This window comes from Drosophila ananassae, chromosome 2L (assembly GCF_017639315.1).
Source record: "Drosophila ananassae strain 14024-0371.13 chromosome 2L, ASM1763931v2, whole genome shotgun sequence".
In the NCBI taxonomy this organism is placed as follows: domain Eukaryota; kingdom Metazoa; phylum Arthropoda; class Insecta; order Diptera; family Drosophilidae; genus Drosophila; species Drosophila ananassae.
This window is the reverse complement of record NC_057927.1, coordinates 26,060,655-26,191,825: the sequence shown is the minus strand read 5'-3', so window position 1 is coordinate 26,191,825 and position 131,171 is coordinate 26,060,655. Positions and strand designations below refer to the sequence as shown.

Genomic DNA, 131,171 nt, shown 5'->3' with positions numbered 1-131,171 from the left:
TTGGCGCCTCACTGAATGGCTCTATTTCCTCCGATCATGAGAATGCCCATGCATATAATTAAATTTTTGTGAATGTTTATTAAAATTGTTTGCGCCGAAAGTTAGGTCTTGCTTTTTAATGAAAAAATTGTTTGAATGGCCGTAGAAAGCAAGAGCTAGTCGAGGATAAACTTTTTGCTGGCAAGTCACTAATGTTGTTTTCCCTCTTGGCTCCTTTCACGTTTTTTCTTCAATTTTTTTCACCGTTTTCCCCACTTTCTTGCATTAAAATACTTGGGCATTACTTTTTGCCTGACGAAGGAAACAATTTGCAATGCAAAAAGGGGGAAGCGGCGCAATGCTAAATGTAAAATTGATTATCATTATAATTGTAAATTGTTTTCCAAAGTCGACATTTGAAGTTATTCCCACAAATCCCTATAGATCTAGGATTTGTTTGGTGGCATGGGGCGGGATGTTGACGTCGGTATTCAATTCTGATTCCGCATAGAGCTCCGTTCGCCTATTTTTGGTCAAGGGAAAATTCAATTTCGTCAACTCATGCGTTTAATAAGCTTTTCTTTTTGTTTTTGGTTTCTTTTTTTTTAGGTTGGCGAGGTTGGAAATGGAAACGAGTAACAATCCGGCCACGGTTTGAGCCAGAAACATATCCTTTTAACCCATTTAAGTTATCCATGCCTTGCAGCTGTCACAGTCTGGCGATTTGGGGCCCCTTTGTCTTTGGATTTGCTTTCTTTCTCCGTTATGTCGGCAATGTCGAAGGTCAGCTTCTGTCGGACGTGGGTACACATACCATCGCCCCACCATGCCATCACACCATGCCCTCGCACCACCAGGCCCTCGCACCACCATACATGTACGCAAATCGAGTGACACCCACACAGCTTGCCACATTACTGTAAAATTTATTGTTTCCCAATATATGCAAAATAAGTTGAAAAGATCTGTCAGAGTCTACGGACTTAATAATTCTCATTATTATTTGTTTATAAGATCAAAAAATAAAAACTTTGTGTTTAATTTTTGGTTTTTAACTAGGGAGGCTTGGGAATATCGAATTTTTTTTTAAATTTTTTCTCTAAATTTATACCCCCTTTCAAATAGCGAAAAAGGGTATAAATATTTTGGTTTGCTCCTCAAACCATATCCTGTCAAATGCCTCCCCCCTTGGCTCCTCTCCTTCCCGACCACATTGAGTGTCTGTATTGCGGTTGCCGCAATTGAATGTGTCCTGTTATAGCTCCTGATGCGGCTCCTGCGACTCCTGGCAGCAGCATTTTGACACAAAATGTTAAATTTGTCCGTCCGTCGCTGGGGAAATTTGGTTCTGTTTTGCGGGGGTGGAGCAAGTATGGGAGGAGAACGACAAAGGATCACGGGACGAGTCTCGAAACACACGTGCGTTGTCATTGGCGGCGGTGTTGCAAGTACAACGGTATCGCTTGCCGCAATGCCGCTACCAACAATGACAAACATATTCAAAACGAGTGAGTCCCTCCAACCAGCAGCCCCCGGACTCCCTTCGTCGCTGCCTGATTGCCTTTTTGGAGTGGGAGTGTAGGAACTTTGCACATTTGCCGAGTTTATTTATAGCCCCAGCATCCGAATCAGGAGTCCCAAAGTTTATGCGCCTGCAATATCATGAACTAGAAGTTGGCGATTTGTTCGAGAACTTTACTTTTGCCAAAGAAGCGATAAAACAGATTTAAACTTTGCTTGCAATTTAGGATTAGTTTCAGGTAATGGTTAGAGTGTGGCTAAAACTTTAGTAGGTTAGTATCAGGACTATCACCTTCCACATTTCTGTGATATTTTGATAAAATTTATATTAATGTCCTGGATAAACCAACCAAATTCAGCTTAAAGAGCCATGCTTTTTTGCAGTTTTTGTATAACGATAACGAAAATTGAAACAGATATGATTAGATGCGAACGGAATTATTTTTGCCATTGATCTGGGGTCGTATCGAGTTCGAGTTGGTTTTTTTGCGTGGCGGGAAAGTGTTGTCAATCGATTGATTTAAATGGCCTTTGAAATAGAAGCAGTATCGATGGCTCACACCAAGATTGTTGGTTTTGCTGTTGGCATGTGTCTGGTATTGGTTTACTAATTGTGTGGATTCAATTGTCTGGTCAGTCTTATTCGGCAATCTCTCCCATGGAAGTCATGTCAGCGGAAAGCTTTTGTCTCCGGCCACTTTACAAATACATAGTCGGTGAAATTAAATGTTGGCAGACCGAAAGACAAATCGGACTGTCAAAGAATACAAAATCCAATTTACTCCCCTGACAATTGTCCTGCTAAAAAGGGATCAATATAAATTGCCTCACTGCCCGACTACCTAGTTGCCTGCATGTGTCTGCAGCCTTTTTGGGGACAGTGTGTTTAGTTTTCATCGAAACTTCAGATGCTGCCGATGCTACAGCTGTTGTTGCACTGGGAACTTCATTTTACGCTCTACCAACTACAATTGGCCAAAAAACATTCTTCCTTCCGCTCTGACAGAGCTCGCTTCGATACGGCCATAAAGGATATCGGACTTATGCAAATTCCCACTCACTCTGGGCAACTTGCTGTGCAATTTAAATGCGTTTAGCGTTTAAAAGTTGAAATCGCTTCCTATTATGATGCTATTATTGTTAGCACGAATCTCCAGTAAGCGGCTTAACTGAATTTTCCAACTGCTTGGGCCAAGAAGCAGCACCAACAGCAACAACATACCGAACAAATTTCAAACTATGTATTTACTCATGGCATCAGGCATCAGATTGTGTTGCCATTGTTGTTCAAAAGCCCTCTCTCCTTAGCCGACCTCCTATTTTTTTGGGGGCAAAAATAAGTTGACACATTTTCGGATTGTTTACAAATTTGGGCAGTCATGCAGAAGCAGCCGGTCCTTGGCAGGCCCAGGATCTCAGGACCTTGCCATCGACCCCAGGCTTGCCCGGGCTCCCTTTACGCCAAAACTTAATCCAAACTTTGCATAAAGGCATGTGGCAGGGATTTATATCCACTACAATATAGGTTTTTCGGCTCTCAGTTCCATGTGTGCCTTTGCTTGGGTGGGTGGATTTTGCCAAGGGAAACTTGGCCCAGGCAAGGGTTTAGTTTCTCGTCCGCTTTCCGTTTCAAACAAAAACGCAAACATGAAAGCAAAGATTTAGTGCGTGTCGGCATGAACTTGGATTCTCTGCAGATGTATTGTTGCAGCAACTTGGTTAAATTTTCGGGGTAGGCGGGTGACACCGGGGCTACAATGATACTCCTCCGAGTTTCCTTGCCTGGCCGTCTTAGCATCTTTGCCCAATTCGGTTGCGAAATTTAAGTCAATGCCGTTGGCCAGGCAATGAATATTTATGGGAGTTGAATGGATATCCATGGAGGTTTCAAGTGGCGACGGTGCAGGTGTGCCGGAGAACTCTAGCTCTCGACTATTTCGATGGATTTTCCAAATATTTTGACTCTAAATGGGTAAGCCCAAGCCATTGTTGTCATTATTCAATGGTAAGAACATTGAAAGTATCTGGTTAATATTGGGAATTGGAAAATAATTCTTAGGAAACGATACTTAAAGGTTTCAAGTTAATTCATCTTAAAAAGAGCTCTTGGAATGGACACGTATAAGGCTTATTAAGGAGTTTTAGAATTGTTTAAAACATTTAAATGTTTTTCTCTGGTTTCTAAAATCTTTCGGGGACTAACATCACTCCAAGCTACTGCTCCGATAGTTTTGTTTTAACATTTTTTTATTTTATATTAAAATTTAGTTTTTTTTTTTAAATCAATAAACCCTGCCTGCATTATCTGGATAAATTTAGCATTGTAATTTTGAATTTTTGATTTCTATTTGAGAGATGATCCAGCAGCGAATTATTATGGGCACCGAAATGGACGTTCTTTCCTAGGATTCATAATAAGTGCAGGCTTTTCCGAAATTGTTTATATTTTTCTATTGAAGTTTTTATATTATTGTATAATATATATAATAAAAAATAAAAATTAACAAAATATTTTTTAAACGCCAGTAAACGTAAACTAAGGCAATTATGTGCCTCTATTTACACGATTTAACCTTTTTCCATTTAATAATTGAATTGGAATGAATTACCTCTTGAGCTGCTTTTAATGATTAGTTATTACACTGTTTAGAAACCAGTAAACATTTATACATTTTCACAACTTTTCTTTGTTGAAGGATATGTTAAATTTAATTTCCTAAAGAAAAGCTCATACTCACTCAAAAGAGTTACTCAATTCAGTTAGAGTTACTCAAAGTCTGTTCAACTCCATTAACCTTGTCTCAACCTTATGCTCCAAAATGATGATGCTCAGCCTGCAACAAAACCCGTGGAAGTTTTTGCAACCCACCATCTTTGAGTTTCGTCGAACCCCGAACGTAGGCAACATATTTTCCTCTCTTCGGGCAACAAAAATTAATTGGAAATCACAATCATGGCAGGAAGGCAGTTGCTTCGCACCTTGCGGGTGTGTGGGCGACTGTGTTCGTTTATGACATTGATTGCCCACACGCACACTTAGACGCACTTGGGCACAACGGCTGCGGTGCAAATAAACCCAAAGGATTAATTAAATAATTTATATGTGCTTTTGTTTAGTCGTAACTTGATTAAGCCATGCCAGGCACTAACCGCCACACCATCAAAAGCGCATAAGGGGACGTGCTTCGATGGATGTCAATGGCTTCTGCGGGCTTATATGGCACAGTTGCACAAATTGCTGAGCAGTTAATGATAGACAAACGTTTGGGCCATGTTCGAATTGGCCAAATGTCACTGACACTGAACAAAGGCCGGAGGGGCGTTGACGTCGAGAGGGAGTGGCCTTTGATTAGCTCAGATAACCGAAGGGCTCAGACACGCGATAACACGTGCCAATTAGAGCCGTAAAACACCTGAAACTCTCGATGCCATCGCCGGATAATTGGGCCAAGATATGCCACTGGCTGATGGAATTCCAATTGAGACAAATCTCTGTTGGCCCCCTGTGCTCTAGCCGTTTAAATTTAAATGAAATGTATTTAATTAGCACAGGAACAGCAATCGATTTGATTTGAATGCTGATGGTGTTGCTAATACCGGTGCTGATGTTTTCCCATAAACACCCAATCGGTGTCTAATTTATGTCACCATCAGGGCCAACGGAAGCCTACGCAAGCAAAAAGACAATTTTGAGGGCTTGCGTTTGCCAATTAGCACTTGTTTAAATGAATAGAATACGAGGTTTAATTGGTTGACGTTTAATTGGAATGTAAAAATAGAATATTGGTAAAGCAGTCATACAATAAAAAAAAAGATAAAATTTAAAAATATTTCTTTCTGATAATAAAAACTAAAATCAATTCGTTGTAGCTGTGAACATTCTTTTGGGAAATCTTAACACCCAGCACTGGGGTGTTGATGAAATTTTAATCAACTCGACTGGTGGGAATCTGGAGCAGAATCACTGAAACAAATTCAAAGGCTTAATTAAGCCCAAAACGAGTCCGAGGCAGTGGCACTTCCGCAAAAGGACAACACGACAACAATGGGACATTTGGCAGACTGTGTTTAAGTGCGACAACCGGATATCCGGCCGCCGTTCAAAGGCGAATGGCGCTCGATTCGAGGGCACAATAAAAGCGCCCATACCTCCAAACTGGGCCGCAAACTGCCATAGAAAATGCGCAAACAAAACGAAACAAACTGAAAAGCCGGCGCTCAGCTGACAGCTGAATGGAAAATGACAAAACACGACTTGAAATTTGACATTCTCAGAAAGTTAGTGGTGGAGCAGTCATCTCATCCACCCCCAGCCTCCCCCAGTCTCTTCGCTCTCCCCCTCATCTCGTCACTTTCCCATTTTCCTACTTGCCACTTTCCCCTTCCCCACCCCTGCGATGGTAAAAAGAGGAAAAGCCCCGAGAGCAGCAACATTGTTTTTAATATCCGCTAAAATTGTTGTTTATACAATGTCGCCAGGAATGAGTCGCATAGTGGCTGCTGTTGATGCCGCCCTTCATCTTTCGCCCTCTTTTGGTATTGTGGCCATTTTTGTAGCCAGTATTGTTGCCGGTTGATGTTGTTGCTGTTGCTCTTTGCGGTTGGCTTTGGGGCTTGCGGCACCGCTGCGTAGGTTGCACCCCGGGTTGCCCAGCTGCAATAATGCAAATTGTAGTTGATTGCCCTACCGCCCTTTTACATCAAATTGCAAGCTAAAGCATTTGCATTTTTTTTCCTTTTCTTTTTTTGTTAGTGGGGCGAATGTTGCAACTTCCAAAATTTTTTTGCTGGTAAGAATTGTATTTATAACATTTATTAAAGGGGTGTTTTCGGTTGGAAAATACATACTTTTTCATTTTTTTTCGTTTTCTTAAAAACACTATGAAAATCGAGTAGGATGGATAGATATGTTTTTATATTGTTTCATTTTATATTTTGGTATGATTTAATATTTTAGTAGCTCATCTAAAGGCTAGTTTAAAGACACACCGAAATAGCTATATCGACTAAAGGGGTGATCAATTCCTAGTCAAGTATTTGTATATTTGTATACTTTATTGAATGGAGATATCTCCTTCTCCTAAAAAAATAAAACTCTACTTATCTTTTTAAAGGGTATAAATATTTCACATTTATATTTAACCTTTTATTTCTAGCATTTTTTAACCAAAATCTAAAAAGCGTTCTTCAAACTTTTAACAAACACAAAAAAATATACGTGAGTATCGGCTTTTCTCTAATGCAACTTTAATGTCTTACGAACCGCAGGAAGAGAAAACGTTTAAAGTCCGAGTCCGTTTAGTTTCAACTCGGGAATGACCCCTTCTACAAAGCTCGTTTCCAAACGAAAAACTTCCCTCAACAGCTGCAATTTGTAAAACTTTTGACTTTTGCTTTCGGATCCTTGGGGGATTTTGTATGCAGGTTTTTCGGTAAATTGAGTATAATGGTGCATTAATTATTCACAATTGTTTCAAATTGAAGAACAACAAGAGCGCCGAAACAAAAGTTATAAATACTTTCAAGATTAATTAGAGAATTTGTTTCCTTTCGAAACTTATAGACAGTTGCCTCCTCCAAATTGAAAAGTTTTTGTTGAAATGATCAAATGGTTTTGTTCGTTTTGTTCGAGGATACAACCAGTGGCTTTCTTTCAATTAAAACTTTAAAGACAATAAATTCTATATTTTTCATACACCTTTCAATGTTAAAGCCCACTGTTTATTCGTGATAAATCACAGCCCTTATGGTAAGTTTTTTAATGTTTAAATAAATTAGACTTCTAATTAAGTACTGGTAACCAGTCCCAAAATGAATGTTGTGCATATTTAAATAGGCAACTTATGGCAAGCAACTATGTGGTACAAAAATTCCTTTTGAATTTGCATAGGGGAGATTGGGTGAGTACTTTGGTCATATTTAACCGAGAATATTTACCAGACGACCGACTCCATTGCCGACCGAAAGCAAAAGCGAAAGCAAAAAGCCAAAAAAGCTACTCGAAAATTATGCAAAGTCAGCAGGAACTAGGCAATGGGCGAATGCTAAATTGTATAGGCCTCAGTGCGTATACTTAATTAACTACAAGTTGAACATGTGTTTCCGAAAAAAAGATCCTGTCCGTTTGGGATCTGAGAGAAAGTTTTCCCCTTGGTACTGGGACCGAATTTTTGCAAATATTTAGTTAGGCTAACTGAAAGGTCTGGTCACTTCGTTACAAAACTAATTAAATACGTAGTTTGATTTTAGTGGAAAGTTTGGCTCGTGTAAAGTTAGGTAAATATTGGCATAGGTCCCATGAATGCAATTCGAAAGGAAGGCCTGTTCTTTATTATTTGCACAGTGCTGCAAAAGCACAATGCACACAGTCTTGGAATGCAATGGGCTAACATCTGATTCTACCTGGATTTCAGGCTCAACTCGAAGCCGTTGGGTAAATACTCCAGCTCGACCGCAAAGTAATCAAATTTTACAGCCAGACTGAGAAAGACGATAGCCGGGGTCATCCAATTTGTCATTCGCCGGCCAGTTGGTTGCTCCGGATTCTGGGCCAACACATCGTATACGCAATATTTCCATTGCAGGTCATAGAGTTGTCCATATTTCTCGACCTTTTCAATAATATATTAAAAGTAACGAAGGAAATTCTTGAAATGTATTTTAATTAAAAAAGGTATACATTTCAGGAATTTAAAAATAATTTTTAATGTTCAATTCAATTTATGTAAATCGTTACTTGCCACCACTGCTGTCAGGCACTGTGCCTGTTCATTTGCATGTTGCATTTGCATGTAAAAATAAACGACTATTTATTGCATTCGAATTGATTTGCAGTATAGCTGGCAATTTCAATTTGTTTTCGGTTTAATTTTGCTATCCTTGCTGGACACCCCTCGGGTGTCTTTTAATTACGGCCAACTGCTCCCTGGAACTTGGACCTGGAACGGACACTTAATTAATATTGATTATGATGCGCTTCGCACACTTTCATCGCAACCGCTTAATATGCAGGCTAATGCATTCCCCATTTATGGAGATTAATTGACTGGATCATTATCGTACGTTAACAGATTTCTTTTCCACCGATTTTTCCGCTCCACCGACTCTATGGAGTTGGACATTTCAATCGCTGTGAGCTGGATGCTTGGTGCCTAATAAAGCAAGCAAGCTATCTCGTGGGTGAAAGACAAACAACATTTAAATTGGAATTTTTTCATTTACATTTTCTGGGGTATTTCAGAAGGAGATGCCAAGGATTGTTGAGCATTCTGATGTCAGTTGCTGTGTGTTTTCGTGTCCCGGCATCGCATGCATATGTGAGTGTCATATTTCATGAATTCGACTCTGGGACCCTTCTGTGCTGCTCGGTGTTGGCTTGTCTCTGGGCCAAGAAATTATGTTTCTCGCAAATCACATTTGCGTTATGTTTGGTTATCGACCAATTCAATTATCTGCATATCCCTTCCCATTGGCCAATTCGTTTCAATTGTGTACAAGTCGATTCTTAAAGTCAAATTACGATTGGTCAGCACTTTGCCAAGGCTAATTATGCTGCTGATTAAAGGCGACTCACCATGACATTGGAGTACCTTGAAATAATTTGATTGCCTGAATGAATTTCAAGAAATGTTCGCTTTGGCTTTGGTCGTTAATGTTGGCCTCGAAATCCAGATGGCTCAGACCGAATCACAAGCTTTGTATTTTATGTATTTTCCCAATTTAATTCGGGGTATGTAAATTTTTTGGCCATAAATTATTGGCTGGACAATCGGGGCCGAAGCGAGCGTAGTTAAAGCCTCCTTTCAATCTAGAGCTCCCATAAATACCGTCAATTTATGTCAATTCGATTTGTTTTGCACAAACACATGCACAAGTTCGCAAACATTCGCAAGGACACCCACACACACTGAGGTCCTGTGTAATGCCTGCAGGATTCACTGGCCATTTGACGAGGCCTATTATGGGCGCTACTCTTCTGCCATTGCCGTCAGTGGTGCGTGGAAATTCAATCTGTGTTGTGGTCGCTGCAATTTGTGTTTTCTTTGGCCTGTTTAGTTACAGTTTTTTATTGCCTCGATATTTGTTATATACTGGCAGCGATAAAATCGTTAGAAGCAAGACATTACCAGCGCCAGGATAATTCAACCTACACCGGGAAATAAATACTTTTCAAAAAGGTAATTGTATCGTGTATTTTGCGAAAATCAGAGAAATTAGTAATTTATTATATTTATTTCTTATAATATTATTTATTATAATATAGTTATTCATTTATTTTATCTGAATAAAACTACGTCTTATTTCTTTTTCTTGAAATGCATGACAAGACTCTTGATTAGTTGGATTTTTGCCTCATGTTGTATTTATATATTTTTATTAGATTTGTAATTTCCCGTCGTGCTATTTGTAGTACGCCCGGAAAATATGTATGACGGTCATGTTGGAATTTTTCGGTAAAGAAATCCGAGGGGAAACTAGACCACGTGCCGCTGGCCTTAAAGTTTGCTGGCTTGGCGAAAGTTTTTTATGGCCCGCAGCTCGCTGGCAGTGAAATTGCAAAGGCAGCCAAATGAACGTTGAGAGCATAAAAAGCGTCATTCAAATTAAGGACATTATTCCAGGCGCGCCCCTTTCCTTTGCTCATTTCGGAGCGCATTTGTTCAAAGTGCGAGTGTGTAACGCATTTAAATGGAAATGTCAGCGTTGCGGAAACTCGCAATGGTTTTAGCTTTGAGTTACTCTTCTTGCGCTTTATCCTATTTTCCCTATTCAGGTGCTTTAATTGTCTCCCTTTAGCTGGATCAGAGGTGTGTTACTGTGTGGGCCTTGAGCGTGTGTGCGCGTGCATGTGGGATAATAGGGTTTTTTTTACATTTGGCACTTGGCATTTTATACGACTTATTTATGCATTTCGTTCATTTATTTTTCATTTATTGTCTCCTTGTGTTTGACATTTGCATTTCTTGTGAGCGCGTCACGTTTTGCTTTGCATACTTTTGAGCGGGCCACTGAGCCAAATGTTAATCATACGCCGTGTTGTCTTTCAACGGCAACTCGCGTTCTAATTGAATTGCTTTGACTTCGGAGGTCAACGGCAGGCTGGGAAGAAATTTAAATCTTTAAGCGAAACGAGGCGCGAAAACACCTGCTTTGATCTCCGGCGTCTGATAATCAGCCAGCCGGCCGGGTGTGTTTTTTGTATCAATTTGCCGGGAATCAGGGAATCTGAATCTGAAGTCTGGTGTCAGCAAATGTCAGCAGATCACACCGACAATAACAACTGCTAAGAGTACAAAAAAAAAATAAACCAGTGTAACAAAAATACATTTGAACTCGCGAAAATTTCCGAGCCACGGCAGAGCAGCAGTGCCGGCGAGAAATTTAATCAAATAAATTAGCAATAAAGTTTTATTTTCGCTGTCACCATTTCAGGCTCGCGCGCTACACGTTGCGTATACGTAATACGAAAGTGTGCTTTTATTGCCCGACAGCTTTTTTCCCACTTTTGGGAGTTTTTTTTTTATTTCAACACTGGTTCTCACACTGGCCGCGTTTCAATTAACATTGTCAGCTTGATGTGACCTTCAATTTGAAGTAAATTAAAACCGTAGGAAGGGATTTGGCTACACAAATAGACTCGAACTCACACGTCAGCTGTCAAAATGTCCATTTAATTAGGCTGAAATGAGAGATGTGATAAGGGTGTGGATTAGAGGGGTTTTTAAGTTAGAGCCACGCATCGAACCTATGTATTCCTAAGCCGGCGTATCCTTCTTTGTGCCAAAGGCAAAAGTTAATTGAATTTTTGTTTTTGTTTTACTTTTGGCTTGCCGAGTGCGTGACTGTAATAGTTGGGAACAAGGGGCCCGGATACAGACATAAAATTGGTTTTCGAAATACTTTGAACTCGGACTGGGGAGCGGGAGCCATAAAAACGAGCATAAATTTAAGGACCATAAGCGATTTAGAGGCGCCAAAAGTTCTGGCAGCGATTATCAATACAATTTGCCATCCTGCCGGCACATTTATCATTCAGAAATATGGCCCTAACAACAAGTATTCGCTTTCCAGGGCTGAAATACAAACACACCAGCTTACCTTATATAGTCACAGCCAAATAAATAACAAAAACACGGGGTACCGCAAACTCAAAATGCAAATAATGAAACAAACACAAAACACAGACGCCCACAAAAGTATGCTGCAAAATTTTAAACGCATGACGCAGCCAATTTATATGCACAAAAAAAATGATTGTAAAGCGAATTGAAACGAATCGGCAATAAATTGAATACAGCAAAGCCCTTTGAAATAAAAGGTGTAGAAAGAATGTTCGAATTGAAACTACTCATGTCTGATCATTTAAAAAATAAAATAAAGGGACTAAAACTATTTAATTTGTTTCAACAGTTGATTATTTGTTTTTCAATAAATGTAAGTATACAAAATCTCTTCTGGAGAGCTGGTATCTGGCATATCCCACTTGTTTATCTTTTCAGCCATCGCCGTCCCATTGAATATTCCATTTTCCCCAATATTCCCCAAACGACTGCTGGGCATCTCGCGTGGAAAACCCAAAAGAGTTTTAGCGAAATGAAAAATTGAAAAAAACTCGCTGCGAAAATACGATGATTTTGCGGTCGCCAGCTGAACTGATGCGTATCGGCGGCTTAGACTCTGGACACAAGCCGAGGCAAAGGGCATAAATCATGATGTATTTATCATAAATCAAATTGAATTCTCCTCAAATAGCCCGCCTCCGCCTGCTGGCATCCCGGTAGGGATTGCCGGGTTTTGGGTTTCCGTGGGTTGCTGATGTGTTTGCTTGGCGCGCATATTTTATTTATGATTCTTTTCCAGTTGACTTGCGAATTTGTTTTGTCTCTATCTGACAGCTCTTCCGCCTCGGCATCGATTGTTGATTTCTGATTTCCCCCATCCTTTGGATCAATCATTGTTTCCCATAACATCCCCCCCATAATTTCAATATTGAGTTGAGGATTGTAAAGCAGGTAAAAATGGAACAGCCGGCTGAATGACAGCCAATCGCCAGTAACTTACACGACTGGCATGACATTATCAATTCCTTGACGTATGGGTACTGTGGCCTGAAGAGTGAAGAGGGCCATTGGTCAAAGTGATAAATGCGGGCAACCACTTGAAATGGCTCGGAACATCCCTGGCCCATACTACCTTTGTGCCTCTTGTCCATTTGCACAAATTACTCGACAATTTTTCCAAGGCACTCTGAATGGGAAATATCTAGCAGTCATCATCTATTAGCTGAACAATAAATTTCTTTCAACTATTGACTGGCCCTTGCTTTTTTTTATATTTTATTTATAGAAAGGGTCAATGATATGCAGAGGTCATTAAAGTGTCTTAGAAAATATGGAAATGGATTGGATTTTGGATGGATCTTGGATTTTAATCTCTCTTTGTTTTTCGAGAACTCTAGGATAAAGTTGATATTAATTAAATATTCAACAAAAAATTTGTTTTAATCAAAGGAGTTTAAAAGCTTTTTTTGCGGAATGCGACCTTTTAATTTAATCAGTGAGTTATGCAATCATGTAAATGTTTTTCCCACAAATGTATTTATATTTTTTATCAACACCTTAATTTCTTTTCAATTTCTGCACTTGTTCGAACATTTTTCTTTTGTTTTGGTCTGTTCACTTTTCACATTCGAATGACCCTTGCAGAAGTTGGGTATATAAGACTAGTAACATATTTTGTAGGAATTTGGACAGACATTTTTTATGCACTGGCAGTTGGTATGAACTAGTCGAGCCTGGAAAGTTCTGGCCACCCCTTGGTGTTCTATTTGGATTTGTGGCACTTTTATTGAACACGGACCTGCATTAAAAAAACATATTTTATCGCACTCCGAGAGCTTGTTTGTGTGTAGTTGTAGTTGTTATTGCCGTGTTGCTGCTTCTGTTTCGAAAGTAAACAACTATTTTCCTATTTTTTTTTTTTGTATTTTACACCCAGCTACTTTTATATAGACTGCACTTCAAGATATGTATTTCTGATCGCCCGGCTGTTTAATGAATTTTTGTATTTAATGAATGAACAACATTGCTCTTGTTGCCAATTGTTTTTTGGGTTTTTGGTTTTTTTCTGTGTCTGTGTCGGCTCTTTTCTGTTCTGTTCAGTTCGCTTCTGTTCTCGTGTATGAATTTTTATTCGTTTTCTGTTTGGCAATTGATTGGAAATATTTCTTTTCATGTTTTTCAATTTGAAAAACCAAAAGGGAACCGATGAGGGGCACGGTAGGCATCCCCCTGCCATCCGATCCGCAGATTCTCGGCGGCAAAGTGCTTTTGAGCGATGGCGTATGAGTTTCCCTCGCTTTTGTTTAGATAATAATTTTTTTTGCCATTTTATTCGAATGAACTGCGGTGCTCTTGTTTCGATTTACGGTCTTGGCCGCCCGACGGCTAATGTTGGCTTATAAAGCTTTAATTTATTTTGTTTTGATTACTGCTTATTATCATGTCCATAAACTTGTTGCCGGACTATTGGGTTTTCTCTGACGATAATTGGCTCACCGGGAACTGTTTACACAGAGTGCGGAGATGATGAATTGTGATTATTGTGGCAGTAAAAATAATCTTTTGGAAGGGTATTTTCATCTGGTTTTGTCATTACGCTTTTGTGCAAGATTCTCTAGAAGCGCATCGTTCGTTATCTGTTAGCTTTTCCCAGAGTGATGCTGTTAAGGCCCAGCAGTGAGTTTTCCTCTGTTAGCTTTGCGGAATTCCTCTCTCTCGTTGTGTTTGCTTTCCCCAAGCTGCAAACTGTTAACTTGTAACATTTATAGTTTTGGCGGTATATTTGAATTTGTTAGAGAAATAAACTGTTATTGCCATTAATATGGTAGCTGGTTGCTGAGACATTTTTTATTGGAAAACAAACGTTTTATTACGTTTTATTCTCATTGCTTACTAAGCGTTTTGGCAAATGAATTGCAATGTCTGTCGAGTTTCCCCTTCATTTGATTGACTATGATTAAGCAGATTTCGACGAATCTTGTAATTAGCCAATATTGACTATTGAACCTTCTTTTGACTTTCATTGATTGAGACTACTAAAGCAATTAACACTGTACTTAGTACTTGCATTATTCAATGTTTGCCTCCGATTCGTATTTGCCAATTGGACGTGGAGAAACCAATAATGAGCTTTCCCACTAATTAAATGCAAAAAATTTCTTAAAACAAATTTAAGTTGCATTTTTTTAATCGCTGACAGACAGTATTTGCCCAATCAAACAGGCTTCGTAAATATTTGTTAGCCAAGTCGTTTGCAGTGTTTCATTTTCCAAATGTTCTCCATAGAGTTCTCGTCTCTCGCATGCGAGAATTTTCCGCCCAATGGGTGGTACTAACAGTAACAGAACTGACTCTCGCACTTCCCTACTTGGGCGGCCTGCTGAATTTCCCCTTTTGCAGAGCAACCTGGGAGAGAGAGCGCATCACTTGCTCGACAGACCCACTGACACACTGGCCACTGATAACAGACCGCACTGGTGTGCGTGATGGTGGATGGGAGAGAGTGCTGTTAAGGCCGCACAGGTACGGGGCCGAGCACTCTCTCCGCCATCAGGCCGCCCGCTCGGCTGCTGTTCGCTGCCTTCCGTTCCGTTATGTTCGGAGGTCGGTCGGCAGGTCGCCTCGGTCCCGTTTCCAGTTAAATTTTTACCGTTCACCAGGGCAGCGAGCTGCGAACAGGCGGACGGGCGGGTCTTCAAATTCAAGCGTCGTGCCCCGCAGTTTCAACGCGCTCGAAGTCGAAATTATCATTGAATGGGAAAATTGAAAAATTGAAAACAAAAATATTTAATTTCAATCCTAAAATAATAAATGTTCCTCCCTTACCCCTCTTACACAATTGTGCGTGAAAATTCCAATTGCCTGGCATTCCTAGCGACTGGCCGAAGCAAAAATATAAATAAGTGCAAATATTTTGAAGAATTATTCAAATGAAAATACAAGCAAAAAAAAAAAAAAATAAATCTGCTTGGGCTACTTGAATAAAAAATAAGCAACAAAATATTAAATGCTATTAGTGCGTGCAAAGAAGAAGAATATATCCGCCAATATCTGTCCGTGTCAGCAGAAGGCGAATCGAATGAATATGAATGGGAAAGTGCTCGAGCGTAAATAGGCCAGAAGTCGAAACATTTGGAAGCCAAAAAATATCCACCGACAGAAGCTTGGACAAACTTGTGCAGTTCTCCGATTCTCGTCTGCTCAGATATTTTCCAAACGCCGTGCGAGTGCTATTATTAAAGTAATTTGTGCGACACTTGCCACCTGTTTGACAACTTTTTGGAAAACAAAATTTATGCAAACGACCTCGAGAAGAAAGCAGAACTGATCCAATCCGATCCGATCCGTTTGTGATCCGCCCCGAAAGCGAGAGTGTGTCGTTGACCGGGAGTATGTAAGTCTTTTAAACCAATATCATATTCCTGCTTTGTTTTGTTTATCCCACCGCCACGGTAGACTAGAGCCGCGAGTCTAACACCTTAACACCCAGTTGCGGGCGATCTTTGTTATCGCCAGTGTTTGTCAGAGACTTATATTTAGATACATTGTCGGCGGGCATTATTTTGATTACTCGACGGTGGCCAATCTCGGCCGTTGTGAACTCTGGCTTCTGGCTGACGATTGACCTAGACCAAGGGGAAATAAATACACACATTGTACTCAGTTGCAAGTGTCCGCTTGTGCCCTCTTTGAGCTCTGAGGGCTCTCACCAGGTGCTCATCAGGTGCTTGCGAAGTGAGTAGAGGGAAATACCTCAAACTCAGTTAAGTAGCTACTGATATGCACAGGCACTTCAGCCCCGGGCATGGCTAATCAAATTACAAAGTCATACACCGCTTGATTTAATAATTCTGTTTCATGGCGTGTTTCGAGGCATGTGCCGGGCCGCAGATGCTGGTGATTCTGGATCGCCTGCTTCCGGGCTTCCATATGCTGCAGTTTTATCTTTAAAGTTGGCCAAATTACCTTCGAGCAGGAGGTGCACAGATGTGCTGGTGCGGCTTTTGTGTATAAATTTACACTTAACTGCAAAACAACAGGCTTAATTGCCCGAAACCAAGTAAAACTCAGCCCGCCAGTGAAACTGACTGACTGCCAGAGTCCATGGTCCATGAAAAAGGCGCTGTCTGGGCCAAGTTGAGGGGTATATCGAACTCGGGAGACTCTTATTTTCAGGCTTGATAAAAGTACAGTAGAGAAATAAAATGTTTATTTAAATACTTCCTGGTATGCCTCAAAAATTAATTACAATCGTAATGCTGCTCTTCGCCGAAATAATGCTATAATTGCTAATTAATTTTTAGAGGTCAGATCTCTGAGAAGACAATTTCCTTTAAACAAATGAAAACTTCCGAGAAATACCAAAGGCAAGGCGAGTGCTGCTCTCTTCGCTCGAAAAAAGCAACCACATCGTTAGTAATTGTTTAAAATTATTTCTTAGCATTTGCAACAAATGCTGCGCGCATCCTTGAACATGAAAAGAAAAAGAAGAGAGTGCTGCCAAAAGATGTCGGGACAATTCATGTGGGCACTTACACTAATTACAGCAGCCGTCACTTAAACTAAGGCGCTGCCACTGCTTCTGCTTCTGCTGCTGGTGTTTCCGCTGCCAAAATGGCCAAAACGGATAGAATGGCAGTGAGTCATGGCCATGGATGTGGCACGTGGTATGCCGTACGCCGTACACCGGACGGTGTGTGCTTTAAGAATTAAGGCAAAGTTGCCAGCCCGGCTGGCTGGCTGACACACTTTCCCGTGTCTGATGCTCTTTCATCTATTGTAAATTGACTCTCGACTGTGGCAAGGGAAGAATGCCTGGTACAATGGGTCGTATGCGTAATATGGTTGACAGTTTTCTGCTCCTCTGTTTGTTGCACTCCTACACAAAGGCACACACGCTTGTATGGGGTGCATTGTTCCCAAGAATATTGCTCATACGCCGGGGTGGCTGCGCCACTGGTAGCAGCAGCGGCGGCAACTAGAAACAAACAGATCGCTCAAATCAAAGGTGACAATCCACAACAATGGAGTAGAAAATGCCAGCAGGCATCGCGGAAATATAAAGTAAACTATTGTCTGCCAGGATTGCGTCAGAGTCTGTGACTAGTGTTTATTTTTGTGTTCTTTGTAGGCACTACTTGGCTGGCTACATTGCGCATACGCCCGGTGGCCCTGCACAAGACTCACCAACTGGCTAGCGACCGGCTGACAGCAAGCGCTAATAAGCTTTTAATTAATTAATAATTAATCACTACTGCTAGCCAGCTCATCATTTTGGGCCGAGAGGTCAGCAGGGTTTGTCATTCTTCCATTGTCTGGGCTCTGCCTGCTGCCCCCGCTTATCGTAATGGCCGAAAAGTTCTAATCGAGGCAATTAACGTGGCCAAATTTAATTTCCGTCCCCGAGCGCTATCAGTGGAGCAGCACAGGCACCACCAACATCAACAAGAAGCGGACAAAACGAAGCGCCAGCATTTTATTTACAAAATATTAGTTCATGCCTGCCATTGGGAAATCCATCAGGTAAGCCCGGGATTTCTCAGTTTCAGTTGCATGTGTCTTTGTTTGTTTCGCTTCTTGTGTTTGTTCGCCCTGTCTATTCCATTATTTGTTTGCCATTTTCCTTCTTTATTTTCTGTGTTTTTTTTGGGATCTGGGACAAACGAGGCCAGGTATCCAAGAAGTTGGAGCATTTTTTGGCGAAAGGGAGAAGGCAGCGAGGGTTGTTTTTGAAAGGCCATTAAGCAAATTACTTATGTTAATTAGCTAGCACGACTAATGGGAAATCGCAAGGATTTGTAGACCCTGATAAGACGAATTTAAAGCGGCCCCCCGACCAACTGAAATCTTTTCCTGATTATCCACCTTCCGCTCCAATTTAGCTTTGTTGATTTAAGATGTCAAGTTTGCCGAAGCAAAATCTCAACATGAAAGTCAATTCCACAGTGCCCCGGGCCCTGCCATACAATGAGAATTCAATTTCCCCGCTGCTTTGGCCAGACTTCAGCGACCCTTTGATTCATAAAATTGCATTTATTTGCCAGATGAGCGACCTTCCACAATGCAACAGCTTGCTGCAAGGAATGCATTCGGAATATTGCATAAATAAATAATACGCAACAATAATTGAGAAGCAGAGACTGCAATTCCTGCAGACGGCAAATAATTCACATTCTGCCTTTGTGCCACATGAATCGCACTGCAGAGGAGACAATTCCGGTTTCAGTTTTCCCTAAACGAAAATCACACAGTACTGCAACTGTCATTTAGGGATATTAGATCCTACAGTCCTTTTTCTGGACTATTACAGAGGACTTTGGGAACATATTGAATAATTTCCATTCTGCACATTTCATTTCCCTTAATCGTATGATGGCCTCGAATTACTTTTATTAAAATCCCTTAATTCGATTCAGAGCAGATGCATATGCTTTCATTAAAATTATAGATGTTATGAGCTTAAGCCGTAAAATAATTAAAAGCGTAATTAGCTTCGTGCAATTTTCGTGCGTTAATATAAGGGTATATTGAAAATGCCAGAAGCACGGATCAGATTGGATCGAACCGAACTGCACTCCCACCCAGTTGGGTATAAATTCATTAAAATCAACTCTTGTTGCACTGCCTGTGGTCGCTGGAAAGAAGATTAATTACTGACTTCACGTTGACTGGGGATGGCCGGGCAGTGGAAGCCAATGCTGCACTCCATAATTCAGCATCGACACATAATCAATAGCTTGTGAGAGTCGTGAAAAACTAATTAAGCCGGCTTGAAAGCGAACAAAATGAATTTAAATTGCATTTTGGGTTGAGGCTAATAGTAATAATAACCGCCATTAAGAACGCTGCACAATATATTTTAATTCTGCGCATAATTAATGCCAGCAATTAAGTTGAGTTTCGTTGCTGTTTTCGGTTCCCACCTTGGCGTAATTGTCACGCTCCACATATAAGCGAACGCCCACTAGGAGACGTAAACAATCCACTTAACATGCTGGGAAATACCATTTGATCCTGCTATCCATCTCGTGCCGCATTGCGTATACGCCGCGTGGGACGGCCGAACAAAACGAAAGGAACGAGACACAGTGCCTTTGGCAACATTGTGTCACGCACATTATTGATAGGCAGGCTCAATCGTTTCGGCTTGAGTTTCTTGGGTCTCAGTTACAGCTCCTGCCGGCATCTCCTTCTCAGGATTCGCCCAGCATCCTGGCAATTACGGCTCGTCGGACGATGTTTATTAAAACGACATAATTGCGAATTTAAGCCCCGAGCCTTGACTGCTTCAATCAACTGGATCAGCTGCGGCCTGCTTCTGGCACTCGCATCGTTAACCGTCATCTGCCGCCGCCATCCTTTTGCACAGTCAGCTTGAAAAAGTTTGACCAGAATAATTTGCATAAGAACGCGGTCAGAAACAGAGAACTTTGGCCTTGCCATCCGGAAAATTCTTTGTGGGCTTTTGTTTGCACGCCTCCCGCTTCAATTATGATTAATGACCAGTAATTATAGCGATGAAACCGGCAACAAAAATTGATTAGAGGCCAACACGTGAGTGGTTGGGGGAAAGATTGGAAAGTGGTCGACTGCCATCCTGGTCAGGAAAAATATAATATACTTTTTATTTTCACAAATATTAGACCAATTCAAGAACTAAATAAACCCAACCTGTTCACTCTCCAAATCAGACACATTTTGTGCATTATTAGCCGAATTGTACACACTTGAGCAGCTCGGGCAACTCGGGCCAGTTGGGGCCGCCGCAGAAGTCACTCAGCATAAATCAGGGCAAAGGTCCTTCGGCCGACGGAGAGACGTTTAAGTGTTTTGGCTTTTCATTAATTAAATTGCCGGTCAGGTCTTGGATTGTTTATGTTTTGATTAGGCATTAGGCGGAGAGCTCAGACCAAGACCGATGCAGAGGCAGAGACAGAGGACTGGACCTGGAAACCGAAAACCGAAAACATGTTTGGGTTAAGTGCCCGAGACCCTCAAGAAAGAGAACGAGAGCCGTCCAGTCCATTCTCTCGGGCCTAAGTGGCGAATTGTTCCTGTCTCGAGGGTGCATTATGTGTGGGCAATTATGTTTTGGGGCCATTAATCAAGGCCAATGTCTGGCAAGACGGCCGCGAGTGTTTGCCCAATACACTTTGATGGCTAATTGCATACATGGCAGTCCGGTTCCGGTCGGAGCCCGTAATTGTAGGCATCTCCCACAGCCTGATTGTGTGTTGGCCAGCCAGTTCCAAAGAACTTGCTACAACCGCTAATTGAATTGTAATCAACTTTGTTCGCAAATTAAATAGCGCATAGCGCTGTTGAAGCGAATTAAAAGTGAGGCGAAAAATGCAAAATGACTGCAGTTCAATAGTTTCTTTCTGGTGCGGAAAATAATTGCCATTTCCCGGATAGTTGATCTCTGTACCCTGTTTACTATCCTCCGTTTGGATTAATATTGTTATTAACTGCTAATTGAAAACTCTGGCCAGTAAACAAGAAGGTAATCAAGCGCGAAGTGCAATTAAAAGCTTTGCTCTCACCACTGCCACTTGTGCACACAAATTGCAGATCTGCTTTTGTTATTATTGAGCGATAATCACTGAGTAGCGGCAAGTCTAGTCCCGCTGAGATGAAATGAACGGATGCCAAGCTGCAGTTATTGTCCGAAAGCATCGGGAATGGCCGGAACGTGAATGCTAATGTGTGGCAGCTGCGGAATATACCGAAACAATTCTATTAAGTGCGTTTCCACATCGCCGGCGCACTTGGCGTATGCGTAATCCCCACTAATTCAGCGCTCAGCTAATTAATGGCCGGGGGGTAAGAAATGGCATTCTATCGATCAGCCGGAGCTTACCATTAGTTTCACTTTCACGGGCCTGATCGATGGTGTTCCATTGAAAAGAATGCAATTTTAAAAATCATATGCTAGCATATGAGTGGCAAATATGTGGCTCTCTAGGCTTTTTTGTCATCATATTTATTGCAAGCCCACTGGAATATTCCCCTCTTTGTCATCTTTTGTGTGACTAACGATTCTATATACTGCTGACCGCCGCCCTCTCATACATGTGGCTGTGTAAATAAATTAAATTCAAATCTAAATTGATATAAACTATGCTCATTGAGGCTAAACAAAAAAATAAATAAAAGCAGAAAAGAAGGCTTATCGCTCGTCCCACACTCATCACTCCCCGAAAAAAGAACCACCCATACTGGTTCGGTGGGTGGAAGACGGGCGCCGAAAAGAATCGGAAACGGGGCTAGAGGGGGCGTGGCGGGTACTTTATCGCTGCTTAATTACGTTACTGATAAGCCCGCTTTTTTGGCCGCAGCTCGCCACGACCAATTCCAACTTTTTTTCCACGGTTCTAATGTTCGCCTTCACTTGGCTCCTCGTCCATATCAGGGCCCAAATGTTGAATTGTTTTTGGCTTTTCTTCGCTGGACAACTCTTGGCGCTTAGCTCTTGACTTTCGCAACTGCTCAGCCGAGATTTTGTTAATAAAAATTAATGGCTTTGTGATTTGTTTGGCCTTAAGTGCTGGATTTCCTTATGTGTTTAATTCTTGTCCGGCGCGGCGGTAGATAGTGTTTGTATTGTATTGCTTTGAAAAACATACTCTTCTAGGCATTTATTCCACAAAAAATGTTAAATTTTTTTAATGGAATATTCGCTTTTCAATGCTCTCGTAAATTAAATTTAATTATTATTGTACTCTGGTCAGGGTATCGGGAATTCCTGTCCGAATCGCATTGTTTTTCTGGTTTTTATGCGGGTTAATGGGGATAATATTGCAGATTGGCTGCTGTTGGTATGCAGACAACGCCCACAGTCGGCACTAATGTCCGACTAATTATTTATTTAGGCGCTTTAATTACTTATTTATCGCTGGTGCTCACCACTGCGTATGCGTTATATCTGGCATGGCCCGGTATGGCAGGCGGGTTGCCAACGGGTTGGATAAAAAGTCAACGACACTGCTCCAAAAATAAATAAATATTTATAAATTTATCATTTGAATTATAATTGATATTTGTTTCGCTATTTATGGTAGATGTCCCGCCCCGCCCCGCCAACGCCAACCATAAAAGCACAATATTATTATTCGGCAGGGAATGATTTATGAAAATGGCTTTTCCATCAGTGTTGATGTGGAAAAGTTCTGACCCCTGGCCATTGTTTACCGGCGCTGACTGAGCACCCATTAACCCATTCAATCATTTAATGGCCAAAGCGCATAAATATACAAAGTGCGAAAGCATTTATTCTGCCTCATAAAACGGTGATATTGTTGCCATTATTTGGCTATAACAAATTTTTAAGCCAACCACCTATTGCCACATTTTGCTGTTTTTCAATTTGATTTTCGAAATTGCAAACCTTTGGCATTGGGGAGGAGTTACTTACTGCCACCTGGCCAGGTAATGTTTTCAATGGAAATGAGCAAACATTTTATCTGTATTGGCAGACTCGTTCGCTTTTCGTTTGTAGTCTGGAGCTTTTATCAATCGAAAATAATCTTTATACATGGTTTGGCCCACATATCCGATATTTATTCCTTCAATTAATTTAAGCGCCAGAACTAGATAGAGTGGAATTCAAGTGGGCCATTGCCTCCCGATAAAAGTCAGTAGGCCGTCTATGCCAGTCCAGTCCAGAGTATCGGCCAAATATTCCGGGCAAACACGAATGTGTCCTGCTGGTGTGGCTGGTGCATGCGAAATTCCCAAAACATTCTGCATGATTGATGAGCTCTGTGTTCCAGAGCAACGGACACAGATACAGATATGAAATTTTGGACCGGGAATGGCATTTGCATTTATCCTAGCTTCGGGTATGCAAATTGGCTTTATTTATTAATCGAATGCATTTTGTGGTCAGTGCAAATACTATACAGAAATGAAATGTTCAGAAAATACAAATTTGCGCTTTCTTTTCCCTCTGGGATTTTGCAAATATTTAATTTACGTCCCAGGAAGTGACTTGATAAGTTTGCAAAAAAATTATTACTGCAATGTGGTGAATGAAATTTTAAATTTTTTAAACTCCGAATTTTATTTTGCCATTCTTACGGTTATTTTTGTGGGTTCTGCTCTCTACGGCGTGTGGCACATAAATCTCATGGCGAATTTAGTTGCCGATTTGCATTTGTGTCGCCTGGCACATAATTCATGCAGCCCGACAAGCGCCCTCCGCCACTTGGCTGAAGCCATAAATTTAATGTATTTTTTGGTGCGTTTTTTTCGGAATTTTCAACACCGTTTCGTCCTCGACCTTGTTCTCGGCAGCGTTTTGGCATCGATTTGTAAGGCAAATCGCGTCGCCCTCACAGCAGTCGGCAATTATGCCATTGGAATCTATTTATAAAAAAAATGGAGGCAAACTCCAGGGGCAACTCCAATCACGCAACTTGCATGCAACCTAAAAGAGATTCCCACTCCCGGGCGATGGGGAACCTTGTTGCTTGAACTTCGCATTCCTTGGCAAGGCGTCGCCAGCCTTGGCTGCATTTTAATGGTTTTTATTGATTTTTAGCATTGTTTCGGCAGCACCCTCGCAACGTGCCACCTGCCCCAAGGGCTACACCTGCCACCAACAACTGAGAGAAAAATGTAGAAGTGGTAGAGTATCAGTTTATTTATATAATTGAAGAAGAACGGCATTAAATCGATCATAAATTGAATGATTGTTAGTCATGGAGACTAGGTTTAAAATATATATATAATATCACAAAATCCAATGTATTTCTTTCAGTGCATGGCACTCGTTATGAGCATTCATCGCATCAATTGGCGCGTGCCAGCCAACGCTTCTAAAAACCAGCAACACGGGTATAAGGACACCTGGACTTGCTGCATCAACTGGGCTAGCTGCACTCGCACTTGTGCTGACATTTAGCTTGGGGCTGCCGTCCTCGTTTCGAGCCTCCCACTTTCTAGACGCCCCCTACGCGCCGCTAGCCCCCGCTTGCCCCCCAAGCTGCACATGCAACTGCATGTCCTTCGTCACTTGCTGCTATTTAGGAATTCGCGCAGTTTAATCTTCTCCTCACTCGCAATGCTCTGCACAAAATCAGGGTCTAATTACTCGCCGCGGCTGTTTGGGTGAAATTAGCTGGCAAATTGGCGCCAAAGTGGCCTCCACTTGATTCCTAATGGGGCGAGGGTATTGGCGTGAAAAGTGCAAGGAGGCAATATCTCTAATATATATTTTTAGGTTGTCAAAAAAAAAATAAATCTAATCATTTGATGACATGCATATTTTATGGTGATAAGCCAACTAAAAAATAAAAATAAACTAATATATATGTTTTTAGTTCATCAAGCTAAGATATATTTATTGAAAAGGTATTCCAATGTTTAAAAATTAAATTCTAGATAGTCCTTAATTCCTAGTCTGCCATAAAATGACCATAATTGGTTGCAATTCAAGCATAAACTTACAGATCTACTTGAAACAAATAACTTAAATAAAATTATTGATATATTCTTGATATATCCTTGAGTTGAGGAAATCCTGGTATAATATTTCTCAAGAGCAAGTTGTGCCAAGCGGATTCTAAGTAGCCCCCTTGGCCAGAGATTTCTGGAAATAGGCGACGACAAGTGCAGGGTATCAGCCCAGACGATGGGCACTTTGCTCAATTTTTTTTTTCCGATCCCTCTTTCAAAATGTCTCTGTATATCTCTCATTCCTTTGGTTAGCGGCAGAAACGTGCTGCCCCCTTTTTTTTTTCTCATGTATTTCGCTGGTGCTTCCGGTGAGCACGCCTCGCTTATCAGCGCATTTTCAGTTGTTTCTCCAGTTGTGCGGTGGCCCACGCCCCCTAGCCTCCCACCCGCCAGTGCCCTTACCAGGCCAGGGGCCACCCATTTTTCCGACCCGTTCTTCCCTCGAGCCTCGTTGCTTGTTTGCCTGTTTTGCATGTCATGCGCTTGTTTGTTTTTTGCTCCAGTTTTCTTCGTTTTGTGCTTCCTTCCGTTTTCAATTTCTTTTTACATGCTCACGTTGTAGTTGTTGCGCTCCTCCCCACTCCCCCTCCCCCACTGCCACCCGCCATTCATGTCGTCGTCGCCCGACGGATTTTCTTATTTTATTTTTGCATATTTTGAGCAGTTTTCCGTATGACATTTCTGCCGTCTCATGGCATTCGAGAAGCTGCAACTGCATCTGTCTCCTCTCGCGAAAAAAGGGGGAACAGAGCGTCTTTGCTTTGTGTGCCAAGGATTTTGCTTGAAATTAATTTCCTGCCCTGTGATCCGAGGAGCTCCAAGGGTCACTCGCCTTGCCGTGCGTCCTTAAATTGCACAATTAAGCACCCAGGCTCCTAAATATTCATCACTCGAATGTTTTTGTTATTCGTTTGTGGCCAAGCACCTAATTGAAATATAATTCAATTTATGGCCACGCTCGCACAACACAAACATTTGCGCAGGAGGTGTACTTTAATTGGAATGCCTCTGTCGGGGCATCAAAGTCAACTTTAACGCATGACCTGTCAGATCAGAGCCAGTCGAGCGGCAGTAATTCATAATAATACGAGTTGTGTATACACTAAATACAATAATTTATTGATTTTTCGTACGAGCATAATTCTTGCACGCATCCGCAAACTCATAATGTCCGCCCGTGCTTTGGGAGACGGAGACGGAGATGGGGCCAAGATGACTTCCGCTTTGTTTGCCTCCGATGTCAATAAAAATATGTGGCCCCATCTGTCCGGCTGTCCGGCCAACTTCATAATCATCGAGGAATCAAAGATGAGTGCGTGACCGAGGCAAAAGTTGTGATTCGAATGAGATTATTGCTACGGGGCAGATGGTCTGATGAATTATACAATAAATGTTTTATTCAAATAGTCAGAAAATTAATTTTGTTGGCGGTCTAGCTTTGTCAGGAGATGTGTTCAGCTTAATTGGGAAATATATTATATGAAAGGGTTCAAGTATGGATTTAGATTCTTAAATGGGCACTACGAGTATAAGGATGAGCACTCACGATTTACAATTTCTATCCCAAATATGTTCTGAAGAATGTGTATTTTTCAAATCCTTTTAATTCCAATTAACCTGAAATTGATCGCTGTGTACCAAAGTAATAACAATAATTTCTATCACGTTGCCATCTCTGAGGCTCAGGCTTACGGCCGAGTGATTGACATGACCGCAGGGGATCCCGGCGGGGCACCAGGGCATCCTCCTAATGGCCCATTGACAATTATGGCGCTACTAAATCTTGGCCAGCCGAGACCTGGCTAGCAAAGAAAGTGGGCGGGGCGGGGGATGTGGATTTCTGTGTCTGAGTCAAAGCAAACATGGCCCATGTCATATGCATGAGCTCCAGTCGACTGGGGTTAGTCTTTGTTTGTTTGTCTTTGAGGGCAGGGAATACCCGGCAAGGACAAGCATCTGACCCACAAGGCCGTGATCTGGGTGGGGGTCCTGGGCCCCATAACCGAGCTCCTGCTCCGGGGGATGCATATTATTCAATTAAAATCGCACTGCCATTAAGCTTGTACGGACAACTGTCAGCAGCACGCACGCAATCAATGTCAACACGCACACTCTCTTCAGGACACACACACACACACTTGAACATCCCTCCCACCCACACATATAAATATATTCGGGCCAGGAAAGTGAGCTTGGTGGGAGGACTAGCTGCGAGTACGTTAATAGAACTTAGACTCGCATAAATGTCAGCTACAAGATTTCATAGCCCCGGGTTAAAACTAAGTCCCTGCATATGCGTGTCTGAAGAGCTTGGTCGTTGGAGGCCAGGCTTTGTCGGGGGGTGGGTGGCGGGCGAGTGCCACCAAGTGTGCGCCCAAAAGCAGGCTGCAAAATTGAACAAAAAGCCCCGGCTTTAAATTATGTGGCGCAGTGGAGAATTTTTAGTGAAAGAGAAGCCAAAGAGGAAGAGGAAAATTTAAAGTAAAATCCTTCAGACCTGAGTGGAAAAATCATAAAAGTTTTAATCATCAGTTTCCCTCAAAAGAACCCCCTACAATGTTTACCAAAATTGCAAGTACAGAGTCTTGTTTTTAAGCTTTTGCAGAAAATTAAGACAAATAAGGAAAGAATGCGCCATACACCTCTTTCAGGTTTTCTCCTCAGAAGCAAGAGTAGGAGTTTAAAAAGATATATGTACGTAGAAGAGTTCTTGCCTCATCTGGCAACACGAGCTCGTAGCCACACAGAGGAAAACTTTTTGTCTGCTCCGTGCCACGCAAGTTATCCAAATGGCAGACCCCCTGGCGGAATAGAATCGGGCGAAATCCGAAAGGAAAGGAAAAACCGGTGGCCCCGAATTGAACTTTTTGCATGGGAATGAAAACTGGCTGGCTTGGCTGGTGGGGCTCCTGCCAGTGGCGTTAAGTGGCGCCCAGCCAAGACGCAGCATCAGCAATTGCCACGCCCCCCAAACTCTTAGGTTCCACAACTCCCGCCTCCCCATTCATTTCGACATCTCATGGCCTGCTGGGTGGAAGATAGCAAGCTGAGAGAAAAGAATTTGTATGGAAAGTAGAGAAAAGGAGGTCCAGGCTCCACAGAAAAACAAAATAAAAAATTTTAAAATTTTATCTCATGTATGTGGTAATAAAAATATATCTTCTTATTCTTTATATAAAATATACCTCGTTATTCTTTCTATATTTAAATATTTTTCTCTCTCTGCAATGAACAAACGTAGCCTCATTTTTACGGCTATCGTCTCAATTTTTATGGCTTAAGTTGTTGTAAATTTAGTTAGAAGTTGAGTTTAGCTCTATCATCTGGCACTCTGCGCCACCCTTGAGAGCTCGGCTCGAAGGCACTTCGGACTCCAGCGGAATCGATATTTTGCGGCAACAACTGGGGCTGCGTGTCCGTCCGCCGTTCTATTGGTCGTCAAGCGGAAAATTTAATACTGTTTATTTACACAATTTTCCAGTTAGCCCGCCAGCAGCCAGCTCACCTTTACTTTTTGGTCGCGCTTTAGGTTGCATAATGCGAACTCTTCAGCACACTTTTTATCTTCCATCTTAAAGCCACTCCAGAGTCTGGAGACCCATCCGACGAGGTTGTGGTTGTTGAAACCAAACAAATAAATTCACACTCGGTCGCTGCACGTATTTCCATTCACACTTTGTGGCAAAAATCAGTACAAAAAACAGTACATTTGCTATTGTATTTATGCGCTGATAAACATGGGGGGCAGTTCCGCCACGCCCACCGACGCCTCAGTACCGCTCCACAGCTTGTCCTGGGTGCTTAGATCCTGCGTATGTTATTCAATTTGGCCCAAGCAACACCTGTCCGCAGACCTCGTTTGCTGAGCAGTGGATAACCGGCTTAACCCCCGACCGATTTACGAATCTGATTTGTCCTTCTGCTCCAGCTCATCAGAAAAGGTCGCAAATTTGATTCGAAAGAAGAGCAAACAATTTTTCGAAATCAGCATGAAAGGCTATTAATATTGATGAGGCACACGCAAAAAGTTTCCACTAAATTCATTCATTGAACGATAAAGCCTTAGAGTGAAATATTCAAACAAAGATAAAATAATTCAATAAACTTTTCCCGTCAGAAACTGAAGGTATCTGATATAGGTATCAGATATTTAAAGCCTAAAAATAAAGCACTCCGGAAAAAGTTTATCTAACATGTCATATTTTTAAAACAAAGATAAATTAATGTGTGAAGTATATGGCTGTGTAATACGTTCAATAAATCATAAAATGATTATTTATTCATTTGAAACTCATTCATTTCACTGGACCAGATTACACAATCATAAATATAAAATGCATTTTTTGTTAGTCGAGCTTCCGGCTGCATACCTTGCAGATTGCACATGCGATCCAGCATTTAATGGGTTAAAGCTGGCCCTCCGATTGCATTACCCGGCTCTATCGCCCAATCTTTATTGGGGTTTACATTTATTTATTATCGCCCTTCGTTTTCGGTACATTTGTTCCAACACTTCCGTCTGCTGTGGCAGTCAACGCATGAATAATAGAGAACCTTGCTCGGCACGGCGAATGCAAATGCTCAGTGGGAGAATATTTTCGGAAAAGCCCGCACGAGTGCGAAAAGAAAAGCGGAAGCTAAGCTGAAAAGTCTGCGCCGCCTACCGGGTGTGACGGAAAAGTGGGCGTGCCTGGGTGCAGCCAGAGGTGAGCCGTGCCATGCAATTTATGCAAAATCACGTATGCCGGGCCATAAAAAACTACAGCGAAAGCACAACAAACTATAAATAATGCAGATGCCGAAATGCAATTCGACTGCGGCAGTGAATAGATATTTAAAGTTGGGGTTTAAATAAATTCTGGGTCGAACTAGGAGCGCCTATATGGATTTTATTAAACAAAACATTTCCCTGATTTCCTTTCGCCAACCAAAAATAAATACCACTTTTGGGCAGGTGAGGACTGGCCGTATATGTACTCCCATTATACATAAAATGTACCCCTTAACTTTTGCCCACATCCATGTCATTGACTGCTGTCAGACGGCAAACATGGCACTCTGACCCATTTCTAGCCCAGCTCCTGAACGAGCGTTAATCTTTTTTATGTGCAGTACCATCCTGGGTCGCAGAGATTCAATATAAGATACTTTTGACTGGGTTGGGGGTTGTGGCAAAGGGAGTCTGCCTCTCCGGCAGAAGTGGGAGACAAACAGAGACAGGCAGACGAAGGATGAAGAAGGAGGCCCTTCAATTTTATTTAACATTTCGGTTGTCATTTGGGCCTGAGTGGCACTTCGTGTTGGCTTTATTGGGTTCATCAAATGGCCGACAGCCAGAGTCAGCATATGTGGGGACTCAGTTAGTCGATAGTTGCCATAGATACTCCCGGGAAGTGGGGATAATGTTTGCCAGTTTGGGATACTCACTGAAGCACTTTCTAATAATCCAATGACTATGGAGCTCATGTACTCACCCGTTTCCATATTTTCTTCTCCGCTTTCGTTGCAGATTGAACGGCATTGGACGAAGAGGTAACGAGGTGAGTCTGTGAATTTGACTGCGAAGCCATTGGGGATTTGAAACACACACAGAGTGGAGAGCATTCCACTCGAGCGGAGCGCCAGAAAAATTTGACTCTAGATTAGGCCATAAAAATTCGCATTAGGCTGTCTGGAAGAGATAACTTCATATGAATTTATTGACATTTCTGTTCAGTTGGTCAGTTCGAAGGTCCACTTGTTTGGCCAACACAAAAAATAAAAAGGCAGGAGGAGAATAAAACATTTTCGGCCAAGCAACCGCCTCTAACCTTCTTTGTGCCCAACTGAGCATGAAAAGGCCAACATCCGTTGCGGCTAATGTGCCTGTGGGCAGGATAACTAAAAACGTGGCAATTCGAGGGTCCTTTGTGTGAATGCGGCGACTAAGAAATACATAAATAAATTAGTTGCGTGCTTGGCCCACGTCTTTCCACTCAGTATTTGTTGTCAACATTTCGAATATGAGATACCAATATCCTTGGCTAAATATTTCTACACCTTGATAGACAAATTTGATGATTTTTCTTTTGAATAGGTGGGTGGAAATAAGTTTGATTTGTTCTGTTTTCAATTTGGTTTAGTCGGGGACTCTCAATCTCAGGTATTTAAAGTTTTAAAAACCCGAAAAATCTCTTTCACTTTTGTCTTTGATTTAAACTTGTCATTTGTCATGAACACGCTTAACAAATTTTTGTTACACCTTGTTGAGTAAATTTGACGAGTCCTGTTTGGACATGTGGTTCAGAAACTTCACTACAGTTTCCTGTGATATATGAAGGGACTGTTCTGTGGGACCTCACTGATACCCGGTGCCCGAGATTAAATCACAAACTGGACAACGCTTAACTTTGCGGTTGCGCTTCATAAATTTTGTTTATTCATTTGTTTTTGCGTCCTTGCCGGGCTTCGGCTTCGGTTTGTTGCTTTGCTGTGGTGCCAGCTCGGTTTTTTCCATTATTTTGTTGTTTTTTTTTGCCCCATACCTATGTAGGTATATGTTGTATATATAAGCAGAGCGTTTTTGTTGTCGCTTTTGTCTTTTGGTCAATTATTCAGACCGAAACGCTTGCGGTTAGCGCAGTGTGTGCATAAAGGCAGCAGCAGAATGGCCAGGGAAGTAGGGCATTTAAATGGCTTAAGGGGGGGATCTAGAAAGGATCGTGTGGGGTTAGCAGGTGGGCGTAGTCGTGGGCGTGGGCGTGGGTCGGGGTGGTGTGGCCAACGAGACGTGTGACTGTTGACGGGCTTGTGTAAATTGCATAAACTTGGTAAATGGGCAAAAAGTGTTGCTCGCTTTTGTGCGACGGGCCGAGGCGAGCTGCGAAACGACTTTTCCATCAACAGGTGCCGTGTTGGCGGTCACTGCGAGGGGTGTGGGGAAGGAAAAGCGGCACAGGTGCTGGGTGCGGGGGCTGTTACGGGGTCCAAGAGTGTGAAGTCCCAACAGCCAGTTCATTATGCGGCCGGAACTGTTTACCTAGGACTCTCGTTTTGGTCCCTCCGGCTGTTTGCAGTGATGTCAGTCATTGGGTTGGTCACTCGACTGCAGCTCCAAGTCCTTGGGCAAGGAAGCTCGCATCCTGTGACCACATCCTGTCGACGGCACGCCAGTCTTCTGGCAGGACGAGCGTGTGACGAAAGAAAAGCGCATTTCGCAGCTTCAATATGTGAGGCAATACACTCAAAAGAAAAAATTGGTTTTTAAAATAATTCTTTTGTTTATTTATTTAATTTGTTATACTGGTAGATATTTTATTTGAAATTCTTTAAATTAAAAGAAATAATACACCTCTTCATTAAAGATAATTAAATTGTATTATTTTTACCCCCAATGCAAGACTTGTAAGACTTCCCAAGTATCCTAGGCATTATAATGCCAGGACTGGGAAGTCCTGTCCCCAGAAGAAAGGCCTTTCTTCCTCTGTTTCCTTGTGGCTGGGTGGCTGTGTGTGTTTTCCTGTTTTTTTGGGGTGCACAAGAAATCAAGCGTAATGAAGCCCCAGACGTGAAAGCAGACAAAGGTTTACTTTGCTGTTACCCAGCCCATTGAAAATTCAACGAAATGATAATAGATAAGCCGCTTGACACTAACACGCTTAGGCACTCGCAGAGCGTGCTTTGATTTGGCCTGAAAGGTGCACGAAAAGAGCATTTAACCCGCTCCAGGTCGCCAGGAAAACACTGACCAATTAGGCCGGAAACATGCGGCCGGATTAGCTCCGAATTAGTTATTGTAATTGTACTGAGCCGAGGTATTACACGACATTTGTTAATGGGCCAACAGGTCGTTGTTATCCCTGGGGGATGGAGTGAATTATTCAAGAGGTCCTGGGTACCGAGAGGTGAGTCTGTGAAACTTTTGAATGATCAAGGTTTTAAGTGGCTTTGCAAAGACTATGAAAACGGCAGCTGAGACTATACAATTAGCCAACTTTTTTCCATTTCGCCCGCTTTTCCTTTTCTCATTTTCCGATTTTCCAGCTAGTCTTTTCGCCTTGGCCACCCATTACCGATTTAATGGGGGAGTTGTTTACTTTAAATTGTCGTAAATTACATACGTGTGCCGTCAAATAAACTATCCGGGATGGGTGCGCCGGGTTGGGTGTTTGTTTGTTTGTGAGTGTGTGGATTGGCTGTTATTGCCTTACAATAACAATAACAATAAAAATCATAAGCTAATTGCCATAAAAGCGGAAAATTTTAAGCACAACCTTTTAGGGGCGAACGTCAAAGGCAAGACACGAAAATCGCTGCAGGAAATGATGTGACGTGAGGCTTTTGTTTTGGTTTCATTTACTTCCATTTTTTTTTTGAAGCCCTGGCCGCCCTTTGCTGTCCAAAACAGGAGCAATAATAACAATAACAAACAAAAAAATAAAAAACAAGCAAATAACACAACATACAGAAGCGTTCTCCGGGGTTAAGGGCAGTGGGACGGATCGAGTTAAGCTGTGTTGTGCTCTTCCTGTGTGCCACAGGAACATCATTGAAATTGACTTCATTATTATTTTATAGTCTTGGCCTTAAGTTTTGCTGTGCTTGCTTTTTATGGCTTTTTATCAAATCTTACATTGTGGTGCTTGTGGCACGTTTCCTACTGATGGTCATCCTGTTGGATGGTTTATTAAAACCCAGCTCGGGGCAGCTCTCCCAACCAGTACAGTACATACATATATTTGCAACTATATATGTGCATAAATATATATTGAGGATGTCCTTATCCCAAGAATGAGGAGGTAGCTCAAGGCGAAACTGATATAATGCATTCTGCCAAGAATGCATACCAAGAAATCTAAGCCCCATTAGCAAAACAACGGAATCGAGAGCCATTTGAGGAGAAGTTGATTACCAATGGGCACTGGAAAGCACATTCTAGCTTGAAGTGCAAGTGAATTTAATTCGGATTGAATAATCCGAGTGTCTCATTAAAGTCCTTTAATTTATCTGTCGGTGAAGCCCTATAATTTCGTTGAATCGTCAGTCCATTTCCTCCATTACACCTCTGGGCTTTCCATTTTCAAGTGTCACTTGCCATTTGCCAGTCACTTATGTGGTCTCCTCGCTTACACGATCCCCGCCATTTTCCTTTTATGTTTATTTATGCACTGTACGCGTGTGTAAGTGCGTGTGTGGTGCAGGCATTATGTAAATTTTTTTATCGCCATTTTGATGTGCAGCGTCTCATAGTTTTGCGGCGGGTCGGGGCCGGGGGCTTGAGTCGGATGCCTTTGCCCTTTGCCATTGTTTGTTTGTGGGCATTAGCGCACAGCCACTCGCCCATGAGCACTCTCGCTTGTTTTTGTTTTTTTGGGTCACTTTCAAAGCTCTTGGCATTTTTCAAGTGGTTTTAGCACACTCTCGAAATAATTTCGTGTGTGGAATTTGTTTCTGGCGGGTGCTATCAATGCGATTAAAAAACAATTACACTTGTGACACTAATGGCACAAAAACAGCAACACACACCTCTCACCACACCACTTTTATATATTGAATTTTTTTTTTGTTTCCAGCCCAGCCTTTGCGCATTTATATACAATATATATATATATATATTCTTTTTTTTAAGAACAAAAAACACAGCTAATGCTGACAGGGAAATTCAGTGTGCGTGTCTGTTTGTGGCATCTGCGAAAAAACTGGTCGATTTGTTTACACGCCACGGCCATGGATGCTAGCCGGATAACCACATCAAAAATAAACAACAAATTCAAAATTGATTTTCCAAAAATCAAAATAAACAAATTCCCTTTGCTGTTTCATTTCATTTAATTTTAAATTTTCTCTTTGCGGAGTTTTTATTGCTGCTGTGTTTTTGGCGTTTCTGAGTTGCTTTAAAGCTCTTTAAATTAATTGCCCGGCCGGGAAGGGAGCAGAGGTGGGCTGGAAAACCTAATGGCCAGGCTAATGGCTGGTATGGCCAACATCTTGCGGCATTATTAACATGATTGCCGCAAGGGCCCCCCACCAGGGAGCGGAGTCCTTCAGCGGGCTGGATCCGCAGAGCAGAAAGGAAAGCTTATCAATGAATCACCAAGGCATGTGATTGATGATTTGATGTGATGAGTGTCCCAGCCATATGTATATACCAAATGGGTGGGCTCCTTTGTCTGTGTGAGCGTGTGTCGGTGCTTGTATTAGTGTCGTTCCATTTCCCGCTTACCCACCGAATGTGGCTTCTCTGACAAGGATTAGGTGCCTACGCAGAATCCGAATAAATACCAGATACCCGGAATTCTGGGGCTTCCTCCAAGGGATGCGGAATGACAGCTCACATATGCATATATTTGCACAAGTCGGTGTGCGAGTGTGTGTGCTGTATACTTATGTGCGTGTATTAGTTGCTCTAAGACAGATTAAAAGTGAAGAGCCTGCAAAAAGTTTTCCGCCCATCCAGCAACTGAATGGGTATACCCTTACAGGAAAAACAGAGTGACTAGACGGGCATTAAACATTAAATAAATAGACTTTTTCCTGCTAATTTTAGCATCCGGAGCATTAGCATATGTATGATTCACATGGATATTTGGGCAAGTGATTCATTCAACAAATTACCTCAAATTTGTTTGAATTGCAAAAATGCCATGGCAAGTATAGTCACATGACTTTCAGCATTTTCTTTTCAAATCAATACTACCAAAATGTGAATGAATTTTCTCTACTTTTTCAATAATACTTCGACGTCTAAGAAGCTTTATTTTTGTAATTCTTTCATTCAAACTTGAAGGGTAAAAATCTTTTCATTCACTTTTTAGTTAAAGTTCTGCGGCTCATTGATAAATACTTTTATCTCGGGGTATCGAGGGCTCTGTACTAAAGGGTATTAACTAGTCAATGCTTTTGGACTCGCTGCGATTTCCTCAGTTCGTTTTTCCTCAGTTGAGTTCTTTTCTGTTTACCGACAGCAACCGCCATCATCATCAGCAGCTGCTTGAGCTTCCGCCGAGCGTTAGTCGGCGGCTTCAAACAGCTTCGCACGTTTTTTTCCCTCGGCTGGTGCTGTTGATTTTCACACATACATATATATGCACTGTTAGAAATTATGCACAGAAAAATTGAAGAGGTGCAAAGTTGTATATTTTAATTTAAATATTCATGATATAAATGTCTCTTTATAGACTTATACAAACGATTTAAAAACTAGGCAATCGATTAAGTTTGAAAATTAATTATACCTGGTACTTGTTAGCCACATGGAAGTATTGTATTCTTTTTCTATTTGTAGGAAATTTTAAAAAATTTAGTGCCAAAGTATTCTTAATACTACATCATATCTAGAAAAAAAACTCAGCCAATTTTAACCATTTTTTAGGGAGTTATAAACACTTATTTTTTATTGCCTACTAGATTGTTTCAGTTGACTGTTCCAGAAAATCCAAAGCAATTAAAAATACCGTTTATAAAATAAAAGGTTGAAGTGGAAAACAAAGGTACCAGATATCAAATGGGTTTCCATTTAATAGTTTATTTTTTTTTAATATTTTTTATTTGAAACTTTATAGTGCATTTGGAATTAAATGATATATCTATAAATAGGCATATATGTATGTAAAACTCAAAGTATTTTAATCACTTTAATAGGATAGAAAAAACCTTTCTTAAAGCCTGAATTATTTGCTCAAATATAGTGAATTTCCAATCCAATATTTGGTTTCTGTGTATGCCTGTCACGAATTCCTTTGTCCTATGCCCGGAATAGACCAAAATGTTTACACATACGCGCGATTTTCTTTTAACAATTCATCAAATGCGCTAAGCGCGCACAAAAACTTTGACACTCGACGTTTTCTGTGTTTGGAAAAGGCTGTGGAGGAGGGGTGCTGAGAGGCCTGAGGGGCTGGGAGGGCGGTGAAACTTTGTGACTGGGCCCCCTTCGATGTTACGCCCATGGATGCCATATCAATCATCGCCCAAAGTGCGTGCCCGTTAGACACCTTGGCCGGAGTGTGTTCAGGCTTTAAAATATTTATTTTACTTAGCTCTTTGGCCGGGCCGCGTTGAAGGCTAAATACAATAACTCAAAGTGATTTGCCAGGTAGAAAGAGACCGCCATTATTTGCATGTCTCCACTTCTACTTTACGTCCCCCACTTGCGTTAACCATGCATTATTTATTTGTCTTGGAGCAATTTATTTCTTGTGAAATTCTGCAGACAATCGAGCGAGGAATTTGTAGCTGACATCGGCAATTAGTTACGGGTCTGAAAGGAGCCTTACAGGTCTTAGGCAATTTTCACACTTTAAAGGTGCTTTGAGAAAGGCTCTCAGCTGCACAGGTTTGATAGAATCGGAAAATAATTTGCATAATTATCTGCCCGATTTACTTTATGCCATAATCCGACTCCATAGTCAACATTGCGTATACGCCACGTGGGCACCGCATTATAAATATGTGAAAGCTTAACTTTATTTATTTTCTCTGCAGTCCTGTCATTTAATTAGTGTAAACAGTTTTTAGGCCGGGTCAATAAGCTGATTTAAAATTAATTACTTATTAACTGCTAGGGTAATCCAGCCCATGTTCCGATGTGCATGCCTATTCCGTTTGAGTGTGTGTGCCAGTTGATTTATGTAAATTAATTAAATAAACACCTGTGGCCAGAGGTATTTCAGCTATGTACACATGGGAGAGCGTGTGTCCGGGGGGTGTCTTTTAGGAGGCATGGGTAGGGGCGGCTTTAAATGATGATAGTCCTGGGACAGTGTCTCGTGATCCGGTCTAATTTAGCTCTGTTCCTAATTGCATCGCCCTGATTTATATTGAATGTCAACTGGAGCAAGTCCATAAATTTTTTTTGCTGTGAAACCGGCTTGCGTGGCAGCGTCGCATAAGGGACACTAGCTTAGTCTCGGCTTATTCCCGTGCGATAAGTCCTGGCCCGAGGTCCTGGCCTGCCTTTGTAGGCAGTCGAGTGTGCGCATGATTTATTTTTTTATTAAAAACTTCTTTCGCGGCTACTTAAACATTGAACTCACCCCTCGAAGCCAGAAACTTTTCGCGTTCTGCTCTTCATAAGGCAGAAAAGTAGAAAAGTCAGCAAGAACAGGCGCAAAATTTAATCTGGCCATTACCAAGTTCTGAAGCTTTTACAATGAAGTCCATGCATCCTTTCGCCTCCTTCTCCAAGCTGCAGTCATTAATTTCCAGCTTAGTTTTGGGTCCCAGCTAATAAGCAAAAAAAATGTTTGTACATATTTTACACTGTCGCATCCATAATTAAGACTCCGTTCGCTAAGCCAAAGAAATGACTGGAAAGTGTTGACCTCTGCTTCAATCTGGGGGACTTTGGTGTGTTTCTAGAACCCTGGAATCTAAATTCATTTGTTTGCCTGTCTTCGGGGAAATATACGTGCGTGAAGTAGCACTATTGCATTGGTCGATTGTATTGGCCTTTCCATTGGCACGCGATCATTAGTCAAGGAACAGGAATTGCCACCTGACACTTGATGAAAACAAAATGAAGTACTACGAATCGGCGGAGTTTTTACAAGATAATTTCCTTAAAATAAAATGGCTTTTATTTTATATTTTTATGTTACATTTTTCTAAAGGCACATATTTAACAAACTGTTTATAAATATATTTAAAATAATATCATATCCCAATAAAAGCATTTTCCCTGAGTGTCCTGCAAAAAAGCTTGAAACAATCGATGTCTGTAGATTGAAATTGCTTTCTTATCGCCCTGCCATCATCATTTCCATGCAATTAGTAACTGATTTAGCCTCGGTAGGAGTCCAGTGCAGTTGGCTCTAGTTTCTTTTTTGCCGTGTCCTTTGCAGTTCCTTTGGGAATTCACAGTGTTTTTTGCGTTGCGTGCGTTGTCAGAGTGCTGGCAAATTAAAAGTTCCTTTACTTCTTTCCATTATTTGATTGCCTGGACGAAGTGAGTTTTTGTATAAATTAGTTTTCCTGGCACTGAAACTGAAAATGGAACTGGTTCTGTCGCCTGCTAATTAGACATGGAAAGTTGAGTTTATCCAGGTGTGAGATCCGAAACTTTTTCTGGCAATCGCATAAACTTTGATGGTTCTGAAATAAAAAGAAATCTCTACCTTATTTTTCTCTCGTTGTTAACAGCAACTTTGGCTTTAACTATAATTACCGCTGGTGTATTCGGTTCTTTGTCTGCGACATAATTATGTGGCAGCAATTTGGATTGCGCCCCCAACACAATAACCATAAAACGCAGTAACAATTGAGCCCAAGAAACGAAAAACGAAAAGGGGCGCCTCCAACACGGCAGCAGTTATTTCAACACCTTTATGGCGTTCCTTCTACATTTGTTAGCCACAAATGTGCACTGCAAAAAATAGTTCCTTTTATAACTATTATGGGATAATGGGTCTGGTACTTTCTGGTAGTTTCTTGGCCCAAAAAACCCTCCACAACTAGGACTATATTGTTTTCAGTGCCGGCACACTCGGACATGCTAGCCTCAGTGGTTTGGCTTTCGTCCTGGCCAATGACCAGTGGGAAAGGTGGCGCTCGAGTCCGGATAACACCAGCGGCTGACATGCAAAACAAACGCCATTGTCGGGCAAAGAATAGCAGCAGAAGTAGCAGTGGCAGTGGCAGTGGCTACTACGTGGAAATACATTTACAAACCGCCGATAGAAGTCTGTAGATAAAGCAAATTGCTGTGCTACAAAATCGTTAACTGTAATTTACCGCATTTGAAATGTTTTCCATTCCATGTTTCCCACATGGCCCATTCTTATTTTTCTGATTCTCCGCCAGCAGTTATGAATGCAGATACAGTGCTTGAGGGAAATGGCAGACTTAAATTATGCTTCTCAACTTGCAGTTTGTTTTTTGGCGAAAATCGGCAAAGTAATTGAGGCGCATATGCATCATTCTTTGGCGAACGGATATCGGAGGTGGGCTCTGCAGGGGTGTAAAAGCACTTGAGAGCCACTTGCTAGCCATGAATTAGCCTCTGAACAACTGCCAGACATTTAAATGAGGGCCCGGAATTAGTTCTCGCCACCGTCCAGCCCATATTAATCATACGCACTGCGGCCGCCACGAGAGCCGCTGCTTAATTCACTCGAAGTGCAATCAGCACAGCGATGCAATATTGCACACTTGAGTGGCGGGCAAGTTGCAGTTGCAAATTGAAAGCGTGCCAGCATGGGCTGTCGGAGATTAGCAATCAGCAGCCCGACCAGCAAATAGCCCGAAGTTCTGTCAGAATGCAAATGAAATTCGCATATCTCTGGCACATATCCACTAGATCACGGCGGTGTGCAATAAGTTTGCCACAAAATGTGGCACAGCTGCTGGGAGGCAAGTGAGTGGCTATCAAAAGTAATGAGGCGCCATATCGAACACATTCCCGATATTGAAGATCTAAGGATGATGCTGGTAGTATTTTGTCTAAATATAAGATATGAACCCAAATCAAGCAAATATATCCTCAAAGAACATCCTTATTAGTAGGCAGTGCCACCTTACTCAGTCGAGTTCAAACTCCCACTCATACATTCAAAATTCAGCTTTCTAGATAGAAGCAAGTGCATAGCCGTATTTTCCTTGGGATTTTGATTTTGATTTTGGGTAGTTAAGATGCCACGTGAGCGATCCAATAGCCGATCCAATGCGTCGATGCGTCGCCAACCTAGTCGCAGCAGCACCAGCAGCAGCACTAGCAGCATTTTTGCCACGAAGTCGTCCCGAGGCAGCAGCAAGGACTTGCCGGCAGTGCAACAGCCCAAGAAGGAAACCACTCCGGCTCCAGCTCCTCCAAAGGCGGCGGCGGCGGCTCCTCCGCAGGCAGCAGCTCCTCCTGCCGCGGACTCCAAGGGGCGCAGCACCGGGGACATGTTCAAGGACATGGCCACTACGGCGGCGGGCGTGGCCGCGGGATCGGCGGTGGGTCATGCAGTGGGCGCTGGCATTACTGGCATGTTTAGTGGGCGGAGCCAGGCACAGGCTCCGGCCTCACAGGCGGAGGGTGGGGCACCGACAGCCAAACGCAGTGAACTGGTGGAAGATGGTCCTTGCGCCTTCGAGCTCAGACAGTTCCTCAAGTGCACGGAGGAGAACAGTGACATTTCCGTTTGCAAGGATTTCAACGAGGCTATGCAGCAGTGCCGACGGCGCTACAATGTCTGAGCCTTCAGGTTCTAACTTGCGACGATCCATAATCAAAATTATGAAAGTACGATTATAACACATTGCTCAGATATGGTTTAAGAAGATTGGTTGGAAATTATGACAGAGATTGGTTAGAAATAGGTGTAGAATTCAAAATCTTGGCTTATTAAAAAATATGTTCTGAATTTCGAATTTTAATTTGAAAAATAAATTTTACTGATATTATTTTAGATGTATGGGGTGTATTTACTAGTAACAATTATATATTAAATAGTACCAAATAATATAAAACTTTTCTGCCTGTGTGCATCATATTTTATATACTATTAAGCGTATATTTTTCATATCAAAGTTTGTTTTTTTTTTACATTCCTAACAATCGTTTGCCAAAAGCCGTCTTGGGGCTGAAAGCAAATTAATTGGCATTATGCGGGCCGCCATCAACATGAACTCATCTCCTTCGGCAGAACTTCAGGCCATCCATCTTGGATGCCGAAACATTATTGATGTTGATTGATTTATAAACATTTTGTGGGCCCCTAGCTGGAGAACGGGCCAATTAAGTTGTAGCCAAAACAATAAACAAAATGAAATTAGCATTCCGACTCTTTTCTTGCCGCCTTTATTTCGTTTTATTTTTATTTCGAGACTCTGCGGTTCTGCAGATGTGGCATCAGCTGCTGTCACATCTATTCACTGAAATTTTCAGCGAGCAAATATAATTTGCTTAAATATTCATAACAGACTGAGTGGAAATTGTATACGGCTGATTAACATGGTGGGGGTGCGGGTGTGGGTGGTGTTTGGGTCTGGATGCGCGGGTGGGTTTTGAATTTCCCGGGACGCGGACCCGGTACTCTGAATTTTCCGCAAAGCGTACAGCATCAATCAAGTGGCATTTGCAGCAGTAACAGTGGCAGGCGGTTCAGTTTCCCTCTGCCATGTCGTTGTTATGTGGTTTGCAATAATTTAATGAAATATTGTGTTTGCCACATGAACTCGCTGCTGGCAGCGTTCAGCATGTGGAGAGCCAAAGCCAAATTCGAAATTATGCCTAAACTTTGGCTGGCAGCTCGGCTAATTGCCATCGCTGTGTTTTCATTTTGTTCCCAAAAGCCAAAAATAGTCAACGCAATGAACTTTTGCATGTTCGTGGCCAATTAAAGTATTTCCGTTGCACAAGGCTAAAAGGAAAGCGAAGTGCTTTCACGATTAGCAGGTGCAATGGAAGCCATTCGAATACACTACCAATAATGCAAGTTTCCCAAGTAGTATGGTTTTTGGTTTGAACATAAAAATCATAAAATTTAAAACATGTGCTGGAGCCATCGTGGCTTTAAAATTAATTAAAGTACTCCGATACCCCTAATAGAATTAAGCCCTTTAAAAGTTGTAAAGGCTACCAGTGCCGTCCTCTGCCCTTCTACATCTCCTGGGAAATGTTCAAAGGAAACCCTGCTGGAGTTTGTATTTGTTTTGCTTTCATACCTTTCGCGATTGCCGACAAATTCATTATGTGTTCGTAATTAGGGCGGGAAATGAGAAAAGCAAACGCAAAAAGCTGGAGGGAAAACGAATGAGTTATAGTCCACCTTTTCCATATGCGACTATTTTTTTTTATCCTTCTAGCCTCGCAGCCAGTCAGACTGGTGGCCAGGTGAGGCTCTGGCGTGCACTTGGCAATTAGCTTTCAGGCAATGCAATATGAATTAGCTGCCAAAGGATTTCTCGGGGGAGGCCTCGATCATACGAGCTGCCATGTTTTAGTCGTATGTGGCATTCGAAATTCTGCTCTCCCAGTGGAAGCAAGTCAAAATATAAGTAAGTTTGTTTTTAAGCCCAATACATCCCCAAATTAGGGAGCCAAAACACGAGACAAGAAGGATGCCACGCAGAAACAAGAGCACTGCGGCAAAGGCGCACTCCACCAGCCATCTGCCGGTGGTGCAGCCCGCCAAGAAGGACTCGGTGGTGCGAAGCGCTGGTGGCGCCTTCAGGGATGTGGCCGCTCATGCTGCGGGCGTGGCAGCTGGTTCGGCGGTGGGTCATGCAGTGGGCGCTGGCATCATCGGTTTGTTCCACGGCCCCAAGGGCCAAGTCAAGCACAGTGACCTGGTCCAAGACGGTCCTTGCGCCTTCGAGATGAAACAGTTCCTCAAGTGCACCGAGGAAAACGCCGATCTGAATGTGTGCAAGGAGTTCAACGATGCTGTCCGCAAATGCCATCATCACTATAATTTGTAGGGTGGAGAAATATTTTCTGGGAAATCAGTTGCCATTAACAGATTTTGGGGCAAAATAAATTTGATTTGCTTTGTTTTTGAAAGTCACAGGCTGTCGAATATTTTTCTAATTTAAAATCAGAGATAAATGGAAATTGGTTCAATTCGAAATCCAATTTGTTATTTATAATATTCAATTTATGACATAAAAATATATTCTCTTTGTACTTTTAGAATTGCTGTTTGTTCAATCAATTAATTTTTTATGATTTATTTCATTTTGAATCACATACTCTCAGATATCTAAATTCATTTCGAAACGGACGCTTCCAACAAAAACCATTCTTCCAATCGTTAACCTTGGTCCTTTGTTCTGGAGTCTCATTTCCATGGATCTCGGGGATCCCAAATCAATTTCAGGCGATGTGGGTACACAATTAAAATGCTTTATGACAGGTCCTTGGGTAGGGCGCCTTTTAGTGTTTTTTTTTTAACACTTTAAAGCCAGCCGCTGAATCGAGACTCATTGTCATATGCTCGCTGCTCCTTTGGCGCTGTTATTTTTTGTCATTTTCAGTTAATTGTGATTTTGTTTACTGACATCCTTGTCTCTCCGGTCGCTCGACCCCTTGCCCGGGTCTCGGGCTTTGTTTGCCTTTCTACTTTGTCTGTGAGCCCGGGCGCATATTTACTTTAATTTTGTTTTGTTACTTTACTTCGCCCCCCATACCAACCGGCAATCCAGAGAGCCATCCTGGCAACCTGCCTACCAACTTTCACCGATTTCAGCGTCGAACGCGCTTTTCTCCTCGCTTTGAGCGCTTTTGTTTCGCATTTTCGCGTTTCAGTTTTTTTCCCAATTTTTTTTTTCAACTTTTTTGTGGGACCCAAACTTTTTCATTTCGTTTTTTATCTGCCTGGCTTGTGCACAATTAAGCCAGCGAAATGTTTTGGCCACGTCAAGGCGACGAAGACGACAACGTTGACATTGAGGACCCCAGAGAGAATACCCTTTTTAATTTCTGGCATATTTTTGCAGCACCAGCTCCTTTGAGGAAACCCAGAGAAAGTACAGTGAAGCACTTATGAAAGCAACTGGAGATTAAGATTATTCTAGTTAAAAAATGTAGTATAAACAAAACCAAGCTGAAATTAAAGACTACCAAAGGCATTTAAAGGCACTTTAGTTTCTTATTTTATATTCATCTTATCGAAGACAAACTGCATATTTGCCTGCTGCCTTAAACACTTTGTCAGGCTTAATGAAAACAAATTTAATTTTTTGGCAAGCAACAGCGAGCCTAATAAATATTTATTATGTGCTCAAATTTCCCAGGCTAGCATATATCCCCATCGGGAGGTCCTGTATCGCTCTAAACTGACACAACCAGGCCGAAAGCTGGCCATGTCAGCAAATACTCCTCCCAGCTGCGGTCATTTTCATGCGAATGAGATTTGGAGTGTTGACCAAATGCAGTTTGTATGTGACATGGCTAGGAGCGGCAGTGTCAGTCAATTCAGGCCATAATTATGACCAATTAAGGGGCTTTGAATTGGAGGTTACTATGCCTTTCAATCAACGCAGCAAGACTTTGAATTTGTGTGCAAAAGGAATTTAAAATGGCAGGAAAATGTAGAAAGTAATCCATCCTTGGTACATGGTACTATGTACCTTTAAGTTTACTGAATTTGAATGAGTTTACTTTGTAGGACGTATATTATTTTGTATTGTCATTAACAAAAAAGGAATTCAGCCATATTTGAGGTGAAAAAGCGGCAGGCAAAAAGCGCATTACGAGCGATGAAAACAAATACAGGCCAGATGCAGATACAGATACAACAGATACAGATGGAAACAAAGAGGCAAATGCAGATACAGATGGATTTTCCGATCCAGCTACCGTGTGTGGCAGGTGACGAATGCACAAAAAAACTGCTGTATTGATTTCCTCTTTTTGTTGCCCGCTGAGTTTTCCGGTCCCTTTGTTCGTTTTTCCACTAAAAGGGGCGGGAAAGTGTGAAATTCAATATCGGTAGCACACATTGCACATTAAAAAAGTAATGGCTTTAAAGTTCATAATTTTTCGATTGAACAAATTTATTTGGTTGTCTGGATTATCTTTAATTTTGTAATGAAAGCCTTAATTAAGTTAATTGAAGCTTTTCATTAATAGGCAGCGATTTTTCTTTGTGTATTCATGTTTGCCTGAGAAAGGCGAGGGCCACCTGCTGCGAGCAAACAATGAGAAATGGTTGGTCCACCTGCTCTCCCGGCCACAGAAAAGTGTACACACTTGGTCAGACGACGGTACCAGTCAGGCCAGGCAACCATCCAACCATCCAACCTGAACGTGTTTAATTTAATTCCGTCGGTTTTCCAAAGACCATCAATGGCTATTCGTGGAACGGTTTATGGACCCTTCGGCAAATCCTACAAAATGCTAATAAAAATGAAATCAATTTGAAAAGTGGTCGGCCGGGCAGTGGGGCATGCAATGCAATAAATTGCATCAGAGTCGTGTAACCAAATTGGTTGAATGGCCAGTAAGTGCATTAGTCGGCGGGATGTTTTGTGCGAATCTGTCAAATATCAAATTGATGTGCAGCCAGCTGAGCGAGGAGCAGAAATTACAGAGATGACGGCCGGAACTGGCGGAAGCGGAAATGTATTTCCGAAAACCGGAAATGTACTGCTGCTCTTGAATTGCAAATGGCGCCAGCTAACCCACCATCACCATCCCCTAGTACACTTTCAGTCCCATTTGGAAAGGACCCTTATGAATATGCAGAGCTTGGCCAGGAAAATTGCCTCGGGCCCAGAGTAATATGTGGACGAAGTTGCGGTGCAACTCTTGGTATTTAATAAATATTTCACAAGTACAACTTCCAAGTACCGAGAGTGCTCAGAGTTCATTAAAGAGAGGGACCGAAACTAAGTTTAAATTGCCGGCAGACGACCGACAACTCCTTTGCGTTGCCCTTTGTCCATTTGCATATTAATTAAACCTTACAGCCGAAAGGCGGTGGCAAGCCCCAAAGCCAAAAGGTCAAAAATTCCAGGGCCATGCCAAAAAACCATAAGCTGACCACCACACATACACACCATACCACACACATCTGCCTGGTGGCTGCTTCATTAGATGGCGTGGCATATTTTCAAGGCAACTGAGCCCAGTTTAAGCCCATAAAAATTTAATTTCATCTTAACAATGCTGTTTTGGGCAAACAATTTGCCGTCAGCCCAAATTTATCTTGCTCACCCTGCCGACGCGATGTGTCACTTAAATATCAATTTAATTTCCATAATAAAGACGGCTCCTTCCTCCCGAAAATAAAAAAGCGCCACCAGCCCACATAGCTGACGATGAATTTATGCCCGGACCCCTGGGGGATTTTCTCTATGATTGACAGTTTGTTTAGCAGCCAAGAATGGGGGGCATCCCCGAAAAGTAGTTGACAGAACATTGATTGAAATAAGTATATCAAATATGTATTAATAGAAATGGAAATTTCAGTCGCAAAACAAGCGCCCAACTATTGTTAATTGTATTTACTAAGCTTTCAGCGCTTGAAGGGAAGTAGCAAGTGTAGCTTTCGCATAAAATCCAGCTTGTTTGCTCCTGATTAGGGTAGAAAATTCAGTTGATTGTAGTGTAAATAAGTGCTAACTCGGTTACGAAAATCACTTGAGAGGAAGAATAACAATTACTTTATTCGATTACAGGAAATTCAATATTCTGGTGAGGTTGTTTCAGAAAGAATACAACTACAAATCTGCAACTGGAAGGGTAGTTCAGGTTTGATTGTGTAATTTTTGCCTAAGTGGCTTTTAAATTTAAATTCATACGATTTTTGTATGTTCCTAAAATTAAATGTACATATATACATATATCTCCAAGAATAAATATAGAAGCCAACATAGAAGCAATGTGAACAAAACAATAAAAGCCAACTTAAAAGTCCATTAAAAATGCTTAAGCGACTTTCTAAAGTCGCCAGACCGCGTCTACTCGGTGACAGCCAAGGGGTGTGGACTTGGATGCAGATGTGGAGGTCGATGGGTGTGAATGTGAATGTGACTGTGGGTGACTGGACTGAATAAAACCCCACTGAACCGAACTGAACCCACAAATGTATATAGTATGGACTTGATGGGCTGATGCCACTGCCACTGCTTCTGGCACTGCCATTGCCGCTGCCCTGGTCGTCGACAATAAATAGAAATCTCAATTTACGATGCGTTAGTTGAGCTGCTCCCATTCCCCGGGTTTCCGGAAAGGCGGCGTTAGTAACTAATGCCGCAAGGACATTGTTGACTGAGTGGATCGGGGCACTAAGAAAAAAGCAGACCACCTTCTAGAAGAAATCAGAGGAAATTTTAGGTGCAAGCTTTCTAAGAAGAAATAAAAATTATTATTTTAAGAAATTAAAGATAAAAGCATACTTACTATCTTATAAACTAAAGTATTGTCTTTTGAATATATTTTTATTTTAGTGTGATTTGCAGGATGTGGGGGCGGTATGTCCTTGCTGGGGGCAGAAACCAACTCGTCTGGTCTGCGCCTCTCTAATGGCATTTGTGATGGCTGCGGTTATAGTCGCTGCCGTCGTTGACGATGATGTTGATTGGCGATTCAGCGACGCATGCATGGATATGTCTCCATTGCCCTAATCCTCACTGTTGCCCTCGGGGAAGCTGGAAAAGTGCTTTTCTGTTTTCCATCAGCTGCACCGAGTGTGTTTATGTTGACATTAAAAAGTTTTCTCTTGCCAAAACTCTGATGGTGCGAAACCGAAACCAAAAACTTAACCGACGCATAGTTCAATTATGCGATAAAAGTTAAGCTCTTGAAAAGTTTCTGACTGCGCTAATACGTGACATAATTTGTGGTAATGCGATTGAACCGACGGAATTGTTCAGAATTGTTCCAGACAGTTATCGTCGGGGCTGAGTGACTTTCGCCCCGACAGATACATTGTTGGAAAACTTATCTACAAGGATACAAAAAAGTAAGAGGAAAGAACAAGGGCAGAGTGCTTCAATTAGCGGCCACTTCCGCTCTGGCCGGTCGAGCAAATTATCCCTGGTCCAATGGGCAAATTGCAGGCTTTTCTTTGGCGAAAATTAGTGGAAAAACTCAACCGCAAATGCACTTTCCGCGGCACGGAATTAAGCCAACCAAACCGAACTGAAGTAAGCCGGCTCTGATGGATCCTCTTTTGGCTGAGACAATTCCGGTCGGAATTCCCCACAAAGCTGAGGACTTTCTGGCAAACGAAAAACCGGCATTCTCGACTAATTGGTCCTTGAATGCAAATAGTGGTAGCTCGATTGGACTGGCCCTCAATTGCCTGCGGTCGGGCTAGTACTATAGTACTATAGTTCTGGTTTGGCATTTGAACGGCCATTGTTAAGCCAGCTTTACCCACCCATCTTTGAAACCCACAAAAATTATTATACCGGCGAAAATTATTATAATCCTATAATTGTTATTCCACTCTTAAATATAATCTCAAAAGCAGAACAATCGGCAGTACACAGTAAATAAAAAATGTCTAGCTAAAATTTTACCATCACTTCGGGTTTATCCTTTTAAGGACGACGTTTTCTCCAAATGAACCTCGACTGCCGATGGGGCGTATACGCAACGTTTAACATTTGATGAGGTATTCAGAATTTTAAGTGCCAAAAATGTGCAGAAACTTTGAGTTCGCAGGGCATAACTTTCCGAAATTGCTGCATCATTTCAGCTTCTTTGGGTAAACTATTTTTACTGGGGCCTCGCATAAATATGAATTTACAAATTTACATGCCACTAAAAAGGCTACAAAGTTTTTTTTTAACTTTTTCAGCTGCAACTATGCGGCGTTCAGCGGCAAACAAGGACATTTTTTCGAGGAGCGGGTGAGGATGTCCTAGAAGTCCTCTCAGAAAATAGGCGCAAAAGTCTACAGCTTTGTTGTTGTAGCTTTTGCTGTTCTGTTGACAAGCCGGCACTTCAGTTGTTGTTTCTGCTGTTCGGCGGTGTTGCGGCACTGGTGGCTCTGTTGGCAATGGTGGCTCTGTTGGAACGCATAAAAACTTTTAATTAAATTCCCCTGCCTGGCCGGGAGCCACTTGTTGTTGTCTTTGGCCGCAGCAACAAAGAGTTCAGTTTGGCGACAAGTTTGCATAAAGTAGTAAAAAAGCTATTTTTATACTGTTAAGAAGTTTCGGGCCGAAGCACTGCCCGAAAAATGCAAAATACGTTGCCGAGAAGAGGCTTAAGTTCCCACGCAAATGCAGCAACAACTCAGCTTTAATTGGTGATTATTCTCAGTGCTTTGATTTGCAGGGGCTTGAAACTTTTCACTTCATCGAACTCGCATTTCCACAAAAGTTTCGCTTTCCCCAGGCTCCCCAGCTGAGAAAACTGGAAAGTTTTCTTTTTACTATTAGCTGTGAGAATAACAATTTGTGTGTAAATTAATGAAATTAAATGAGGCTCCTGTTTTTTGCAATTTTTGACTTGTTCCGAAAGAGCTTCCTCGCAAGTAAACCTTTTACATCTCTGGTAAATATGTCGTGCAATATTCTCTGAAATCCGCATTGCAAAATGAGATTGCGGCCCTTCCAGCCTTCGGAATCAATTTGGAAACGTTTAAATTGTATATTTCTTCCTTCTCTTATTTCCTGACGACTATTTGCCCTGGGCCTTGAGCTTCTCATTGGGTTATCCCCGGACTCCGGATGCTCAGAGCAGTTGCAACAGGAGGCGACGAGACTTCACTTTCATCCTCGCCCGCATCCCCCGCCCGTTACAGCCCGGACGTCACATCCTTTCGCTTCATCCCTGCCGCAACAAGTGTCTGTTTGCGTCTGTTTTGGTTGGGGACTCCTTGGGGTGGCAACTGTTGCTTCTGGTTTTGCGGCTGCTGTTTGCATTTTTATGGTAAACCGCCTCAAGCGAGTCAATGTTGCTTTTTCGCTCCCCAATTAAACGGGCTGCATGGAAAACAAGTTGGAAAATCCATCAACAGCACGTCATATTTTTTATACATTTCGCATTAATTAGTAATTTCATTTTCCTGTATAAATACGCTTGGTGGATGCTTTACTATTTATTTTTAAGTCCCCATAGCCCATACTAAATAACTTTCTTTGTCTGATTCATTAATTATAACTCTGAACAATCATACTTTTTAAAAACAACATGATTATTTATGAATCAGCAAGTTAACTTTAGATAAACATTTCAGTTAATTGCAAATGTTGCTGCTCTTGTGGGCAAACACTCACATTTCAGAGAAGGGTCAGCGTGACAAGTGAGAAAAGTTTGCGGCCGCTGACAAGCTGTAAACTTTCCCGACAAATTGCTCGACCCGGCACTGACATTTGCACCTGTTCCCTGAATCCACTTTGCCCCCCAGATCGGCGGGCTGTACACATACATCAATGTCAGCGGAAGTTTCGCGCTAAATTTAGGATTCTCTTTGGCTATTTGTTGGACAAAATGAGGCAGGTCGAAGCGTGGCATGTGTGAGATGAAAATGCTAAAAATCGAAAATTCAATTTAAACGTCACACAGGCTCTGACATCGAAATCATATTTTTACTGCGATGTGGGTAGTTGATGTTCCACGCCAGAAACGTGTCGGACGGCCTTCGAAAATCTGGCAAATGTCAGACAGGCTGTCAAAAAAGGCAACCGAAACGTGAATGCGGGATCTGTGTATCTCTTGAATGAATCTACCCACTCAGCAGTTTCCTCTCAATGAACGAGAACCGAATCCCTGAATGCATCACGGTTGTGTTTCGAAAAAGCGAAAGCAAATCAATGGCAAATGGCAGAGCCGCAAAAGAACAGGGCAGATGGCATCGTATGTGAGTAGCCGATTGAATGGAGCACATTTTCTTGAATGGCCAAAATTGCAGTCCACCTAATAGAGTCAAAGATTTTGTCGGATTTTTGCCATCCTACATCGAAATAAGCTGGAACCATGTTGTTAGGTTTCTTTTTCAAATGATTGTCCTAGCAGATTGCTGCGTAAGAGAGAATATTGGTGATTAGGATGAAACTGGAAAGTGAATTTTAAAACCTGTTTTATTTTTGCAAAGAGAAAAATAATTCAATTATTTTATATCCTTTGAAAAATGAAGGTCTTATAATTAAAAGGGGTCTGTCTAAAGGTAATCTAAGCTCTAACCACGGGGGGAAAATATTTCAGAAAAATGTATAATTAAAAATATTATCGAAATTTTTTTAAAATGGGGTTTTTAAACATTAAATGTTTTCTAAAAGCACTTAAAGTCAAATAGAGTGCTATTGTTCCTGGACTCGCCTATTAATCAACTTGAATTTCCTGGCAAGGCCATCAATTGAAGCCGATCAAGTTACCAGTTCTCATGGACACATCTGCATTTCTCCGATTCTCGGATTTCAGTCAAAGAAAAATATTTACATTTTCCACTTGGCCAAGCGAGCGAAATGAAATACCAAACAAAGGACACAAAATGCGCCGAGGCAATAAAGGAAACCGAATAATTGTAGAAAATGTGAAGACGAGCCACTAAAGAGCCCGAGATGGCAGCCTTGAATGAGGAGCTACTTGGCGAAAAAGCACAGAGCAGAGTCAGGGCTGCCTGAAAACGAATTAAACTAATATTTATCAAAGAGATGAGCGAGACGTGCTTCAAGCTAAACAAAGGCGACAGTGAAAGCCGGCGCCATTCGAGGAGAAATGAGGGATGAGGCAGGACATCAGTATACTGGGACATTGAGACAGCAGGACATGGCTGAGCGGCTTGGGCCGTTTGAGCAGGATACCCGGCGTGTGCAGGATGTGCAGGATGAGCTGGAGCTGAAGCTGGAAAGAATGCGAGTAGATGCTGCAGCGTCACGGAGGACTAAAGAAAGTGACGCTGTCAAAAAGCGGAATGAATGGACTCTTACTGTCCCGTCTAACACTGAGACAAAAAATCTAAAAGTAAAATAAACACTTTTGTTTTCCCTTAAATAATTTATTTATTTAAAGACTAGATTATTCATGTTCTAATCTAGAAAAAAACTACTCTACACTTTTTCTCCTGAAGGATAAAACGTTTTTTTGCCAAGTGAATGTGTGCCAGAGTGGCGCGAAAGTTGAGCCAACTTTATGCTAATTAGCAGCTGCTAACCAGCCTTAAAACTTTTCACTTAACAACAGATGGTAGAAGGAGGGGCCGTGGGGGAGAAGGAGGCGGACATGGAAGCACCAGCAGACATATGTTCTAATATGCTCCAACCTGGCAGGCCGGAATTTACGGCTCTGACGGTTTTGGCCCACTCCTCGCTCGTTTTGGCCCGCTACTTCGGCATTGTGGCTTCTGAAATTGGATAAGTGCCGCTTTCTCGCATTTTCGGACAGCTGGGTTCCACACAATGGACAGTGGCTGATATTTTTCGGGGCCATCTCCTTGGCTCAGCACTTTTTCTGCCGTCTCATTCCCTTTTTACCGCCGGACTGCAGTCAAAGCTGTCGCATCTGCCTTATCCCCACCACCGTTCCCGAAATGTACATTCAAAAATATACCATTTATAAGCATATTGTATATATATATATATATTTCTGTTTGTGTGGGGGCGTGGGGTAATTGCATTGAAATGGGAAAATAAAACGGCTATAAATATGCCCATTGTGTGCCAGTGCGATTCCAAAGCCAACAATGCGCACCATAAATTAACTAAATTGAAAACCATTTTGGTGCAGCGTTCTCCAAAGCTTGCCGCTCGAGAATGGCCCCTTTCTACCTCCATAGTTGGCAACACTTTTATATTCATTACTTTTCATAGAGAACCGGACGATCTACTGTGGCCCTTCCATTCAAAAGGAGAACTAGACTTTATCAAGGGCTTGGTAATTATCTACTGGTATTGAATTAAATGTAGTTCCTATTTTCCTTTGAAGTCGGAATGAATATAAACTATTCATTTACTGAATCACTGATGCATTTATTACCAATAACAGATAAATTATATTCATAATTGCAGTGGTGTGAAATGCTCGTGCTATAGGCAAATGAAAATTATATGCTTTTAGAAAAAAATATTTTTTTGCATGTTCATTAGCTAATGAACAATCGTTTAATATCAGTTTTCAAAGCAAATATATAACTCTCGAAATCCCTTTTTCTACGTAAATAAACAACCTTTTATGATTTCATGAACTGCATTAAATCCGCTTATTCCTCACATTCAATGAGAGCATTACAAAGTCAACTCGGAATTTTGTGCACAGTTTTGGTGCAGAATTTTTTCTGTTTGATGCGCTTTCCGCTCGCTGCGCACATAAATATGCAATAGAAACTTTTCTCACGTTTTTGATTGCATTTTTTGTGCAGCGTCATAAATATTTAATGTTTACTTTCGCCAGCAGCCAAAAGAGTCCGAGCAGAGCATCATTTTTTATATTACCTAACCCATTCCTGCTCTTGGCCAACCCGGAGATCTGCGCACATTTATCCTTGTAATGCCGCCGAGATGCCTTTATTGCTTTTCCATGTGGCCAGAAGTAAATAAATGAGTCTGAACAGTAGAAGATAGAGCAGCCACAATGGGCTGGATATCCCGCAATACCTTTATTAATAAGCTCTGGCAATGGCTGTGACCAAAAACCACACGATGCACTTCATTAACTTAATTAAAAATCTTGCCGGGACTTAGAGAAAGTTGAGCTTAGAAAATAGCGAATATGAGTTCATGACAGGGCGCCGAGTGCAAAAGGTGCGTGCTGTGGATGTGGAAGTGCAAGTGCAAGAACCGCAAAGCGAGTCAACTCCAGCTGAGTGCGAATAATGTGCCTTCATCCACAAACATCCACCAACAAACACGCTGAACGCGGAGCGTAAACTCAATTAAAAACTGTCGAGCTGTTGCCGCCACGCCGCATTTCGCCAGATGACTGAAGTTGATTATCTTCATCCAGTGTCAGAAAAACACACTCGCATGTCTCTCACTTTTTCTCTCCCGCTGCCACCGGTCTGCATCCTAGCTAGTATGGCTTTTTTGTTGCCACAGTTAACAGTGCATGCAAATGGTTTTGCTGGGAAGCCCTTGGAATCTCTTCCATTATGGTTTGTAATTTATATTTTCCTGTTGCCTCGCCAACCAGCAAATCTAATTGGATTTTAAATGCAGTTCCATTCATAAATTAGCCGTGTAACAACATACAGCTCAGTAAATGCAAAATGCTAAGTAGAGCACTGATTAGTTGGAATCCATAAATGATTTAGTCTTTGGTGGTCCTGGCATTGTTTAATATTCAGTAGTTTTCGCATGAAAATAATTCTAGCGGGGTTTTGTTCCCAAATGAGGTAATCATTTATTTATACCATACAGACTTTATAAAGTAAATGGTTGTGTTTTATAGTTAAAAGTTTTATACATTTATTCCAGGAGTTTCTACCTTATTTTACGAGGAAGAAGATTGTGTTCCTGGCTTGAGTTAATCTAAATTCCGAATAAAGCAAACAAAGTCACTGCGTGCGAAATGATTGAGACACACACAACATACTCCAGCAGTGCATACATGCAGTTCTTGCCAGCCACCCACTGCCCCAATCCGCTCCTTTCTGGGGCACTCTGTTCAAATGCAATGCCTACAATGTCGCAAATGCGGCTAAGCATGACGTTGATGAAGCGCATGCAACAGCTCAACTTAGTTGAAGGTTTCGAAGCGTGGCAGGTTGCTGATGTTGCTGTTGCCACTGTGCTATGCTGCTGACAATTCGTTGTTAGCGAGCGTTGTTCATGTTGTGGTTGCGTTTGCGTGTGCGGGTTTGTCAGTGTTCTAGACGATAAATTTTCAATTTTGCAACCAGCGTGCGTGTGTGCGCCTTGGCGTTTCCGCCTGTTTAGCCACAGTTCAGCGCAGCACATCGTGGCGTATGATTGATGCCGTCTCAAGCAGATACATAAGCACACGCTCTCGCACGAAACACGCGGCAGCAGACAGAAGCTTATTATATTTACATAAAAAACAAATCCTGCTGGCGGGAATGGGTGCGGTGTTCGGTTTCCTTTCTTTCTGACGCCTTGATGGAGTAGCCCGACACCCACACAGCCACATCACCATAAACTGGAGCATTTAGACGAAGGACACTAACACCCATACCGACAACATTACTTTTATACGCTCAACTCCCATTATGTGTTGGGGTCCTTTAATTACTTACACACACCTCATCACTTATCTCATTCATTGCAGCTACACGCGCTCCAGACGTCTGAAGAGTGTCTAAGCCAGGGAGGGAGACAGCTACAGCAAATCGAAAGAGACGGCGACAAACACGGCGACGCAGGAAAAAGGTAGGTCTTGACTCTAGACAAGCGTTCACGGATTCAAAAGTGCAGACGGTCCTTGTGCCAGATTAGCCAGGATAAATTAAAAATATTGTATAATGTTTTAAAGAGATGATTAAATTAGAATATGAGCTTAGCACTCCACAAGACTCTCAAGGTGCTATGTTGGCCAAAGATAACGCAGAAGAGACAACATTGGCTTATTTACTATTTAGGGTTCTGGTTTATTTCAAAAGGATAATGGAAATAATTCCGCTCCGGAGAGCACATTTTCTAGTAGCTTGCTTAACCTTTGAAAGGAATTTAATTTCGACATTATGGCAAGGCGGGGAATGCATTCTGGAGTGCACGCTTGGCCCTTGGAAAACAATTCAATTAGTGGCAGCTTCGAGACAAAGTTATCCGGCAGCCATATAAAAAGATTTTATGACTCTCTCATCGGAGGAGATTCAGGATTCAGGACGCAGGAAGAGACATTCCACGGGCGCTCACGATGGCCGGCATTCTCATAAAAGTCAGCGCGAGTATATTGAGTGGAAAATTGCTGGGCCAGCCATGCACTTTGTTGCATTGCATCAGCAGCAGCTGGTGCATCGGTTCTGCAGAAACTGCAGATGAAGATGGAGATTCTTTCCAAGCGGATTAGATTGGATTAGAATGGAGTCCTCGCATCAGATGTTCTTCACTTTGTGTCGCAATTGGCGTTGCATTCTCCGTAGGTCGTTGGGAAAAAATCAAATCAATGGAAACCGGCCAGGCAGTGGCGAGTCATTACGTTGATTGAAGACCAGGAATAGTTTGTGTTTCACCAAACGCCAACAAGTTGGCAATTTGAGAACAATTAGCAGTTTTGTTTACACGCCTGGAGAGCCGAAACAATGGCCAGGACAATGGGCTGGAACAAAGGGAGCACTTCGACAGAAATATTTCCGTAAATAAAGGCGAAATGACATTTTTTATGGTGATGTCAGAGCGCGCCAAAGAAATAATTTTAAAACCAATAAATTGTGAAAAAACATCCGACAACCGACAAGCGACAACAACAGAATGAGCCATAAAACCGACAACAAATATTTGACTTGACAAAACGGGCATTTATGTAACGTATCAGGAGAGGAGCGCATAAATTCCACCGGCGGGAATCATCGATGTACTGTTTCGTATACCCTGGGTGGCCACCATAAATAATCAAATGAAAATAACAAAAGACTATTAGGCGCAACAACCAAATATGCAAATGCGTGTTGTTTTCCTTTTCTCTGTTTGGGTTTTTTGTTGCCCGCTGGTAATGGCTAAAGCAAAGCGTATTCCGTGCTATTGCCTGAAAAAGGAAGACGACACAGGGCCGTGCCCGCAATTTATGTAAAATTCAATGCTTTATTACATCACCCACGCACACATAAATAAAAGAAATGTGCCTGTGAGTGGCCTGCCTATATATGCAAATCATATCACTCATACGCCCACGTGAACTTTAAATGCAAAAACATTATCAAAAATGAAACACCAGTGAAAATGTCAGCCCAGCAGCGACAGGATGGGAATTCCTAAAGATAAGCAAATGTTTTCACTCGCTTTCTCCTCTACACATGTTTTGTGCACAAATTTTATTATTCACACAAATAAACAAACAAGAACACACACTCACATCCCCTGATACTTACATATGCCAGGCATTTTAACCAAACTGTTCCTGTAGCAACACTCTCAAACAAAATTAATGGCAAGGACGAGCACTTGACTGACTTGACTGGCCTTGAAAGGGAAAGTATAAGCGTTGCTAAATATTTCATTCTGGGTAAAGGATTGCCCGAAATGACACTCGCTTCAAGCTGAAATACATCAAGCTTGCAGACAGAAAATATTATATATTTCAGAGGTGGAAAAAACCTTTAAACTTGAGCCTCATAAGCTATAAAATGAAACAATTGTTTCCCAATATTTTCCTCTCCTGCAACAATTTCTGTCATTCACTGATTGCTTCCCATATTTTGTAGTTGTGTGTTAGCGGGCTGGCACAAATATATGATTCGAAATCAACGCATTCATTATTTACAACCATGCCAACGCCGGGACGAGACGAGACGAAAAAAGTGTAAGGCAATGTAAACCAAGAGCAGCTTGACACATAAACATCAAGTGCGCAAGAATTCTACCCTCCCTTCGGCTGGATGGATGGATTTTGCCAGGTCCCCTCTTTAACTCGCCCTTCCAAAAAGGGAATAAGGAAAAAAGAAGAAACTGCCACCGAAAGGGGCGCCAATGTCGACAGCGGCAATTTAAAATTGCTGGCTTTTTAACTCGCATCCATTTACAGCAATTTTGTGAGCCCTTGAGCCGTGTGTCAGAAAGTGTGTGTGTGTCTGTGCCAGCGGTGTCCCTCGTGTGATGTGTCAGGTTGAAATTAAATCGGCGGGCAGGCACTTGGCAAATGGCAAATGCTCCAAGGATAACACATAAATAAGCACAAAACGAAGAGGAGCAAAAAATTGGAATGTGAAGGAGCCTGCATGAGAAATCAAATTTTATGACTTTGTAATTGAAATGCGCTCGCGAGCATATGAAATGAGTGGGTGGCGTTGGCCATTACGCATACGCCCGGTTGCCTGCACAGATTTCAATCTCTCCCTAATCTCCTGAGGCTTACAGGTCTTACCAACAGTTGTCTCTCACATTTTCTGGGACTTATTATGTTTTATTTTCCTCCTTCATTCCTCCTTTGAGCACCGAATTTGTTAACCTACCCATAGCTATTAAGTTTGAATGGTAGCTACATTTTTTTATTTAAATAAAATGTCATTTTCATTTTATTTTTTGGAAAATTTATTATGTGTACCTCCCCCAGAGCCGTCTCAATTTTTTTGTGAGTCACTTGGCTCGTGACTTTCGGTTCTCAGCCACAAATCTGATCAGCTTTAAAAATGCTGTCTGGTAAAAAAAGGCGAATGGAGAGCTTAATGCTTCAAAGTGCCGGCGCCAAGGCAAGCCGCATAAAAAAGGGGGCGGATAGACACACAAGAGGGCGGGGCAGCAGCAGGGGCAGAGGCAAGGGCAGTTGAAGTGCGGTTCGCAGCAGACCATAAACTGCAACCATCAACTGCATTGCATTCTCTGTCGAGTGGCTGCTGTGGGGGATACTCAACGGAGCTGCTTGAAACAATTGCTTGGGATATCTGCAAAAATTAAGTTTACGCTCGCTGATTTTAAAAAGCACTTTATGCTCCCTTCTCTACCTCCTGTAGACCCCTTATCGCCGCATTTATATTATCTTCTTCCTCGGCTTATTGAAAGACCGGAGTTGGGCAAAACTTACGGATTTGCAAGCGTCAGCGCAGCCATAAAATATATTTTGTGTTAACTGAAAGGCAAGCCAGTAAATCCTCTACAGCACTTAATAAGGCAGAAAGGGGTGGCGTAAATCTAGATTGAAATCTCCGCCAATGCGCCGCAGTAAACTATTTCTTATTTACAACAAAGTGGCTCAACTAAACTAATAGTTGTTTTGCAGAACCACTCTCGGATGCGCACAGAACGAGTCCTGTCGGCACAGCCAAGTCGAGCCACTGCGGCAGACCTCAAGACGCTGCCGCAAAAGCCAGAGAAACTGCCAAATATTTGAAAAGTTGTGCCTCCTTATCCGGAATACCAAATAACAGGGAGAGCGGAGAGGGGGGAGGGAAAATAAAGCCAGAGCTGGCTGAAAGTTGCTCATGCAGGACGAAGGACATAAATATTAAAACCTATGAATATTTACGTCCCCCTGTCGGCTTTGGCAATAATACAAATAAGGCCACACAGAAAACGGAGGCTTTTTGAAGCTTTAGCTGCGAAATCGGTCCCCATCACGCCCCCGAACGATTCATAATTAAATTACATTATTTATGTCCCGTTGCCAGGAGAATTCGTCCGGACAGGACAGTACATGACAGAATCGTCCTGCCCGGAGTTTAAAGCGGCTTACAATTTATTGTTTGCTGACCAAATAATTGCGAATGGTGCTGGGCTTTTGGGCCATCTTGTCTCCTTGATTAGGATAATTAGCACCAAAAGTGGCTCGAGCGCAGCTGACTACCAAATATCATTCGATTCTATTCGAATAGATTTGATTAGATTCAAATGCATTGATGCATTCATAAATACAATGGGGAAACAAAATCGTGCGTATTCTTAGTTGAAATTGTCAGCTAATTTCCCAGCAGGGGAGAATTTATTATGATTGGAAAAATTGGTAGTTTAGTTATTAAATTGGATTTATATTTTTTTCTGACTATTATAATTTACGGAGTGATATGGTTTAGTCTTTTTCATGTTCGCATTGAAGTGAATTCAAGTACAGATTATTAAAATTAGAAATTTAAAAACATAAACTTTAGCAATACAAAACCAGAATAACTGGGTATTTAATTTATTTTTCGATTATTTACATCATTATGCCCCTGGGAATAGTTTTTTAATGATGCTGGGCATCTACTTAGAAAAAGTGATTGCCCCGAGGGCTTTGTTTCAAATTTCACTCAAATTTTTCAGTTTTCAAGTGTCGAGAGTGTCGCTTACCTGCCGCACAGGTGTGGCAGTGTCTGGTCGTCTAGACGCCTCTCAATCGGCCCCGCCCCTCCACTTCCCGTGGCACAATTGCCACTCGGCCGCATTCAATAAATCGCAAAGTGTCGACACATGAGAGCCGAATTCGCAGAAAGGCAAATGCTTTTTTTAAAGCGGTCGACGACACTTTCGGTGTTTTGTAAAGAAATTCAATTAGGGAGAAATGTATAAATTGTACTTCGACTGCTTCTTCTAGCTCTGACCACAAAAATAAGAATAAATGCCTGGATTTCGGGCGAGGAGCGCTGGAATGCGAAATAAATAAAGATGCGAAACGGAAGCTGCCAAATGAAAATGGCCACAACAATGGCGGAGGCGCCACCGCCTTTTAGCTGCTCTTTGTTTATTTGTTTCGGCAAGTGCCAGTGGGCGGTGGCTGCGGCTGTGGCTGTGGCAATGGCAATGGCAGTGGCGGCGTAGGCGTGGCTCTACCGTGGCTGTGGTCTGGGCAGGTTGGCGGTGGCTTGGCTCAACAGCAATTCAATAATCAAAAGAAGTATGAAAATTAATACAAAAGGACCGCGCCAGCGACGAAGAGACTGCGGTCAGTCTCCCTTTTCACTTTTCCGCCGAATGATTCATCCAGACTCGTGACTCGCGGAAAAATGGTGGAAATTCTTAGCAAGAGCACATGGCCGCCGGGCCATGAAAACGTTAGCGGTTGTTTCTCTTTTTTCGCCTTTTTTATTTTCCTTTTTTCCCTCATTGTTTCATTGTTTAAAGAATTTTCCTTGGAAATCGTAACAACTGTAACCATCATTAGGGCGACATGTGCGTGTGGTAAGGTCCTTTGTGAGCTTGGAGGAGTAACGAACCAGAGCCCAGAGTGAGGAAAAATGGAAATAAGCAGATATATAGAGATGTAGAAAGAGGCAAGAGGTTTTCCACCAAGCACCTTGAACTTTAAGTGAATTTAAATCCAGAATTTAATCCACTGACACTTTATAGGCACGAAACGAGTAATGGTTTTCTCACATTTTCTATTTCCAGGCGACAATCAGACAGACCCCAAGACGGCACTGAACGGCGGAGGAAAAGATTTATTGAAGGAGATAACCCACAAGTACAAGGCATAAAAGTCAATGACCACATCAACTGGAAGCCGCAAGCAGCGTTTTTATTAAGCATACGCCCCCACATAAATTAGTAATCAAGACGCGCCCGAGGCGAAACTAATAAGAGGACTTATTTTTATTGAAATTATTATGATTAATGGCCAGTGCTGAGCTGTGCTGGGCGGGAAAGTGAGTAGAGTTGCGCAATGAACCTTTGGCTAATCGAGAGCGCGATGCGAGGCAGCAGGTTAGCTGTGGGTTGCTCATACGCCGCGTTGGCCCGCGGAAGCAGCGTTTAATGAAAGAAAACCAGAATTACACAAAATTGATGGCTGCAACCGGTCACTGTCAACGGAAACTAATCTCCACCGCCACACTGACTCTTTGTATTTTATTCTTGAGCAGCTGGATAGCCTATGGAGCGGCCAAGGCGACGGCGGCCGCTCCGCTCCTGGAAAGCGAGACGGAGCCGTCATCACCGGACTTTGCCAACAGCAGTAGCGCCTTTCTAGGCGCCGTGGCCTCCGCTTCGGCTGCGTCTTCGGTTACGTCCTTAAGTGGCACTCCCCCCATGAACAGCAGCCTAGTGGCCATAGTTACGTATCAGGGCATTACCAGCAGTTATCTAGGGGATAGTAACACCACTTTGGTGCCCCTGTCGGATACGCCCTTGCTCCTGGAGGAGTTCGCTGCAGGGGAGTTTGTCCTGCCACCATTACAATCTATTTTCGTGAGCATTGTCCTGCTCATTGTCATACTGGGAACAGTGGTGGGCAATGTCCTGGTCTGCATCGCCGTGTGCATGGTTCGAAAACTGCGTAGACCCTGCAATTATCTTCTTGTATCACTGGCGCTCTCCGATTTGTGCGTTGCCCTATTGGTAATGCCCATGGCTTTGTTGTACGAGGTTCTGGAAAAGTGGAACTTCGGCCCTCTGCTTTGCGACATCTGGGTATCCTTCGATGTGCTCTGCTGCACAGCCTCGATTCTGAATCTGTGTGCCATATCCGTGGATCGCTATTTGGCCATTACAAAGCCTTTGGAGTACGGAGTAAAGCGGACACCGCGCAGGATGATGCTCTGCGTGGGAATTGTTTGGCTGGCGGCTGCCTGCATCTCGCTGCCACCCCTGCTGATTTTGGGCAACGAGCACGAGGACGAGGATGGCCAGCCTATATGCACAGTGTGCCAGAACTTTGCATATCAGATCTACGCCACCTTGGGATCGTTTTACATACCGCTGTCGGTGATGCTATTCGTCTACTACCAGATCTTCAGGGCGGCGCGGCGCATTGTGCTGGAGGAGAAGAGGGCGCAGACCCATTTGCAGCAGGCGTTGAATGGAACCGGATCGCCCACAGCCCCGCAGGCCCCGTCCTTGGGTCACACGGAACTGGGAGGAAACGGCCAGCGGCACAGCAGTGTGGGCAACACCTCTCTAACATACTCCACTTGCGGTGGCCTGAGCAGCGGAGGAGGTGGAGGAACCCTGGGCGTGGGTCTGGGTGGTGGCCACCACGGCAGAGGAGGGGGAGTCAGTGGCTCCACCGGTCTACTTGGTTCACCGCACCACAAAAAGCTGCGGTTTCAGCTGGCGAAGGAAAAGAAAGCCTCCACCACCCTGGGCATCATCATGTCGGCCTTTACCATCTGCTGGCTACCGTTCTTCATCCTAGCTTTGATTCGTCCCTTCGAAACAATGCACGTGCCCGCCTCTCTCTCCTCGCTCTTCCTCTGGCTGGGCTACGCCAACTCGCTGCTGAACCCCATCATATATGCCACTCTGAACCGTGACTTCCGCAAGCCGTTCCAGGAGATCCTCTACTTCCGCTGCTCCAGCCTCAACACGATGATGCGTGAGAACTACTACCAGGATCAATACGGAGAACCGCCATCGCAAAGGGTAATGCTCGGTGATGAAAGACACGGTGCCCGGGAAAGTTTTCTCTAGAAATCGTTAATGAAAGCCAATCAAAACTGAATGGTAAAGGACATCGATGCAGTTCGGGAAATCATCTAAAGGATTTTCAAAAAAGGCTCGAAACACTCAAATACTGGGCGGAACTCTATAATAAGTTTATGAAAATTGTAAAGTCATGGAAAGTAATCCAGAAAGAGCTGCTTTTCTGGCAAACTAAATATTGAAAATCAGAAACTCTTAAATTATAAAATTGTAAATTAAGAAAACAAAAAAAAAAACTCAATTGAAGCTATAATTTACCAAAGTATATATGATAAATGGATTTTGAAACTTGAGTTTCCAGAAGGAAGAAGTTAGCTGATCGAAGATTACTTTCCACACCCATACCCCCACAAATGGATATTTGTATGTAGTAGTGTTAGTAGTGCGTATCTCTGTATATGTGCACCGCCCCTTACATTCGCGCAAGGCGACATCGTGGACGACTCCTCTAAATGTAACTTGTTGTTGTAATTTTAAAAGTAGTACTAAGCAATCAGAGTGGCCCCAGCCACACACCCACCCACACACACACTCACACACCAACCAACACATATGAGAAAAACATCAAACACACACACGGTTGTAACTGTGACAGGTTTCTACGGTTCCTTTTATGTTTCGAAAACAATCAGCACCGAATATGAAACACAATCGTTATCGAATCTATGGATATCCCCACCCCCGCAAACCAATCTGCCTAGCCCTAGCCCTAGTCCACTTCCCACTTCCCTCTAACCTCTAGCCCTGCAACAAACAAATAAATGTTTGCCGGAGTAGTTAGTTGATTTGCGATACTCAACCTGAGCCAAAAATTAAATTTACAAGCTGCGGATTGCAGACCTAAGTCTAGATACGATTAAATTTACGTTTGTGCTATCCTCTGTAAATACCCAGCTCTGTCTATAAAGATACATGCAAATAAAAATATACAATATATATATATATAAATATACAAAAAGAGTAGCCTATACATATGTAGTACGTGTACACTGTGCAGCTCAAGCTCAAGTGAACTAAGAAGTGAACTAAATTGTATTTTGTAACTTTCTGCATTAGTCTTTTGTTGTATTTTGTATGAAAAGTCACGCCTCTCTGTGATACCAAACATTAAGCATTACTTTTATGTTTAGAATGAAGCTGCATCAGACGTAATACACATACATACCTAAACATATAGATATAGTATCTACTAAGTGTGCATGTTTTTATTGTATGTATATGTATGTAAGCACTCCGAAAAGTGCATTATGATATTCGCGCCGCAAACCGACCGACAAACGATAATGAAAAATTATAAAACTTGGTGTTTAAATTAAATCGCAAAAACACAAGCGAGGGATGAGCTACCAAACTATTTACATAACCCCCACCCACCCATTCACACACTCGCATACATCGCCACATCAAGATGAGAATGAAATTGAAATTTAAAATGAAAATTAAAATGAAAAACAAACAAAACGGCAAACGAGCATGACAAAACTAAGCGCAGCTAATTATACGCAACCCGAACTAAAGTTCATTTCAAAAATAAACATCAAATATTATTACTAAAACAAAAGTATTGGATGTAACAACTAAACCACTAAACAAACCCAAGTAAAGATTAAAAAACACTTTCCGAGTGAAGCTTACAAAACTGCATTTGAAAACTGTTTTCCGAAACACAAATTGAAATCATGCGAAAGTTAAGGCATCAAATAAAAGGAAAATCGTATAAATGTAATTTACCTGAATTAAATTGGTTTTTCATTGGTTTCTTCGGCAAGTGGGGTCCCTTTCAGGCATACCTCTTGAAAAATTACAAAGCATTTTATTCTGGAGTTGAAAAACTCGTAATAGGAATTGAATTCAAATCCAAAAAAAAACCAGTTGCAGCATCTGGGGGAAAACTCGGTGCACAATTCAACAGACTGCGAGTGGCTTTGCCTGGACGAAACAAAAAAAGGATATATATTTATAAGCTAGGACAGCTACCAGTGCATTCTGCTCAGTGAGAGTGACAAGTTGGGCAAACGTGCAAAATGCACGGAAACGGAAGTCGAAGCGAGAGGCGAATGCGACGCCAACATGGCGTGCATATCAAAATGGCAAAAGGCAAACAGAACCAACAAACATCTGCGGCGGAAGCTCACGAAATGTGCGTTTCTGTATGCAAATTTTAGAAACCTCCTCTATTTCCCTTTCAGTTCTATCCTTTTTTTCGTCTTCGCCTGCCACGCTCCTTTTTTGCTGGTGAAAAGCTCAGACATAAACAAGGCACAGGGCTTCGAGGCATGGGCTCCTAAGCAGTTGGCCGAGATTCCAGGAAGTGTAAGGCACTCAAAAAAGGGTATGACAATGACAAAGTGATGCGGATCTGACGGCGCCAGCAGCAGAACCACTGCCACAGGCGTACTCACACAAATGGCACCGAATTGTTCAACAATTTGGTAGTTTTTCAGCATATTTACACTGTTGGAAAATTTCATTCAATTTGTAAAAATACCCAAGTGCATGGTTAACATAGTTTTGAGTTTATCTTTTGCATAAAAGTACATGGTAAGCAATTTTCAGCATATTATAAGTTATGGTAGGGTTTTGTTAAAACAAAGCATAAATAAATTTTTCTGTAAAACCTTTATTTTTTAAAACATTGTTATAATTGGGCACTCTTTTTGTCAGGCTATAGGAATATTATTATTGAGAAATTGCTATTTATTTTTCCTTATTTAATAAATAATTTTATAAGCCATTTAATATTTTATAAAAGTGGTGGCACAGATAATAGCAATGGAAAGGACTTTTGAAAAAAAAACAGTTGGAAAACAATTGAAAAATATGTTTGATTGAAATAAAAAAGTGTAATAAAATGCAGATGCCATTAAACTATATAAGTTTGATTTTTCCACTGTGCCATTACAGCTCCTGGCTGCTTGCTGATAAATGATGATTTTACGCCCGTTTCTTTCCACTACAAGCTACTCGGTACATGCTAGGATGCCACTTTATGAGGCAGTCAAAAAAAAGAGTGAAAAGGAACTAGCACACACAAAGGTAGCACCCCACACACCATAGCACAAGGCCACGCCTTCCGCCTCGGATGTGGACGGGGATATGTGTTTTTGGGTCCGCTTTGCCTCTTCGGTTAAGCGGATTTTTGTATTCAAATAGCAACGATGTCGCAAAATGAAAAAAGAGCTGACGACTGCAGCGAAATTGATGCTGCAACCAGTGAGCGTAAAATTTATCGTATCGCAAGCAGTAAAGTCTGCAGTTTTACGAGCACTTTTTCTATTAGTATTTTTCGTGACACTAATGCGACGTTTATGAAACATCTCGAATCGGTGGGAGCAAGCCGGCAGAGCTGAGGGAGAAGACCTTGGTAAGATTCAGGGTACAGGGGCGAATTGGCCACTTTTAGAAAGGCAAAAAAAAAAGAATACGTTTGTTGAAAATGCCTGCAGTTGTCAGGCTCGTAGCTATGAAGTGTTAACAAGCACTCGCCACATAAATCAACTGACAGCAGGAGCGACGGCGTCCAGGAAGAACCTTTTCTGGACAGTCCCGAGTCCTGAAAAAACAATAAAAGCAAAAGCAAAATACGGCAGCAGTAGCAGTAGTAGCGGCACGTAACAAAAAAAACCCCAATTGAGCTCAATTTCCTGTGAGTGGCACTCTTAATTCTAGGGTTTTCTTTTTGCCTTTTCTATGTATTTTTTTAAGCTCGTTTTAGGATGCCTGCGAAAAGGCCGCCAAAGTGACTACTTACGAGCTACTAGATTTGTTTCGATAACGCAATCGAAAATCGATGACCCGTCCCTCCACGGCCGGGATCTAAATGTCAATGCTGCAAGGTAATACGACAAATTTCCGAATGTATTTGCCCAAAGAAATGAGCTCGAATTTCAGCTGTAAGTGTGGCAAATGACTTTCAGTCCGTGGAATGGCGGCCGCTGCTGTTTCTGATGATGACTACTCTTAGATGTCGGATGTTAAATTTAATAAATATCAAAGCAGCATCTCTGCGAAACGGGAATTTAATATTTTGTGTGGGTATTAAATGGCTCAAGGAGCACTGGCAAAATATAAAATTTAATCAAGTTACAGTTCTAGGGTACGACATTTTATTTACTTTTCTGACTTTTGTGACAAAATAACCGCAGGAGCAAAACGAATTTTCGTGCGGGATTTGGATGTGTGTGTGTGGTTTTCATTAAACTTGCCTCAGCTTTGTGTACTCGAGTCTCGAGGTGTTAGCAAATATTGCGTATACGCCAGGTGGGTAGGCAATCTCTCCGGAGGCGGCCCAAAAGTATGCAACACGCTCACCTCGCCATTGTCAAAATGTATTCAAAACGAATTATGTAAATTATTTCCAGCGCTAACAACTCCATTTCAACATTTCAACGCGATAGGAATCTGCAGCTGGAGGCCCTCTTCCACATCCCATTCCTGTATTGTTATAATTGTGGAAAATGTTTTATTAAATGCCGTCCTGCGGGTCTTGCGTCACTTTCCCAAAAATGAAGAAAGCACGGTGGAAAAGTGAACCGAAATGTCTGAGAATTTGTACAAAATTAAGTTGATTAAATGGACTTAGCAGCGCGATTACACGCAACGCTGCCTGCCTTCGTTTGGCCCTCCCGTTGGGTCGCAAAAATGCTCTCTGCGTGCGGACCGCTTTTCTTTTCGGGTTTCCCGACAACAATACCAACATCAAGACCAACACCCACACACATTTGGCACACATTTTTCATTCCTTCTCGGAATTCATGGCTGTCGCCCTATCGAGCTGGTGTGGCATAGAGCACAAAAAGTGAGCATCGTCCTGGCAAAACTTTGACCATTGAAATCTCGGTCCCAGGGGAGCAGTCGGCTTTGGTCTCGTTAAATGCTGCATGATTAACGCTTTGGTCTACAAGACAATTGATAAAGAATGGAATGGAGCTTTAAGCCGTGTCGGGCATCAAAAGGAATTAAAATCGACCGTCAGCCCTGGACGGCAAACAATAGAGAAATGCAGCTTAGTCGACGGACAGCGAAAGGGTATAAGGCCTAAATTAAGTAAATGGACTTTTAAGGATTAAATGACTTTTTGCTTATATTTTTCGTAGCTTTGGAGTTGCCTTATCTTTCATAGCTGTTTGTACCTTTAACATCTTAAAGTATGTTTTTTAGAATAAATCTGCTTATTTTGTAGGGTTTTTTAACGAAAATTTCTGTTTCTTTTAAAAAATATTTTTTCAAGAAATCATGGTTCTTTAATTGCAGTATTTTTTCCAGTTTTCTCTCAATGCAACGACTTAGGTCGAGGAAGCTGAATGAAAACGGAAATGCTCGAGCGGCCAAAGAAAGAAAAGCATTTAATGCAGGACTCACTTTGTTGCCGGCTTTCTAGAGGTCCTTTGTTTTTTCCCAGCCATGAAAATAAAACAAAAACACAAAAAAAACTAAATTTCAAAGGCGGACAAAAAATTACTGTGGAGCCATGCTGCGATGGATGCTGCAAGCATTCGAAATGATTAATGTGCTCCTGCACAAAGCAGCAGCATTAATGGGCGGTCAGTGAGGCGTTCCCACCGACAGCTAGTGGCTTCATTTTGTTTTCCCCTTACTCGGGACTTTCATTCGGCTCGACACGTACTTCTTTTCGTTCCTAAAAAGACACGGAAAGATTGCAGCACGTCTGGCTCAAAAATCTTGTTCGGCAATCAGTGGACCGGCCCATAAATTAACGCGGCGCGCACCACGCTGTGTATGATTAATATTTAGTATTACACAATCTAATGGCCAGCTCGTGAGCAATTCGTGGCAGAAGAGTGCCCGAGCTGAGCTGCCAGTGTACGATCTTAATTTCGACGGTTGCCAGCGCTTAAATCTTTATTAATATGCATGGTCGAGGCCGAAAGAGGAGGATTCTGCCGGATTCGTCTCATCGGAGAGGCGAGTGAAAAATGGATTCCATTAGCGGCAGCAAATTTGCTCGCTTGTTCTGGCCGTGGGAAATGAGAATGAGAATGAAAAGGACAACGAAAAGCGGACAGAAATGCATTGATTTTGTAGCACGTGGCATGTTGTACCCGCCTGTCATTTATGTTAATGATTCAACAGAACAGGCATTAGACCCTGGCGGAAGCTCCCATCAATATATTGTATAAAAATCGGGTAAAACAAGAAAGGAAAGCTAACTACGGGCGGAGCCGAAGTTGATATACCCTTGCAGTTGAGTCGCAGTCCGCTAGGTGGCGCCACGCATCTTATATTATTAGATATATGGCGGATCGTATATAGTCGGCCGATCCTTATGAAATTTGGCATATCGAATTATTTTGCCAAAAGAGGAATCCATTGAAACTCCCATGCTTCTAACTTGAAAAACAACGAAGTTATAGCATTTCCGATCAATCAGTTATATGACAGCTATAGGATATAGTTGGCCGATCCTTATGAAATTCAACAAATCAGATTTTTTTTCCCAAAATTGAATCCGTACCAAATCCCATCTTTCTAACTTAAAAAACAACAAAGTTATGCCAATTTCGATCGTTCTATGACAGCTATAGGTTATAGTCGGCCGATCCTTATGAAATTTTGTACACAAGATATTTTGGTCAAATATAACATGTGTGGAAAGTCTCAACCCTCCAACTTAAAAAACACCAAAGTTATGGCATTTCCGATCAATCAGTTATATGGCAGCTATAGGATATAGTCGACCGATCCCGGCCGTTCCGACTTATATACTGCCTGCAAAGGAAAGAAGGGTGTGTGCAAAGTTTCAACTCGATAGCTTTAAAACTGAGAGACTAGTTTGCGTAGAAACAGACAGACGGACAGACGGACATGCTCATATCGACTCAGGAGGTGATCCTGATCAAGAATATATATACTTTATAGGGTCGGAGATGTCTCCTTCACTGCGTTGCACACTTTTGACCAAAATTATAATACCCTCTGCAAGGGTATAAAAATAGAGAAATTTCCTGTTCAACGGAATCAGTGGAATTTTTGCCAACCAAAAATTCCGGAAAATATTTGCGGATTACCCAAAGTATTTAACGAACTGGAAAGTATTTAGTGGATATCGCAAAAAAGTTTTCGCATACATTGGCAAAAAAATGAAAGGACTAAGTGTTTTGAAATGATAATGCCGGATAAAAATAAAACTGTTGAATTGTTAAATTTGCACTGACAGCTGTCATTTAGTTGTTGATAAAATTTACATAATTCGTCAGCTCGATCCCACTGGCACCGACGTTTGATGGTCAACCGGGGAGCGACATACCATCATGGGCATGCGGTTACCACTTCGGAAGTTCACAGCATTGCCAACAAGCTTGGTCATGGTCACAACTCTCATAATACAATGGATCACGACATGCATTCCGACTCTAATCATCACCATCACCCGATGCCCGAGCCCGAGGACTCGATGTCGCACGAAAACAGTGCTGGAGGTCACCATTCCCACCACGGTGACCACGGTACAGGAGATGGTGGAGGCCATCACGATATGTCCATGTCAATGTTTTTCCACACCGGTTACACCGAGACCATACTGGTCAAGTTCTGGCGCACTGAGTCCACTTTGGCGATAGTTCTGTCTTGCCTGGCAATTTTCATGGTGGCCGTTTTCTATGAGGCTCTTAAGTTTTTCCGCGAGTGGCTATATGCGAAGCAAAATAAACGGCTGGCGGCGGGCAAGGAGATGAAGAAGAGCTCCGGGCGGGTTAGCTACAATCAGCCCACGCGGCTGCCGCCGACGATGCAGCAAGGGTCGTCGCAGATCTATGTGAACCGACCCCGATCGCCGTCGATGCCGCCGCTGCGGAGTGGCACTACGGCAGCTAACTCCATCTCCAACCCACACGCGGGTCACAACCGGGTGCACAACCATCCAGGAAGAGGGCAGGGGAGAGGTCGTCGCATCCTGCCGGAGGCAATACCACCCGCGCAGGTGCCATGCCACAAGGTGTGGTGCTCGAGGATGCATCTCCTGCAGACTTTCCTTCATGTTATTCAGGTGTTCATCTCATTCCTGCTGATGCTTGTCTTCATGACCTTCAATGTGTGGCTGTGCGTGGCTGTTTTACTGGGGGCCGGGGTGGGATACTATATGTTCTGCGCCTTCAGCACCCGCATCCACGAGCACTGCAACTGAATGTGGGCTAAAACGAGCCGGGAAACTGGGCCGAAACGGGCCAAAAACAACTGAAAACAAGAAGAGCTGCAGAGTTCTCCCTGCTAATGTATTTTTCTAATTAAAGCGAGTTGTAAAAATCATAATGGCCGTGGGCCGCAGGCCTAATTGTTAATGTTAATGGCTCGTAAAACAATAAATGCAGCATCTTCCCTGGCGGACTAAAGGGGCATTGGTTGCGTAGTGTGTCCATGGCTAACGAGGCGTATGCGCAATCTGGAATGGTAAGCAAATGGCCAGACGTATTTGTCTATATTTACTGTAAGACAGTATTCACAATGTGTAAAAGACAAATATCTTGGAATTATATTTTATGAAATTATTCATAGTCTTTAATTAGTTTTTGTCCTGTTTACAATTTTTTATAAAGTAAAAAAAAATTAAAAGGAAGGTAAAAGTACTTTCCGAGTTTTCGGAAAGTAATTTTTACAATCTATGAGTGGGAAAAAAACTATATTTGAAGTCAATAAAAATCAATTGCGATTTATTTACCCGACCAGCATAAAACAAGAGAAAATTCTAATCTTAGAACAGCAAGCGTATCTGGAAGCTACTTATGTAGGTCTGGATATTTTTACGCGTTATTCGGATATTTTTGTTTCTGGCGTTTTATGGTCCACCCGCATTTACGAGAGTGCCCACATTTTTTTTCACCTGCCAGTTATACATTGAACGAACATACAGAAATGAGTATATATACAGAATGCTCAGGTGAAAGCCAAGGATGCTGGCACCGTTTATTTGACCGTGTCTGGCACTTTCATTACGCCGTAATTATGAGGGCGATAAACCAGCGCCGTGTTTACTTTTCGGGAAAACATGAAAACACAACATGAAACGTTGGCCTGGTCCTGGGAATGAAACGGAAATGGAAATGTTGTCCATTGTTGTCGGAAGTCTGGCCGCGGCCAGTTATCGGGGCTTCCAATTTCAATTAATATTTTAATAAGCTGACTTTACGCCGTTTTCCGAGCGGATAATGCTATTCGGCATTTCCACGGTTCAATGCCAGTAAGCTCCCCGAGTCAGAATTGACCAGAGGAATCCCGGCCTAAAAGTCGTTCACCAGTTCTGGTCAAGGCGAATGCAGCTTTAATAATGAAACAACGCAGCTACATGTGTGCCTTGCAGCAGGTCGCCTGCAATTCCCTGAAGACACGAGTTCTGGCCAGGAGCGGAAGCGGAAATGCATCGATGCATGAAATTCGTGCAGGCAAACTGAGCTAAAGACAAACATAGCCATTCCCCAAACTCTGTGAGGTAATTTAATGAAATATTTCACTTTGGAAAACAGAATTGGTTAAATTAGCTCTGATGGTGAAACTATTTTGCATACAAGCATGAAACTAAGGCACTAATTTAATGGGAGAGATTCCAGTTTAGTATTGGAGAAGGAATAACTCACATAGTTGCATCCTTCATTGTTGATTAGCCGAGTTGCCTATTTAAAGTAAAATTATTATGCATGGCTCCGAGAAATAATCAGAGCTAATTGATTTACATTTGTGTTTATTAAGTCTATTTAGCAGAACCTTGTGGATTCAAAGCCAAGCGGAAAGCTTTGTTGTCAGGAATTCATTTATTAAGCTCCCACAATTTAGCTCCCAGAAAAGCAAAACTACTGGGGTTACTTGGAAGTCAGATATTATTTCTGTTGATGCTGAATCCAAGGTCGTGAATGTGGGCAGGCATGTAGGCGTAAAAAGTGGATTTCATGGTGGCCCCACAGAGCTGTGGCCTCATTGCCGTGTAGAATACTCGGCTGATACCCATTATGGAGTCCAGGAATTTCTTAGTTTGCTGCTCCTTCATGCAATGGGCCATTTTTCGAATCATTTTCCGATCTTTTTCATTTATTTCGGCTGCGCGGGGCGGAGGCAACTTCACCAAGCTACGTCCCATAATTCGGACCATGTACTCTATGGCCGCCTTGTCTTCGGAATAACTCTTCTCTCTGGCCTTTTGGGAGTAGAGTTTTCCGTAGCGATAACAGATCCAATCGAGTAGATATGGCACCGTTTGGACATCCGGTAAGGTTGGGAGAACGAAACGCTTGTCCTCGCCCACCTTCTCGAGGCCAAGCCTTAGCATCTCCTTCATTAAGGGCAGGTTATCGGGATCGTAGTACTTCTGACCAAAGTCCAAGCGAATGTGTTTCTTTTGCGCCATCTCGGCTTCTTTTTTTATTCTCAGCCTTTCGAGCTCCTTGTGAAATTCCTTCACATCATCGGCAAAGACCCGCTTGGCAGCTCTGCCCACCATGGCATTTATGGAACCCTCCTCCTCGCCGCTCAGGGCTGCACTCAGATACTGAACATCGTCATCGATGGCCCTTACAAACGCCTCCTTCAGACGCATTCGCTCATCGTCCAAACGAGTCGTTTGCAAAGACCCGAAAATCTCCCTATAGTTAAACTTTACGACACTCGTACCCCCGGGTCCCAGTTCGAAAATCTTGCGGGATTGTGCAGCACGAGCACAAGGAGTGCCATTCTGTGGCACTTCCATCTCCTCGTCCTGTTCACTTCCGCAACGATTGAGGAACTGCATCAAGCTACTGGGACGCTGTTTCAGGTTTCGTACTTTCCGCTGGGGCAGACCGACATAGGGATCGTATGTCTGTACCTTGGCAGCATCGGCGATTTCGGGCCGAAAGTCAGGAAATCCTGGAACAATTGGTTTTTCTCCCTTTAGGAGCTTTACCTCTATGTCCTTGAAATCGGTTTTGGGTTTAGGCTTTTGCTTTTCTAGTATTGACACTACATCAAAGTTGATGGATTTGACACTACCTCTTTGCAGTCGGCTTTTAGATCTAGATTTGGAACGTTTCTTTCTAGATTGCTTTCTTCTTTTGGATTTTGACGAAGCTCCTCCCTTGACTCTCACCCTGCTGCTCGATTTGCGCACCTTGATTTGCAATTTTTTAACGGACTCTGGTACCGTTTCTTCCGTTACGACTTTCCCACAGGGTTGGCAACAAACTTCCGCATTCTCGGCGCACTTTTCAACTTTGGGACAACCGAAAGTATAGCCCTGCACATCCCCGCCTCCGAAAAGTTTGGTTCTGGTCGAGGCCAGTCGAGTGCGGGCTGCCATTTCTTGGAAACGTTTCAAGTAATTGGCGCTCATTTCCTCCAGCTCCTGTATTACCAGCTTTTTCCGTCGCTCCTCCGCTTTTGATTTGCCATAAATGAGTTCCTCGTACCTTTTGCTTTTCAGAACCTCCAACTGATCCTTTAGAGACTTCTCCATGTCGCGCAAATGGCGATGATGGACACACAAGGTTTCCACATCACTTACTGGCAAAGAGGCGGCTTTAAAGGAATCGAAGATGCTTTTGATTTCGTCATTCACGATGGACTTTGCCATACTATCGGTACCAACTAGGGTTTTCCCAAAGTTGCAGAACATAGTGCCGATTTCCTCATTTATAACCGTCCGTGCGACACGACGTGATTCACTCAATTCGTAGTCCCCAAACCAGCGTGTCGATAGGGGAGACATATTATCCTCGTCGGGCATTTCGTAGAGTAAAGCAGGACGATCTGGGTAATCGGACAGCAAATGGCGGACAGGCGTCTTTTTTTGGAAAGGCTCTTCAAAATAGGGAGCTAGTTTTGATGTGTTTGCCTTCCTGGCCAGCTCTTTCTCCAACCGCTCTTGTTCACGTTTCTTTTTTAATTTTAAGCGCTTTTTTCGTTGCGCCTCAATCCGATTTCGCTCAGCCTGCGAGATATGGGGCAACGGCAACCATCGATCCAGTTCCTTTAGGGTGGGAAATAAGTCCAACCAGAAGATAGCCGACAGTATGATCTGTTCGTTCACACAATAGGTGCGTCCGTGATCAGGTGACTTGTAGCACAGTTCCATTAGAAACCAAAGAAAAGCCAGGTCGTTGCCCCGACTCAGCTTCACTGCAGTGATCACAGTGTCCCAGGGGGCTTTCGGGTGCAGTCCCAATTGGCATAGCAGCTTCGCCACCCTGGTGGTCGTGTTCTGATCCATGTCATCCCTGAGCGCGGTGGACATGTTGTCGGCAGCCTCCATCTGGGATAAGGACAATCCGCGGTACCAGTCCGGCATCCCTTTGATCAGATGCTGGATCTTTTTGCTGTATCCATTTACTTGGGTTTCGTGAAGAGGTAGACGCATTTTAATTTAGATTTGGACCAGCAATTAGTTACAAAAAGTCACCGAAATCGTGAGGTAACGCAAAAAAGAAATAATTTTGTAATCAGTGTAGAAATAAATTTTGAGGGCGAGAGTTAACACTACATCGACGTTGACATTGAACTTGTAATCAAACAGACATCCAGATCTTGACATTTTCTCCAACGCATTTTTTTACTTTATTTTTCAAGAGTATACAACAACCCTACCCTTGCAGAAGGTATTCGAATATTTACTGCAAATGTACGCAAAATTCGATTTTTAAAGGGATTTTCTAAATCTAGTTTTTTATAGCCAGATAGTTAGCGATGATAGTGCTAAGCCAAGCGAGTCGGAAAGGTAACACATCGCGGCTTATGATAAGAGGCGTATACGTAATATGACGATAAAAATATCACGTACATGCATCCACATCTTATTTGTTCATTTGCGTGTGCTCTGATTTACGAAGCTCTTTTTTTTAGCTGAAGGGAATAGCTTCTATCCCTTGAAATGTCACGGATCCAGTATTCAGTGGTAAAGGACACAATGAAGCAGCTGATATCCATTTCCGAAATCATTGAGAAGCATACTTTTGGAATTAATTGCGTTTAAATATATATTTAAATGCTTGTGATGATAATACTTTTAATAAAATAGATTCACTAAGAGGTGAAATAAATAGACTTGGAGTTTTGAATTAGTTATTAAGGGTATTGAAAAATGTTCACAACAATTGTGATCTAATTCTTACTAAAAAAAGTTTCAAAATTATTAATTATCAACTACCCATTTCGACCTCATCCAACTCCTTTTTTATGCAGAGCGAGCTCTTGTACACTGTTTCAATCAAGTGGTCAAAAAAGTGATTTTCTGTGTAACTTCCCAATTATAAGTATTTAACTTAACCTTTTTTGCTGATTCCAGAAGTGCTTAAATCTCACAGAATTGGCTAAGAACTTGAGCATGGCCCAAAGATAAATGATTTTGGCCGGCGGTCCGACATTTGGCTGCCAGTCCGAGTGACGCCTAGAAATCCCAAATTCGTCACATGGCTGCTGGTCGGGCTCCCTTACGTGGGTCCTGCGAGCTTAAGTATGTGTGTATGTGTTTTAGCCAGAAATGCTATAAATTGTCATCGCGTGCGAGTGTCGCCAAAGTGTTTGTCACAAGTTGCCATCCTGAAAATCCTCCATTTCGGTGTTCTATTCTTTTTGGGGCGCCGAGATTTTTGGAGAAGGCGAAACTGTTACGAGTGTATCATTAATTTATTAGCAAACCAAATAGGAATGTTTTTTCCTTCACGCACGCCCGGACACAGACACGTGCTTACCTACCGTCCCGGGTCTCAGGATGTTGGTGCCCACAATTAGCCCTAATGCTCGAGGGTTCGTCGTACTGCTATTCGTCCTGCCGGCATCTTTGATATGCCATATAATTTATGACTTTCCACTGTCAATTAAATTCTTTAGAAAATGACAGTTTTGCCATTTGCTGACATCGTGATCCCTCCCTGCTTTCTGTTTCTGTTTATGGTTTGGGTTCCATTTCGGTAGCTGGCAGGTCCCCATGATTTATGCATCGCCTTTCTCCGCCAGCATCTTTTGGCCACGAGTCCCTTTGTCTTGGCTTTCACTTTGCCTGTGTGTTTGTTTGTCTTCTGCTAGTTTTGCCCTTTTTTTCGGGAAGCCCTATTTTTTTCTGTTTTGGTTTTGCTCTGGTTAGGTTAGGTCTTGTGGCAGCCTCGACACGTGGCCAACGCCTGCAGAGTTGTTTATGTTAATGACCCGAACAGGCTTAGGAGCTCTTTCCTCCTTGGGTCCTGGCGTGGCGATTGGCATGTGTTTCTGCTCATTGTACCCGGCTTTCCCACCTCCTCTACTTCCGTTCGCCTATGCCTAGTGGGTGCCAGATCTTAATAATAGATATGCTCCCATTGTCAGGTGGAACTTATCGCATCAGGCATATATCAAGGAAATTAAAGTGGTTCCTCGGGCCAGAAAAGGCTGTGACAACTTTTTCCTTTGCCATTTTTGCGGATTGCGTGACAAGGTTTCGGGGGTTGCCAAAATTGTTATAGTTACCAGTTACCAGTTACCAGTAACCGTAACCATTACACTTTTCCCCCTTTCGGAGGAAAGTCTCTCATAAAACGAATGCCCCTGGATTTATGGCAGTTCATCGGTTATTGATGTCGAACCAAAAAATATGTACACACAAATGAATTGGGGCACTTTTTAATATCGCGCATTTCATGGAAGCAGTTCGTTATTTTATTTTTGGCTCTGAAATTGATAAACTTTACTCGGAAATGGGGGAAAGCGATTAATTCAACTGTTCGAGTTGCAATTACTACTTCTGCCATCAGTTTCGTTTATTTATGGAACATAGTAGCCCTTCGATGCCAAACTTGGGCACTCCATCAATCATTATGAGTTTTTCTTTTATTGTTAGTTACTTTTCCATCAAGCTCTTGAGTTTAAGGTGTAGTTAAATAGATAATGCTAGCTGTGTATGGTTTATATTTTGGTTGGTCCATTGAATAATCATTATCCTAAAGGAAGGTTGAAATGTTTCATTTATATACCCTTGATTTAAATTTAAGAAACCCTATAAAGAAGGTATATGCCTAGGGTTTCTTTTCCGTTTATTTTTTGACATAAATTTATTTTTGGTTGACTTTGGGTTTTGCGGCTTGGTCCGTCGTCTTAAATCAGATTTTCGCGCCTTTTGCGCGCGAACGCGTTCGCTGTTTTCCTTAACAATTTGCGCCTCACTGATTCCGCAACTGGGGCGACCTTTCACCTATCCGCCCAAGTTGAAACGGCAGTGGCGGAGGAACAGGGCTTTCCGTCGACTGGTATAAGCCGCAAGCCAGGCTTATGGTAAGTCGCCGAGCTCCCCCACCGCCGTCTGGCTTTATGGCATCACGTGCGAAGACCGACTGGAGCTGGGATTATAAAGTATATGTGCGAGTATGTTTGGGAATAGCTGGCGGGCCACTTAACTTATCTAGAAATGAATGAATTTGGCTAGGAGATAACGGCAAGCGTATTGAAATTGGCAAAAAAAAAAACAAAAACAAAAACTGTTGCTCAGCACGTGCTTGTAGCTCCTGACAACTTGGCATTATTCAGATACAGATACAGAGACGTTGTAAAAGTGAAAGCATGTACGCATTGCGGGACATATATATTCCAGTACATATTTTTTACCCCTTGGCGTAATTTAACGAGCTTCTAACTTTATGTTTGTTTGTCGTGTATACACATTTTGTTTTTATTGGGGCTCCAGAGAAGGCTTCCTGCTTAAGTGAAACATTTTTAAAGGCGGAACCCCCAGCTCAACAGTTTTCGTTCGGTTAATGCGAAAAAACCCCAAACATGAAAAAGAAGAAAAACCGGCAGTACTTCAGCGGGTGAAAGAATAATAACTGGCATTTGCTCTGAGCCAGCTTGTTGCCATTTTCCCTTCCTGTGATCCTCAGATCCTGTGGTTGTTGTGCTGTTACATTTGTGTTTTTACTTTTATTTTTATTTTTTTTTTTTGGTTTTTTGCGTCCTGGGACCCCGGGGCTTGAGCAAATGCACGATGCTTAACTTTTTTTTTGTTTCCTCTGCTGAAGTTTGTGTGTTAGCTGTTCGCCATTTGTTTATAAATTTAATTTGTCTTAGGCAAAGAGCTGCGTCAACGACTTGTTGACATATGGAGCCAAAGTTTCATTTTACTTTCGGCTTCCCGCCTTTAATTTTCCCTGCCAAATGCGTTTTGCATATTTAGATAGGGATTTAATGCATGGCCAAGTAAATGGAAATTCATAACTAAGTTAGTCCAAAATGTATACGACAATTCCGAAGCCAACTTACAGACTGTGGCCCAGGAATAATACCAAGGGTAATATGCAAAATATCCATGCACTCCTTTGAGTTTCATGTGGCTGTGAACTATCCACCCAAAAACCTCCCAAAAGCCCCATTTTACCGCAAATATAGTGAGTGTGTGTGCTTGAAAAGGTCTTTGTGCCTTGATATTTTATGCGTTATTGAATTTCACTTAAAGGCAACTCATGCTTGCTTATTTACGTTGCCGGGAATGGGAGTGGGTGGCAAATGCCACTTGAACAAAGTTCTGACTGTGTTTTTTTTCTGTCTTCGAGGCATGGGAATTATTTTTTTGTTTTCCACTGGGAAATAATATTCATATGGACCGAAACTTTTGTACGGAAACTCTTTAGCCCTGAAAGTTTGTAGTTTAGAATATGATACGTTTGTGTAAATTTTCTACCACTCATTATAAGCTGTTTTCTGGCTGAAGAGGGTTTTTTGCGAACTGTGTTAAAGTGTTAAGGTGTCATAAAAAGTTGGCTAGTGCTACCAATTAGGGCTTCTTCCATTATACTCCACTGGATGGCCGTGACACTTGAACACCTCTATGAAGCTTACTCGAGTGCAGGACATCAGGTCCACAGGTTGCCAACAATCACCAACAGCATACGAAATACTGAAATGTCGGAGCATAGTTTTGGGCCAATTGACTGAAGCGTCAAGCTGACACTACCATGGCAAAAAAGGTCCGCGTTTGGTGGTTTGTTTTCACAAATACAACTGCAAACACACTTTCACACAGTTGCTAAAACATTTGCCAAACAAACACACCCACGCAGCGCTAAAACTCCATACCAGCGCGCACTTTTTTGGCCACTCGCTAGCTCTGGCCGGGCGCCAAAAGGTATCGAGTTTTGCAGTTGGCAGTGGCAGGCGGCACTAACTGAAATTAAACATGAAAAATGCAGCAGTTTGCCAGGTGGGGGTGAAAGTTGCTTTAGTCCCAAAACATACACAGAAATAAAGTTTGCTGCTTGCTATATTTTTGAACTGAAAAGGAAGAACTGGGATGCAAGTATATTAGGAATAGATCCATAGATATTGTTTTTTTTTCAAATCTGTTTTATATATATTTTGCTACTTCCAGAAGAGTAATAGTCATTTTCCACCGTGCTTTAGTACCTTTTCTTTAGCATTTCAGTTGGTAGCGGTGGATCCTGTCCAACGAAAATACAACAAAGGCGATGGCTAAATATGCATGCAGGCTGGCCAGGAGGTCGGGGGAGTGGTGGTCTGTCCTGATGGATCCAAATTGTAAATTATGCAGCACGCCAAATTTGAAATGCAAACAAACTAGCCGAGGAACAAAACTGGCTCACTGTCCTGCCCTCGTGTGGGCAATGTTCTAAATTGAATAATGAGGCTGGAAATGGTAAGAGAAATGGGATGGCGACCGTGTTACCAGAAACCGTTCTCCAACTAATTCAATTACAAGCTTAATCTAAAAAAAGTGTTTTAACCCAATAGGCAGGAAACCCTAATAGATTAAATTGTTCATTTTAAACACTCAATTAATTAAATTACAGTAATCTCCAATTTGTTGTAAATAGAATAAGTATAGCACGAGTTGTTAGAGAACGATATTTTAGAAGGATGTGTTTCAAAAGCTGTCTTTGGGAACACCCCATCTACACTGCGCTTATTTGGCAATTTTAAAACACTACTCGTCGACTCGTGGGTGAAAGCATAAATAAAAGCCAATGTTGGTCATTTGGCCACAAAATATGTTTGCCAGCAATGCAAATTACAAGTGGCAGACAGACAGCGGAGGAGCAGAAGATTGCCCGAAAAATGCTCCCCGTCCGGCTGGTGATGCGCACATAATTGCCACCAAATGCACATTAAAGCACATCGCTCTTGTCCAGAAAATCCCCCACGACGGGGGAGATGGGCCAAAACTATCAGAGTAGTGGGTTTTTGGGTGCTTTTTGTTCCATTTCCGCTGTACAATGTTGTATTTTATAATCCGGCATCCTGCTCCTGCTGCCGCTTGTAATCAACTTGCTGAATTAGCATTATAAATGCGAAAATGTGGAAAGTTAGATAAACGCTGGGTGGTTGAGTGGTGGCCTCTTAAGAGGAAGTGGATCCGGGTGTGGCAAGTGGCTCATTACCAGCACTGCGTGAACTGCACTTAATGTGCCCCGTTTGCAATTGTTTTTTGGTATTCCGCTCCTGTGGCTGCAGTCCATTGTAATGAGCTGGCGATCCGGGGCTTCTCTACATTACATTTTTTAAAATGGCCACAACCCATAACCACGTCCACTGCATTTGCTCGGACAATAGATACAGCTACAGACAGAGCACAGATACAGATACATAAATAAGAAGCTGACAAAGAAGCCGCAGCTGCTGCAAAATAGTCCAGTGTCAACGAACAGACATGCAAATTCCAGATGGGGAAAACAGAAACAGAAAACAACTTAACTCGGAAAAGCACATAAAATAAAAACCAAGATTGCCACAGACTCGCTACTTTGTAAGAACAAGAAAATAATCTTTTACAACGAAATGCAACGAATTTAAAATACCTTTTCTAAAACACATGCTTAGAATGCATTTATTGGGTCGAGGTTGGAAGTCGAGTACTGTTCTGCAGCAAGGTATCAATGCCAAGGGAGCAGAACTATTCGAGAACTGATCAACCCATTCATCTGGCAGAGGACTTTTGTCCGGTATACGCCCACTTACTCCGAACATCCTCTTATCCCAGATGAGCAAATGGCACTGCAGGCGGAGTAACCAAGTTACCAGCACAAAAGCAGGAATTTCAAGCGCCTGCACCAGAGTAGCAAAAAGGGAAATAGGCGACTCTGTCGACTAGCAAAGTTGCAAGTGAAAAAGGGAAAAAGAGTTCCAAGGGTCAGAATCACAATCGCAGAGGGGTGCACATAGAAAAAGTATAGAAAAATCTGAATCATTTTATTAAATAAAAGAATTCTCAAACACAATTTAAAATACTGAACACGATTATGCATTTTCCAGCTCAAGAATTCGAAAGTTATTTCTTTTCTAAAAACATTTAATTTATATATTTACTTAATTCGTAGCAGTGTTTCTTTTCTTTTGTTAGGAATCAGTGAGAGTAGAAGGAGGCCTATGGTATGTGACAAAGGGGCGACAAACATTCTGCGAAACGCGCCGACTGTGTGCGTGGATCCCGGCGGAAAAAACTAAACCTCAAGAGCGTCGAGCGGAAGTCCTTGCTAAATTGCAGGTGGCGGAGGTGCTGCTTTAAAAAGGTCACCAGTTCGTGACGTGACAGGGCCAGCGGCAGCAGGCGTTGGTAAACTAACACAAATACAAACACTAGAGCTGGATGCACTTGAACGCCTTCGTGGCACACGTTGCGTATACGTGACGTTTGCATTGTTGTGCCCCAGCACGACGGAAGACAAGAACGTAAGTCAGCAGTTGGGCAAGCTATAGAGTATGTTGGCCAGGTGTTTACTTTGCCTTGACCACTGCAGCAAATGGCACTTATATTACATTATTTTAATGCATTTGAAGTTGTTTTCAGCCTTTTGCCAATGCCGAAATGACACAAACACACACACACACCTTGCAAAATATTTATTTAACAAAAACTTTCGAGGCACGCAGCTGGCAAGTGTCCGGCAGGAGTCTTTGTCGCAGTCGGAGTCTGAGTTAGAAGTTCGCCGAGTCAGGACAATAAAAGCAACATTGTTGCCACAATGAAATGTCCTGACACACGAAGTGGCCAACTTGCGAGAATGTTGGACGCCACTGCCTCTCCGCTGGCCAAATGAAAACAAGTTTTGTTCGCAGCGAGTTCCTCTTATTCTTGCCTCACACCCCCACTTCAGCGACATACTTTTCCTCTGGCTTTTTTCGGTTTCCTTTGGCTAATGCCGAGAAGGGAATACGGTTGGCTCAAGAAAAGGACACACGTCCTCGGGCGAAATGTGTGCCGCTCTAAAAGCATTTGTCTGGTCGAGTAACAAAAGATACGACTCCCGAGCCCATCATGCAGTCGGTTTTAAAATGTGGCGCAGTGTATAATGTGTTTTAAGACCTTTCCCATTATTGGTCCGTTACATGCGAAGCAAGCATCCATCGGATTATACACATTATTTGGGTAGACTCTGAAATAATTAGATTGGACCCGTTGGTGGATAATCAAAGCCCTCCAAATTCAATTACCCAGACATGTGAAATGACAGTCCCCTACTGACAGAAGTGAAAAGGATCAGCTGGCATGAATTTGACAGATATCAGTGTTGTTCCTCATTACATAATGATTGCTATTTTCAGTTAATTAATTAATTTGAGTTTGATTTAGTTTAAAAATAACAAAGAACTCGTTTGTATTTATAATTACATTTTTCCAAAAAAATATGTAGTGGGAAATATGCTACCATCACACATACCCTGTTGTTTCTGTAAATTTAATTTAATTTATAGGCTTAAATGGTAAGCGTTTAAAATAATCGAAAAATCCTGACTTATTAGCCTGCATTAAAATTAAAATAAATAAATTCATTTATCGTTCAAATGATTTAATTTATAGTCAAATCATAATATACCTAAAGCCACTCTTAAGTCGCCTCATTGATGCAAATGCTAATTAAATATCTTAAACTGCTCATCATGTCATGTCGAGTGAGTAACAAAAAAGGCAGCTTACCTATTATTCATGTATGCATTTGTTTATCAATTAGAGTTCATGCATTTTTCAATTGCTCATTATTCAATAGCAACAACTCTCGCACCCTTAATTGCTGCGAATAATTTATTGATTATTGATTCAGTTGGGCAGCTAGCAGCACGGAGCAAAAAGCGGTGTAATTGAAATGTAAGCGGACGTGCCTGACACTAGGGGCAGTGTTAAGGCCAGTGTCCAGTGTGGGTTTAATGGAGGCTACTGCCGCTATATCTGGCCCCAGAGTGCACTTGAGTGCAGAGTTATGCTTCTGACTAGGAAACTGTAAGCAGAACAAACAGCAAAACGGACGACAGACACTCGCGGAATTCGAAATGAGTGGCTTGGTTTTCTGTGAAATGGATGGAAAGCCTCTCTACCCACTCTCTACCACTCTGCCCCCTCTGTCCTCACTTGTTTGCGGTTTAATGCAACGTAGAGGCCCCGACTCTGGTACAAACAAAAGTCCGGCACTGAAATTTGCCATAAATGCGGAAGTGTGCGCTTCACTTGAAACTTTTCGCTGCACAAGGATACAAAGGACGAACCCACATGATGGCGGAGTCAGGGCTGCTGGCAAAGTTTTGGCTTTTAAATGGCTTTTACTTTTTTGCCGGATGGCTCCCAGTGGCGTAATAAAACCCAAAGGTAAATCGAAGTAGAGCCAGCTGCCATTCCGACGTGGTCACCTCTATATATATACATAGATGGCATAAAATTCCGGTAGATGAAGACGTAGCTCCTCCATAATCATCAGAGCGCCAGCAGCAGGAACAATGAACCCCAGTCCAGATTGGACAAAGTTTGCTCGCCAAATTGTTATTAATTGAGCTTTATAGTTTTTCGAAGCGAACTTCGTTAAACATTTACCTGCCATGACAACGTCCTGCCCGGCGTTCGTAAATGTTAATAGGGTTTCCTGAATAATGCATCCATCAGGGAGATGCTAATGACACTTCCAGAGGCGAGAGGTGAGTGGCGAGAGGAATGCTAACGAGGTAAACGATGCTGCCGGACACTGACAGAAAAAATGGCAGCAATGCTTGTTAAAATAAAGGTGGAATTAAATACTTGAACTTAAAGGTTTACTATACATCAGATTTTTAATCATAACAACTCAAATCTGAATAAATATTTAAGTAGATTCTACTTCAATTAATAAATATCGTAAATGAAGAAATGTCCATTTGATTTTCATAAAATTGTTTAGTGTCTTTCATCCGCAAACCTAATCTTTACTAAGCTCCAGACTACTAGGCTGGCCTAATCTAGCCTAGACCTTTCTCATAAAATATCTGCATTATTCCAATAAATTATCTGCTCTAGGAATCGCTTCGTTCCACAATGACCCAACAAGCATAATCTAATTTCAGTTTGACGTGCTGGCAATTTCAATTTAGCAAAGTAGCCACACACGCAGCTGGCAGTGAGCGGTGGCTGGGGGCGTGTCCTAATCCAGCCAAGAATCCCGAGAAGATCCGCCCCCAAGGCCCGCCCAATTTTTGGCGCCTTGTATTAATCGAGTTTCTGGACCGAGAGGCGGCTGTTTCCTTTTGTGAACGGGACCACAATGATGGCACCCACAAAGGATGCGGACTTGTATTAACCAGATGAAGGTTATTTCATTTGCTTTTAATTTAGTTCGGGTCCGAACTTTTGCGTCCTTTGAGCCCTTTGTTGGTTTTCTGTAGCTACCTGTTGCCGTGGGCAGGTTTCGGCTTAAATCCTTTTTGATTTCTTGAGACCAGCCCCCGACACAAACGAACTAATTTTTTAATGCGCGCCCATGGGAAAGGCACTGTACGTGTGTATGTATGTGCGGACAAAAGGATAACGAGGAGGCAAGGACAATCCGGCCAGCTTCAAGAGTAGAAGTTTTGTTTTGTATGTTTATGTCACTTGTGTACAGCAATGTGCAACTAATTAGTTGAAATGCGAACACAATGGCAAATTGCGGTGAGTGGAAACAATGGTCTTTTCCAACTGGCTCATTAATCGGTACTAATTGGGCGTGCCAAGTAAACCGGACTTCCTGATGACCGCATCCTGGCGTACAGCTACCAAAAGCCAAGCAAAACACGCCTCTTCTCAAGTCTCACAAATCACATTGCGTATACGTCCTGTTGACGGCTAATACGGTTTTGCGCCTACTAATTGGCGGTGATTTTCACGATGGCCTACCATACCACCAGGTTCACGACTTAAAAGCCTTTAGGCCAGTATATTCATCAGTAGATGGATACCACCAATCATCGAAACTCTTTTTGCTGGCGAAAGTCCAAAGGGCCTTGGTTAGCCATCCCGAGAAATGGCCAGCGCATTGAACCACACTCGAAATCAAGTGGTTTCCTCTTAAAAGGTGAAAGGCATTTGTCACTGAGGAAAAATATCTATCAATTGAAGGATAATAAATTAAAAGTTTGTTAAGAAGGGATAAGTAGACCAAGGTCTTTTCGATATGTGATTCCAAATCGTAATTTATTTTGAATAATTTTTGTAGTATTTCTTAAGGTGTAGAACTATGAAACAAATTGGCTACCCAACAGGGCTCAGCGGTATAACCTGAAACAGAAACAGGGCCAGAAACAGGGCCAGAAACAGGGCCAGAAACAGGGCCAGAAACGGGAGATGGAAGCTGGATGGTTTTGAGATTGCATTCGCTGGAGCGTGGCGCTTCCCGCTTTTGGCCTTGGACCGTGTCCAATTGATACCGGCGGCATTAGACGAGTTGGCCAAAACGATGGCGTAGGAGAGCATTACTCAATGCTTTGGCTGGAAGCGATTTTGAGTGCCAAACAGTGTCGATAATCAATCAATGTGAATGTTGGCTCACCCACGCAACTCTCCATATTCCATCGTGCGAATATTCATTTAAGACTTCTCGACCAGCCCACGTCTTTTCCAACCAAAATCCACGTCCCCAGGTGTTTCCGCATCAACGCCAAAGTTTGTAGGCAAATAAACAGCTCTGCTGTTGAAGGGTTTGCTTCTTGCGGGTCGCGAATCCGGCAACGCAAGAAAAATTGATTTATTTTGTTGCCAAAGTTCAGCTTCAACTTCAGCTTTCTTAAGAACAGTAACTACTCAAGAGCACTTACTGCGAAGCTGCGCTTCCATTGTTCAAGAACTTAATGAGTGAAACTTTCTGAAGATTTCAGCCGGCCACTGGCTTTATTCGTTGCCAGTTTTCCACCGCTCCTAAAACGGAAACGCAAATAGCGGTGGGATCTATTTGACTGGCTGCCAAGATGTTCACCTTCAGTTTGCATTTGTGTCTAATTTTTAGACTTGCCCCTCGAAACGGGAAAGTTATAAGTTGGTGTAAAAAGAAACTGCAGTGGTTTTCGAGTAGGAAACAGAACTTGTTTGAGCTCGCCCTTTCAGATAATAGTGGTTGCACTGCAAGAATATTTTGCCAATTTAAGAAAAAAGTAAAAATATACGAAAACACTGCGGCCCTATTGAAGATATTTCGGCTGTAAATATCTTTTGATAAAATTTCTTGAGAGCTTCAACATTATCCCCTTGTGCCAGGATACTTTCCTTTCAACTTTCTGGTCAGAGAAAACAATGTTGCATGCTCTTGGCCAGGGCCGAAAAAAGACGGTAAAACATTTTAACCAAAAGTGCACTGGCTAACGAAAAATTATGGCTGCCGATAAGGGGCAGCCACTTTGTGGCCCCTTGGATTCCCGATCCAAGTCCCCTTGTTCCCAGCTGCCGTAAAAGGCTGCAGCAATTTATTATGATCATTTTGAATAATTCATAAAATGCGGCCTGCTAGGTCGTCGGCTTCCTTCGTAACCGTCCTGTAACCGTATTAGTGAGCTGCCCTCGAATGCAAAAAGGACCTACATAGGAAGCCCCAGTCACATGACAAGTTAAGCCACCGGGGGACAATATCACTTTGCCACTGGCACAAGAAGCGAAGTGAGTTGGCACAGAACAAACAAGCAAAATGTGTAACTAAATTTGTACCCCACAGATACACACGTACTCAGATACACTCAGCTATAGACATAGATACAGTCTCCTCTCGAATTTACATACGTGAGTACGTGTGTGGCATGCATCGTTTTTCATTTTGCGGATTTATGATGAAGATGCTTTTAAAACGTTTCAACTGTGCTGCGCTGCCAGTGTCACTTTGGACTTTTGGGAACGGTCCTGTCTTTGCCTTTCCTCCATCTCTATCTCGTCCTTTGAGTGGCTCAATATTAGGCAAAAGGACACTAAGAGCACGTGTACCCAACACGATTATATAGAACTGGACTGGATCCTATCCTGGACTGGATAGGATACCTGGTATAGAACTTGAAGTGAGGTTATTGGATATGGATATGGGCAAATATTAATGATTATGAACTGAATAATATCGAAATTCCAAACTGAGATCTATTGTAGATTTTATCTAAAGAGGATGACCCTTCTGTTTATAAAGTACCAGGTATCCAGATATGAAACTGAGGAGAATGTAAGCTGCGTTGAAATCTAATTTGTAGCCCTGGCCTGACCGCAGACGCCACTGCCCCCTCCCATCTCCCGGAGGCATTGAGTCAAGCCAAAATGGGTTTTAGCGTACGATTTGTGGTCGTGGCAGGGCGTGTTCCCAGACCCAAGCCCGAGCCCCAGCCCTAGCTCCAGTCACAGCCCAATCCCCGACTCGATTCGAAAGCCAGCAGCCAAACTATACACCTGTCAGGAACTAGATTCCGGATCGGCCACCCCACTTGATGCCAGTTTCACGGAACGATTCCCCATTCGCCCTCGAGTTGATTGTGTTGGCCACTTTTTTTTGGGATTTTCCTTTTTTTGGCAAGCGGATTATGACCCTGATCTGGTCAGGTGTGCAGTTGCGTGTACAGCACCGTGTAGCTTTAGTTTCACTTTGGCAACTGCATCCGAGCCCCTGCCATCATGCCAATACTACAGACAATACTCCCTGGACCGCCCTCTTGGCACACCCGTGTGTTTGCTAACTTACTTGTTACTCTTGGTTTTTGGTTTATGGGTCTCATGTGGTTGTCTACTAGGTGAGTCATTAATTTCTGTGTTTTTGCATTCCTGCATTTCAGAAACAAATCCCGTTTCATGGGGAAAAAGTGGGGGTTAGAGTGATTGAAAGGGAATTTAAAGAGACCACTTGGTCTTGCATTTCTTGACTATCAAAGGTTGCCTAGAATCTAATAAAAGATCGAATAAAACCATCTTCTATTTGACAATTAGTTGATGTGACTGTTTGCTAGTCTGTGTACTTCGAGCAAAAATTAGGGTAATAATAAGGATCATAACCTAAGGTCACACAAGCGGAAATGTATAAAAGCAGAATCGATGCTGGGAGTAAATCAGTAGTTATTTGGGTGCAGAGCCTAAAGCACCTAGGAGCTCTGGCTCCAATTTTTATTTAATTTTTATTTATTTCTTTTTTTATTATTTATTTTTTTTTTTTCTGATTCATTCCTTGGTTCTTCGGAGAATTCAGAACACTCATATGGTCTCTGATATTTAATTCAATTATTTTTTTTTTATTTTCTTTTTCTTGTTACGTGGCGTCTCTGGTACCTGTGACGAAGTACCATTTTGTCACTTTTTTTCTTATTTTTTTTATTATTAATTTTCATGACTTATTTAATGTATTCATTTCGTGTATTTTTTCATGAATTTATTGTTTAATTGCTTATATTTTTCTATTTTTCTGATTCATTCCTTTGTTCTTTGGAGGATTCGGAACATTCATATGGCCACTGACATTTATTTCATTTTTTTTTGCTTGGTGTCTCTGGTACCTATGTCAAAATTTAATAATCTTCGTTTGGATTTCTTATTTTTCTTATATTTATTTCCTTTTTATATTTATATTTACTCTAATTATTTGTTTTTTTTTTCGTTTTCCTGTTACGTGGCGTCTCTGGTACCTGTGACGAAGTACCATTTCTCATTTGGATTTCTTATTTTTCTTATATTTATTTCCATTATTTAAACAAATTCTTGTATCATATCTTGCTGGAGAATTCAAAATATTCGTTTTTTATTAGTTTTTTTTTTTTGATTCATTCCTTGGTTCTTTGGAGAATTCTGAACACTCGTGTGGTCTCTGATATTTACTTCAATTATTTTTTTTTTTTTTCTTTTTCCTGTTACGTGGCGTCTCTGGTACCTGTGACGAAGTACCATTATGTCATTTGTTTTCTTATTTTTTTAATTAATTTTCATGCCTTATTTCATGTATTTATTTCGTGTATTTTTCATGTATTTATTGTTCAATTATTTCTGTTTTTTATTTTAGAACATTCATATGGCCACTGACATTTAATTCAATTTTTTTTGCTTGGTGTCTCTGGTACCTGTGTCGAAGAACCATTTCTCATTTGGATTTCTTATTTTTCTTATATTTATTTTTATTATTTAAACAAGTTTTTGTATCTTATCTTACTAGAGAATTCAAAATATTTGTTTTTTATTATTTATTTTTTATTTTTCTGATTCATTCCTTGGTTCTTTGGAGAATTCAGAACACTCATATGGTCTCTGATATTTAATTTAATTATTTTGTTTTATTTTCTTTTTCTTGTTACGTGGCGTCTCTGGTACCTGTGACGAAGTACCATTTTGTCACTTTTTTTCTTATTTTTTTTATTATTAATTTTCATGACTTATTTAATGTATTCATTTCGTGTATTTTTTCATGAATTTATTGTTTAATTGCTTATATTTTTCTATTTTTCTGATTCATTCCTTTGTTCTTTGGAGGATTCAGAACATTCATATGGCCACTGACATTTATTTCATTTTTTTTTGCTTGGTGTCTCTGGTACCTATGTCAAAATTTAATAATCTTCGTTTGGATTTCTTATTTTTCTTATATTTATTTCCTTTTTATATTTATATTTACTCTAATTATTTGTTTTTTTTTTCGTTTTCCTGTTACGTGGCGTCTCTGGTACCTGTGACGAAGTACCATTTCTCATTTGGATTTCTTATTTTTCTTATATTTATTTCCATTATTTAAACAAATTCTTGTATCATATCTTGCTGGAGAATTCAAAATATTCGTTTTTTATTAGTTTTTTTTTTTTTTGATTCATTCCTTGGTTCTTTGGAGAATTCTGAACACCCATGTGGTCTCTGATATTTACTTTAATTATTTTATTTTTTTTTTCTTTTTCCTGTTACGTGGCGTCTCTGGTACCTGTGACGAAGTACCATTATGTCATTTGTTTTCTTATTTTTTTAATTAATTTTCATGCCTTATTTCATGTATTTATTTCGTGTATTTTTCATGTATTTATTGTTCAATTATTTCTGTTTTTTATTTTAGAACATTCATATGGCCACTGACATTTAATTCAATTTTTTTTGCTTGGTGTCTCTGGTACCTGTGTCGAAGAACCATTTCTCATTTGGATTTCTTATTTTTCTTATATTTATTTTTATTATTTAAACAAGTTTTTGTATCTTATCTTACTAGAGAATTCAAAATATTTGTTTTTTATTATTTATTTTTTATTTTTCTGATTCATTCCTTGGTTCTTTGGAGAATTCAGAACACTCATATGGTCTCTGATATTTAATTTAATTATTTTGTTTTATTTTCTTTTTCTTGTTACGTGGCGTCTCTGGTACCTGTGACGAAGTACCATTTTGTCACTTTTTTTCTTATTTTTTTTATTATTAATTTTCATGACTTATTTAATGTATTCATTTCGTGTATTTTTTCATGAATTTATTGTTTAATTGCTTATATTTTTCTATTTTTCTGATTCATTCCTTTGTTCTTTGGAGGATTCAGAACATTCATATGGCCACTGACATTTATTTCATTTTTTTTTGCTTGGTGTCTCTGGTACCTATGTCAAAATTTAATAATCTTCGTTTGGATTTCTTATTTTTCTTATATTTATTTCCTTTTTATATTTATATTTACTCTAATTATTTGTTTTTTTTTTTTCGTTTTCCTGTTACGTGGCGTCTCTGGTACCTGTGACGAAGTACCATTTCTCATTTGGATTTCTTATTTTTCTTATATTTATTTCCATTATTTAAACAAATTCTTGTATCATATCTTGCTGGAGAATTCAAAATATTCGTTTTTTATTAGTTTTTTTTTTTTTTGATTCATTCCTTGGTTCTTTGGAGAATTCTGAACACTCATGTGGTCTCTGATATTTACTTTAATTATTTTATTTTTTTTTTTCTTTTTCCTGTTACGTGGCGTCTCTGGTACCTGTGACGAAGTACCATTATGTCATTTGTTTTCTTATTTTTTTAATTAATTTTCATGCCTTATTTCATGTATTTATTTCGTGTATTTTTCATGTATTTATTGTTCAATTATTTCTGTTTTTTATTTTAGAACATTCATATGGCCACTGACATTTAATTCAATTTTTTTTGCTTGGTGTCTCTGGTACCTGTGTCGAAGAACCATTTCTCATTTGGATTTCTTATTTTTCTTGTATTTATTTTTATTATTTAAACAAGTTTTTGTATCATATCTTACTAGACAATTCAAAATATTTAATTTTTAATATTTTTTTTTTATTTTTCTAATTCATTCTTTCGTTCTTTGGAGAATTCAGAACATTCATATGGCCACTGACATTTAATTCAATTTTTTTTGCTTGGTGTCTCTGGTACCTGTGTCGAAGAACCATTTCTCATTTGGATTTCTTATTTTTCTTATATTTATTTCCATTATTTTAACAAATTCTTGTATCATATCTTGCTGGAGAATTCAAAATATTTGTTTTTTTATAACTATTTTTATTTTTCTGATTCATTCCTTCGTTCTTTGGAGAATTCAGAACATTCATATGGCCACTGACATTTAATTCAATTATTTTTTGCTTGGTGTCTCTGGTACCTGTGTCGAAGAACCATTTCTCATTTGGATTTCTTATTTTTCTTAAATTTATTTTTAATATTTAAGCAAATTTTTGTATGTTTTCTTTCTGGGGAATTTTGAATATTCGTTTTTATTTTTTGATTTTTGAATCGGATTCGCTCATTTTAATTTATTTTTATTTTTCTGATGGTTTTTTTGGTTGCAACAGCTATCTCGAATAATTTTTGACTTCAATTTCTTAGATATCAAATTAAATTTATTTTTATATATAATTGTATTTGTTCGATTTGGCGACGTCTCTCGTTGTGCGTCAAAAATCAATTCTGAATTTAGGTTTTTTATTCGTTTTCCTCATTTTTTAAAATTTGTGTTTTCCTTTTTGCTATGGAGAATTCAGAAGATTCGAGTCTTTTTTTTCCCCCCCAAACTCGCCCCTGCCTCGCGCAAAAAATTTCATATACATATTTTACCGGGATTTTACCTAAAGATGTTTTTTATTTGGTAAAAAATAAATTCGTGTGTTCTGAATTCTTTTTAGAAAAAATGTATGCAAGAATGTTAAAAAATTATGAAAATAAATGTACGAAATAATTAAGAAACCAAGATGCAGAATGGATTTCCGACGCAGGTACCAAAAACCCAACTAATCTGTAATATCAACTTAAATATACTTAAATTAAAATATGCTCGTTCAAAATAATAAAAAAGTTACTTTTTTTCTGTATGAATAAAAATACTATTTTTTTAATGAAAATTGTATTAAAATTTGGCGCTGTCTTCAATATTGAGCCTAAATTTTTAATCAAAATTAAGTTTTTATTTTGTATATAGGGAAGTCTTTTTTTATTTTGTCTACTGGGATAGCTGACTGTTTCAGCTTTACCTAGTACTGCTACTCAACAATAGATGGAGCCACAACAATCTCGTTATGGTTACAATTTCACCCGTTTCCAGGCAATTTGGCGTTTCTGCTGGTTGGTGTCTTGGCTATATGGATGATGCTGTCAGATTTTAAAACCCCCATTGAATTTTATTTTTTGCCGTTGCCACAAATTCTGACTCACGTGAAACATTTTTTATTCCTTTTTGTTGCGTGTAACCCGTTTACCTGAATCTGGAAAGTCTTTATTTACGACTGTTGTAAATTTTGTCAGCTTTCTCTAAAATTATTCTGTTGAAAATTTCTTTCTGGCAACGCCGATTTTAGTATTGGAAAGCAATTTTACAATACATCTGCAAATTTTGAAAAATGCCCGCGCTGTGTCCTGTAACCATTTTAGTTTTAAAATCAAACTGCGTTTGTTGAATGGAAACAGTCGCTTGGTTTTTGGTTTTTTATTATAGAAGGCTATGTTTTACAATGTAAAAGTCTGAAGAATTTGAATAATTTTTTGGATTCCTTATATATTTGGAGATGTTTTGCAAGCATCACGAAAGCTGCGTGGCACAAATTACATTAAAAATGCAAACATTAATAAATTCATGACATGTCGCCGTTTCTCTGGGACGCCCCTTCTGTGCTGCCGCTCCCCTTGCTCAATGCTCCTGTCTTTGTTTCTGCTTGTTACATGGCATTCCTCTTGGCAAACAAAATGGCGGATGGCAGGAGACGGCAAATGGAAGTTGTTGGAGCATCCCCCACCCCCAACTCTACACTCCACCCCTACCATTCCCCTAAAACGACTTGAGTTAATTATTCATGCAATGTCGCTGGCAATGGGAGGAAAAGAGATGGGGCCAGCCAGAGTTGGAACGACCCTTTTTAATATTTATGAACACAACCGATTCTCTAATTATAATTAGGAATTGAAAAGTTAGCACAAAGCATGGCAACAGCATCAGCAACAACAGCAACAACCAACGGCAACAAGGACAACAAAGCGAGAGGCACGCAACAAAAGTTTGTGTGCACTGAATCATAATTAAAGGGGGGAGCCATCCCCGCCTCTGGGTCTGCCGCCATGGGGGTTGTTCGATGGGCCACAGAAGGGGGTGAGCACTGGAAAAATGGCGCACCCAATGGCATTTTAATGGTGGCACTCGAGCTCTGCTTAAAGATACATACCTTTCGAGTGCCACAGTATCTTTAACCGGCCATGTATCTGTATCTGTCGGGGCCGGAATTTGAGCTTAGGTTAGATATTCCGGGCATGCAACTGCCACTGAGGCGTGACCCAGCCGAGATTTCCACATTTTCAGACTCTCTGCGCCGGATCCACTCACGTCCTCCAAGTCGCCGGAGCGTGTCCTACGCACAAAATATTGACACGATTTAATTTCTTGTTTGTTTGTTGTGCCTGCAACCCATCCCCGGCCCAGCCCATCCCGGCGATTTGAATATCCCTAATCCCTGCCGGATCCCAGAAGGAATAGCTTCCTGCTTCCTAATTACCCAACAACTCACAAGCCTAATGAAGCAACTCGCGGCCCAATTTGCTCCATGTCACGCTTCAATTTGATCCAAAAATTGAAAAAATCACCGAGAAAATTCAAATTTTTCCCTGTGTCTATTTGTGGCAAGGCGATCGTATTTCAAATGAAACAATTGAGCGGAGACGAGTGCTCTGGCAGGGCGTGAAATTGCAGTCAATTATCGGGTAGGGGGATACTTTCATACTCTCGGATTCACGAAGACAAAAAACGGTCATTTGTTGTACTAGTTTATAAGGGAAAAGTGTAAGAGAAATATTGAAACATGGTTTTAGGATATAATCCTGTCTTAAGTAAGTAAGTTAATGCAATAATTATGGAGATTGATTTGGAGATATATGTTAGTATTGATGTCATAGAAAAGATACAAAAAGTATGCGAATCGTGAGGGATTTGTCGTCATTACAATGTATCTCGAAGATGATTTTATACAATATCGTTGTGTCATCTTGCGGCGGAACCTGCCATCTCCGGCAATCCACTCCACTTGATCAGCATCTTCTCCGGCGGAACTCGGGCACGGAGCAGAGGGTGGACGGATTACGCGAGGGCGCTTCTATTATTAGCGGACATCGGAGCAAACGAACCCATAAGTCAAATCGAACGGCGTCGCACCCAAAGTGTATCCCCCAGCATCCATCTCTGTTACTCGCCCCCTCTCTGTCGCTCCGGCTGTCTCCGTCTTTGTCCGCTCTGTTTTTTAGGGCTTAAGTGGGCTTAGCCATCTCGACAAATGTGCAGCGCGTCGCATTCGAGTTCCGTGGCCCGTGCTGGAACTGTTTTATGTTTTTAGTTGCAACTGCCGCATGCTGCAAGCGGCATGCAACATGCAACGTGGGCTTAAGTAGGCTTAACTCGCTGCTGCATTTTATTTTTGGCTGGCATTCGGCATTCACCGGCATTTTAATTCCAATGCGCTGAGCACTTTTTCTCCCACTGCATCCAGTTCATAATTCCCGGCATTGGCTGCAGTTGATTTTCCCTTAATTTCGTCTCAAGTTCAGCGTGGCTTTTCCACGCTTTTCCGGCTGCCACTCTCCCTTTCGTTCATTCGCGCCATTAAGTTAATGCCTCTGCCTCGAATGTCCTTGCCACGACATCTTATTCTCCCCTTCCGCCCCGGTTCTTGGTCCGTCTTGCTGAAATTAAAGTGTTTCTCCGAGGCATTTACATACAGCATTTAGCAAACATATGGCTGCGAGTAACTTCATTTATTTCGAGCCAGCCATCCCCCATTGCAAAACATTGGAAACCGGCCCGCGCGCAATATCCATAAAATGCGAAGATAACCATAAGTCCTGTTTAAGTCGCATGTTTTGCGGGGAATGCTGCCGCAGCGGGTGCACTTGCAAAAAAGGGGGGCAGTAAAGTTGAAGATTTCAAAACCATTTCTTTGCTAAGAATAATTTTAAGTTTAGAAAATTAATTAAAATTTTATGAATTCAAAGAGCTCATTCAATGGCTTTAAACATTTATGATGATTTATTGATTTATAATTTATTTACAGTGTACGTATGTGACTAGGGTGTTTGAAAGTCCATCCCGCTCCAGGACTCTCCTTCTCCACCCCTGACTGCGTCGGTTCATCTACATAGCAATAAAATAAAAGGCGCTGGGGCTGCTCCTCCTGCCCGTGGCTGTTGCCAAAGCATTAACCTAATTTTATATACATTTAATTTTATTTTATTTAATTTTAACGCACATACCCACACATAAATAGAATCCAAGTAGATGGAGGACATTTTCCCTGGGGTAGTAGAAGAATTTGTATACGGAAATTGGTTCTCTATTTGCCACTTTGGTGTGGATCAGAGGACAAACTTGATTATCCTGCGACCAGTGTCAAGTGCATTCGCGGACAATCGTGGATTTCTGCACGATTTGCCGGATTTCTGCAGTCCGGGAAGGGCCACAGCTAGTCCCACACCCATTTTCCGATCCCCTCGACAATTTGTGCGACGCCCGTGCGCATATTTCATAACTTTTCGCATAAGCTGCCCCAAGATAAATGTGCACGGAATCTACACACACCCACAAATCGAAAGCTGCATGGCAACAGCGACCAAAAAAAAAACATAACAGTCAAAACAAAAAACAAGCAAAGCCACAAACAAAATACAAAAAAGGAAAATATGAAAAGGGGAAGCCTTGGAAAAGTGTAGCCAATTTAGAAGCGATTTTTGAATAACTCGACTTCGTGCGCCGTTTAGACTTTCTGAACAAGATTTATTCAGCAAATGTGTTAACTTGTACATCATTTGATGGAGTTACAGGCCTTCCAGGCCCACTCCCTGATCCTGCGGTCCGCCAGCATGCAGGCAAAAGTTTTTTGGCCAAGCTTTTTTATTTATGGCAATTGGATTTGTGAGTTATGTTTTTTATACTCATATTTGCCGAGGCCGGGAGGATCCTTCGAAAAGTTTTCTCGGGGCGTTTGCACTCGGAAAATCTAATTTAAATGGAGTCTGCTCCCGGAGGATATCCCAGTTTAACTGCTGCGCATTATGTCTGCTTTGGTCAGTTTTATTGTTTTCTTGGGTCCGGCTTTGTGATGAATTTGCATCTAAATCGAATGCTCGGTTCCATTAAAAGGAGTAAGAGAATTTTTTCAGGGCGTGCGGTCGCATTGCATTAGCATAATCAGCCGAAGCCGGACCCAGAGGATCAGCCATGGCTTAGATCTGTATGCATATCCTTGTCCCTTCAATTTAATTTTAAATATTTTTACGCATTTCTTTGTGTTCCAAATGGTGCAGCTTAAGGAAAGTGTCTCCCCGTTTGTGAATTTCGAATGAAATAAAACAACTGGCCACCACCCAGAAGCGCCAGTAGGTGCAGTGGCTCCTTGGCTTGACCGATTACATGGGTGGCCCCTAGCCGGGCCTTCCAATTTTCCCATTCACCCAGCTGTGTGAGCCTGCAATCTACGAGTAACTTTTACATTTAAATTTTCATTAAGTATTCTGCATACGCATAAATAAACTTGAACGTGCTCGAAAGCACAGTTGAATGCAACGCACACACAGATACAAGCGGTTGCACATGTATGTGTCCTTTTGTATAGGTGGCTGTGTGTATGGGTGAGAGTGTGTATGGTCCAAACTGACACAGCAATCCCTTTGTTGTCCTGGTTCTGTTGAACAAAAAGGACATGGAAGGCGGAGAGGCGGCTTTGGCTCGCTCATGCAGATTTTTGGTGGCCCAAACAAAAACATGAAAAGTTTGCAAAAATAAATTTATATTATGTTCATAAATTCATAGAGCCGTTGGCACAGCCAGAGCCTGCAAAGGACTTTGCTGGCCCATTACATACACATATACATATACACGACACATATACATATACATATAGACTGGCAGGCTATGTCCTGGCCGTTTTTGATATGCAAATTTCAACAGTTGCCTCTTCCGGCTGCGTCAACACCGAAAATAACAGCCAATCAACTGTAGCAGGACATGGCCAGAATGCTCCAGAGAGGGCAGCGAGAGGGGAGCGTGGTGGTGGGGCGCTAGAGGGGCGGACAGGATGTAGGCCTGGTCATGGCGTAACTCGCAGCAATCCTTTCAACATGTTGGCCAGGCTCTCTCTGCTCGTCCCTGCTGGAGGCCATTAAAATCATCACACACCTTGGACAAAGGGTTCCTGGGTCCACCGACAGAGGGAAGGCGGTGGCAGTGCGCGGTGAAGTGGGCGGGGCAGGCGGTAACAGGACTGTGGCGTGTTTGCAACGTCCACACAAGGATAAACTGAAAATGAAGGGAACAGATCGAATTCAAAATGCCTTAATAAGACATTATCATTTTAAAACTTTGAAGGTTCTAATCTAAAAAAATATTTTTTATATTACAAAACTAATTTAAATTAAAGTTAGGCTTAGAAGTTGGATTTTTTGGTTTATAAACCATCCTGAGTAGTAAAATAGGCCCTACTTATTCATGATACTTTTAGGGTTGCTTAGAATACCCATAGTTGATGTATCCTTTGGCCAGAAAGTGTGCTGAATGACAACAGCAAGGATGCCATCGATGGTCCTGTTTCACTCCGCCACCCATCTCCACCCCTCTCTGTAGTGGCGACAATGTTGCTTCAAAAATATTGCCACCGCAGCACATTTCATGTTTGTTGTAGCCTGGGGCTCCTTTCCGCTGCTACTGCTGCTGCTCCTGCGGCTGCTGCTGCTGCTGCTGCTGCGTGCATTTATAAATTATGCTGAACATGTAAAGTGCCATTTTGAATATGAAATTTGATGCTTTTTTAAGCCCACCAGCCTGACCAGCAAACGGTGGAAAAAGGACCAAGAGGAGCTGAGCCCACTGCATGCTGGAGAAGTAGAATGGGATCCTTTGTTGACTCGGGCATATTTTATGAGGAAGCCAGGAAAATGTTTTCTCATATTTTAATTACTTGCAGAATGCAGTGGACATTTTTTTCCATTTCGCCGTATCTAATTTAGCGGCATCTCCATCAGAAGGGGAGTCAACCCATTTGTACTCATTTGGGGGGCAAATTATTACGGTCGGGGGTCAACTGCAGCTAATGGTGAGTCATGGCTGCAATTGCTCCTAAGCCAAATTGCATTTTGGCCTACTCGCTCCAGATTTAAGGCCCCAAAGCGGAGCGAAGGGAGAGCGACAAAAAAAAATAGCGAAAAGGTCAGAAAATCAATCGGCTCGGCCCGGCCCGGCCAAAGCAACTAATTCATTTAAATCTAGCAAAATCTGAGAAAATCCCTGGCAACGACCTTCGGGATTTTAAGAGATTTTACGAATGTCAACCGAACGCTTCAGGCGCCAAAAGCGAAAGCATCTCCGCCGCCGGAGATGGGAGTGGGCAGCCGGATAGCTAGATAGCCGGACACGAATGCGGATAGACACACGGACGGACTTGCCCCCTCCCAGCCATGCCCCAAAAAGTCCGGGCCTGTTAAGCTAAGCAAGCAAATCACCCGGCCCGGCCGTCGCTGGCAACCCGTATGAGCTTTTGGCTAAAATAGTTGGCAACACCACATTAAACAACCATGTCATCCTGGCGGAACGAAAGAGACGGACTCAAGCCAGTGGAGGGGGACGGGGACGGGGACAGTGGCTGCTGCTATGCGTGCGTGAGAAAATGAGGCAACAGCAAAAGTCGCAGAACTTTAGCAATTTGAAGCTAATATGTTGACAATCTAGCCAGGATGGGCGACGGGGCGGGCAGAGGGATGCGGAAAAGGACGAGGAGCCATCCTCCCACCAGTGGCGCCATCTACGGTTATGCGTATTTAAGTCACTGCCAAAGCCGCGAGGAGAGGAGGAGGAGTTGGTGGAGACAAGGAGCCAGTGATGAGATCTTTTCAGTCAGGATTCCTAAAAACTATCCACTAATAATATTTATTTTTGAAGCTAAGTTCCTATTCTATATAGTAATCTATAGTAAGACTATATAGTTAGCAGATTTATACATTCTAAAAAAATATATAAACAATTTGGGTCCAACACTGGCTTGCAATATATTATTGACAAATTTCTGGGTCTGAGTACGAGATGTTGGTGTTTCTTATGAGCATACGGGTGGCACACAGCTCCCACGGGGAGTTCTTAAGGAGGGTCAGAGTAGGAAGCGGTGAGGGGTTCTGTTCTGGCCAACAGAGGAATCGTAAAAAGTGGATTTTACTGCTTAACTCGGGGCACATCAAATGAAACAAATGGAAAACGCACATATCCACGCGGGATCCAGGACTCTGGAGTCACGAGCTGAAATCAAGATGAAAGTCGGGACAGGGAAGCACGAGCTTTCCATATAAAATCTGCTTTTATTTTTCTGCTCTTTTTTGTTGCATAAATAAAATAAAATGCAATATTTTCCGCTGCATTTCAGCCGAATGCGCTGTGGCAGCTGCAGTCGGCACAAATCCCTTGCACAAAAGTCAGCAATCAAAACAGATTAAAATATGATTTGACAGCTTCGAAAACAAATATAAATGCACGGATGCGAATGCCCATATAGATATTCATATCGCATTCGTGTTCGACTGGCGGAATTTTCAATTCACTTGCAAGTTTCATCGCATCGATTCAGTTCAGTTTGGCATATTTCGATATTGTTTCCATATTTAACTAGAGCCCCCGTCAGTGCTTCAGGATATATGCAGGATATCTTTCTCCGGCGTAAGCCGCCGATTGTTCGATTGTTGCGTGTATGGCATTTTTATCAAAGCGCAGCCACGGGAATGCCTATTAAAAATTTAAATCAATTTTCAATATGGATTTCATACATCCGAAGGGCATATCTTTCGCCTGACACTTTTGTTTTATTATTACAATACAATTCCCCCGGCGAATCCATTAAGTTCATATCGTATTTCTGAACTGTCAGAGTGCTATCTTGAAAATGGATGACGATATTCGCGGCTTTGCCCGCTTTATGTTTTATGCTGTTCACCTGCGCGAAAAGCCACTTGATTGCGATTGCCAATTCCGCTGCCCAGCGCCCAGCGCCCAGCGCCCAGCACCCACCAATCGCCAAAACGCCACCCGCCCTCCTTCTGTTGCAATTAACAGTTAATAAGAGCCGCGACTAAGCGGCTAACTGACCCCAAGCAGATTTGCTGCAATTAGCCAGGCCGCAGGCTCTCGTTTGCAGGCTCCCAGTGCCTAAGTGCGTAAATCGCCAAAGCCCGAAATGCTCGGCCATAATTAAATTATCATTAACGATGTGGGCTTAGCAGAGTCACAGAACTACCAGCGTAACAGGAGCGTGGACACTCAGGGTGTAGCTTTTTATATTGGAACTGCTTTCTAAAGTTTTCCATTTCAAAACCGAATATTTAAACTCTTGTTTATTGCTAAATATTTTATTTCTATTGTACATATATTGGATATTTCAGACATAATCTTCTAAAAACCTAGTTTTAATACTAATAACTTTCTACGGTCTTATTTGGTTCCATTGAAAATGGATTTTCATTTGACTTCTTCGGTTAAAATTAGAGTCCCATAACCAAAATTCCATATCGCATTTTAATATTAGTTTGATAGTCAAAATCCAGCTTACTATCGACGCTCTCTCTGAAAAGCTACCCCGCTATCCCTCAAATCACAGATTTGGGCATTTCGCCGCTAACAAATTGGATATGGGAAAATGTGAAAGCCAAAACCAAAATACTGCTAAATGGGTTCCGAATGTAATTATATTTGCACTCGACGCGAACACAACTGTACCTGGTTTCCTCCAGTGAAAATCCATGCAAAACGCCAAGAGGGGCATGAGAAGGAGGGTGTTGGAGTGTGCTTAAATTCTCATTAGACGCATTAGTGGCGCTGACCAGCTGCCTGTGGAAGCCCCAATGCCACGACTCCCCCGCTGCACCTGACCATGCCCGAAATTCAATAATAATAATTGATTGCTTATTACAAACACAGCGGCATTGCAATGCATATGTGTCTCAAATTTATGGGGCGAAGTGGGAGGTATTTGCTAATATTTACGCATTAGTTATTTGCCCATTTCGGCAACGGGGGGTGAGCCATATGAGGGGGGCTGGCTCATCTGCATTCGCAAGTCCCACCCATAAGCCACCCTGTAAATGCCAAATAACCAATGCACCTGGCCCGGCCAAAAGAGACGAAAACCGTCATTAAAATTTAATGTTTTCATTTCGGTTTTGTGCACGCAACAATTTTAATTATTAACTTTATAATTATGCAAAATCACGAATTACATTAGAATCACTTTATTATGCCGATTTGGTTTACGGTCTCTTTGAAATCGTTCGAGTGAATTTCGAATTCGTTTCCTTGCTTTAGCTGATGTGGCATATTCAATCAAGAAGGGATCTAGCTTCCACTTCGGACTTTGAAAGTGTGGCAGAATTGGTAAAGCCCTTTAATAAACAAGTTCAATTAAGAACAATTTAATGAAGAATTGTCGACTATGAAAGAAATAATACCATATTTGGAAATATTTTTTTACTAGCTCTTATGTTTCTTTAGCTGTGGTCTATTTTAGAAGGAATGTGAAAAGAACGATAAGGAAATTAAGAACAACTTCCACTCCGACATCGGCCCGAGAATCGAACTACGCAAACAATAAAAGGTTTGCATATGTTTTTATAATATTAATGGTCTCCTGATATTTCTAATCTTAACATTCTCCCTAAGGAATTACTTTTCAGAGAAACTCCGTATTGCGATAATGAAAACCTATAAAGTCTGGCCGCACGATTTGGATCGGTTTAGTTTGCTAACTGCCGGGTAGTGGCCGATTTCGCAACTATTTTTCCGAAACATGTACACCACGGGACCCTTCAGCTGGGTGGAACAAATGCCCCAGAACTACATGGTGATCGTGTGTTCCGTAATAATATCCTTCGTCTGGTTAGGATCCATCAGCTTCATGGCTAGTCGTGTCCAGAATGCCGTCAACATCCTCCAGCGCCAGTTGGATGAACTTTGGCTCCTCCAGGCAAGGCCCACTGTTTGGCCCCACGCACCCTTCATCCCGAATTCGCAAGGAGACAATCCGCCGGAATATATACCCCCAGTGGACCCCGAGGAACGCGAGATCTTGGAGCGCGAGGACAATGAGAGGGTTCGAAAGGCAAAGGCTTTTTTGGAGGCCAAGTCAAAAGTACAAACCTAAGAAGACATATAAAATAAGTTAATTATTAGTTATACATACCATACAAGTCATTTGTAATAACTAAACATTTTGAGAATTATTGTATCAATTTGGCCTTAAATATTAACTATAAACAATTCGTTTTTTGAGCTTGAAATTAAATAAGAACTATTAAGATTGAGCTAACTTATCATAGTTTATTTCCTAAGTACCATTAAAGCATGTGAAAAAATTATTAAAAGAACTTAAACTGAATATTATTTTTATTTTTTTTTAACTTAGGGCATAGGTTTTTTTATTTAGTTTAATAATTTATAATTTACAACCAATATATGCGCCTTTTTATACACAATTTACTATTTTGTAAGCTTAAAAATTTTCATTTCAAAAAATCGTACAAAACCTACTATTATATTAAAAAATCTAAGGAATTTTAATCAATAATGTTCTAAAAACTTATATACCATTACTTTAGTATACCTTTATATTTAAAACCAAGTAAACCAAGACCTATACATAAACGTTAGTGAATTGTTTCAAAATTCTATGGAGTTTGGAGATACTTTGCAAAGCCTGGGGTGAAAAGTCGTGAAAAATGGTTGTTGATCTCCTGACCGTGGCTTGTCTTCTCAGCCAACTGCTTGGCCTGGTCGTCGAAGGGACTGTGGAGGACTGGGAGCCGGAGCAGGTTGTCAACTGTTCCAATCCCATGACTGTACTAACATCCTGCGGCAGATTCAGTCCCAATGGCTGCTGTGCCAAGGGCTGTGTGCGGAATCACCGGGGCAGGTGTGTCCAGGAGCAGTGCATGGATTCGTGGAGCAGCTGGCTGAAGCGACCGGTGACCATGTCTTGCTACTTCCACTGGTTTCTGCTGATCTTCGCCGGGATCATTACCGCTCTAATGCTGGCTCTGGTGGCGTGCAATGTGGCCTACGAGGTGAAGCGCTTCATGCACCGCAGGAGTATGGACCAGTTCAGACGCTTCAGGGACTTGAGTGGCGTCTCCGTTGGATCCACTCAGTGTTAGGACACGTGTGCGAACCAGGATTTTAGACGGGACGGATGGAGTGGCTGGGGCAGTGGGTGTAGGGAAGTGCCTGAGGGATTTACCATAATCTGCAATACATTAGCGGCAGCTTTGCTCTGGCTTCCAATTCAATTCTTTGGGTATCTCGGGGCAAAGCCATGTAAATAACGATTCGCCACCTCGGAAATCCTATTAGTAGTTAAAACCTGATTAGGAAATACTTGCCTCTGGCCCGGGGTTTTGCTTTCGGGCCCGTCCGTTGAAAGCAAATAATAATAAATGGCTCACATGTGAAATGCTTTCTGGTTGCCCTCAAGGGTGACAACTCCAGTCGAAGGTGGAGCTCGAATTCAGATTCCGGCGATGTCGAGTCGAGTCAAAGGTGCAATAACCCAACCGAACAGGTCACATAAAACTAAATGGCTGCGGGTTCTTGTTGGCAGCTCCCCCTGTTCCCAAAACACTCTTCTCCTTCGCATTCAATAGCTATTGCGGTGGAGATAGCACCATATAAGAGCACAGTTCGGGGCAAAAATGTAGATTCAAAAATTGGGGAAACAAATAGTACTTGAATCTTAATAACAAAAATGGCTTATCTTTTTTTTGATAAAATAATTTTAATAATAGTTTACCCCTTACCCTATATCTGAAACTTATTCTTATGACTGGCACTGTACACTTTATATGTGGATATATATAAAAATACATATATATTTTTTTTTAGTATAGCAAAAAGTCAGTCAGGCATGCAGCCGAAGCTAAACGCGCTGCCAACCGCGCAGAAAATGAAATGGAAAATATTGCTGGAGCTAGAAAAGGGAAAATAAAAGAAAATAAACGACCAAAAAAAAGGAAAAGCTTGCGAAAAGGTTGTACCATCCCCCCATCCTGCCGGCGACCCCCTACCAAACATATGTGCGTGTGTGCTTGTGTGTGTGTGTGTGTTTTGGGTCCTGGGTAGCAGATTTAGAGGTTACTTATGTGTGATTTAGTACAGCATGCGCGAATATGGCGGCGATAATTCTTTAAAAATTGGAAATTGTTTTCCAATCGATTTCGCATTTAGCCAAAAAGCACTCAATGGCAAAAGGTTGGAGGAAAAGAGAAAGCCATGGCAAACTAGAAGGGGCGGAGAACGGCACGGACGAGTGTCTTTTATAAACTTGTGTAGTAGTTGCTGGCTCACACAGACAGATACGCAGACACCCACACGAACGTGTATTTATATTTTATAAAAATGTATGAAAAATACAATATTTCGTTATTTTTCACCTGGCTGCAGCTTTGAAAAGGATTTGGCAGCTGAAATCATGGATTTAGATTTGGCTTTCCGTGTAGTTTGTTTATTTCCCTGGCTTGTCAAGTGAAAAGCGTTTTTGTGAATTTCTGGGAGGGCAGAAAAGGGCGAAATGAAAGAGTATTCTGGCTAAAAATAAAAGCCAATTAGATTTGATCACTTGTGGATTCCGACAATCGAAGGGGTTTCTTGGTAAATTGATTTTTCAAGTGGTTCTGTGGATGGAAAATATTATTGGATGACTAATATTGCTATCAAAATTATTTTCTGTGTAGTTCTGAATCAGGACTGACTCTTTAACCACATCAACCGCCCATTCCCATTCATCCAAGTTTATATAAAAGCGATTCTCATTTCTTTATGTTCGTAAGCAGCCAAAACATTTGCTCTCATTGTGTGAATCCTGTACAAAGGACTAGAATGGGCACAAAAGGTTAGATACACACCAACACTCACAAACACACATTGCAGGGGGCGTGTATCGACATCTTCTTTTTTTTTTTTTTTGTTCCTTCCCTTCAGGGTGGACCCAAAAAGCACATCCTGGGAGGGCAAGGTGGGATGGGAGATTCGTGACATATTTTATTTGCACAATGACAATACGAGTTACTCGACAGATGAGAGGGCGAGGGGGATTTAATGGGGGTGAGGAGCACCCGCAACCCGCCATTACACAAACACACCCTCATCCTTTTCCTCCTCCTTTTTCCAGGACCTTTTCTTTTCAGCTTGGGGTGGGGAAGGCAGGGGCGAAGTACACGCAGCAGAGCACAAAGTAGTAAAATAAGTGCATAGGATAATGCGAATTGAAATGACAAAACCCGGAATAATCATTGGCTCCACACTCTTAAAAGAAACAACCCGCGAAGGCAAAAGATCTGGTGGAGGGCTCTCCCAAATGGGGTTTCCAGATAAAGGGAAAATCTTACACGTTTTGCCGCTGGCTTTTTCTTCAATGTCTATAGTTCTTAAGCATTTACGCGTTCCATAGGAATTTAGTGTCAAAGATAAAACAGGATAATATATGTATTAGATAGAAAGTGAAAATATAAATGCAATCCCAAGAAAGTATATTCAATAGGCTGTTGTCTAGACTGATTACTAACATACTAACATCATAACATTTTAACAATAATATAAGATAACTAAAGAGAATCTATTTCACATATCTATTTAGTCTGAAAGTTTTCTTAACAGAATAGTATAAAAAAGGTTTAAAACTTACCTCAAATACTAAATATTTATGTCTTTAATACAGCTCATTGCTTTTCTATATTTTATATTTATAGCCCATAAATTATTACCCTTTTGTTAACCTCAGAAAGTTATTGTTTAGATGTATAGGCACCCAGCCATTAGACAGCCCATCAAAGGACCCCCTGCCCCCTTGCTTGTCGTCCTTGTTGGGCTTATTTATGCCTTTCAAGTAAATTAAAATTTACTCATTTTGTTGCCAAGTCCAAGGATTGCCACTGCCTGGCATGAAATCGCGCGCATGACAATATTGTCAATTTTATTTGCCGCCATTTTTATTGCAATCGCGCTGCGCTGTCCCCTTCTGGTTGAATCTATCCTATAATTTTCAGCTCCTTGGGCACCGTCTCTATTCCTTCTATTCCCGGGCCTTGGCTCGTAAAATATTTTTATGTATTTTTTATTTACCCGGAGCTGCCATGCATGACCCCAATATAAAGGGGAGGTCGAGGGGCCTGGGTTCAGGTTCGGGTGGCGGATCGGGGGCCAATGCAATTGGTAGAACTCCTCCAAGACCCGCTCCCGCTCCCCTTCCGCTGATCCCCTTCCGTTTCCTGCTGGCCTGCTTTTAATGTGCGCCATTTTATTTGCCACAAAACCAACACACGGCACCATTAAAAAGCCATAAGCGTTGAGCCTTCAGCTTCTTCTCCCCTGGACTTGCGCTTAGACGTTATTAGAATTCCTCCTGACCAATTCCAAGCCCCCATCAGCTGGCCATAAACTGTGCTGCAGCAGGCCAACATTTTGATTACAATTTTTATGATTTTTAGGTCAAAATTTGGCATCATAAAATGGCCAACAAGTAAATTTGAAATAAATAAAGGCCAGTCAAATATGAGATGTGTTTTATGGGCGGCCTTTTGGCCCAAGCTTTTGTTTCTGTTTTTGTTTGTGTTTGTGTTGGGCCATAAATGGGCGAGAAGTAGCTGGGACAGCCAGTGGTATTATCTCTGTTTCTGTTCATTGGGAAATCCAAAGTAAAGGTGGCAATTATTCAGAGTTTCCGAGTTAATATTTCATTCTCTTAAAGCTGCTGCAGTAAAATCAGTTCATCATGAATTGAATATTCAACCTGAAGCTCATTAAGCTGCAAACCCTTTGGCTAAGCAGGTGTCATAGATCTCCAGTGGAGCAAAAAAAAAAAGAACACTTGACATATGACTAAGTGAAAGTCAGCCTGAAGCTGGGCGGTGGGTGGTGGGCGGAGAATCCGTACCCAAAGTGTGCCTGGCAGATAAGAGCGTCGAAGATTTATTGCCAACGCAATGAGTTAAGAAAGACAAGTACCTAAGGGAAAAATACAGCATCCAAGACTACAGATGATGATGACGATGATTACGATGACGGGTTTGTATGTAACAAAAGCAAAGAAGCGGACCCACAATAATAATGATGGAGCTGCCGCATACTGACAAAGTAAATGATGGGGAATCAGCCAAGGCGGTGGGGGGAAGTAGAAACAAGTTGCTCGACTGGTTCTTTGATTATATATATGTATGTATCAACAGTGGTAAGGGTCTGCTGGAGTGGTTAGAAGAGGGCTACGGGGAAGTTAACCAAGTAATGGCTGACAGCATGCGTCGTGTCTTAAGACAGTTTCAAGATGGCGCTTCCTTTCTGCGCGAGCAATCCCAGAAGTTACTAAGAAAGCGTCTCCAAGAGCCGTAAGAATTCTACACTTGAGAAATTTTTCACATTTTTTTTAAATACACATATTTTGATATTAGATTCACTTCAAGATTTCCTATTTTTATGCCAATCCAGATGAATGTGTGAGGTTCCTTCTAATGAAAGTGCATCTTCAGTTTGGTAAAATCTGAAGTCTTTTAAATATTCTAAAACTCAAATGAAACTTATTGAGTTTTACTGCAAATATTGTATTATATTTCGTGACTCACGAAGCTATCTCAAACTGACACTCCCCTTTCGCTCCTCCACGGATACACATCTATATAGGAAGTTGATTTTAATTGCGGCTCATCCATTATGCGGCCTGTGCTGGCTGGTTGACGGCCTGAGCTTGATTAACAATAATTAGGCTCGGCATTAATTACGCCGAAAAGTTAATTACGCGAGTGTGCAGATACGGTTGCCGAATGCAGATACAGATACAAGCTCTCGATTCCATCAGTGTGCACTGTCGAAAATACGGGTGGAGTTCATCCCAGAATGGGGTTATGGTTAAGGCAATAATAGAGTTCCTAAAACAGCTGGAGCCAACTTATTAACCCTTTGACTGCCGAGCAGATCGGCGGGGGCGGCAATAAAATCAATCTTATTAAAACATTAACAGCGGGCAAAGGCGAATAAAATAAATCAAATGGTCGCCGGGTCACAGTTAACCGCCCCACCCCCCACCATCCCCCTAATGGATGCTTAACACAGCGGGAAATCCCAGTTCCCCCGCCCGCCTCTGCAGCCCGACAGCCACTTTATTAGCCGCCTTCAATCAAGGCGGGCAGCATATGAAATTCAAATTTGATGCCCGAACGGAGCTGAAAACCAACCCCTCGTACCTCAAACTTTTCGCCACCGAGGATGTCCTTTTATTATTATTTTTATTGTGCGGTGATTTTCCGGGGGGGGGGGGTTGTCACTTGGCGGTCTGCGGGGTGCATATAAATGCGACATAATTTCCCTGTAATGAATAAATTGATGGATGGATATTTTTGCACCAGGTCCACCTTGGAATTAAACACTTGCCCGCCACCACCCATTGGGGGGGTAGAAAAGTTTCAATGGAAAGTTCTCCTTGTTCTCCTTACATTAAGTTCTGTGTTCTGTCTCTTCCTCCCCCAAAAAAAACACAAACGATTGGCATATCACCCCCCACCCACCGGTCCGCCCCCCTGGAGGCTGTAAATTACAATTTGATTTTTTAATTTTTCCAATTTCCCCACTGGGAAAAAAGCCATTCGTTATCCCAGCGGTTGACCGCAATTTGCCCTCGTAATTCATTCATTGACGTCAGTTTTGTTTTTTTTTTTCATAATTTTTATTGTTCTTTTGATTCAATTTCTATAACTAGTAATATTAAGTGTACAATTATTAAATAGTTTATATTTATAAGGGGCTCTTTAGTTGGGGATATACATGTACATATACAGACCGACAAGTACATATATGCCATATGCCATTGCGGGCGCGACTCCGGCGGATTTCAATACGACTAGACAACTCCTTAAAAACTGCTACTGCTTTGATATAGTTTTAGTTTTATTTTTATTTTTAGTTTTAGGCTTGACTTATCAGCTTTAGCTTGTTTACAATCTTGATACGTTTCTTGCATATATATTTATATTTATATATTTTTACGATATAAGATGGGGAACTGAAATCGGAACTAGGACAGTTGATTATACTCTTATGTTCTTTGGGCTGGCTATTTGGTTGATTAGTTAGGCTTCGGCTTCCTATAACTACATATTTGCTTTTATTTACAAAAACACTTAATTTCTGTTTTGGTTTCTCTCAGCTGGGGGATTTCGAACGTAATTAGCATTTAATCTCAACACAAATAAAACTGAATTTCAATACCTCGACTATCATTTCCTCCTCCTTTTTTTAGTTTAATAAATTTAATTATTGTTCTCAAAAAATTTGCTCTTTGGATTGGGGTTACTCCTACTCTCCTTTTCGAACTGTTATATTAATTTAATTTTTAATAGTAACATCTAAATTATTAATGAATGCTTAGGTCTAAGGGTTTCTGCCTTTAGTTTGATTTAAGTAGATCCTTCAATCGATGACGTCCTCGTCATCGTTGTCGTTGCTGTTGGCCAGGGGTGTGCCGTTTGCGTCCAGGGGGGACTTGTTGTTGCCCTCCAGACTGTTGTGGTTGCCCTCGTCCGGATTGCCGCCGCCGGACACGGCGGACACACCCAGGCCCAGATCAGAGTGGTCCAGCAGGAGGCTGCCACTGTTGCTGTTGTGCTGCAACATGTTGCCGCCGTGCTGCTGCATTCCGTTGTGCGACACCCCGGAATTCACCCCGGATCCCCCCGAGAAGTGCTGCAAATGGTGCTGGTGCTGGTTGAGCAGGGCACCCAGAGCGTTTTCTCAGACCACGTCCGTCACGCCCACGCCCGTGTACTGGCAGGCGGAGAGTCCGGCGGAGTTCGAGCGCGACACTGGCGAGGGGGCGGAGTAGGGACTGCCGAATCCGGCGGAGGCGTGCTGCTTGGCCTTCAGCCGAAGCGTGGCGATGCTCGAGGACATGCTGGAGGACATGCACGGCTCGGCCGCTGCCCGGTACATGTACGGATTGGCGGGGGTGGTGTACGGACAAGGGGCGCCCACCGCCCCTACATTCGTCGAGTTGGAGAGCGTCGACCCCATTGACCCCGGCAGCATCGAGGCGTTGTTCATGCTCACCGCCACTCCGCTGGCCCCCGTGTTGAAGCAGTTCACCGAGTTCTGATGGTGATTCCCGGCCACCATTGATCCGAGGGGATTGACCGGCCAGGGGAACGGCTTGGTGCCCAACGGCGAGGGCACCTTGGTCCAGTTGTTGTACGGATACGAGCTGTACAGTGAGTCGTCGGCGAACGGCTGCATGAACTGCGTTCCAAATCCGGACTTGAAGTCCGCCGCCGCTACCGCCGCGTTCATGGCGTTTCGCTCCCGTTTGCGCCACTTGGCCCGTCGGTTCTTGAACCACACCTGGAGGAGAGAAGAATTGAGAGGATTTCTAGTTAGTTTTGGTTCTCACCAAAAGTTATAAAGACTAATTTTAAAAATCAAGTACTCAGACTATTAATCATATTACCAAGAAAAGAATAAGCCATTCAAAACAGAAGAGACTAGACACGAAAGATTTCATTAGAACTCATTTGGATATGTACGTTTTAAGAGTAAATCACGTTTAAATTATCTTAAAATATTTATTTTGGGAATTCGAGTTAACCCACCGCGCATTCAACCTGCAGAGTCGGCCATTTTCTTTTATAATTTATTACTTGAAAATTTATGTATCTGGACGGGCAGGCGAGAGGCAAGCGAAAACTTCCCCAAAAAACGACTCCCCCAAATACGCATGTGCAGTAATTATAAATATACAAATATATACATAAATACTCCCAGTCGGGACCGCTGCTGCTGTTGCCTTTTTTAATGGAGAGCTTTATATAAATAAACTCGGCTTGCCACCACCAAAAAGTCCGGGAACGAAAGCGAGGCAAGGCCCGCGGGCCGAGGCGGGCGAAGAAGCTGCGAGGGCGTAAAAATAAATCAAAATTATTTGCACACAGAAAGTGCACAAAATAAAAAAAAAAGAAAGGCAAGCACCCAAAAAGAAGATAAAAACAAAATGGCAACTTTGTAATTTATGGCTGAAGTTTGCACAGATACAGATAGAGATGTCTTTGGGGGCAGCGGGTGAGGGCGAGGGTGAGGGGGCGTTAGGAGGCCCAGACAAAGATACTCAGATACAGATACAAATGACAAAGAGCTGCGCAGACGTTGGCAGCATTTTGATGAGTTTCTTGCTCTGGAGCTTTAAGGCCAACTTGAGATACATTCGCGCGGTAACTTTCTCACACAAATGCCGATACGGATACGGACACCATTCGTTGGGGCAATTAAAGCTTCAAATCGGAATTTCATGGAAACATTGACCTAACAATCGGCTTGTTGCCGCATTGCCACATTGTCCCTAAATCAACGCGCCGGTTTCCAGCCTGCGGGGTTGCAGATTTATGGCCAATGCAGCTTGGCACCCCCGTGCCACACATCCTTTTACTGCGCTTGTATATCCTGCCGATATCCTTCTGTGTGCTGTGGCCGTGACTAAAGTCGACACGCGCTGATCTATGCAAAAAATGTTTGTTTTCGCATGGGAAAGGCCAAATTGAGACATTCCGAGTCAACTAACAAGTGAGCAGCCGGAAAACTATGGCCGCGTGCCAGCAAAACAAATTTATTACGGCAATTGCCTTAATCTAATTAGCTGCGCCAGTTAATTGAAATTGTATGAGCCAGGACCAGTAGAGACGAACTGTGGAAACAGAAAGAAACTTTTCCCAGAACGTGAGAATGGAAAACCCTTAAATCAAAGCAGGAAGGCAATGTGTCAATTTGTCAAGGTACATCGTTCAGCCCCATCGTCCACATCATCATCATGGTCTTGGTAGCAACATCCTGGTAGGAATCGCATCATCAGGAGCTCAAGGATCTCCTACATCATCACGGATGCAAAACTAACGTCATCGATCTCGTCAGCTGTCATTTTCACGTATCATTTAGCAAGTTGGCAAAGTTGCAAAAAACGAAAGAACAAAAAAATCGGCAAATCGAAAAAATGGAAAATTCTGAGAAGGGGAAAAGAGGTTGGCCTGATGGCAAATTGATGTCCTGTTGATAGAAAAAAAACGGAGGAAACTGCGCAAAAGTGAAAAAGTGAAATATGAGAGAGTGGCGAAAAAAGCAGCGCAATTTTCCACTCAACGGCACAGGGTCCTGCAGAAAATCCTAATTGGTTTTGATGAAAGCATCAATGACACTCGACGTCTCCTGCAACGCTTCATCAGGTAAATTGTGGATTTTGAAGGATGAAACGAAAAAAACAACCTCCTCGAATATGAGTGGCCAAAAAGTGGCCATGTGGCAAAAGTTAGGGACTTTTTTGTCTATTCGGAGCTCTCATGATTGATGGCCGCAAATTGCAGCTAAATACGTTTTTTATTTGCTTGTGTGAAATGGGCCCGGGTTTTCATTTCCGGGGTTCTTCTCTCCCAGCTGATAGCCGGGTGAAATAGTCCAAGTGAAAATCGGTCGGTTAGGGTCAGATAACATCGATACGTGAACTACTCCACGCAGCGAATGTCTCCTTGTGTAAACTTTGCGACTGTTTGTATAGTCAGTATTAATTGGTGGTCTCACTTTCGACTACAGCTGGAAGATATAGGCCACATATGCCAACAAAATCGGTAAAAAACGTATAACTAAATAATTTTATTGACTTCAACACACATTAAATGACACAAAAAAATGTAACTAGCTTTCAAAGAAATCTTTTTTTAAGGACATCCCTTTTTCCCTCCACTTCCATTTTTATTTTAGAAATGAAACCACTCGAACTGCAGCCAATCCAACCAAACATATTGTGGCTCCTTTGTGGTCGCTTTCAATGGCTTTTTTATTCACTTTCAGCGATTGGCAAGTGCCGTTTCCCGTTTCCGGGCCATTGGCAACACCTGACCATAAACGGGGACAGGGCAAGCAAAAAATGAACTGGCAATGTAACCCCACAGAGACTCATTCCAGGTCTATTCTTTTTCGGATTGAGGGCAGCGGGCAAATGGTTTTATGGGCCTTGTTTTGGCCAGTCCTTGGCTGGTAATTGAATTAAAAAGTGAGCTCTATTTGACACATTAAAAAATAAAAGAGCGACGAGCAAACAGGAGACAATGAGACGGGCGAACGAACATATTGCCATAATTGCCGGCGAATGTAAATCCCGGGATTAGTAGCTATCAGGGCCCGAAGAAACGACTCTCCCCTGCAATTCAGATTCACATTCAGAAACAGTTTGTGAGTTTGTGAGTCTGCCACACCCAGACGACGGGGCTGCTCTTTTTTGACAGTTAAAAGCCCGGCCAGATTTATACGGCTCCGGAGTTGCACTGCTCCGTAATCCTTTTGTATATTTGATAAATTTTATTGCCTCCGCTATTACAATGGGCATCCCAAGTCGAAGTCAAAGTCAAATGTGAGCCACCCCTGAAAGCGGCGGCAAAGGCATGATCACGATCATCATTAATTCCTGTGCGGTTTTCTAATTCATTAAACAACCCTCGCTCGACGCGATGACAAATTGTCCAAGGCATTGTTTTGCATTTCTAGAAGGGATGAAGCCCAGAGAGAGTCGGGCAAACCGTTTTGTCATCATCATATAATGGACCATAAAACAAACTGTATCAATATTTTATGCATTTAGCTGCCTTATTCGAGGAACACATGTTTAGATAGACATCGTTTCGAACGTCCAAAGGGGGAGGACCTTTCATTCCGGGCCGCAGCTAATTTCTTTATAAATGCTGTCAAGTGCAGTTTGGGGGACTTTTTCTTGGCATATGCGTGGTTCGGGGAATTTGCATAGAAAAACCATGAGCTATTTGCCAAGGCTCTATCTTCGCAGATGTCTGCAATGATAGCCCCATTCCAGTTTCAACCAGGCCACTTCTAACTGTACAATTAATGCCACGCTGTTGTCGCCATACGTCCAATGACAATGATCAGTGATCAGCGATCGGTGATCGGTGATCATCGATCATTTGTCTATCATATCTTGTCGCTGTCGCTTCCTCGTCGGCCCGATTGGCACCCTGGCGGAGTGGGAAAGTGGAAATAGATACACCCAGATACATATACCCAGTGATATCTTCGATATCGGGCTCTGCTACCATGCGAGTGTTTGCCGCTTGGCGCCACAACTCCAATTGTTTACCGAGCTAACTATCGTGTTTACAAACAATTACAACTGTTGTTAGGACCAAGATATCTTGTACGACTTGTACTTTCCTTCCCAATAACGCAAAGATAATCAGATATAGGTGAAGAAAGAGTTCTAGAGTCTATCCGGTATCTTTTAAGAACGATATACTGAACGGAACTCCTTCTTATTGAAAATTAAAAACTCCGAAAGCTTCGAAGTCAATCATCTTGAAAACAAAACTCGCTCGGAAAAAAGTATCTCACTGCGATAAAAAGTACGCCACATGATAGATACATTTGTATCTCTAACATGGACAAACGCTGAGCTCATGTCAATAGGACGGATATTAAGCAAACACTTCGATTTCGCGCCATTCGACGCAGTCGATGCAGTTCAGTTGAGGTCGGACATTCGATAAGCCCGTGGTTTACAAACAACAAATGCTGCAAACGCTGCCAACTGCAGTTTAGCTGCGGCAATTTATGGCAACACCCCCTCCAGCCCCACACGCCACCCCTCTGTGGGAAACACCCATAAATCCAGACAGGCGCTGGGAAATTGGTTCTTCGTCCACTTTTTTTGGGCCCCAGTCCGTGTATTGGCCATTGGGGTTTAAGCCATTGCCAAACGAGGCGACATATTTACGAGTCTGTGCGGCTGCATTGCGGTCGCGACTCCTGCGGCCCGTAATATAATTGGGGCTGGACGGTAATGGCCACATAATGTGGCAGCCGGAGATGCGTTTGTTTGCCGTTTGCTGTTTGCGGCTTGGCTGGCAATTAATTTGCGCTTCAGTTTTGATAATGATGTTGAACAGTCGAAAAAATTAAGGAGTGAGGTTTAATAATATTTACAAATAAGACTCCTAGACTTTATTTAACCAAATTTAAATATGTTTGTCTATTACTCACCCTAACTCTGGCCTCCGTGAGGTTGGTCCACATGGCGATCTCCTCGCGGGTGGACATATCCGGATACCGATTCCGGCTGAATGTGTGCTCCAGTTCCTGCAGCTGCTGCGAGGTGAAGTGGGTTCGCTGGCGCCTCTGGCGTTTGTTTTTCTTGTCATTCTTTGGCTCCTCGCCACTGGTGGTCATTGGTTCGTCATGCCCGGAGCTGGATATGTTCTCCGTCTTGATGGTGGTCTCGTTTACACTGCGATTGCCTGGACGGACGGAAAGCAAACATTAAAAAGTGCATATAGATCAATGGGCCTATCTATTACAACATCAGCGTGTATTTTTCTCCGTGTGGATATAGTGGGTTAGGATCGTGTTAGCAGACTGTTGTCTAATGTGTTTGCTCAGCAGTTGCAGGCGCTAAGCTATTTTATGCCGTCCGTCTGGGTTTGCTCGGGTTAACACAGTTGATAAGCCGGCAAGGGAAATGTCTCCTAAACGGCTTCTGTTTTTTTTCCCTTTCTTTTCTGATTTCTGGCGTCATCGGAGCACCGTTACTAATTGCCATGCAACCTTCAGGCGTCGCCTACAAACATTAACCAACCACCCACCCACCGGTAGCACCACCTTCCCCAACCCAAGCCGGCACCGCCGAAAACTTCAAAGGCCCGACCGCCGGCGAACAGATTTATAACCAGTTAATGTATGTTCCCCCCGTTGTCATCGATCATGCGGCATGCTTTCTGTGTTGTCGTCGAGCAGAAGGCGAAAACACTGTAGCCGCAACCCAACTGCCGAAAACTTAATCAAATAAACTAAATTACTGCCTGCCCCAGTGAAATATCAGAGTTCTCCTACGACTCTCCCGTCTCACTTTTTCTGTCGCTGCCGTCGTGAGGTCGCAAATCAAAGGCAGTCTAATCGAAAACTAAACGGACTCCGGTGAGTAAATTTCGCCGACAAAGGTGAAATCGTTGGCCACGCTTTCCGAAATTATTATAAATTATGTTTCTTATCGATGCGACCGTACAGATAACGAATAGTTTTTGGGGAGCTTGGGGGTTACGGTTACGACTGGGACTTGGAGCACTTACCATCTTTGCGATCCCGATTCCGATTCGTTAGCGAGGATGACGATGACGTCTGAAAATTGTTCAAGTGGGTACTATCCAAACTATTTGCTACGGCGGTCATGGAGCTATGACTATCACGAAAATCGCCAGTTTCGGCCCAAACTGAAAAGAACAAGCCAGCACAGGGCAAGAGAAAATTACAAAAAAATTTATGTTTAAACCGATGTTTGAAAAATTGCTTAAAATATACAATTTTAGTTCTTTAAGTTTTAATGTAGAAGAGCGAACCTTTTTCGTTCTAGCCTAGGAAAGAGGAGCCCATAAAAAAGCTCATAAAAGGATTTATGCCTCCGCAGCCTCAAATGGGCCCTTGGTTAGCCCGATTAAAATGTGGATTGCTTCTGGAGAAGGCCAACTTAATTGTTGCAATGGGGCTGTGTGCTCCGGGGCAAGATTATAAAACTTCAGTGCGTGCTTAAAGGGTTGCCATGCCGGGGAGTTAATCTTGGGAATTGCCTTTTTATACGCATTCGGCCCATAAATCTACCGGCGCTAAATGAGTCAAGGAACGCCACTCAATAATTGCCGTAGTTAGTCACGCCTATTTTCATATTAATTAGTCAGCCATTGACATGATTCCCCCTGGACTCGATTTCGCGTCACAGATTTATGACCATGGCAATTGATTTCTGGGGGTTTTCCGGTGAAGTATGTAGGTGTGGACCCATATGGTCCCGAGGTCTTCGGGTCCCGACTTCCTCCTAAATCTTCTGGACCCGCTTCCTTTGCATACCGACTAATAATTTATGCCCTTCTCACATGCTGTCATTTTAATGTGGTTTCTAAAGTGCCAGGCACGGCAAAGACTCGGAAAAACACCCGTGGCGACATTTTTGAAACAATTAGCCTGCTACTTGCTCTGCATTTTTGGAGAAAGGAGCAGAGACCCCGAGGAGTCACAAATGTCAGCCTCTCGGAAGTGGCCCATGGCTCAATTAGTTTATGGCGAGTTGCATAATTTATGCCGCCGACAACAGCCTCACATGCCGTTGAAAAGTCAAATTTCTCCGTGGAAAGTATTTTTATGGCCTCTAATAAGTGTTTTCTAGGGTAATTAAAATTTCATTGGTTTATTATGAGTCTCCTGGATGTTGAGAGAAAATTTTCAAAACAAACAGGTCGCCGTTTTTATAGATGAATCTATAATTTTGAGATTATCACATTGAGATTGTTTTGTCAAAATTGATTAAGCCAATATATCAAGAAGACAATACTTTAGTACCTCTTGAGAGGTCTGTTTCCTATTTTGAAAAGAAATACGATGCGACACTTTCCGCACCAATTCCATTGCATCTTTTTCACATTTTCGAATTTCATTTTTTACTAAACGCCTCAGTGCAATTTTCGAGGGGAGACACAGCTGAATGGATCCTAATAGATACTGGTCCCATTCCAAATCCGATTCCCGACCTGAGCTAAATGGGTCGTCATCGCCCATTTTTCGTATCGTAAAAATATTTTCCTAACGACACGCTCTAAAAACACACAAACTAAAAAAGAAAGAAATGACTGGGAATTTGGGGAAAAACGCAGCAAAAATCACGTAGCAGGGCGATTTTTATTTGTTTAAATATTTCGAAGCAAACTGGTGTATTTTGCTTTTGGCCAGCGACTAATTTGAGTTTGATTTTCCTGCATTCGGCGGCTGTTTGTGTTTTTGTTGCTCTCAGCTGGCTGACAGGTCGGAAAAATTGTCGTCGTCTGTCAGTTGGCGGTGACATTTGTCGGCCAGTTGTCGCTTGAGTTTTACAATGTTTTCAAGGTTTGTGAGTGGGAACGGGAATTTTGTATCTGTGTCTGTCTCTGGCATAGTATCTGTATCTGAGAATCCGTAGATCAGAGAGTGTGAGTGAGTGGCAAGTGTCAATACTTGTGGGCGTTCGCCTGTTTAAAGCGTTTTGCACATGTCAAGCGTTTTGTGTCACCAACAAGTGTCGGCGTCACTTTCGGTTTTATGAATTTTCTATTTTCCTTGGCAGCCATTTTGCAGTGGCACTATCCGATTCTCTAGCCGGGGCTGAGCAAATAAACGGGCAATGGGATATTTATTTGACTTGGCGACTATTGTGATTACCCAAACAAAAGTCAAAAGTAAACACTCCCCTGGAGGCGGTCACAATTAATCAATCGGGCGAGGGGTTGCCGAATGAAACTGCACAAAAATTCGAAATGTATATTTTTCGCTTTGGCAATGATTTGGAATTTTTTTCTTTGGATTTATAAAACGTCCTGCACACACAGAAACAGACACACACACGACTCATTCATAGACAGATTTCCACATAAAAACTTTTGACACACGACACGGCAGCCGGAGCAATAAATTATCCGCACCCGGAGACGCAGACGGAGACTGTCAGAGGAAACCTCACCGGCCACTGCCAGTCAGGAAAACCTCACCAGACCAAAACAAACAAACACACACTGGAAATAAAGGACGAGACCGAGGACGAGCTGACAAAGGATAGCCCATAGCCCTACGCCCCGAAAAAAGGGAGGAAATTGGGAAAAGGAAAATGTCAAGCATAAGCAACGTTTAGTTGCTGAATTTGGTGACCAAAAACAAACGATTAATGTGACAGTTGAATGGGGATTGGGATTGGGATCGGAATCGGGATTGGAATTGAGATTGGAATTGGTGGCCGGGGCCGGGGCCGGGGCCTGGGCCAGCACGAAAACCCTTTGGTAACCCACAGTCCTGACACGAGAGTTGCTTTCTTTGTAAACCACTGACTGCTTGTGGGCCACCAAAGGGTTAAACACTTGCACATCCCTCCACCGCAAATAAACATTTTTCCAATTTCATGCTACATTTGGTGGCATTCTCGGGAAAGGTGTTGATGTCCGTGGAAATTGTTGGCCATATGCCGCAAAAACTTCGCACCAACCCTCGCACAAATTAGGCTAATTCTAGTCATGAAAATTAGGCAACGGCAATGGGAGTTAATTTTTATGCCCCGAATGGGCTAAGCCTTTGGCTCCCTTGGCAGACAATGGCCGGCACATATGTTATGGCCATCTAATGAGCTCCAGGCACTTGACCAACCAGATTTCTCTGGCATAAAAATCTCGGAAAGCACATTGACATGCCCCAAGCCAGAATAAGTAGCAACCCTTGGCCAAATGGCACCGGACCGAAAACCAGTCCTGGCCAAAAACCAGGCAAACTCATTAGTTGGTCTTCAGATAAGACAAAAAAAAGGGAAGACCGCCGTCCAGAAAAAGGCGAAAGGATAGGGAGCCATCGCCTCATGGATGTGTTTTTGTGTCCAGACTAGATTTTCCCCAAATGTTTTGTCTCCAGTTCGCTTCACTTGGCTTGTAGTTTTCCACTGCAATGGGTCTGCCAGTAATTTGCTCGAGTGTCAGCTCAAATTCTGGCTCTGATGCCATTGGGTCAGCCCACAAAAACCGGCCAAGGGAGCCATAGTCCTTGCCTTTTCGTCCTGTCCGACGGACAAGTTTGTTTCCTCAGATAATCTCTAATGCGACATTTTTACGAAATTGCACGATGCCCGGATAATGAGAAAAGAGCCGGAAAACCAAAGAGCTGGAGGACTAGAGAGCCGGAGAGACAATCCGCAATGAAGTTTTCCCGACGAACTTCTGCAACGAGGTAATTGCTTTGCTTCTGCCATGGACCGACCGGCTAGAGGGGGAAATTGGGGGCGGTGATTGAGGGTTGTGGCTGTGGCTGGTTGCCATAATGACATTATAATTTATATAAACGAAATCAGTGCCAGAGCCAAGAGGAATGGGCCAGAGATAGAGCTGAGCAGATGGATTGATAAATGGCAGAGTTTGTGGTAGTAACAGTGGTTTACAGTGGGGCAAAAACAACAAGCCATTTAAATAGATTGGAAACATATATTTTTATACTATAATTTATTTCAAGTAATTATTTTAGAAATCATATATGATATATCTTTTAATTTATTTTATATTCAAAACATAAAAATCCACCAATACTAATCATTTTGAAGTACATTTTCATTTTATGTCCTGAATTTTTGTTGGCATCACCCTCTAATTTCCAACCATCTAGTTACTACTATATCACCACTGATTTGCAATGGTCAGAAAGTGCAATTTATATGGTACTTGCAACGCCCATTCGGATGTGATCTTTGTTTTTGCTCAGCACCCGATGACATATGTGAGCAATTTCGCAGAGATTTGCGGACAATGCACTGGCAATTTCCCAAACTGGATGTGAGCCTTTAAGGCTTTAAGATAGCCAGGCCAGGAGCAGAGCAAAAATCGATAACGTATTTATATTCATAAAGACCGGGCCTGACAAATACCAGCGATGGCGTGGAATTTAAAGTAGCCTGGTGGTCCTGGGATGGGCGGAAAAAACCTATTTTTTGGGGGAAGAGACACTCTCTGGCGGGGATGGGTAACCTCTGTCTGAGGCATTGTTTATGTTTTTTCTGTTTTGGGCTCTGCTTAGAACCTGGATGGCTGCACGTGCCATTAACACTTAGTGGCAGAATATACACATATTTGTGTATTGTGCTGGGTAGACAAAACAGATAACAACACCGATTTCACCAGAAACTCAAAACACGAAGCACTCTAGTAATTTCATAATTTTATCAACGGCATCAGCCACAAACATTGTCATGGGCAAATAGTTCTCAATCTCGTATCTGTGGCAACAACTTGGCAAACAAGCTAAGGACTTGCTCTAGCTGGTAATAAAAAAAAGAAATACAGAAATAAAAATAAAAACAAAAAACCAAGAAATAGAGACACCATTCTATTATTTGCAGAGTAACCAAAAAAAAAACAAGATATGTAAACGGTTCTGATTTGGTTCAGATTTTCACTTTGGTTTTGTTTCAGGTTCGGGTTCAGATTCGGTTTCGTTCTCTGTTTGTTTTCGGGTTTGTTCACGGCAAATAGATTCCAGTGTGGATATGTGGATATAGTTACTGATATACCAGAGATAATTCCCTAATTGCCGCGATGGTGAAATATGAAAGCCAAAATAAAGCAAGGAACAAGGTCGGTCCTCCGGCCAGCAGCTGCTGCCAACATAATTCAGAGGCGACTCCGCCGGCTATTAAAGAGTTGTTGTCGCATTAAGTATTTACTATTTCCCATAAAAAATCTTCTCCGTGGGGCTAAATTAGTATAAAACGTGAACTTGAAATCCTTTGAGCACCGGCAGCCAAATAAAAACACGCACCGAAGTCATAAAATGATCTTCCGAAAATAAAACGAAAGAGTCGAAACTAAAAGGTGAGAGAACAGACCATAAAAAAGTGCAATCGTAAAAAATTATTACCCCTGTACATATAAATGCCCATAAATACATTTATATAGATACGGACGGGAGTTGAGTGGGTGGCTTCTGACCATTAAATTGGCCAATAATTGAAAATCCAATTGCAACACTGCAGTCGGAATGTGGAAGCCCGAGGCGAGGAGTCTGGGTTGTGATGAAAATCCTGAAACAGCAGGACCAGAATCACGTTGCGTGGCCATTATTTAAACAAGAGCGTAAACAATAACGACAACGGCAGGAACAACAGGATAACAACAGGAGTGAAAATTTGTGGCCAAGTATGCTCGTGACTGGCTGAAAAGTGTTGAAAATTTAGCTCTTTTCTGGGCTAAGCTTATGTTGAAATATAACGTTTTTTTTTAAAACATGAGTATTTTTTAAAAACTGTTTTTAAAAACTTTTAATAAATATTTTCAATGAATAAGAAAACCATTTCCATTTTGAAGTTCCTCCTCAATAATAGCCAAAATGTGGAAATCTTGCGGCTAAAATCGTAGAGCTGATACATGGCCCGCACCTGCAGCAATCTCTTCCTTTTTCGGGGCGTGTGAGTTGTGTCAAAGGATAACTGCAGTCGTGCATATTTTAAATGCACACCATTTTTGTGCTAAATTGTTTTGGCACGCAAATAAATGGCAGGACATCTGTGGCCAGGACACACTGGGTTCACCGCAGTTCAGTTCAGTTCGGTTCGGCTTGGTGCAGACAAGTGCAAAGTTGGCCGGGGCTGTTAACCTCGGGGCCAGAGTTGAGTTTACGGGGGTGACAGCCAACAAATCTCTAGGCAAGGGCAGACAAATCTGTTATGCAAATGAACATTTCGGAGGTAGGTTCTACGGATTTTAGTCCGCAAAGTTCTCAGGTGAAGAACAGGAGACACCCAAGTGGAGTTATGAAAAGAGGTGTTTGTTTTTTAAAGTGGGATTAAGCCATGGGCTATTTGAAGATTTTTCTGGCACAGAAAATGTAGGACTGCTTCAACCAATTGAGTTGACATATTGGCCACTTGAAAATTACGACACTGACACTTGGCTGCTCTCCATCCCAGAATCTTCGGCAGCATCTCCCCCGTGTCCAAATTCCCATAACAATTAGAACAAACGGAAAAACAAACACTTGACTCTAGTACTCATATCGAATAACCAAAAATCGCGCCTGGAAATCTTCCAAAGGGAAGTAAAAAATCAAGAGGGGAGAGTGTTGCCATCGGCACTACGCCAGAAGGGTGCTCAATTAGCCATGACATGCGCACAAAATTGAATTTTGTTTAGTTGTGTCTCCAATCCGCTTTCCCATTTTCACTCCTGACTGTGGGCTCTAATTTTTTCGGGTTGTTTCCTTTGTAACGCTTTGGCGGAGATTATGCGCTAATGATTGCACAATGATTATGAATATGCATGAGGGCGAAACAGAGCGACAAGTGGCCAGGGAGTGAGCTTTCGGCCCGGAGCGTGAATGATTGCCAAAACGAATCGCATATTGAAATGACAACAGCTGCCGTTGACAGAGGCAAGCACCACAAAAAAAATACTGAAACAGGAACAAAAATATAGCAAACCCACAAAAGTGCCATGAATAGCAATGAGAATGTGGACACTTGTTGATGGCTCGGATCGGAGGGCATCGCCTCACCAATATCCCCCCAAAGTATGTCTCCCCGGCTGAGTTATGGGCCCACTAATTAGCTGTCAATGCGAGAGATGCCTCACACAAATTTAACTATAAATGGCCCTCGAAATTGTCTGCTATTATACCTCAAGACGAAACGTTTTCAGATGTAACAGAAATGTTTTTTTCGATGATAATAGATTGTAAAAGAGGTCTTTAAAAAACACTTATTTTTAATTGATTTTTAGGAAAAAGAAAAAAGAACAAGAACGTAAAATTTTATAAAGTCAAACATTTATAAAAAGGATTGCATTCAAAAGTCCCTTCATAAATGGTATTTGTGCATGTCGCTCTAAACTATAACTTAAATAAGAAGAATCAAATTTAAAAATCTCCTCTATTCGATACTTACTTCTGAGTTTCTCGAGCGGCTCGTGCTTGGGCGTGTGCGGCGGCACCACAGCGTGGTGCGGATGCTGGGAGTAGCCACCGACCAGGTCCTGGCCAGCGGCGGCAGAGTGGTGCAAGTGACTCAGACTGCTAATGGGCATCAGGCTCGAGATGGCGGGTGAGATGCTGACGGACGAGCTGGAGTCGTGGAGGCTGTGGTGGCTGTGGAGGTGCTCTGTGCCCGAGGTGCTGCTGCCGCCATTAACCGTGGAACTACCGGTGCTGCCGCTGCTCAGGGCTGTGCTGGTGGTGGTGGCACTCTCCGCCGATCCCGCCGAGCCAGCTCCATTTGCCGTTCCTGCGCTCACCAGATCCTGCAGGCACAGGCCCGTGGACTCGGCCGACATGGCCTCCAGGCCGTTCAGCGCTCCGCTGACCACGCCCCCACCCCCATTGGCTATGCCGCCGGGACCGAGGGCCGTGGCCGAGCTAGTGACCACGCCGACACCTAGACCGCCGCCCCCCGCCGCACCACAACCGCCGGCGGCGGTGCGGTCCATGCCTAGATACGTGGGAAAAATGGTGGAGAAGCTCTGGGCAACAGCCTGGTGCGGCTGATGGTGGTGGTGGTGCAGCGCCGACTGCTGGTGCGGGATGTGGGCGGGATGCGCAGGGTGCAGCGGCGGCAGATGGTGGTCCCGCCCGGTGAACTTCGTCGAGACGACGTCCTTGAAGTGCTGCAGGAAAGTCGTCGTCTTGAGGCCGGTATCTTCCAACTGTGGCGAGAGCAAATCCAAGATGCAGCCGTTTCCAGAGCTCTAAGAGCTAAAATTAAAGAAAAATACTTATTAGTTCATAATCTATTTAGTCTTTAAAACCTTTTAAAATAGAAAACCTCTAATTCCTATTTATCGATCTTTAGATATTACTCATGTGAAGCTCAGTATTCCCCGATCTACAGACTCGCACCTCTCTTCCAGGCTTAATTTAATTATCATTTGACTACCTGGTGGGCAAATCTACTATGGTACTGCCTATTTTATCGCCTCAACGCCAGTGCAAACAGTAAGCTTAACCCAAACACCAGCCGAATGGCAACTTAACACCCAACACGTCAAGGGGTTAATACCACTGCCTCGGATGCTGGAGCCGCCGGCAAGGGAGTTGTTTCACTTGGCGTCGTAAATTGTTAGAGTGCACACGGCCTGGAGAGGGGAAACAGAAAGGTAGGGGAATGAGTTGACAACCGCACCGCTGAGCCGCCGAGCCACCGAACCACCGAACCGCCTACACTGCTATCAGGCATCAGGGGCGATGATAACAGTCTTATCGATGTAAAATATTTACATTTCTGCGAGCATTTCTCTTGGCTATTATTATTGCACGTACACTGAGCGATTTTGGCAACTGAAAACTAGGCAGAAATAATAAGGGAGTCCACGGGGAGCGATAAACTTTGTCAGGGCTGTGTCTAATAAATTCGTTAAAAATATATACAAAAACAAAAACGAAGCGAAGAAAATAAAAAACAACCCAATGACAGTAGCACAAAAATAGCCATAAACGATCGTAAATCAATTAGCGAAAAGGAGAACACCTCTCCAGGTTCCCCTGGTCTGATATCGGGGAACTCTCCCTATACCACATATACATATATATGTATATGTCGGTTATATGTCCATATAGCGCTATCTGGGCAAGCGAGGCAAAACGAAATGAAACCAAAACGTATCGAATCGAAACGAAACGTTGCAATAAATGGTTATCTAATCTCAATCACAACAAACTAAAGGCATTCAAAGGCAAATCGAGAACGAGAACTAGAACGACAAAGGAGCATTTCATAAATCTAGCGGCAGCATAAATTCGCAGTTGAAGTGAATTTAATTAAATTTAATTGGAATGCTTTGGCTTGACTTGTCACTTTCGATTTCGTTGCGTTGATAATTCATGCTTGATAATGCCGCTTGATCTCCACTTGATCCCCAGTGGATTAGTGCGGCTGTAATATTAAATCCATTTGCGGTTGTTCAACAATAATACAATAATAACGGCAGCAGTGGCCGTCCTCCCAGTGATAAACATAATTTCACTTGAAGCAAATTTATGGGCAACTCTTTGATGGGTCAGCCGTTGAAATGAAAAGTTTCTGCATTTATTGCCACAAGTATTTATAACACTGTTATTGTTATTTGCTCTTGCTTGCGGCATAATTTCTGGCTAAGTTATCTGCCGCAGTGTCTAATAAATAATTTGGTTCCCAGTTCAAAGTGCCAGCCGTCATTGCCATTGTTCCATCATTCCATCCACCCGCTAAAACCAAAAATACTCTTGTCTCTGGCTCTGGCTCTGGTCTTTAGTCTATGGTCTATTTCGTGTGGCATTTCTGCTTTGTCATTTTATTTCAAAAGTGAGAATTTATTTACATAATGATTCCCTAAGACAAAGAATGCCAGAAATTATTTTATGCCACTTTATTGCCGCAGAGATCTAGCAGCTTTATGCTTCTTCATTGCCGGGCGGAGCGAAGGTGCCAAGATTCCGATGTTTTGCCAAGGCTTTCCACATGTTTTCATTTCTATTTAATTTGATTATTTTATACAAATTCAAGTTTAGTGGTTTGCCCAACTCTCCACCCACTCTCGTTGGCTGTGTACTTAGGTTTTTTCCATGCCTTGTTTGCCCCACAGAACGCACATCTTAATTGTTTAGGTGACGTCAATGACTGGCGCTGCCTGGAGATTTCCCCCCATTTTTGTTGTTATTTGTACTTTTTTTCGGCCAAATTCTGCTCCTCTGGTTAGGCCAAAAGCCCAGAGGCCCCCTTACGAGATGCCCACTAATCGGGGCACTCTTTATGGCGGCAATTCCATTCCCGAATCCGTACCCGTACCCGGGTCTCACTCCGCCGTGATTTATGCGCGGCGTGAGAGCGGACAAAAGGGCTCAGTAAACTTAATTCGTTGTCCAACAATCAGTTTATTGGATACGTTTATTGGCGGGCTTGGCGACGATACTGATCTTCGCTGGAAGCAAAAGTGGAAAACATGCTAAACCAGCATCAACGGAATTGACATTGTCATTAGAGTGCGATTACCATTTTATAAAAGTGTTTACCAGGAAAGTTATGTTTGCCTTGGTCTAATATTTAAATTGCATCAGTGATTCAAACGCTTCCTTTCCGTCACATAAGCACCTTATATTTGTATTTAATTAAGATTTTTTAAACTACAAACTTTCTTTCGGTATAAGCTGTTAAACCTGTTTATTAATTCTAGCTCCTAACACCTATTAAATAATAAAGAGTCCTATAATAATTCACTAATAATTTTCATCTAGATTCTTAAGATTTCTTTGAGATTATGAATGGCATTTAGACTTCCATGAATCATTTTTAAGTGGAAAATATTTAGGAATATTAAAATGTAAAGCTCAATTCATCTACATATATAATCTCCCCCTTAAAAATATTATTTTTTTAGAAAGTAAACAAAAAATCATTGTATGTAAGTTCTTACCTCTGCTTGTTGGGGAAGGAAATCAAATTAATCCACTGGGTGGGAGCCGTTCGATCGGCAGTGAAACAAAGTTCCGTCGGTTTCCTCTATTCCGGATTATCAAAGTCGCAGACCCTGTCGAACTTTTGGTCTTCTGCAGGAGCAAATGTCGTGGGCACGGGGCAATAAATCAGAATGCTTTCATTTCAATCGCATTGGCAAGTTAACACGAAAGAATCTCCGGTGATCTCTGGGAGAAGTCGCGTGGGCGGAGGCTATAAATCTCAGAAATCTGAATCAGAATCCAGATCTGTTGTCGTTGAGTCTTCAGTTTAGTGCCGCCAATGTTGTTGCAACAGATTGCTAATCAAAGGTATTTAATAGAGCCGCTTATAGTTTTCGCACACGCGGCTGACGTTGGCAGATCAAATAATAAAAATCACAGTGATTATGTTAGTGATTAATTTTAAGTAACTCGGGGATATGTTTTTAATGCGCCTTTGATGCCCGATGCTCGACTGACTCTCGCTGATGTGGCCAACACGAACAAAACACACTCACATTCAAATCTGGCTCACAAACACAAACTCGAAATGCACTCGCGACACTTTCTCTGATATGATTTGATTCAATTAAATTCAATACAATCCAAACCGATTCGATTCGATTCGATTTATTTTGATTTGTTTCTCCCTACTGACTGATAGACTGACTGACTTAATGGGTGAGTCAAAATCCGCCTCTGGCTTTAGCGGCAACTTAGTGTTTTAATAATTTAATCCGCCGCGTAATTAGGCTAAGTATCTGTATCTGCAGCGTTTCTATCTTGTATCTGAGCACACTGACTGACACTGAGCACTGCAAACGGAAGCAACGCGTCTGCACCCGTAACAGGACGTAGCTGAATTGAAAACGAATTCGAAAGCGTACGCAAAAGTATCTGTTGGATGCGTGTAGCGAGTGCGACACGGTCGCTAGTGGCAGAGGGGCGGAGTGGCGTGTGATACTGTTGTTGTTGGTGGTGGTGGTGCTGCTGCTGGTGGTGGTGGTGTCAGTTTTGTTGCTGGTGTTGGTGCTGGTGGGTTGGCTAACGGTTAACGTGGTGCTGCTGGCGACGAGAACTCGCGGACACTGAAAACAGAACGCCGGAATGTGCGACGCACCGCCAACTCAACAATATCGTATCGTTCCCACATTATCTTATCTCTCTTTTTCGGTGGTGCCAGCTACCGACGGAATGATTCCGTGGTGTGAGTGAGATGGCTGCCCCACCAGCGAGTAACGAGTGGGGGGTGTGAGCGAGAAAGTTATGGGTTGGACACACCCCCAATGTAGTCTCTCTCGCTTTCACTCACCCTGCTTGCTGGCCAGTGCGCCATTGCTGGTTGTGCGCAGCTCTCTCTCTCCCTCCATCTCCTTCACCTTCGTCGTCTCCCTCTCTTTCTCTTTCTCTTCCTTTCTCTCTCGCTTTCTCCCCTGGCACGGAGGCTACTCTTCTCTTGTTTATTATTTGGCCGCTCTCGAGGGTTTGATTTGTACTTTTGTGGGTCCTTTGTGTGAGCTGCCAAACCCTCTCATCCCCCTCACAGTCCCAGTCCCAGTCCCAGTTACCCCCTCTACCGGCGCCCCTGTACAATTGCTACGTGCTGTGTTCATAATAATAAGGCTACTTCTCGTTCGCTTTTGCCCACTTTTGAGGGCTGGCTGTCTTTTTACTGGGTGTCAAGGGCGTTTTGTTATCCCATTATTCTGCGTTAGCCCGCCATTGTTGTTCCTTTTGGGCGTATTTCACCCTCCCCTCCGACCCGTCACTCGATTGCGCACAAATAAATAAATAACTGCTCCTTTTGACGTATTCCCCCCCTTTCTATCTGTATCTCGAAGTGAGTTTTGTCCTGTGTGCGTGTGTATCTTCTTCCCATGACTTCCCCCTTTTTTGATTTGTTCGCACTGCCGCAGTTGGCAGATACAGATACTTTCCCGCTCAGCCGAAAGTAACAACAGCCTCACAGCCACCAGCCAAGGCAGCAAAATTTATTAAAATTCACAACAGCTTTTGTGCAGTTCATAATTTTCGTTTTTATTTCGCATTTGCTAGCCCTTACCAGCACTCTTGTCTTGTGCGCCTCTGCTGCGTGACTTGAGTGGCGGAAGGGGGCAGGGGAAAGGGTCAGGGGCATCCGGGCCAGAATAGCAGGCGGATGTAAATTATGCCAGCTTTATATCCTTTTATTTCGCAATTGATATGCCAAGAAACTAATCAG

General features: G+C 42.2%; 8 protein-coding genes across 9 annotated transcripts; 6 read left to right on the top strand and 2 right to left on the bottom strand.

Annotated features, from left to right (window-relative positions):
* The first annotated feature begins 15,142 nt into the window (after positions 1-15,142).
* Positions 15,143-65,418, top strand: LOC6505942 (5-hydroxytryptamine receptor 1). 2 transcript variants are annotated; one of them, XM_001964619.4, is made up of 4 exons: positions 15,144-15,954; positions 30,529-30,559; positions 55,603-55,703; positions 61,290-65,418. In XM_001964619.4, the coding sequence occupies exon 4, from the start codon at positions 61,653-61,655 to the stop codon at positions 63,303-63,305; it is 1,653 nt and encodes a 550-aa protein (XP_001964655.2). In that variant the 5' UTR covers positions 15,144-15,954; positions 30,529-30,559; positions 55,603-55,703; positions 61,290-61,652; the 3' UTR covers positions 63,306-65,418. The 2 variants fall into 2 exon arrangements, with proteins under 2 accessions (XP_032305468.1, XP_001964655.2); XM_032449577.2 differs by lacking the exon at positions 30,529-30,559 and having other exon boundaries at positions 15,143-15,954.
* Positions 40,510-41,310, top strand: LOC6505939 (coiled-coil-helix-coiled-coil-helix domain-containing protein 10, mitochondrial). The gene has a single exon (XM_001964616.4). The coding sequence runs from the start codon at positions 40,626-40,628 to the stop codon at positions 41,172-41,174; it is 549 nt and encodes a 182-aa protein (XP_001964652.1). The 5' UTR covers positions 40,510-40,625; the 3' UTR covers positions 41,175-41,310.
* Positions 42,916-43,486, top strand: LOC6505940 (coiled-coil-helix-coiled-coil-helix domain-containing protein 10, mitochondrial). The gene has a single exon (XM_001964617.4). It carries the CDS (start codon positions 43,041-43,043, stop codon positions 43,398-43,400), a length of 360 nt encoding a protein of 119 aa, XP_001964653.1. The 5' UTR covers positions 42,916-43,040; the 3' UTR covers positions 43,401-43,486.
* Positions 65,419-70,481: 5,063 nt separating the features above from the next.
* Positions 70,482-71,585, top strand: LOC6505943 (high affinity copper uptake protein 1). The gene has a single exon (XM_001964620.3). It carries the CDS (start codon positions 70,561-70,563, stop codon positions 71,458-71,460), a length of 900 nt encoding a protein of 299 aa, XP_001964656.2. The 5' UTR covers positions 70,482-70,560; the 3' UTR covers positions 71,461-71,585.
* A 1,406-nt stretch (positions 71,586-72,991) lies between these two features.
* On the bottom strand, positions 72,992-75,822 carry LOC6505582. The gene has a single exon (XM_001964621.3). The coding sequence runs from the start codon at positions 75,649-75,651 to the stop codon at positions 73,138-73,140; it is 2,514 nt and encodes an 837-aa protein (XP_001964657.2). The 5' UTR covers positions 75,652-75,822; the 3' UTR covers positions 72,992-73,137.
* Positions 75,823-103,435: 27,613 nt separating this feature from the next.
* Positions 103,436-104,336, top strand: LOC6505944. The gene has a single exon (XM_001964622.3). It carries the CDS (start codon positions 103,737-103,739, stop codon positions 104,088-104,090), a length of 354 nt encoding a protein of 117 aa, XP_001964658.1. The 5' UTR covers positions 103,436-103,736; the 3' UTR covers positions 104,091-104,336.
* Positions 104,337-104,560: 224 nt separating this feature from the next.
* Positions 104,561-105,226, top strand: LOC6505945. Its single transcript, XM_001964623.4, has one exon. It carries the CDS (start codon positions 104,665-104,667, stop codon positions 105,097-105,099), a length of 435 nt encoding a protein of 144 aa, XP_001964659.1. The 5' UTR covers positions 104,561-104,664; the 3' UTR covers positions 105,100-105,226.
* Positions 105,227-110,629: 5,403 nt separating this feature from the next.
* LOC6505580 (pituitary homeobox homolog Ptx1) lies at positions 110,630-130,072 on the bottom strand. Its single transcript, XM_001964625.4, has 5 exons — positions 128,929-130,072; positions 125,433-126,235; positions 118,081-118,221; positions 116,999-117,252; positions 110,630-112,315 (listed from the first exon to the last, which is right to left on the bottom strand). Exons 2-5 carry the CDS (start codon positions 125,968-125,970, stop codon positions 111,713-111,715), a joined length of 1,536 nt encoding a protein of 511 aa, XP_001964661.3. The 5' UTR covers positions 125,971-126,235; positions 128,929-130,072; the 3' UTR covers positions 110,630-111,712.
* Between the last annotated feature and the right edge of the window lie 1,099 nt (positions 130,073-131,171).

Bases quoted from the DNA above. Each gene is read 5' to 3' on its own strand.
- LOC6505580 (XM_001964625.4), bottom strand. From the start codon at position 125,970: ATGGACCGCACCGCCGCCGGCGGTTGTGGTGCGGCGGGGGGCGGCGGT. The intron at 117,253-118,080 runs GTAAGTGCTCCA...CCGTCCGTCCAG, and splicing joins GAATCGGGATCGCAAAGATG to GCAATCGCAGTGTAAACGAG. The intron at 112,316-116,998 runs GTGAGTAATAGA...TCTCTCCTCCAG, and splicing joins TCACGGAGGCCAGAGTTAGG to GTGTGGTTCAAGAACCGACG.
- LOC6505944 (XM_001964622.3), top strand. From the start codon at position 103,737: ATGTACACCACGGGACCCTTCAGCTGGGTGGAACAAATGCCCCAGAAC.
- LOC6505582 (XM_001964621.3), bottom strand. From the start codon at position 75,651: ATGCGTCTACCTCTTCACGAAACCCAAGTAAATGGATACAGCAAAAAG.
- LOC6505940 (XM_001964617.4), top strand. From the start codon at position 43,041: ATGCCACGCAGAAACAAGAGCACTGCGGCAAAGGCGCACTCCACCAGC.
- LOC6505945 (XM_001964623.4), top strand. From the start codon at position 104,665: ATGGTTGTTGATCTCCTGACCGTGGCTTGTCTTCTCAGCCAACTGCTT.
- LOC6505942 (XM_032449577.2), top strand. From the start codon at position 61,653: ATGAAAGAAAACCAGAATTACACAAAATTGATGGCTGCAACCGGTCAC.
- LOC6505943 (XM_001964620.3), top strand. From the start codon at position 70,561: ATGGTCAACCGGGGAGCGACATACCATCATGGGCATGCGGTTACCACT.
- LOC6505939 (XM_001964616.4), top strand. From the start codon at position 40,626: ATGCCACGTGAGCGATCCAATAGCCGATCCAATGCGTCGATGCGTCGC.